The following is a 144179-nucleotide window of genomic DNA, read 5'->3' as shown; positions in this document are numbered from 1 at the left end:
GTACGAGTAAGCAGGACGATTGAGTTGTTGAATGGGTAGGGTAACAGGGTGCTACAGTATACAATCTGAAAGGGAAAGGGAGTGTGACGTTTTGCTGTACAAAGAGAAAATGATTTCCGTGTAGAGTGATGCAAGTGAAAGTGAACTTGGTGAATGATAGGTCAATCATAGGTCAGATATTATTAAATTCCTTCATTATAGTAGAATGAATGGTCGAGGAAGTTTCTCACTTACAATATTTTAATAGAATGGGTAATAATTATGGTGAAGAAAGGGAAAGAAGCGAGAATTGGGGTGGGTAACAACTGATGGAAATGGTGAAAGGTCAACCAAAGCACTTTGAAGAGTGAAATGGGTTGCGCAGATTGTTCACAGAGTATTTTGTAAAGCGCTTTCTTCAGTGGAAAAGGGCGCACATTGAAGAACGGACATTTATCCAACGTCATTTGTCATTTCGAGAAATGAATCAGTGCAATGGATCTAATCAAGGAGAAACCTTGGCTATTATCGTGAATGCGGCAATAAGTAGTATAAGTGTGGTGATGTGATAATTCAATCGATCGACGAAATCCTCTTCATATCGTGGCTTTGTCAGCGATTCGATCACTATCGATAGCTTATCCATATCACAGTGATTGCTTCCAGAGTTTTAGCTCAAGTTTAAAAGTCGATTCTTGGTCATCGAATCACACTTGCTCTCTCCAAAAAATATTTGCAAATAACTTATCCAATTCGAATTTCGAGTTTCAAGCTAGAATGCAGTTTTTTATGAAAAGTCTAATATTAATTTGTATATTGAGGGAAAATGGAAATGGGAACACTACGAAGAGACAGCACATGATGATGATATCTTCCACGACATTGTAAGCAAAGGGCAGGTAGAAAGTGGGCAGGATGGGCATCAAACGATCAACAAATACAACAAGAAGTAATCTCACCATAGCATCTTTCTCGACAGAATCGCTTTCGCTGAGAGCCGATCGAAAGTGCTGTGCTCTTCAGATAAGTCTAGCTCACCGCTGTATCATATCACCACCATCCCATATCGGCAAGCCACCGTATCGATGACGATCAACGCAACATGCATCGCGTCACCTTTTTAAAAAAGATTATCATAGTGAGATGCGATCAGATCGCTGCTAGACATGCGTGCTTCGCGCATCACGCGGAGCACAGCATTGACTACTCAACTGAATGTCACGGATGAAATTAAACCGGGAAGCGCTACTACCTGTGTCTTACCTCCTCTGACTCCCATAACGCCAACTACCATTACTTCTACCAGTGACGATGACAAAACTGCAAAATTTTTCTCTCGCCACTTTGTTGAAAGTTAAAGCAATGTGATCTCCATTAAACAACATTTTTATTAGCTACAATAAAGTATATCATATCGATAAAACCTCTTTATATGTGCCACTCTATGGCATACAGCGAATGATGCATTCATGTGGACGTTATTGCGGGAAAGTCGACAATTTACAACGAACCATTAAACGCAAAACTGAGAGAAATAGCTACACCTCTTATAGCAAAATAATCAAATGTTCCATATATTTGAACTGATAACAACTATCAAAACAAGCGCAATGTTGTCCAAGAAATGGTAAAAGAAATGCTGGCCGTTTGTTTTGCAAAAGTAGATTCATAAAATTATGCATCAGAAAAAACTTCAAGAAAACAAACATAAAACAAAAAAGTACTTATCGTTTTTAAAAACATTTCCACAAATACTACCATACACAAATCGCGCGTGTATGAACGCAATTACGTACCATAAGCAAAAGGGTATACAATTGTATCAACAAGGCAGATGAAGACAAATCACGCGAGGGAATGTCTGTTTTCAAAATTATTAGAAAAAAGTCATATCGCTAGCTTACCAGATTAATAATTTTCTACTATACTAACAGCGCTCCACTATTTCCCAGGCCAATAACATCTAAGTAGATGAATATTCCTAAGTTCGAAATTAATTTAGATAAGCTTGAAAAGTGGTAAATAGATCATCAATCAACATTGTAATCTCTTCTTAACTCTGCACAATATTTAATGTTCACCTCCTTTGGGAAAATCCCAAAATCTGAAGTCTGTACTCAATCAGCTCCTTAGAACAACTATACCTTTCCAGAATTAAAAAAACATTTTCATATACCCTTTCCAGAATTAAAAAAAAAAAAAAAAAAAAAAAAACATATTCTTACCTCTTTCTACTTTCCGCTTTCCAGCCAAATGCAGAATATCAGTTTCAAAAAGGAAAAGGAACTTGCAAAAGTCTTGCCAAGTTGAAATATGATAAGAAAAAATGAACTTCCAAGATAAACTTCTGAGATTATAACAAATTATAACCATAACTAAGAAAAAAGAGAAACAGTCAGTTTTTAATAACATGAAGGAAATGATGTATCCCATCTTAATCCTACTCTACTTATTGGCCAGAATAGCTGGCGTTACTACGATAATTGTTCCGACGATTGTAATTGTTGTGGAAATTGCCGTAACTGCTTCGTTGCTGATTTCCGTAGTTGTAGCCTGGAAAGATAAACTTATATTACGAGAAATAGAATTCCAAGCTAGTTGATAAATCTTAACTGGAACGATTTTTACGAAGATTTCACTTTGTATCTGTCAATACCAGGAAATGTATGACAGCTACATCCACTAAGTTTTTTTTTCAAAAAAGAAAGTCCCTTATTACTTTGAAATGTGAATAAAACTCCTAAAACTGTACTGAATTTCTAATCACCGATATTGAGAAAAATAAAACGATTCCAATAAATAAATATCATCAGTAAGTTAAATAATGCACTGAGTTTTAAAGCAACCACATTTGTCACTTTCCTGAGCCATATATAGAACAAACATGGTAAAAGCACAGCTGGTAGAACTAAGAAATGGGACCATATATTGAGTTACCTATAAGCACTAACAATATGTACAATTTATCAAGGCCTACCAGAACTGTAGCGATAAGCACTATTCATGTGTCCACTACGGCCACCACGACCACTCATGAATCCTCGAGGACGGCGATATGTAAGCGAGCGCACCGCGGAATGTCCAAATGTCTCTTGGTTTGTCTCACGCTCCTTTCTCCAGTCCGTACGTGGCTTCCTATATTAAGATTAAGAAAAGTTTCGACTCATGCATTAGAAAGAACACTCAGAAAACCCACATTTCCTTACAACGATAAAATGGCAATAATAATGAAAAAAGCAAAACATACCCTTCTTGTTTTTCAAGCGCTTCACATGATATTCGGTCGAAAAACGATGAACTTTTATCATAATACCGCTTTTCTTGTTCCTCCTGGCCATTTTCAGTGACTTCTTCTTCGATGACATCTGAACCAGCATCAGATCCCGTTCCTGACTTCTTACTTCCATCTAAAAGAAAATATCCAAAAAAAAGCGAAGAACCATGGACCCTTCCCATGTCTCTCCTAAAGAATTCTGAAGAATGTATCAGTTGAATGCTGAGTAGAAATAGTATAGAGCCAACAATTACGCCAACTATGAGATACAGACAGTGTTAGTTTCGATTTGCAATAGAACTGAACGTCTAAACAATGTCAACATCAGAATTATAGGAACTGGCCTATAATCATTCAGTTCAGTAGTGTCTAATATTATTGGAAGGATACTTTAATACTACTGCATCCCCACTTGTTGTAATCTAATGCAATTCTAAACATCATGGTAAATAAAGATACAAAGCAAAACAGCAGTTAAGTGAAAAGGATTAGGCAAAATCAAGCAATCCTATTTTCGCCTCAAACAAAAGAATTTGATAGTTGCTGAAATGATACGACATTAGTAATATGCAGAAAGCACTATACAATGCACAATAACTAACCTTCCAGCTTGGTTTTCTTAAGATCGAGACTGATATGATTCAGTGTTTCCTGGAATTGTTCGTTGGCCTTCTCAAAGTCGTAGTCACTTTCAAACTTCAGCTTCTCTTTCGATTGTGGCTTTCCACCAACTCCACCACGATGACCTCCTCCACCGCGTTGATAATTTACACTACCTCCACGAGTGAAGAAACCTCCACGACTCTCACGATAATTATTCTGCTGCCCACCTCTTCCATAGCTACCCTGATAAGTCCCACCAACATTTGGATAATTCTGCTGTCCTAAATTGGAAATAATTTAGAGTTTTGGAATTAAATACATGAGCTACTTGGTTAAACTCATTCACAAAATATAGCAGTTTTCACTTGATATATATAGTAAAAATGATCAAGTAGATCTATAAGCGAAGGAATCAAAAAAGTAATCACAGCATGCTTTAACCAGCATGAAAACTCTGAATTAGTGGATGCATCAAAATCGTATCATTCGTTCTGTGACATATCAGCACTCCAAAGAATGCAAAGGAAATACGCATTATGATTTACAATTTGTGCGCAAATTAATGCACGTATAATGAACTGATGCTAAGTCTCGGCCATCATAATTGCTAGGCCCTAAACTACTAATTAAAAAAGCGATTATATAAAAATTAGAAAGATTAGACTAAAAAAATCGTTATATTGACCAACTAAAAGCTTAAATTGTTCTGCGAAATGGGGAAATAAAAAACAAAATATTCAACAGGGAACATGCCAAAAAAGAAAGTACAGCTTAAGCTCCCTCCTTGTAGCGATAAAGCCTCAAAGCCTCAATCATGTGTAAACTGACGTCCGGTATTAAGTGTTCCTTGATGTATCTGCTGCTGGAAACCACCACGGTTTTTAGTACCTGTCGTGGGCTGCACTGCACTTGGCAATGAACCTGTACGTTGATTGCGTCCTGCCCCAGGAGCACGCGAATGTGCCGGATCTTCAGCTGGAGAAATGCGATTCGGTGTGCCAGAACGCGACGCTTCAAATACATTCAAATTAGCTGCTGTAAACAAATAAATAAATAATATATCAGAAATTGATACAATAGTATATTATCTTCGATATTCCATTTTTGATCTGAGTAAACTCATGGTAAAGCTATCTTTATATTATTTTAATTTGTAGAAAAATATTTTTCACAAACTTCATGTAGAACGTGGTGAGGAAAAGATCAAGTATAATCAACTAATTTTAATTTCTAAATTTAAAATTAAGCAAGCTGGTCAAACTGAGAAAGAACTCACATCCAGCGCTAATAATGTTGCTACCCATAGGTACACCAGGAACTGAGGGATGCATTGGGATGGTACGTCCTGAAGAAATCGATAATATGGCTGGGTCATATGCCAAGCCGCTAGCAAGTTGAGGTACCGGTTTTGGTGTTTCACACACAATTAGATCTTTGATATCAGTTGCTTTGAAAATAATGTATTCATATATGTCATCACGAGCAGCAACTGGATTTGGTGTTGGTCTGTCTTCCGTTCCGAACGAACGCACTGAACTATATCACGTTAGAACAGTGTAGGAAAAATGCAGCAAATTTGAACTAATTTAATAATCTAAAATGGTAAGTAAAAAACTGTTCCGACTTAGACGTTTCGCTGAGGAATAGCTGTAACAAAAGCTTATGTGAACATAAAGCTTCAAATAAGATACACTTAAATCACATATGTATTGATGGCCACTGACCTCCTCCTGAGTTGGATGGATCAAGATCCTAATATGAATTATCATTCTTTTTATTGGTTGCTTAAACTGTGGTTTCTATTTGCAGTTCTTAGTCTACCAGTTCAATTTTTCATACTAAACAAGCAAAATGTAAAGTGATCTTTATTAATCCATGTATAACGTTAATCAGTGGTATTAGTGATGCATAAAACCGATAACTCAATCTAATATTTGATTTGATGTTACCGAGTTAGTCATGTATATTCAAAGAACAATACTAAATATGCATAAGTAGAAATTCGATACAGCAACCTTTGGCAAGAGCAATAGTTGATTCATTGGTATCGACGGTGTACAATATTCCCTCGTAGCGTATATCGAGTTTAGAAATCAAACTTATTCTGCTTCCAATGTAGGGAGTTTGTTGTGCCATTATGCCACAATTATGCAGCCAGAATGAAAAATGCAAAAAGTAACCCTACCTACCCTGAAGACGATAATACGCTATCTCATAGTATGGCAGTAACGACACATTCACAAGGTATAATCGCAGATATTACGCTTGACTTTTACGCATTTCTTATAATAAATCCTTACATATATCATGCTGAACATTTCCTCAATATTATGAACATTTCTTCAACAGATATCTAAGTATCTATTATAAGTACCTATCCATATTACTTACACATGTTAAACACATAGGAGTATGCAAACCATCGTGTATCGTTCCGTGTATCATAGGATTGGCAGTGTTAATTACGGAAAGATCTGAAAATCTGTACACCATAAGTGAAGTACATACGAAAACATGTAAAAGCTTGCGAATACGTAACATATAGAATTCTACGCAAAGCACATTGCTTAGAAGAAATATGACAACAATAAAACAACCTAAAAATACACCAAATGAAGGATATATGGAATAGGTGGTATCGCTATCAGCAGAACTACCGTGTTTGCGTTGTATTAAAGTAGATCAAGTAGTCAGTAGAAATGACCAAAGATATAACACAGGCTATAAATACAATGTAAAATAATCAATTATTTTTCCATCTACCTTATCCATACAACACTGTATCCTGTTTCCCGGTATCCTAGACATTATGCAAACATTACGCGCCCCCCAACAAGCACCATAAGAGAAAAGACAACTCATTGAGTATATGCATTTAGCTTCTAGCTTTTTCGTCATACACAACATCAAGTATTCCAATAATGTGTGGTGTAACCTGCGACATTACAATTTACACAGCTATCTGTGGCAAAGAATTGACGCTTTTTTGACTCACTTTGTTAAAAGTGACTCAAAAACAGAAAGGTGAACGAAAGTCCAATCTTCAACAAAAAGAAAGACCGAAGAAGAGTAATTTCGACCGAAGTTCTTTAAAGTTCATAAATTCGCACTTGCTAATTTCCTTTTTCAAACTATCCCTTTGTTTGATTCCTGCACCTCTCCACTATTTTGCTTCACCTCATCGCAAATTATTCCTATTCATTTTTCATGTCAGTGGTGATGAAGCGATCATTTAAAACATATTTTGAGAGTAAGTTATATAAAAAAAAAATAATCTCAGTATAAGGAAGCGCATAAACGACGAGGGAAGCAAATTGGACAGCAAAGAGATGGACAATGAAATATACTCATTTCACTTCGATTGAATAACATATAATAGCGTGACACCACATGATACATTCCGCATTGTGTAGCTATTTACTGTTTTGTCACAATATTTCTATAACGAGAGTTGATAAGTAATAACACGTGAAAAACGGTTAACACATGCAATAAATCCGCGAGATCAATTCGTCCCCGTCAAGTCAATTCTTCCCGTTCCCTCACACTTATGTGAAATACCTCAACAAATACTCCCCCGCTCATCGCATCTTCACATATATACGTTAGTTCATGTCACACGTACATGCAACACGTGCCCACATGCACACAGACGTACCACCCACGCACGTACAACCCACGTACACGAGCACACCACACATGCATAACCAGCTAACCACATCTCCGCTCCTCTCTGCGCAACGTGCTCCTGAACCCGACACTTGCAGTTAACCAACTCCTATAGAGATAGAAGGGGTCTGAGAGAGACACGTGGCAACGGGCCTGAGCTGCGACAGTGTGAAAAGTTGGGAGGCAGGGATGTACAGACAGAAAACAGGAGTGCTCACTGAACTGAACAGAATCTCGAAAGTTTGTGCGTCCGAGAAGGTTCGCCCTCCGGGTGTTCTCAGTGGCAGTTTCTGATCTCCCACAGTTCTGGAGGAATCGTAAGGTACCATTGGCAGGCACCTACCTCACACCTCGCAGATTAATGGCAGTACTACCAAGTTTTGCAAACAGTGACACCATATCTAGCATTTCCATCTGCATAGTATGTGTCCACTTTCGTTGCTCGAATGATGACCTCTGGGTAGTTTTACCTATCATTTGGTTAACTTCTACTTAAATCCGAAAGATCAATGCGAGACAGTTTTTTATTATACTAATATTGTACAAATGAGTAACAGCAATAATGACTTGCAGAAGTGGTAAAACAATACATTTGGTTGAAGATTAACTGACCAGAGTATATGATAAGAGATGATATGGCGATAAGAAACAAGAACAAAAATAGATGTGTGAATTGATACGAATCAGTGAAAGATTCCATGTAGGATTGAAAGACGCACAGAGGTTTTATCACACATTATTCTTGTTTAGAAAAATCCTCTCCTTCAAATAAACACGAGACGATTGATAATAATAATAATAATAATTAGTAGTAATAGTACTTAATAATAGTAATAAATAATAATACCAAGTACCAAAGAAGGAAAAATACTAATAGTCCTTGAATTAAAATTGAATAGTTACCAGTACAGTTGAATAAAATCATATGAACCCTGCAGAAAGTAGACTAGAATAGAAATCCGGAAGAGTATTACCAGAAAAAATAGTCCAATTCATATTTGAACGATATTCAGTACTACCGAAATATGAAAAGAAATTCTCATAGTGAAACTCACCTACGTAGTCCACTTCTTCAAAAAAAAAAAAAGGAGGAAAAAATTAGATGAGTAAGGTAATGAGGTAGCGTCTAAAGTAGAGGTAACTGGTTTGAACATACATGTTTAGCACGGTTGTGTCTGCGAGACAGTTACCCGTTTCAAACGCAAAGGTGCTTGAAATGCAGACTTCGCCTTTAAACTCAGCTTAATATACATACGTCAGGTGAAAAGAAGGAGAGTATAAATATTTTTCTGCTAATTATTAAGGATAACTTACTCTGGTAAAAGCCCTTTTACAAATATTTCACTCTAGCATGAAATGAATATATATTGTACAGAAGCAATTTGAACTCTGAATGAATCGAGAAATTATGAATAGTACGAGGAGTGACATGTTATTGTAGATAAAGTGAAAGTGAAAGAAATAATGAAAAAAGAACTAGAAGAAATGAGTGAACAAAGTTTCGCCTGAATATTATTCCCTAAATACAAAGAACTTTTCACTAATTCGTTTTTTTTTTTTTCACACATTGCCAGTTCATTATTCCTTTTTCGGAACAATGCTGCAACTCTTGCTAATATATTTTATAGAACTACTTAAAAGGTCAATTAGTTGTCCTAATATATCATCCAGCTAAAGTCCGCCAGACCAGACATATCCAAGACTTCAGCACTGATCTCAACTATCAATATCAAACAAACAGATGAGAAATTCTGATGACAAAGTGAGAATGAAAGACTGTCACATTCAACAAATGAAAGAAGAACTTCAAAACAATTCAACCAATACTACTAATTATCAACAGTTCTAATCCAGCTTGAGTGCACCATATCCATACGGAGTTCCTCGGCAATCCGTCGATCACCCTTTTGAGCCCGATCACAGTGCATTCGTTCCCAGTGATGCGTAAATTCGACCACCACAAACGTACGGTAATCACATCGACAACAACTCAACTCTTGCCGGGGATATTTCTTGCAGCCCACATCATCTTTCAACTTGATCTATAAAATGAAATCATGTACAAACGAAATTACAAATTAGTCTCTTAATCTTCAGGAAAAAGCGCTTTAGAAGTCAATATTTATAGATAGTTTCAATTTTAAGTCATTGTTTCTTCACAGTGTTAACCTAAAAGTAGTCAAAAATGGTACATCATCTTACCAACCATATTTTTGCTTGTCCATATAAATGTCCTTCAGGTAATGAAGAATGACTATGCCTATGTCTAAAATTCAAACTAAATCATTTTTTATCAAATTATAAAATAGTTGGTAAGATAATGAACCACTTTTTAAGATAAAAATATTCTACTTAATTTAACATTAAGCTCAGTTCAAATTTTCTTATTTAATAATTCAAGCTATGCATTTTTATTGAATCAGTTTCAACAAAGTCAGAAGCATAAAATCAACAACTGAATTAGGATTTATCGTGCCTCATTGAAAAATGAATGTATTATGAAACAAATCATTAAATGCATGCTAAAAAATAAATCAATGCCTGCGATTCATTGCGATTCGTGATAGCTTTTTTGTAAAAGAACGATATTGGTATATCCAAGTGATGCGTGGCAACGTGAAAATCAACAACATTTTTAGTTTCTGATGAATAATCACAAAGTTTGCATGTGAAGAACGATTTTACCACGTGTTTTTCAAAGTGAGTATTGTATGCTATGATTGTATCGCATCGGAAAGAGCATCTGCTACAGGTGAACTGAAAATTCTGACATTTAATGCAAACTCAATATTTAATTCTATTCATAAATGGTTTAAGTAATGATACTAAAAATAATACTAAGTCTTTTGCATTTTTGTTGTGTGAAGTGTAGTAGTGTAAGTAACTCATGTAAAAAAAAATGTGTAAAACAAAAAAACTTGGAATATGATTAGGTCCAAACTTAAAACATTAGGAAAACTCATTCCTAACTCAAGTTCAATTTAGACTAGTTTTTTTTTTTTTTTTTTTAAATAATAACTTCAAATTTTGCAAATTTCAAAAGATAAAATTTCTTCACATTTTCCTTATGAAATTCTTTTCACATCATAAATTATACATAAGAAAGGATCAGAGTTACATTTCCCATTCTAAAACTTGGTAGAACTATTACGAAAGTATAGTATGACCCTAAGATCACTAACCTGTCTGTCTGAGCGTTTATCCGGTCGACGAATTTTCGGCCTCACAAATGGTTCAAAAGTATTTTGTGCTGTTCGCTTGATGGACGTTGTCAACCGCTGTTGTATGTGCTACAAATTTGAAGTCCCTCTCAATTCAACATATAAGAACCATGAAGAATAAAATCTATTCATCATTTAGCACCATCTCATCAAGATAATGAAGACTACGAAAGTCTATAATTAAAGAAACGAATGTATTACCTCTTTCCAATACTCCAACTAAAGATGGTAAAATTCAAGGCCCAAAAAGTCTGCAGATTTAAAAATGAAATCAAGATGCCAACCAGAGCATGATCAAGACGATGCTGCTCAAAGCGATCCTCGTAGGCAGTTTTGTACGAACATATAGTGCACTGATGAACTTTAACATCTGAAGGGATGGTTTCAGGGCTCTGATGATAACGATGTCTTAGTAATCGCTTCCTAAAAATATTTTGATACGAATTTTGAATGATAACGGCATAACATAGCCCAGCACAACAAAAAGTATTTGTAATAGATCGTTTTCCTAATTCTATCCATACTTAAAATCTTTAGGTTGAGACAATAATCCCAGTCTTGAAAACTTTTTTTTTCTTTTTTCTAAAATGCCTCACCAAGTTTTCACTTGCTTTTTCAATTTTCAAAGAAGCTGATGAGAAGACTTGACATAAGAATAAAAACTAACCTATTTTTTGCAGCCGAACGAGATGACAATGAAGGAAAATGTAGGTTCAAATGCCTATGTAAAGAAATGGGACAAAGAGAGCTGTATGTGCATAAATTGCAACTATACTGACGATGTCCGACATGCATTTCTTCATGATACTTGAAAAGCACTTCATCAGTTCCAAAATAAGGACACTGTTTGCAGCGAAATGTCTTAGTCTTAGGCAGTGATTCTAAATAGTAATTTTAACAGTAATAATAATAATAAATATTCCCTGTAGAATTCCAGCTGCTCTACGATCAGCTAAGAAAAAAGAGGCATTTACACTATACAGAACTAACTTCATTCGGTATCGCCAAATAATTAAAGAAAATGAAGTCAGCAATGTTAAATTTTACCTGCATCATTCGACACTTTAAAATTTGGTAGTTTCAAGGCAATACGACTCAAACTGAACTGATATGTTTTTGCATCCTTTGGACAATTGAGCAAGAGTTCATCAGTCGAATTTATTATGCAACCTTTCTGTTCCTCCTTCACTTCTGTTTCCGCTACATTCATTCCATTAGCATTAATTTCTTCCGAATAACAATTTTTCACAACTCTAAAAAAGACTGCGTGCAGAAAGAAAGGATGCAAAGAGTGAAATAATTTACATCATCAAGGACTGTCTTCAGTACCTTTTATACGCTTGTTTGAAGCTAAGTATGTAATTTGTCTATTTTATTTCTTAAATCTATAACTGTTGAGTTAAAACTTTCATTCAAACGTCTTAAATGCACTTACAAAGTATATAAATAATTTAGAAAAACTAGTTGCAGGAAAGATAAAAATTTTTTACATGAATTTTTCGATTTTCGCATCACAATTTTCCAGATTATTGTGATTCTTGTGGCATTGGCGATGCTTAATCAAACAGAAATTTGAACCGACGCTATAGCTACATAAATCACACTGATAGCGTGATGGCTTCTGATGCTTTTGCTTATGGTGCCAAAATTTCCCATAACCACTACACGTAAATGGGCACTCCCTCAAAGAGAACAAAGAATAAAATCAATGATAACTGAAAATAAAAACTGAATTTCGAGTCCAATTACTTGTAAAAGAAGTTTCAATTTATTCACATCACCAACAAACTTCCCAGCAAATATTTCAACTATACACATTTCATTGAGAAAATTGTTTTGGCTCATCCGCGAAGAATTTTTTTTTAAATAAATGAATAAAAGCCCAATGATGGCGGAAAATATAACAATCACCCGAAACTAAAAAAAAAAAAAACTATGGCTCTCATTTTTATAATCGTTGCAACAAAATAGTTAGCTAGAACTTCCAACAAAACTGCTAACTTACTGGCAAGAATATTCGCCATTTTGAAGCTTAGCGGATTTGTTGTTAACAGTAGAAGGTTTGTTTGATGGAGTACTGGAGAATGGTTCAGTCGGTAAATGTAACTTCACGTGGTCGCGTAACTTCCTTTCGTAACAGGTACTGAACGTACATTTTTCGCAGCGTAATCGACCATTCCATAAATGATTCCTTAATTCCAATGTTCATTTAGATTTTTTTTTTTTACAAAGCCATCTTTTACATAGCACCCTAACATCCAAACTTTAATTGCAATGATTAAAAGCAAAATTGCATGTCTGAAAAAACTAAACTTTAAAACCGTAAAAGTAATATGACGCCTTACAACAATTTCATAACATAATATACCTTAAAACAATTTTATCTATGAAATTAACCTGTGATGGATAAAAAGTGTGGCGCATATTCGTGTTCTATAGGGACACCAACGACAAATATACACGTTTGAAAATTGATGACCACTTCGTTCTCCTACAATTTTGCCATTGCGCCGTAAAATAGAATGATTTCTGAAGCCATCTCCTTTCCGCATCTGCACATAAGAATGAATGATTTTAATCAATATTCTATTTAATAGATTTTATGAAAAAGCAATCTAAACGGAAGATTGTAATCTATCACATTAATCCACGCGTAATACTCTCCTAATCCAAAAACGTATTTGAACAAGAGCTTCAGCGTAACAATCGTGCATAGATCAAAAAAATAATAATGTTGCAACCTTATATTTTAAAACATAGAGATAAACACAGCAAAACTGGCTTCTCAGTTAGCTAAGAATTGATTTGACCTCTATAGCCAATCCTGTACACCATATTCCAGTTAGTTAACAGTCTTTTAAAAACCGAAGAATTTGACTACTAATAACTAATAATTCATAACTGCGATACTGACCAGGAAAGGGGCAGAGAGGAGTATTAAGCACTGCAGCAATGACCTCTAGCTATCTATGAAATAATACGGCACTCTCTTTAATCATTCGATCATTATTATACTGCAATTCTCAACCATACATGAAGTTGAGAAATTCAGTTCAAGTGAATTTCGTTTGTTTTATTAGCGGTATTTAAAAGAGATTTCGAAGAATGCTGCTATGCATGCTGATATATGAAATGCAACTTATTCCGAATTCTATACCAATTATCATGAGCTAGATGCAACCACTAAAATAATCAGCGACTTCTGATATAAATAACTACTTTAAGTAGAGTGGAAAAATAGCTAGCTCTGTCGCGTATCGACAAGAATGCTAGATTTCTGAGCAATATATGCAAAACCACTCACATATTATTTTTGATACATATTTGACTTGTTTGACCTGAAAAGCTGGTTATCGAAAGTATGAGTAGAAGAAGCATTGTGATTACCTTATTGGAAACGGAAGTGATGCCTTTTCTTTCAGCCATATGAAGTTGTAAGTGTGCATCGAGAACGTGAGATCGCTTTGTACTATATGTACACTGCCCGCATGCAAATTCTCGTTTCCCGATATGCATCTGTGCATGAGTTCGCAAGTCGCAAATATGTCGGCTTGTATAGGGACATTCACTGCACTTCTCCACTTTCTATAATTACAAATAAGTGTGAAGATCAAAGCATATTTTTCATGTAAACGACCAAAAGTTAACATTCCTTTCCCTTTACTCCTGTTTTCATCATTATCTTTATTGGATATCCCTTCTTTATAATAGAAGGGATAGAAAAGATAAAGAACACTTCGCGAATGGAAACTATTACTTCATTTATTTCCAGTAGAAGACAGAATAAATGAATGAATGAGGAATAAGGGGAAGCGTAACAAAATACAAAGTGTACGTACAAAGGCAGAGGCCGAAGCTTTCTCAGAGTGCAGATCTTTTGGGCGCCCAGGCATTTGAAGAAGCCTAGGGATCGGCTGGTGAAGTCGTAGATGTTGCACCAGTACAACTGTTGAACGGCATGAGAACGTACAGTATTTGCACTGCAAATATAGGTTTATAAGAGAAAATGCTGCACCACCACATTCTTAGCCATTTTCGGCACTAAACAATCATAAAGATTGTCAGATGAAAGACCAACATTCATGAAAAAAGGATGTAACAATCCGGTTGCAAAACTAACTTCATGTTCGGCTTTTACAATATGCTTATTTTCATGCCGCAGCAAACGAGATTTTTGCTTGCAAGTAAAGGGACAGTGAGAACAGTGATGCACAGATCGTGCTGGTACACTATAGTTATCTGTTGTTTCTTCTCTGAAAATGATGTTTTCAACTCTTATTTTACTTAACTGATTTTTTTTTTCTTTTTGTTACAAGAAAACTTTTGGAGCATTTCAGCAAAATAAATTTTACAATCTCCATTGTCTCTTTACAATATATGGAACGATAAATGTGAAAATAAAATAATCAATTGTGATTTAAGCCAATTGTTTGATTTTTAAATTTCTTGTGATAGTTCAACAACTATTACTGATTATTTCTTGTAACACATGGGGATAGGAAAGGCAAAACAGAACATGATTAAAGAAATAATTGAAATCCTGATGAAATATCATGCAATGTACAGAAAAAATCATTATCTATGAAGCACAATTTTCAAAATGATATTCTACGGATCCAGTTCGGAAATTTTTCAGTAAAAGGGTAATCCTGGATTGATTAGTGATAAAACGATATCATTGAGACGTAAAGAGAAGAAACAAACGTTGTATCACCAGCACCGTAGCACATGTTCAATCGTTCCCTCAGTAATGATTTATATTTTTCCTTTGCAATATTCTGCGAGTGTCTGATAATGCAATGTAAGAGACGAAGGGTATAACTCTTGAAATGACGACGACAAAAGCCGCATAAATACTTTCGCTGAAATGAGATTTAAAATGACTTCTAATGGTAAAGTCAAAATTTCAGCTTTATTATCACCAGTTCGACTTAAAATGAATTATCATTAAGGAAGGGTATTTCTGATCCCAGAGCTATATGCCATTTGATTGAAAAAACAGGTTTTATTTCAAAGTATTCTACAACACTTAAGTTAAGTAAGGAATATATCACTGCAAAACAACATGTTGAGCATTCTCACACTTTTCGGGCATGCCTTGCATGTCTCATTCTAACAATCTTTTGTAATCATAAGTGCTTCAACCATCTTTGTATAAAAATGCTTACAGTTAAAATAGAAATAATGCTTTTAATTCTAAATCACACAAATTTAAAGGATTGAAACTAAACAATACCCTCGAACGATGTATTAGAGGTTGGTCTTTAGAATGGTCAGTTATTATAGGTTGCTTCTCGCTAACAAAAGGAGTTGTCAAAGATGATACAATCAAACTTTTCGAAGTTTTTTGCTGCTCTTCGTATCCTATAAAAGTTATTAAATATCATTTATCAGTGTTAAACATATACTAGCAAAATTTGCTGGGCGAAATTCTGGTTCCCATTTACGACTAATGAAATGCAATTAAATATTAAAATGTTTGAGATAATTACTGATATGAAAGCACAAGGCAGAAACCAAGTGAAATTAAGACTCTCATTTTTTCTCCGTTTCCCAAATTATGCAAAGACAAGGTCTCAACGCACCATTATTAATAAAATACCAGCCTCACACTCTTCAAATCATATATCTTTTCTAATCGAAGTGCAAACACTAATCACTGCTCGATAAAATCATTAGACAGGTCACAGTGACTGTCTCAGTTCCGACTCGCTTCAATTCCATCACATGCTTACAGTTATTGGGTATTGAGCTCGGTGAGACAGATAAGGTGTCTCCGCCAAGCGAACAGCAATAATCAGCAGGTTCAGAAATCTACCTTCAGACGCTACAGGATCCGGTGTATTCCTCGTAGCAGGTGTAGCAAGTGAAGGACGCTTGCCAATGTAAACAGGTGGCCACTGATATATTTGTGGCTTATGCAGTTCGCAGTGACGCTTCAGGAATCCAGCTGATGCACTCCTATAAGTAATATAACGATGCTTCTAAGGAAAATCTTCAAAACTGTACAAAACTTCACGTAGAGGACCTGTGAGCATCAAAGGAGATTGCTATAAGTTATTACCTGTTGTCTAGGGTCAAAGAGTAATGGAAAATACTCTAATTCATTATAAGGAATGAGTTAAGTGTGAGTGACATGTGTAGAGATAAAGCGAAAAATTTAAGAAAGGCAAAAGAGAAGCAAGGAAAGAAGTGAGCAATGATTGAATGATCCATAATACTGCCGAAGTACTGCCAACCGATTACATCTTTGTAATATTTCACACAAGTTTCATAACTAGCTGGCGATCTTTCACCCAGCAAAACACATATATGAATGTATACTGGAAGCCACAAAATTATAAAGACATACAGTTATACCACTATTACTATTTTTTATAACAATAATTATTATTATTTATTACTTATTATTACTACTATTATTACTTATAATTTTAAAAAGTTCAAAAAAGAAGAAAAAAACAGTTTATCGATGGTTATGAATGTCTTATTTTTACACTTCCAGCATTATACCTATTTTAATATTTATTTGCTAACAAAGCTGAGCAAGAAGCTACTGATAAACATGATGATTTCACTGCCTAAACTTCGGTCAGATTGTCCGTGATTTAACAATTGTTTTTTCATATTTCTGTTAACTTCCGGATATTTTACCGAAACATACCGTCTGTATGAAAGGCAAATCTGTTATTGAAGAAGCTACATGACAAACTTTATATAAACAGAACTGTTGGACATGATTTTTGAGAAGCGATTAAAGATATCAAAGAGAGTTGTAAACTAACATGTAAGTGCATAGCGAACATTTGAATCCATTCGTTCGGCGATGTCCAACGAGATGTTTCTGTAATCGATTCTGGTCACGCGATATGAACGGACATTCAATGCAAGCGAATCCACGATTAGATGTAATAACTGAACCTGGAAAACTGGAACAAATGGAGAATTAATCTAGCAAAGATTTTGATTTATCAGTTTTGATTTCAAATGTTCGCAGATCATTCGCAGAAGCTTAAAGAGTGAAAAGATGCTGAATATACAGCACAAGATGAGTCTAGTGATTATAAAATGTGCAGTACAAAGATTAAATTAGTTTAATAACAATATGAGTTATGTTTGAATGAAAATGAAAAAGTACTAGTTATTAGCATCGTTTAAATTTCAGAAACGCTTAAACTGTGAAAGCAAACCTGTCTTCTCATCTATACCCTTTGTTCCCCTTTTAACATTTTCATTGTCAGCACAACTATCAATTACCTATAAAAAGCGGATTACTTTTAAAATGATAAAAAGGTGTTTATCACTCATTTGCCGCTGTTTCGTTAAAGATTATTTGATGTCGAATTTAATGAGGATCAAGAAATGTTTTTGTACAGTTCTTCCAAGGCGTGTACTCTACGAGGAAGGAAACAAGGTAAAGTTGTGATTAAATTCTGTTATTTCGTTTCATAATCCACGGGTCATAATCCATTGTGTAATGACATAAGTATAATTGTCACTACTAACGTGACTGGATAGGAAAGAAGAATCTGCTACTTGCTGTTGTTGTTGTTATTGTCAGACTTATGGAAAGGAAATGAGGCGCGGTGAGCCTTTAACCCTCCACCAATGTCAAAAACGCTATGAAATCACTATACCAGAGCAAGGTGGGTCGAAGCTATGTTTTCGTTTTCGGATGTTTCCTTGCTCGCTGCCGTGTGAAACGCCTTATGCATATGAAGTGTTTTGTAGTTGTCGCAACTGTAACAACAATCATTTAATATAAAAACAGATCAAATCGATATTTTCATTAAATGAGACAATAAATTGCAACGGGGAATATATCCCTTAACTATTTGCGACAAATGTTTCTAAAATCGAGTTTCGATTATGGACATGAAGTCTATATCTGATAAAAGTAGATAAATTATGAAGCTTCGCCGTACACATCTGCCCATAATTTTAAAATAAATTATACGAGGGAACAGTTGAGCGCGATAAAGTAGTAGTGACATTTTAAAGTTAACTAATCCTTATTTTTCAATAATCTCATTGTCAAACTTTCGTATGAAAAGCATTCAAATTACTACGTCTATGATTCGTATGTATCAAATGAAATTCTGTTGAGACAATGCACTACAAAAAAATGGAAGAGTTGATTTTTGGTAATCATTTCGACTCGGACTGCTTTCTTTGATATGCATACCGTTTCAAAAATAGCACACCAAATAGCTATTTAAATGCTTCAACTACTAATATTAGTTCAGTAAATCGTAGTCAAGGTCAAGATCGGCGGAATAGGCGAATTTGAACATTATTATAGAAGTACTCATAAATGTACGCTGAATACTGCCACACATCATCTCCGCTATCTAGCTAACGTTATCAACATTCAATGAAAACTTATTACAGTTACAGTTTTACTAACATGTGACCAGCTACTCATTATTTATGAAATTCAGCACTGCTGCTGTTGCTTCTTTTGAAAAAGGAAGAGAAATGTAAATATACCCAAAATCGCATGAAGCACACTTAAATCTTTTATTGGCCCCATGAAGTTTACAGTGATTGGCCATTCCACGACGTGATGTGAAAAAAGATGGGCAACTGCTGCATCGATATGCTTGCTTATCCTGAAATTTCGGGAAACATTAATAACAGAGCGGTAGAAGCAATAGGAACAAGAAAAAGCAACGACTGCCAGAACAAATATCTTACCAAAGATTTATGTGATTGTTTTAAACATCTGGTGATCGTAATATGTTTGCTATCTGTATTCCTTTCATTTACACTATCTGATATAAAATCCAAATGCCGTGACGGTACTTTTCGCTTCTTTTTCCTGATAATTTCTGGAACAACAGTATCTGTTCCATTCAACATAACATTATTGTTTCCCGATGATGGCATACAGCTATTCGATTTGGATAGCGATTTCGATGCATTTCTTTGTACCAGTTGCTTCTGATTATTTAAGGGAGTTTTTGCTCTCATTGCCTAAAGTTTGGAAGTTGAATTAAAATAGAAGGAAAAGATATTACAAATCTCTAAAATACCCTAAAATAACAACTAAGAGATCCAAAAAGTTCAAATGAGTCAATAATAAGTAACTTCCATTTCTACTCAACTTTTCACAAAGCTTCCGCAACATCCTCAATCAGATACTTTTTTCTTTCCAAATCTAGTTGATTTCGCTTCAAATCAATCGGATATCCCGGAAATTCTAACTCAGTGAAACAACACTTCGAAACACCAAGCCAATATATTACTAGCATACCATAACATATACGATAATGTACTTACAAAATATCATATGAGATAACGGTACCATACTTATCCGTCACTCAAAATGAGTAGTCGGACAGACTAATGCATGCAGGCAGACTCTATGCTAATGCAAAACCAATGGAATTGAATTTCTGCCTCATCTTTATCATGATTTTATGCAAAATGTTTGACCAAATCAGTCGCCAGCTTGAATATCCCGAACTGTCACTTATCGGAAACTTCCTGATAATACTCTAGATATACAGACTGACCTGATTATAGCAACGAGACATAATTACACGATATACTTTTAGAAGAATCATTGGTGCAGAGTTAATCAAACCTAATGAATCAAATTCCAGAATACTGGATGTGAAAGACGAAAGCAAAAACAATTAATAGAGCCGGTTTGAACAAGGAAATAATGAAGTACTACTCTATAAAAAGATGACGAAAACTGGCATGATGGAAACAATAAGTAAAAATCTGGACAATGGGTTGGTTTAATATCAAAAAAGAATGGAAGAAGTAATTACGGAAAAGTAATGGAGAAGAATCGGTCAGTTAAACAAATATGATTTTATTTAATAATTTATGGTTGAATGTCCCTGACGACCCTAATGTAACCGGAATAATCTGTACAGAAAAGAATTAGGAATGTTTGAGAGATACCAAAGAGTAATAGTATTTCTGTTTTCTGGGCTGGACACTTAGCAGCGCAGCAAAAGAACGCTGACACAAATGTGAATAGTTGTGTTCGTGTCAAATGCGAGGCTAATTTCATTGACCCAACAACACGTCTATTTTGAAAGGAAGCAAATATGGGTCGACGTACTGTCCATCCTTCCCACATAGCTATAGCAGCAGAATCTGATCTAACAACGAGTTATGTTTGACACGTGAATTACGGGTAGGAAACACGGATGCAACGTTAGTGCTTGGAAGGAGCATTCTTGCGTCCGCACACAGTGATAGACACAGATATATCGACAAATAATATGAAAGTACTACAAATAAGAAAGTAAACAAGGAAAGAAATAATGCAAGTAAGAGAGAGCAGCAAATTGCATGAAATTCAGAAATATATCACGTTTTGACGTGAAGGGAAAGAATTTCAGTCTCGGGAATGAGTTTCAACTGTGGATCAGGCGATATCATTTTTAAATCATATGTTTAATGTCGCACCTGGTGAGGCAAAGCTATGGGAAATGATTTATTTTTCTAGCTTCTGATGATATGACCGGATTCAAGTCAAAAAATGACAGGAAATCGAAGTGAAAGGTTTGAAACGGATTGCGAAGTCATAAACATACTCATAAATATATGGATGGTTTGCAATAAAAGCGATAAAAGCGAAACCCACAAATACATATCTTTTGAAATTATATTGACGACTTCACCTCAGCTAACTAAACTATCAGTATTAATGTAAGCTAATTAACAAATTTTCCTCCCAACTACTCGTCAGCTCTTAGCTGCCAAAATAGAAGAGAAGCAGTTATAGGAATTATCAAAATATTCCCCCTTGCACTGCTTATATCCTGACAGTGATCACAGATTTCAGCACTATTCTCGGAAAAATTGAAACTCTTAATGTTGAAAAAGAAAAAGCAAACTTACTTGAGCCATCTGTAATGGAGACTGAGAAGCTATCACGGTTTCGGAAGTTGTTGGGGACCCATCTTTGTATCTTTCATCGGTCGATTCTCCAATATTTGCAGGTGATGGTGACTTGAGATGAATATGGCTTACTCGAGACTTCAGGTAATTCATTCGATTGGTACGCCATTTCTCGAGCTCAACATAAGCAGGCTCTAGTTTCTCCTCACTTATGTGATTCTGCAGGTAATCCCCATTTCCTGCCGCATTCCTACTCTGTTTCCCACGCTTACCCACCGCGGGTCGTTTCGACTTCATAAAGTCCTTTGTCCTGCACTTCAAAGGTGTAAGATGGACAGCACTGAAAGTATGATTCGTTTTCTACCACGACTCTATTCAGCATGTCAGCTCATTATGTATCGCAGAAGCTATTCCGGAACACATTTCAATTTGGTACAATTTACACGGACAGAGTGGGATATGCTATCTACTAAAGTGCAATAAAATAATAGGTTCCGGTCCTTTCCTGACAACCCAATTTTTGTTCCCCACTTTTTTAAATGGTCCATGTTATATAGCAAAAATGGCTATAAAAAGAGTTAATAAAGAAATCGCAAAAAATAGTACTATCCCGAACTATCACTATGAACTGAACCATACACGTTTTCCCGAATTATCATTATGACTTGAGTCGTACGTTTTCAACTCAACGATTTCACTTTTCTGTGCTTCTGCTATGCATTCTCCCAGAAAACCTTTCGACAAAGTAAGTGACAATGCTCGAAGTAAACGAGACTTTATCCTTTTCCGATATATAATATTCTTTTGGGAAAAAAAAATAGAAGGAGCATAAATGTAAAGTTGCGCATATGTATTTTAAGGGAGATTTGTCCTTTAATACAGTACCACTATAGCATCACATACGACAAACAATTCAGCAAAAATATCGTCCAGAAAATGATAAAGCACAAATTATTTTGAAATATGTTCCAGCGAGGATTTCGACTGATTGCCTTAATCGCAACAATTCGGGAAGAAACCTGTTTTGCCGTTGGATAGATAGGACAGTTACGGATGCGGAGTGACGTCCCTCAGTATTTGAACTCTCCATCGATCGTCAGTCCTGACAGGATTAACAGGATTAAAGCAATCATCTTAATCTTCCTTGCTTGCATAGCTGGATGAATCTCACCTACCTATTCATATCTTACTGCTTCCTTACTATGTAGCACTACAGGTGAATGCCTGCTGTGTTGGTATTCGCGCTGCAAATGTTGCATTACTTATTTTACTTTATTTGCTATCACTTACTTACTTACTACTTATTTGTCTGAAAGTTACTCCACGTTATGTTAGCAATGCTTATTACTCATTCATTAATATTATCAGCTGCTAACTCAAATTTTCACTCATCTTCCATCAGTAATTACTGATACTGACCAACAAACTTATTACTTTATCTGTGAGTAGTATTACTTTTTCCTTTGCATATCATTTACCATTTGACTTACCCACTTATATTTGTCAGTTAATGTCACTATCCCTGTGCTTACCTATAAACCACCTATTTACCCATAACACTGTCCTCTTGTCTCAATGCCCTTCCCCACTCACTACCCAAGTGATACGTGCAACATGGAAATTGTCATAGCCCCAGTCAATTGACTTAGCTACCATTCCGGTTACTGTGCACAACAAAATCAGGGATTAATCTGAAAAGCAACAAACTTATTTGGTGCGATGACAATATCTATTCCAACGGGTCCAATAGACACAGACACACTCAGCACCACATTTGCCGACCGACCGACCGACCGACCGAGAGACAGGCGGACGGACAGACAGACACACACGTACTCACTCGTGGACAGACGCGTATATAGACGTACACACACTCACATACATGACAATATCCATTCGAACGGGTCCAATAGATGACATCAACATCACGAATTACCTTCCCTCATCGACCGACTGACCGACAGACACACACATGTACAGACGAACAGACAGACAGACAGAAGTACGTAAGGAGAGAGCGGCAGAGAGGAGAGGTATGGTAATATAACAACGACTATGAATAAAAGTGAGGTGGTAGTGAGGGAGCACGTGTTTTGGGGAGAGTCAGAGCAGTGTAATCAATAAAGCAGTATGTGTGGCTGAGTGGTGAGGTTGGGTGTGAGTGTCGAATCGGGATGGCGGGTGATTCCCCGGTACTCGACGGGTAGGTCTGGGGTGGGTGCGGGCAGCAAGAAGGAAGGATGGTGATTTCCTGAACGGGGATTAGACCGGATGAATGTTTACGGGAGAATTGGTATACTGTTTGTTTGCTCTTCCGGATATCCCGCAGTAGCGAGTTCTCGGCGTGTTGCTCCAGTTATCTGCTTCCGAAGACAACTCCCAATGCACTCTTGGCCCTAAAATTAGCCAGCCAGTGTCGCTGTCCACCAATCATAAAGTAAGGATGGCTGCAAAATATTCTTAACACGCGTTATTACGTTATCACTTCCGGTAAACATATCTACGTGAGAACCGGACAAGACTGTTCGCGTCCCTTTGCAATTTAATAATAATGATAATAGTATTGATTAGTACTAATGACTGATGTTAGTTTGATAACGGCGATGGCAACCATTTTCACTGATCAGTGAAAAGTTAGGGTTTCAGGTATCTTTGTCAGTTCCTTTCGAGAATTTTATTCAGCATTGCGAATACACTTCTTGTTATTGCCGGAAGCTTGTTGCAATTGCGCTTTTGGTCTAAGTACGGTCAAAAATGCAATCATTGGTTTGGGATTTTTTCGACTAAACGATGTACAGTTGAAACCATATAGTTTTCATAAATGGTAATGAATGAATATGTAATTAGTGATTCTGGAGGGATCAATCCGGCACAGATGGATCCGTTTTCAAGAATAAATCCTTTGTTCTGAAAAGCTGAGTTGCAACAAAGTGAGGCCAAAAACAATTATGCTTTCCTTAACAGTTACTGATCCAGTGACAGTGAAATTAAGAAAGGTATTGCAGATCAGAAGCAAATAGTTGCCAGTACCTGTTAGCCTGCTCATCCGTTGCAGGCTAGAGATCATCCGTCTATTCTTCGCTCAGCAGCAGTAACCTCGTTATTAAGATGTGTCCTCTAAGTGATCAATTAGCATGTTTGGCTGTCAACCGAAGTCTGTTAGCAATTCCAAGCCCAACTTAGATGATCATTGTTTTTCTCAACGTTAGAAAAAATTCAGTGAAAAAGCACGTCAATTTTAAAACGAATTTTAGGGAATTACATCCATTCCGGTGTGCTATACTACTGTATAGCTAGATAACTGTAATGAATCTTCTGAAGTTCCTGGTTCGAAAGTGTTCGCACTGCTGTAAAGGATCATTATCGAGAGAATTAGATGGCTTAATTTTTTATGACATCGCAAAGACACTATTTACAGTAGATGTTTCCAATAAACCGAAAACAATATATGAGAAATACATAAAAGATAGGAAAACAGAAATCTAATCACGAATTACACGAGTGGACATCTTTCGTCATGGTATTAACCAGACGAACTGTTGAATACATGTCTAGGTTTCTGGACTGAACATTAGCAAACTGCAAAACTTCAAACTGTATTGTTTTGCTAAACTAACAATCTTAACCAGCAAAACCTATCATCTTATATTATCTTTATACGCCATTCTGTAAAACCTTAAAATGCCGTAATATTGTGACACTGTGAAAACACACAGCTAGCTGAAGGGAAAGGAACGGATTGTTTTATGATTTGTACACATCATGATTTGATGTAACAACTGAACTGTAGTTCGTTATGGAGCAGCAAGGGAAGATTAAATTACAAGTGTGTAAGATTACATGGAACCAAGGAAGGTCAAAGAAAAAAGTGCCGAGAACAATTATACATTTCGCATATTTATAGAGGAGAGGTATCAAAATAATGACGCGAATACACTTTATCAATAACCTCTTCATCAATTTATACATTTTAGCGAACGAAATATAAATGAACAGACAGGAAATAGCAACACTTCATTATTTGTACAGAGTTATTTGTTGCAGTATTCACATTTACTAATATCATATGCTATTGACATTCGTTTCCTTCATAAAAACTTAGCTCTTTAGTGAAAATTAAACACCTGAGAACTCTCGCCACGGAACTGAAAGCTTTCAAAACCAGAAAATAATTTAAGAAGGTCAATGTTTTTTCGAAAGTTTCCAAACACAACAAATAAGTGACAATAACATCAAGAATCATCCTGACATCTAAGAATTAGAATAGAAGCTTCACGCAACTAGCAGAAATTGCCCGAAAAAAAGTTACGATCCTAATCCATAATCAGATTTTTTGGAGGAAATAATTTTCTCCGAAACAACTCAAAAATAGTGGTAGCTGAAGAATGTTTCAAGTTGCATGTTATCAAAGTTACAGTCACTTCCGATTAATTACAATCTTTTGAAAAGCTACACGGCATTCAGTTATGAACATTTAATATTACTCCTAAATCTATTGCCACATTTATCTATCTCTCAGCAAAATATTATCATTTTTTGATTAACCAGCGCATGCATCTTCCGATAAAAGATGCAGAATCTTGGCGCAAATCGGAATGTCCGTTAAGTTTTCCACAAGATACCTATCTATCAATTCTGACTGCTAAATAATGAAAACAATTTCTTTATGTTAGGATTTTTTACCGTAATTGAACCACAAGCTACTCATAAATTAACTGATAATAGCAAGAAAACCAAACAGAGCTACGCTCTAACTTGCATTACAACCAACCCGTCTTCCACGTTCAACATCGTCGTCATCGCCACCCTGCACAGCTAATCCTATAGACGCAACTACCATATCGAATATACCTGTATGCATTCGCTTCTGATTCGCTGCTGAGAGAGACGTAAGACGATGTAACTCACGTCCTGCTTCTCTGCTGTCCTACAAACGGTAAACAACGATACATCACTCTATGAAAAAAAGTGTAGCTAACAAAAATTGAATTTTCAATAATCTCTACAACAAGCACAATATTTCTAAAATCTATTCAAATCTATAAAATAATTATCTTCTTAAATTAACAAAAGAACTATTAGAGGAAACAAGAGATCTCTCCGCATCCTTAATACATACGAAAAGTCTACACCACCAGGTGAGAATAAAATTTCAAATCTTGTCCACCTAACTTGATCCCTTTGTAATTGTCTTTTTTGTTTTAACGAACAGAACTAATGTAACTATTTTTATCTAAACAGTAACTCTATCAACAATGCTTAATGATAAATACATGATTTACCTTGAAAAGCTGATAACAGCGTTCCTAAGCTAACGACTGGCAATGTTTCTGAATGCTTTATGAAATTGATGAAATCAGAGAACTAATTCAGACATATTTTAGACAATGGAAAATACGAACCCTTTGAAAATCCTCATGAAGTGGTTCCCAGAACCGAATGACATGCTCAATTCCGGAGGTTGCAAGCAATAAAATTGATGGATGGGGTTGTACGCAATTCAAAATATTCATATCTGCTTCAAATCCTTTTATCAAAGCACCTGATTTCCTCTCCCAAATCAGCAATGAACCACAATCACTACCTGCGGCGATATATTCATCCCTACCACCAAACCAAACAGCTTCCTGATAATTAAATTTTGATAGTATTACATAAATCTGTAAACAGTGTTATACGTAAGAAAGTACGGGACATAGAAAAGAAAAACCAAGAAGAAATTCATAGAAAATCCATTACAAAGCATACTTTTATATCGGTATTGGTATTGCAATGTCCACATAACCGCTGAACGTAGTCTGAACAACCATTTGAAGTCCAAGTTTTTTGCCCTGTAGGATCAGTTTGTAATACAGCATCTAGCCTATCGCAAGAATGCTCATCAGGAAAGCGTTCCTAGAAAGATTTGATATGAAGTCATACTATTTCATCCTCATATTAAATGCTAATGCATAAGCGAAGCACAAATTATATTCTATTATAGTGCAACGTAGAATCTTATTCTAGGTTTTAATAAACCACCCAGAACATCAGCTAGATCCAATGGATTAAATTCATAAACCAGTGTTCTCAATTATCCGTAAGATTTCGGCTGATGGCACACAATTATTTTATTTCTGAATTATTCTGAACAGCTTCGGAATTTTTCCCACTATACCCTATTGCTCCAGTTCAATTATGATTTAGTAATGATCCGAGATATTAGTAACAAACGGATTTTACTACTTAACATATGTTACAAATGAACCTTGAATAGTTTTGAAATTTTCCTCGCCATATCATATTGCTTCAACTCAATTAAGGCTCTAGTAATTCGGTAATGTACTTTGCTATTTCTTGGTTCAATTTTTAAGGCTCGTATCAGGTCTAGCAGTGCAGCATATGCGTCACCATCCCATAACCTTCGCAAATAGCTCGCCCCACGATTTGCTAATAGCAAACATAAATCCATCGAATGAGGATGTCCACGTGGTGGATCGTGCCTGAACAAAGCCTACCAGAAATTTTAACTTTTTTAAGCTGAAAAAATTCCTTCCAATAATGAAAAAAATTTTTTGAAACAATCCGAATTATCCCAACTTCGGAAGAAAATGTCTGTTTTTTTAAAAATAGATATCTCCATAATTTTCCAATAAAAATTCATCCTAAATGAAACTGAAATCTAAAAATTGATGCCGAGACTTAAAAGACTCAACACATAGATTTTGCTCTCTCCATGAAACTCTATGAAAATTCATGCTAGAAATTTAATGAATCAGCAATCAGCATATTCAACATATTTTAAATTTAGAAAATTTTGAGATGGGCAGCTTACCCACATAATTTCTCACAATCGAGAATTGTCTGACTGTAGATATTAATCGCATCAGTATATTCCTTATTATTGAAATGAATTTTTGCTAATTCACGCTCTCCTCTAAAAACTTCTGTTGTTGTTTTATCAAAACCAGGGAAACCTCCAGTACTCAATAAATTACGAACCGGATCATCAATGAAACTATTAAGTGACTGCAGTGCATCTGGCTCGTGTGCTCTGAAAAAAGAAAGTATAAAAATTTAAAAAAAATAATTTTGCAGTTTTGTATAATCTGAATTTCATTTAAAGCATTCATTTTAAGATGATTCCAATTCATCTCTGTGTTACCAACCAAACAGATATAAGTGAGCAGTTTAACTGTATTGAAACAATTGAGTTATGTGCAGATTTTCAATACTGGCTTCTTACTATATCCATTACTTATTCCATCAATGATCGAATCCACTAACTATACTATATTGAAAACATAGAAGGTACAATTAAGACACTTTTTAATCTCAAGTTGTTAAAAAAAAGCATTACCGATCAAGAACATTAAATATGTAAATTTGTTCTCCGCCGATATTAACAATGAGTTCATTGCCTAAAGAATTGAAACCAACATGGGTCACTGACAGTGTCCTAAACGGATGACGCGAGGATGAATCGGAGATTGGAATGTGACCTAAAAGAATGGAAAAATTATGAAAAATGGTTGTGGAAAAGGTGAACCACAAGAGACTTAAAAGAATTTATTTCCATTGTTAATAAGGATGAATGGTCTGAAAATTAAAAACACAGAAAATGAAATTAATTTGGTCCTTCATTCTTATATTCTTACCAGGTTAATATGCCAGGAACTATTCTGCGATATCCACGATACGCTCATGATGACAAGCCTACTAATACTGTTAAATCTACTCAACAAATTATGATCCTTCAAAATTCAAAAAAAAAAACCAAAAATAATAACAAAAGATGTCATGATAGAAAATACCTGGAATAACAGTAAATAATGGTTTCGAGACATTCCGTCGATCATAAAGAGGAACAGGAGCTTCATTCAAAGCAACCGCAATCATTTCTGGACGATTCTCATTTATTGCCAATGATTTACACTCTTTCTGATCAAATTCGATTAAACTTGTAGCTTTAGCGGTGCGAACATCATATTGCCTATAATTCGCTCAATCTCATATATCAACTTTTCACTAATTTCAAAGCGAAAGCTCCACTCAGGATTTAATATTCAAGTAAAATAGCGTTCGTGTGAAACAGGAAAGTAGATCTATCTTGCATCGAAGAAATGGAATTAAAAAAATTGCAGTATTCTATTTATATCTACCAAGAATAGGCATCGCAACGCCTTACAAAATTATAAAGCAAAAATATATCGTGCACAGTCTATTACTGACGAATGAGTAAGTAGTCTCGTTTAATCCATTAATCAACAAGTTTGTTAATAGTTTTGACAGAGAATAGATTTGATGAGCAAAATATATTGTAACACTAACAACAACTCAAAGAAGATCCTTACTCCTCTTGAAATTACTGCCACTGGTATCACAGCATGAATACTTACTTGATGAAACCGTCTTCTGCAGCAGACCAAAACAGATATGGGTCAGCGCGTGTTATAGCTAAACGCTTTACACGACCTCCGGACCACCATACGTAAGGCACATCAGACCGAGAGATCGAGTGCATTCTTACATTACCATCACCTGCAATATACAGTTAATGATTTTTGAATAAGAATTTTAGAACTTCACTTAAATCTCCATTTTAATCCTACAAAATCTTTATAGCCCTCGTGTAATAGCTATTAGAATAGCTTTCTGTTATTCTCAAACCATCTTTGCAATAAAGCTGAATTTCAAAAGGAAATAAGCTTTTTATTTTTCTGAAAAATGAAAAACAATTCCTGAAAAAGTAAGAAGACGTAATATAAAAAGTCTATTTCAAAAATACGAAAAAGAAAATAAAGAAATGAGAAATGCAAATCCATTAAGACAAAAGTGATGAGACATGAAGACAGAAAAGTTGAATATTTGATACATGTTTTCTAAGAAATTCGAATGCCAGTAGTTACGTGAATAGTCGTTAAATGTTGGTTACCTGCAGCACTTATCAACAAGTCATCGCTTCCACTCGGTAAAAATTGCACCGAAAATATATTATTCATATGACCGGACTTGATACAGTCCAAAGCTTTACCTTCCACATTCCACAAACGAATTTGCATATCATCGGAACCACTTGCTAATAAGCTGCAATAAAGATCGTAACTTTTACTTCTGGATGAATATATCGGAAATAATAAGTTCAAAGGCTAACCTTCCTGAAGCATTCCACTGTAAGCAATTTACACATCCTTCATGACCCTACAATTAATAAGGATGGAACTTTTTGAAAATAGAATGGGATATTTTAATTTTACATCACTTGTTGATATCTCACGTAAAAAGTTTCCTACTCTTGAATTTCTGTACTAATTTTCTTACATACTCAGCACTATCAAAGAACTGTCTCCTCACATATTCTAGCTTCGGTATCTCTTCTTTGTCTACTGAACTGAGGCTATTCTGATACTAGTAACGAATAATAACGTTCACACTTTTGTCATTTTTTACTATTTACGTCTTTAATTTAATCTTTAATTAACTTTGAAACAACGAATGGTCTTCAGTTGAGTATGATATAAAATTCAAAATGCTTACATTTGTTTTATAAAAGATACCAACGTAAAGGAATACGATTTTGCACGTTATAGAAAAACAAATTTAAAAAGAAAAATTATTAAAAATTTTTAAAAAAATTAGAAAATATAGATTTCTTATTATTAAAAACCAATAAAATGGAAAAGGCCGAAATTAGTACTAACTTTCAATGTTTTACTGTGACCAAGACGATCCAAAAAGTTCCGTGTACCCAATGCATTTCTTTGAAAATTTATGGGTCTTAAATGCAATTCGCGATAAAGAAGATTTTCTTCTAAGTGCTGTGGAATCATTGCTATTCAATTATTTCAAATAACTTAGTAAATTAAAGAACCTGAAATACAAAATTCAAATCATGAACATTATTTTAAATACAAAGAAGAAACATAGTGATAAAATATAATGCAAAAAGACACTGAAGAGGTAAACATCACAAATTAGTCAGAATATCTAACGCCAAACGAGAATTTTATACAAGCATCAAAGAACTTAGTCTCCAACAGAAGTAACACCAATATCTTATGGCAAAATTATAGCATACTTTGTAAACATCGCAATTAAATTATTGAAAAAAAATTCCTTGAAATGGATGTTTCCGGTTCCATAAGGATATAATTACAACCCACACTTCAAAACCTCAAAGAACAGGGATCCTTACAATCGACTGACTTTAATAAACACGTGAAAATTTAGAACAAATAAATCTATCTACTTTAACAAGTCTTTGCTTTAGGAATTTATCAGCTGTCATTCTTTTATGGGTATCATTCCGAGTAAGAAATAATTAATCCAAGTCTAAAGTAAACATTAAATGAGTTTTACAAATTATCATCACTCTTAACTACTAACTCTCTTGCTAAATATACAGAAATAAAGGCCACAGAGGGAAAGAGGAATTAATTCATCTTTCCCTCGTAACTAATCGATGAAGTTCTAAAATATGTACTAATCTCCTACTAGAAGATAAAATTTTTAAAGTGATAAGTCTCATAAACTTACACAAAGAAACTCCAGTCTGACAACAATCTTCTTTCTTGACGGAACACTGACACCCAAATCCCGGGAAGGAGTAGGCAACCGCACGAGTCGCAGCTCAGACAACCTTCCACAAGACAGCTATGAATCTGAAATAAATGGGATCAATGAAAAGTGCTAATATATAATAAATATATCTATAGTCGTGATCAGTATGATTTGTTTAAGTATGAAATTATAATAAACTGGAACTAGACGCGACCACAGACATTCATACCATCCTCCCTTAATTCAAAGTTATCTGAATGTAGCTATGTAGATTAAACATATGTTATATATTATAAGAAGTAGCTCTTCATCCACAAACATTTACGATCATAAGCTAAAATGAACAAAGATGGACCCAAACACACGTAACACACAGTAAACTTCTCGGTGAATTCCAAGATGTTACATCACGTATTCAGACTTCTGATGTCCGTCACGTAAAACACGCCCTTGCTCGGAAGTTTTGAAAATAACAATAGCAAGCAATTGGAAGCAGTGCTCAAATACTATTCATTCCATATAATTATGCATTGTGGTGCTGCAACTATGGGGAAGAGTCTTAACACGAATAATCACCGTATTTTATTGGCAGTTAGTCAATTATCTCGAGATGTGCTCTCATCGATTGAGACATTCCGTTTTCACTGGAGGGGTTTAAATTGTTATTTGTTAGCTGTGCGTGTTTCGGGTTGACGTGCTGGCGTTCCTCGTTCACGTACGGGTGCGTGCTTTCTCACTTGTTTATTTATGTCTGCTCTTCCTTCCCGAATTGAACGGCATGCGTGTGTCCGTGTTCTGATGTCTACAATTCTTTGAATGTTTGCTTTAGGTACAATGAATTGACTTTCAAAGTGCTAGGACATTTCACTGTTGTTTTTATCGGAATTCTATCTACCGTAGCTGCGTACTCCTGCACGTGTTCCCTCACGTGAGACTACCAAGTGACGATAGATAGAATGGTGGATTGCCACTAAGCGTCTACTTGCTGCCTTCTTTTGTTCCTTACTAAGAGAAGATTACACCTATTTTGTGCCTCTTTCGTATTGAAGTGTGCATTTCACATAATACTTTTTATCTGAAATTATCAAACTCAAATTGATACAGATCGCTCTGTTGCAGTTAGCTTCATTTCAGCTTTTAATTTTCTCTTGCCAAAATTTTATAACTCTTATCTGCTTTTTTTTCTGTTTGTTCCATAGTGGTTATGCAGGATGAATTTTGCACTGTATTATCTAACTGTAAGTAATAAAATAAATAACTAACCTCCATTTGAATTTCTCATAAGTCTTTTCGTAGTTCGTTGATTATTTTCATTACAAGCTATGAATGCAGTTCCAGATAACTGCTTCCGCAATTTCATAATAGTAAAACCGTAGCTCTCTAATGTTATGTACTTCTAATGTCGTATTTAAGGGAAAGAAACTCCCGATTTATAAATCACTTTCGGGTTATCAGCTTATCTGTCTTTTGATATTATCTTAGATGATTGATTCGAAAAAACAAAGGATCTTTCATTCTTTTTTTTTTTTTGCTTTTCCCTTTCCCACCTAGAGGAATTTTGATTCGATGTTTTCTCATGATCTAAATTTGCTGAAACACGACTTGTTCAACCTAATCTTCGTGTACATGCACACGTGCGCAATTCTACATGGTATCGTACATAAAGAAAATTTTTATTGTCAGTACCGTGAAGTCTTACCTGTGATTTTGATGCTGATGCATATCTGTTAAATGTTGGCTGAAAACTATAAAAAATATTTTTTTCGAGATATTTCATTCCTGGCCAATTTTTCCTAGCATGCATCTTTTGGATATTTCTCTGATGTCTTGGAAAGATACTTTTTTTGTGATAGTGGACAGATATGTGATTGATTATTATATAGTGCAGCAATGCCAATATTATCAATATTTCTGCTTTTTTGTCTGTTATGTTATTATCAGTACCTGTTTTTTACCAATATATTATGAATATCTGTTTTTGTCATACCAAAGAAAGAAAAAGAGTGAAGATAGGTCTTCTTTTACCATAGGTTTAATAGTTTACTACTTTTTGTCACATTCTGTAATTTATAACAATTCGACAATGATTATAGTATGTGGTCGATTTTGGATGCTTAAAATGGAAGCAAATCACAGTGTAACAAGCGAATGCGTGCATTAATTGAAACAGTTTGACATTATTAATATGGAATGTTTTCTGCTTTCCATCTGTTTAAACTTTTAGGGATTGCACTTTTGATTTTATTTTTTTTTCCTGATTCTTCCCAGTTGAGAAAGTTCTTGCTTGTTTCTTTGCCGTTGTTAAAATTCGAACATATACATATACGGGGTGATTTTTTAATCTGTCATTGCTATCATGTCGTTAAGCTGCACTTCAATTACGATATTCACATCTGCATTATATTCTCTAAGGCCACTGTTACCAATTGAAGTTACAGTTTTTTGTAGCTTCTGACGCAAAATCAACATAGGTGAATCCTTATATACTTTATGTGACCATAGTGTTTTGCATATTTCAGATGGATAAGCGCATAGAATTGGAATTACGAGGTCGGGATCCATCTGAAGTAACCGAACTGAATCTTGACAATTGTCGGGCAACTGCTGTTAGTGGTCTTACGGAGGATTTCAAGAGTTTAGAAACATTGTCAATGATCAATGTTGGATTAACTTCACTGAAGGTAGAAAAAAAAAAAAGCTTTTATGGAAATTCGTTAAAAAAATTGCAAAGTTTCTGCAGTAATTCTTGACTATTTTCAATTTGTTTTTTTTCTGGTAATTAAAATATGTTGCCGTATCATATTTTGAACTGCTGTAGCACTGATATATTTTAAACTTTTCTTCCTTATTAGGGTTTACCACCACTACCCTCTCTTCAACGATTGGATTTATCGGAAAATCGGATTTCTGGTAATCTGGATCAGTTGCTATGCTGTCCGCACATAGAATACCTCAATTTGGCTGGTAATAAAATCAGCACACTGAAAGTTTTGGAACCGCTGAAAAAACTTGAGGAATTGAGGTCACTGGATCTATTTGGCTGTGAATTAGCCACATCTGATGATTACAGGAAAAATGTCTTCGAGGTTGGTTGTTTTTCTTGGTGTTTGCTACATAGTCGACTTTGCAGTAATCACAAAGGAAATGCTATCTGGTGGGCAAATGTTGAAAACAAAGCAAACAACGAATAACTTTTCACAAAGCGCAAAAAGTAGTTCTGTGATCTTATTTTCCAAAAGGAAATAGTTGAACATATCAGCTGGTTTTGGAGATCGCTAAATGTTTGAAATAAATGGTAAAATCGAGTTATGAATATTATTTTTGGCTTGCTGAGATTGAGTTTTATCTAATAAGGATTGCCGCTCAAAATCGCATTACCCATGTGATTTTTTGAAATAGTTGCAGTCAGTGAATTATGCGGTTGCTTTTTATCCACATTAAGCAGTTAAGTGATGAAGCGCGTCCTTGTTAAATTGCAGAGTAACTTTTCATCATTCTTGATTTTTATTTGAGAGAAGCGTCTTCACTCAAAGATTTCTAGCAGAATATGCAGTTGGTTAGAGTAATAGGGAAATTTGTTTTAAGCGAGCAAATTTTGTTCTTATAGATATTACCTAACCTGAAATATCTCGATGGATATGATATCAATGATGAGGAAGCAGAATCGGACAGTGAAATCCTGCAGGAAGGCGGCGATGACGAAGATGATGATGATGGTGTTGGTGATGGACTGGACGATACCGATAACGATGATGAAGGCAATGACGACGAAGAAGACTCTGATGTTGGTTTGGATTATCTGCAGAGTTCTACTGTGATGCAGGTGTCTAATGTTTTATTTTCTGCACACGTATCAATAGAACTTCTGTTTATGGTAAAGTGTAAAAAAAATGTTTTTTGTTTTCATGTTGAGAATTGATATGTCCCACACTTATGCTCATTTAGGTTAAATGGGATGATTATGAATTTTTTGATCACTGGAATTTATTTTTAGGATGAAGATGAAACAGAAGACTTCGCTCCAGGAGATGAGGAAGAAACGGATGAAGCGGGAAGTCTACGGGGTGTGAAACGGAAACACGAAGAGGACAATGATGATGAAAATGAAGGTACAAAACGAGAAGCGTAGAATTATACTGTTCCCTACAAATGGCCACGTAACACTTTTCATTATGCGAAAATCCGTGGAAAAAAAGAAAATTTTAATATTTAAAGAATAGGTTCTTCCCGAGCAGATTTCTGGAGTGTTTCGGATATTTATAGTTTTCTTCCCAGTAGAAGACATTCGTTTTCTTCCCAGTAGAAGATCAATAAATTAAATTACGGGAAAATAGAAAATTGCTACATTGTGCCATCAGGAATGCAATCTCATTATCTGTTTATTTGTTTGCTGTTGTAAATGCCATTCTTTTCAAATTATATTCCTTGCATTGTTATTCAAAAATGATCTTAAACTTTACGTTCATTTATTCTACTCTTATATTTTTTGTTAAATCCGTCTATTTCAATTTTATTAATACTGACTTTATTTATCGATTACAATGAGTACCTCACTATTTGATATATGATCACGATGACGACTACAATTCAATATTATAATTACTCCCGCAGTGTCGTACTTTTGCATTCTGTCCGAGTTGAAGTTTACTGATCAATCGCAGAAGTTTCAATTTTACATCCTGCCCCCAAAAACTTGATCCGTTCTTCAAAAATCTACAAAAGAGAAACAAATTGGATTTTATTGTCTGTTTTGTTGGTTTATTGTGTTTTAGTGTTTGGGAATTTGTGCTAAAATTTTAACATTTGTAATATTTCCAATTTTCTTTTTTTTTCCCTGTTTACTTTTTTAACGTATCCTTATTTCTAACACTTAAAATACCACGAAAACTGAAAATAATAGATCAGTTCACCTTCCGGTTTGTATTTCGTTGTTTTAGTGTCTTTTCACAAATGTCCAGTTGTTCTTTTATTCAGAACTAAAATTTTTGTACAAAGTCGTATTTTGCATAGTAATTTGTGGGTTGACGGCTCATTTGCACTTATGGTTCATGTGGGTTTATATTCCTTTTGTTGGAAAGTACCATATGATAGAGAAAAAAAGTAAAGGTACAGATAAAATACGATCGCGCAATTTTTACCTTGTCCTGGGAACGACTTTGTTAGAATGGCTGAAATTCAGAATTTAAAAGATTATGTGGAACAGCACTGAACCCGTAAACAAAAACCACTAATTCACTAAAATCACTAATTCTTCCTGACCTGAAACGATCCCGCAAATGTCAGGATTTCTACATTGTATTGTCCTTGATCAGAAAGTGACTCCTTCAGTTCTTGTAGCTTCTTTAGCTTAAAAGAAACACTTGACGCCCAATCTACTTCATTTAAAAAAAAAAAAAATTAAGTCAAATTATTTCTGAATTTGTTACACAAGAAAACGTTCCTTCATGAGTTATTCTTTCATTTCCTTTTTCATCAAATAACATTGAAGATAAGCTAGTCAAAACAAAATTCAAGATGAAAAAATTTAAGACAAAAAACAATGGACGGTTAAAAATTGCATTTCATAAAAATAATAATAACGGGCTAAAATTGTTCACAGCAATTACATTTCAACTTCATCCATTCTGAGGTGCTGTTAACTATCACAGTAAGCATTTAATAGGCTACACAATCACTCACTGGGGTTGAGATGTGAGAAAAAATACAACTACGAAAAATTTTATAGGAACTATTCTGGTTCTGGTCGAGATTATATGTATTCACTGATGCTTCGCTATAAAATTACTAAATGTGCAATCTTGAACTTCCATTTTGATTAACAATTTGCATAACACTGCTCAGTTAGTCACTCGACACAAAAACTGCATGACTAATCGAATCAATACTGACACATCATTAAGCCATTTCATGGAAAAAACGTATAGCACAACAGTCAGTCATACTATTTCTTGACTGAACTAATCACTTTTCAAAAATACGTGGAAAAGAATAGGTCCATCTATTCGGCGAAAAGTCCGTATGAACTATTATTCGCTTAATTCTTTGCATGATGATGATGATGATGATGATGAATGGATCATTCAATCTGAACTCACTGAAAATATGACCACGTATACCGATTTTTTTCTTTTTATAAGGTTAGTTTTTATGAGGTTCATGTTTACCTATTTAGTTCGATCAAATTACCGATCAAAACTTACAGGATAAAGAATACAAACCGAAAGTTCTCCAAACAAGTGTTAATAAAATTAATTCCAGCAATAATCAAAATGTAATCAAATATAATAAAATTAATTCCAGCAATAATCAAAATGTAATCAAATATAATGGAAGGCATGAAAAACTTTTCGTGCAAATCTTACAAAAAAAAAAGAAAAAAATCAATGTACCACCAAAAAATAATGTGATGGTTTTCCAATCTATGAAAATTCAAGCAGTTCACAGTTTTGCTTACACTATTATAAATTTTAATGGTAGAAAAACTGGCCTGTGCATCATGTACAGCCTCAAAAAAATACAAAAGTTGTAAATAGTTCGAAATTAAAAAATAACTATTACAATCCAGTAATCAAAATATATATTTGAGAATTAATTTTGATCAAAAGATTTGAATTCCAGTAAATAATTCCACCCCATCTGCCCGCAATTAAAATAACTTTAGGCTTATGAATTGATGAAAGAGCAATAGCCATTACAACAGCTACTTCAACCAAGAAATCTCTGGTTTACTGGATCATAAGACAGTATTATTAAGAAATGTTTTAAAAAGAAAGTACTTGGAATATGAAGAAATAATTCTCAACTTACGAGAAAAAAAAACCTAAACATTAACAACAGCAACAACTTTACGGAAATCCGAACATTCAAAGAAAAGAAGAATGATATTCGAAATAAAGTTATGGATGTCATGTTACTTCACTATCATTTATACAGCTTAGAACCGAAAATGGGAATTACTTTGCCGAATATTTTGTTGTTAATATAAAAACATAGATATTAGATTTACAATTTGACTTTGGACAAGTAATCTATTTCAGGTAATAAGCCAGATGAAACTTTCAATTTAAATAAAATGCATTAAAGTATGGTACTGGTAATTTCGAACATAAGTTTTGGCTAATAAAAAAAAAAAAAAAAAAAAAAAAGGAACAACAGTAATTCAAAATGCTAAAACAAATTAAACATTCAACGGAATTTTTCAGAAACACGTCTGCTTAAATTGAAAGCAAATAAAATATTACATGTGAAAATGCTTACGGGCTTCCTGCAATCTTTTACGCATATCCAAGACACGTCGCTCTTGCTGCTGGATGTCTTGTTCACTGACTGACATGGCCTAAATAAAAACGAAGTTGCTCCTTTAAAATGTGCCATCTTCGATTGTGAAACTTATTCAGCGTTCAAATAAAAGCTTTTAAAACATATTCTAACTATTCGTTTAAAACCATACAATTTAAATCGTCAAACCATACATCAAAATGTTTAATACCAGATTTGCATACCATTTGTCCTTTTTCTTGAATTCAAAACATCTAATACAGTTCACTTACAGCCTTCCCCACTACACAACTAATTTTTAAGTAGCTAAGAATCTCCAAAAACTAGTTCTAACAATACCATTTCAGACAATTCTGCATACATTAATACACGTAATCATTCTGAAGCTACCGCATTTCAATTTACCTTTGATATGACCCGCCAATACTGCCTTACTGTAGGTAGTTAAAACTTAAGTATGGGAATGGAAATAAAAGTCCAAACATGTTTGAAAACCAACTGTTCGAGAACTAAAATATTACTTATAATGGTCAAATAAATATCTGATTTTAAATTACCATGTTCCATTTCTATCGTGAAAAAGAAATTAAAACTTACTTAGAATTGATAAAGTGCTCATCATTTCCATTCATAGAGCACAAGCTACATCAAATCTTCGATTTTTTGATTCTTAACGAACAAAAGAACCTACTTGAATAAATGGCTGATCAACATTTGTACTGAATGACGGACTTGATTCGAGTTGCTTTTTAGTAGCAGTTTGTCCAGTAATAACTGATGCGCCAAATCCATGCAGCGCAGAGCATAACGATGCTGCCGAGCCATCAGTACCAATAATTCCTAAAGCCGGCTCCATTTTACCCGCTAAATCCAATTTATGAGAAATATGCTCATTGTCATCAATCGTTATACGGTCAGCATTACAAACTGGTACCATTGCACACAGATTTTCCAGAGATTTAGCCCAATACAACTAAAAAAAGATATTTCTGTATGAAATATGTCATAAAGCCCACTACTCATGTAATAAATAAAAACTGGTTGGCTTCAACTATCAACCGAATAAGATTTCACGGAACATAAAAATTAACAAATGGTAATCAAGTTACTGGAAGTAAACAACAATCAACCAAATAAGACAAAATCAGAGAAACCGAGGTTAACATCATATTAACCAGCTCGCACTAACCTGTCGTGGCTTATCAACCTTATTTTTCAGGTTACTGGATGCACAAACACGTCGTAACTGTTCATTAGTTGGATTCTTCGTTTCACGACTTGTCGTATGCACCAACGTAACAGGTTGCTTGAAGATAGATACCGTTTTACGCCATGGAGCATTCAACGGTCCATCAAAGCCACTTTTTGCAATTACAGCAACTCCACGATCTTTGCCATTTTTCATGCCACGCTTTGTCACCGACAAATTGCCTGCTTCGGAACCTTTTGTACGACCCATAAGATAGAAGGGATAAACCCTCAGAAGTTAAAGAAGAAAAAAGACTGAAATCCAATTTGAGATTTAAACTTTGTCTCTAACAATCGAGAAGCAGTCGTAATATACATATGTCGTAGCATGCCAGCTATCAGAGCTTTCTGTCACGACCAAACGAACAATGTAAGTTCATCTGAAATCCGGAAAGAACTTATAGTGAAGCAGCTTAACACTAACAGACTTCAGGCCACTGATAACTTTCCTGACCTAATCACACCTACGAACAAGGGAAACACAAACGGCGCTTCCGCGTGCTCAGAACTTATCAGTCACCTGTCACTCACTCCTCTTCACAGCTCTTCTGATATCCCTACCTCATAACCATACTACCAATCACCGACCATTCATCTGATGTGCAGTCTCCGCTGTCCACAGTAACGGCTAAAGTGCTGCGGAAGAACCCAGCAAACTCTACCCCAGTGCCAACTACTGCGAACTCTCGGTCTTCCCCCTAAATGTCTGCGTTTGCGACAGAGAACACTAACTAACTGGGAGCGGAATAGACGACAGAGTACAAGGTGAGAGTGGGGACACTTCGTGCGTTCGACAGAGAGAACTGCTGGGTGCAAAAATACTTATTAATCGGTGACAGTGACAGAAGTTGAGAAGACGAAGAGTGCAACGAAGGAGGAGCAGACGAGAAACACTTGAGGAGGTCACGAGAACGACAGTTTGTTGGAGGAAGAATTAAGCTGCGTAATGCGATTGCAGAAGGCGGCCTGCAGGACCGTCCTTCCGTCCGTCTCATTGCCGTGCCGCTGATGACAGAAATGCGCAGTTCGGATACGTAATGCAGTGTTGCTTCGCATGCATATCTTGGGTAAGTGAGACTTTAGGTGGGAATGTGAAGAGGTCGATATTACTTTCTTGTGAAATTTTGAAGGACTAAGAGCAGTTGTTTCACTGAACGGAAAATCACATACAACAAACAGGTGCGCTTGTAAACAATAATAGTAACTGTGGATATCAGGTGAGAATACATGGGAATCGGTTGAGTCTAACATAGCTAATTTAGGGAATTTTGTTACGAGAAAGCATGTGAGATGGCTTCTAGCTAAACAAATAGATAAGAAATAGAGAAATGGCATGCACTGCATGCATCGTTATGGAAGATTTGAATCTTAATATCATCTCATAGAATAAGTTAATTACCTCGAAGAATTTGCTGTTTTATAGTACGTAGAAAGTTATTTTACAGAAGAAATTATTCGATACTGTAATTTATTCACGAAATGCAGTAAACGCAGTAAACGTTATCAACGAAAAGAACGAATCACTAATGTTATCTGTTCCACAAACTTCTCAGGTGGAAATATATATTGTTTTTTAGTTTTAAATATTTCCTAGTGACTTACGAATTCGTTCTTAGCTTTTCCATTCGTTTTTTTTTTTTTTTTTTTTCTTTCTGTGGAATGCTTAGTTTCACAGCCTCTTTATGTTTAATTTAGAATACCATTGATAAATATGAAAGTTGAAAATTTAAGTGATTTTCAATTATTTTCTTTTCCAGTCTTATTTGTTTAGGGTAAAGTTTCTGAGACTAGGCGTTTGAAAGTTGCTCTTGCAAGTGGTCGAAGCTTAATGGATTGGATCAAGTTGACATCATCCAGAAGTATCGCGGCAAAGATAAAACGAGATGTCGATCATGTTGAGCTCAGTAAACATGCAAGTGTTGGCGACTGCTGGATTTTACTCGGTGAAAAGGTAAGTCAAAGTAGGAAATCTTTTTAGGTCGTTAGAATGGATTTGCTGTTTGACCTGAAATTTCATTTTTGGGTTTGAAATTTGTGCAGTTGGAAAGCATTGTTATTGAGTTAGAAATTTACCCATTCTAAAGTTTTAACTTTGGTGTTGATATCAGGTGTACGATGTGACAGATTATTTGGCATTTCATCCAGGTGGTGTTGAGGAGCTAATGCGTGTTGCTGGTACGGATGGTACAGATCTTTTCAACAAGATGCATGCTTGGGTTAATTATGACACAATGTTGAAAACTTGCTTTGTTGGTACTTTCAACGGCGATAGATATAAATGTATTTCATTATGATTCCTTTTTTTTTACATCTTTAAAATTTTTTATGATGAGAACAAGGGATTTTGTGGCTTACTGAAAATTCATACAAATATATTGCCAGTTTACGGCAATCTGAAGGATATAAATTGCTTAAGATTTGATTTAAATAAGAAATTTGAAAATTAATTTTTAGTACCCGAGCCGAAAACAACGAATTTTACTGAAGAAACAAATTCAGACATCGTCAATTTTGAAACAGCTAGGGTAAGGTATGGTATTTTAGCAAAGGTCGCTTAACGTTCGTTTTTCACGAATCAGTAAAATAGTTTGGTTCTTTGTTATTTGTAAATACGTTAAAAAAAATCTAAATCATGTTTTATATTCTACATACTGCAGGTAATTGATGTGCTATATGTAAACAAATATGTCTTCATTATTACTTACTATTTGCTAGCAATTAGCAGTATTTCTTTCGGAAACGTAGTTCAATCTTTTTGCAGTTTTCTTTTTTTTTCTATTCTCTTATAACATTTATAGCATGCTGTATAAAAAAATGTCCTAGTTTTCCTCTAACTTTGTGATTTTCTATTTTTCTGAAAGTATTATTTCCAGAGCAGAAGTTAATTCTGACGGTCAGTTATCAGTAAGTTGTCCGAAATGGGATCAGCTGAAAGATGAAAATGTATCCTTGGAATTTACGGAGAATGTGCTGAGACTCTTATTGCATTTTTCTTCCGGTAAAACAGAGGCATTACAATGGAGTAAGTTCTGTATCATTGTTCTGCTTGCTTTGCTCTCTATATTCCTGCTTTTTACTTCTTACCTTCGCTGCTCATCTTTCACTCTTTGTTTTTTTTTTTTTCTTTTTGCTGTAAGTAATTCTTCACGTTTTACTATCCATCAAACATCATTTGACATATGAAGTTATACTAGGTACTTCTGAAATAATTTTTCTTATATTAACGCTTTATCTTTTTTATTTACTTTTGCGGCTTTCTTGATAGTATATGAGTCTTTTTATCGGCGAAGGTCAGAGCAGTAGTTGGACATTTTATCCACCTTTAACAATGGAAGGGCTGAAGTTATTTGTAAATTTATGATTTTATTTTGTTGAGTGTATTAATTTTATGGTTGCTACTCCAAATGTACGATCTATCGCAATTCTGAATTGTAAGTTTGAGAACTGGTCCACATAATCACACATTTAGTATTGGCATATCCTTGAACGTCTTTTTATCTTTTTTATTTATTTATTTTTTTATCTTTATTTTCGACTTTTTATTTGCAGTTCATGTTAAACATTGTTTAGCACATATATTTCTTCCTAGAAATGTTTTGAAAAGTAAAAGCACATTTTGCTGATGAGTGTTCTATACATGGAAGTGCAGAAATTCCCTCGTCTTATTGTTTTCTGTTTAATTGCAGCAAACATATCAACAGCTTTTTTTACTGAACCTTTTCGTGTTGGTATTAATGACAAAGCAATATTTTTGTCATATAAAATGATTGATGAGAATATCAGTCGTCAGTGGACTTCGGGATCGTATCATTATAAACCAGGTATCGTCTTTTTCTTTTCGTAAGACGAAAGGATGTTTTATCTTTTTTACTAATACTTTTTAAAATTTAAATAATTCTCCATAAGCATTGCTTGCTATATATATAATTCTTGTATTAGAAATACAAACATTGCCATTTATTTCGGGTTGAAGCAGATGCTGCATTATATCATTTTATAAATCCTCAAATTTTAGTATTGAAGTATCGAAGTTGTGTGATATTTGAGATGTATGATATAACACACGATACTACTTCAGTTGTTTTGCAAATGGCTTCTCACTGTCGTTTAATGATACCTATCGGGCATCACGTTCTGCTGCGGATCTGCGTTAATGGTGAAATCTTATTCAGCAACTGCTAACGTCATAAATTTAATCCTTTTCATATTAGGTTTTACATTGAGCTTAAAGACTGAACGAAGTTTATATGAGAAAACTTGGAATAAATATCATATCTAGGTGACTTCAGGAATTCGATGCAAAAATTGAAACAAGCTTAAAACAAGTGGATATTTAAGATTTAATTAAATTAGAATAGGTATTGTATGGATTTGAATTTTAAAGGAATTTGAAGTTGATTTGGGAGAAGATTTAATGTGTTTCTACTGTAGGAAGTTTGATCGAACGTCCATATACTCCGGTTCTTGTGTCGGAAGATGGGCAGTTCATCTCATTTATGATAAAATTTTATAAAAATGGTGTTTTCACTTCAAAATTGCGCAGCAAAAAATGTGGTTAGTTATAAATCTCGTTTGACTTTTTGTGTATTCGAATATTTCAGTGCGAGCAGTTTAAATTCAGACTTTTTAATGAATCGTTTCTGCCTGTAGTTGTTGTGCGTGTTATACTATAAATAAAGCTTTTCAAAGGGAATTTATTATCCATCAAGTAATTCGTTGCAGTTAACTTTCGGGATTCATTTGTTTTTAAGGGGATTTGATCGAAATTAGCGATGCGTTAGGATGTTTTAATGTGTTGCCCGATTACCCTGGTATCGTGTTAATGCTCGCAGCTGGAACGGGTTTAACACCCATGATTCGATTTATGGTTAAACGTTTGAAAAATAATAAAAAGTATGACTTGCTCTGTTTCATTTAAAGAAATTAGGCTGACATCTTTTTCGGATGTTTTTAAGTCTCCTTATTATTTATATATGAAATATTTGTGAAGTTTTCTCAAAAAATCTTTCTTTGATTAATTGATTTAATTATTTTGGTTCCTGTTCATTCTTAAGATGTCATTTTTTAGGGCAACTATAATTCTCTTCAACAGAAAGGAGATGGATATTGTATCAGACGACTATTTTACGAAGTGTGAAATGCCACTGAGTCATCCTTTGCTAGAGATAAAACATTGTTTAAGTGAAGCTGACGAGAAATGGGATGGCGAAAAAGGTTTTATTGCATTTGAGAAACTAACATCTACTTTATAGAGAATTTCTAAAGTACTAAAAAATTGGATTAAATTGGAGTCTTGGAGAAACTGAACAGAATTTAATTTATCTGTAAGTTATTTTTAGGCATTATTTCGAAGCAAATACTTTCAAAATATATTGATGAAGATGTGAAAAAAACCGGTTATCGAATATTAATTTGTGGGCCTGATCCTTTCATTAGTCTTGCAACAAAGTAAGCACATTTTAATGAGTAAAATTTATTAAACGGTATAGTACTATTGTGGAAGGGATTTTCTATGTAAGCCATATACAAGATTGTTGTTATGTTATGTTGACAACACTGGTGTTATGTTGATGGATTCAGATATTAATGAGATGCTGTCACTGCTCTTTTCCAGGTTGTGATAAAAATAAATTTTGCTAATTTCAGATTGTTGAGAGAATCAGGAGTGTCTCTGAAACATATTTATATTTTCCAGAGTTAATTGAGGCAGCCATTTGCTTTAAAGCAAGATGATTTCAAATTACTGGATGGATCTTTACATTAAAAAGTTAATTTAGACTTTTGTTCATTTCATATCTTAAAGAGTGTAACTTACACATTTTTGTTTAGGGAGTTTGTGTTCCGGTTTTCTCATCGGACATGAATTTCCCATGAGGAAACCATTTTTTTTTTTGACCACTTTCCTAGGTAGCTCATGAACATGACGTGCTTTCTGTGTTTGAGGTTATTGACTTCTTTTTAAGGCCGAATTCTTTCTTGAGGAGTTTTAATGTAATGAATTGTCAGAACGTGTTTTATTCTATAATCGAGTATTCAAGACTTGCATGATTATGGGACTTTATATTTCAGGTATCCTAGTAGTAGTCTCTTTTGTGTTTTCTTTGCATTCAGTTTGTCCTTGAATTGTTACAATTTAGATTTATTCACAAGTTCAAATAAAATATTTTGGTGAAAAGTCAATATGGTTTTAACGTTGCATTCAATATGGTGTTTCCTTTTCAGAATGGTTCAAAATGCATGAAATTTCGAGTATTGGTGATGTATATTTTGCTAACTTTCTCTAGGAAAAAAATTGTGAAATATGAATCTTATTGAATCTTGAACAAGAGCTTTTTATATTTAATCCACCAATCTTATCGCTGTCGTAAACATCATACTTTTGTAGCTTTCTTTATGAGCAAGTAATTGCTTCTAATCGATCTAGGTATGTCATTTACTGAATTTAATATGGATAAAATTTCTTTCCCTCTACCATTGTTTGATTGCTGTTTAGAAGTTACCATACTGCGAATATCTAGATCGTACCAACAGCTCATAGAATGCGAATCTGGAATAGTTTACATTAAGGAATTAGGACTTGAAACTTAAAGTGCTCTTTTTTTTCGCTTGATTAGAAGTGTCTTGAAAAACTGTAATCCACTGATTTATTTCCTTATAAAAATGAAGTGATACGATAAGACTTCATAGGATATTTCCCGAAGAACTCATCTATTAACAATTCTCAGCAGTTAGTGGTGGATGCATAAAGAATCGTTAGTGATCACTTTCTTGAAGTGATCATTTGCTGAAATATATTAGCCAGATTGGATCAGTGGTCCTCCTATGTTCTTTGGCCTCAAGTATTGTCGTGTGGTCAAAAGTCAGGTTTGTCACTATGTCTATTTTCGATTCAGTGTCTTTGCAGTTCATACAGAGACTTTTCGTTGTTTATTTATAGTGAAGTGTGATTGTTGTTATAGTGGGAATAGTTCTCGAGAAGACTTATTAATGGGTCTTGAAGATTTTAGCTTTACTGAAGTCAACGATGGGCCAGTTTCTGTCTACAACTGCGTCAGTGGATGAAGAAAGTATTCTGAGGGAAGTGAAACATTTCCCGGTGGTTATGTTTACAATGCCGAGGTGTCCATACTGTGTGAGAGCTAAACAACTGCTAGATGCAGAACGGATCGAATATAAGGAAAACAACTTGGATGTTCATCAGGTTAATTTTCATTGGTCTATTGATTGTACCAAGAATGAAAGGAATAGTAATTAGCAAAATTAAGAGCATCATATAAAGTCTCAGTTAAATTTAGTTTTTGTGTAATGATTATGACTTTCAAATGGCACAAAGCATTAAGTGAATAAGTGCTAAAACAGTTCTTTTGCAAGTAATTAGTCATGAGTTAGTGCACTTTTGTGATTGTTATCAAATGTAATGTAATGAGGATAATGGACGATATGCAGAATGGTATGGCGAGTAGTTCAAATAATATATCAGTTTTCGGATGAAATCCAAGGACCAAGTATCTGTAACAATTGCTGACATGAGTAATTTACTGTTGATTAGGCAGGACAGTTATGTACTACTATCTTTGGGTGAAATACTTTGTAGACATAATTAAATTTTGACTAAAAATTTGTAGATTTAATTTTTTTTTTTTTTTTTTTTCATATAAAAACTTGTTGTGCAGCTATATTTTTCAGCGTTGTTTCCCAGCAAATCATCAGTCATATATTAATGGATTAATTAGTATCACAAAGCAAACTTCGGTACCTCAGATATTTATTTGTGGTGATTTCATCGGTGGATTTACGGAACTGCAGCAATTAAAGAATTCTGGATTGTTACTAAATGCGATTGACAAATGTCGTTCTCCGGAAAAAGATTTCTGATAGCTGTTTTTTTAGTTAAAAAAAAAATCCTCGAAGATTTCTTTTTTTTTCCATTTAAGAGGTTTATTAAAACATTTTTGGATTTCCATGTTTTCCATGTCATTTTAAATTGTCTTCATATATTTTTGATTTGTGCTGTTAATGTGAAACCCTTTTTCCATTTCAAAATTGAGAGGTTTTTCCAGCTTTTTATTTCTGAACAGCGTGCATGTTATTTATTTCTGACATCCATGGTCATGAGGTTTGGATTCTTTTAGAGCTATTTATTTGCCGGCACTTCCTGATTTATTTGATACATGTTATTTTTTTAGTTGGAATGAAATTGAATTCAGTGGAAATAGTAACAGGTTAAATTTATTAATCAAATTCAGTTTTATTCAACTGAAATTGGTTTGTTAGATTTAATTAAATTGAATAAAAATAAAAAATTTTACTTTCAAGTTAACCCTTACAATTTATCTCGCAAATGTTATCAAGCGATTATTTATTCACTTCATTATCATTCATTTTTCCTCATTTTTAATTTGTCTGTAATTTTTTCTAGTCTGTTGGATTTTGTAAATGTTTTTGTTTATACGTTGAACGCTCAGACTTTGCATATGTTGATAGTACCCTCGGTGCCTATATTTAACTGCTGTTTCATCAGTTTGCTTTATAACACATTTTTACAATTTAAACGGAAAGGTTTTTTACCCTAAAATTTGTTTTTTGATTAGGTTGAACTTGTCTGAATTATATAATGAATGAAAATGTTTTGGATTGAATTGAATCACATTTTATTTATGATTAATGAAAACAAGTTGAATTATTGAGAATGCACAGAGTCAGTGTTCTGTGTGACAGAGTCATTGTTCGGTTCGGTAAGATTGAATTACGGGCTGGTCCTTCTCGGTCAAATTAGGTTTCTGGTTTTTCCGGTCTCTATGTATACATCGTATTACTTTTTTTTTTCTGCAATTTGGAAATGGCATAAGGAAGATTTCATTCTTTTAGATCAAAAGCTCTTTTAATTTGTAATATTTCGCTTGGCATTCATGTAGAAACGTATGAAATAGATATCAAAAATTTTCGTTATCGATACGATGCGTTCGATGTTTTGTGAAGGAATGCATTTACTGTTTTGTTTAGTGTTAATAAAGCATTTGGCGTGAGATCTTTTTCGGATTTATTGACACTTTTTGACATAGATCATATCTTAGATTAGTTCAAATAACAGTTGTTTGCATTTGATGAACTCTGTGCTGCACTTCATTCTGGGAATTACTGAGATAGTATAAATGATGCTACTTGTTTTGATCATTGTAGTACAAATGATTTTTCAGTTGCGGAAGGATAACTGATACTTTTATTGGATTTTATGACTATTTTCTCGATGTCTAGTGTTGAGATCTATTCGTTCCTAAAAATTTTGTACTTTTTCTTTCTGGAAGTCACTGTTTATTTCTCTGAGTGTTTACAGTTTTGATTTGGGTCATAAGTTTGTTCAAGCCGATCAAATTTTGTTTTTAGATGGATTTATTGCCACCGTTAAAGATTGATGATGAGGAAGAAGAAAAGCACTCAAGGAGTGTTCGTAATGAGTCTTTATCATCCTTGACACTTGTCGATGGTTACAACGATGATCCATTTTTGAATGTTGACTTTTGCAGTTTCAAATTACATCGTTTATTAGGCAGGTATGTTTGTTTGCACAATGCTGTTATTTCTACTTTCTTTTCATACCATTTCTTGAAACAAAGACTCAAATAATGAATTTGTAAAAAAAGTATAACTCTGATTCCTATTATAATTTATTGGATTTCATGGTACTATAAGGAATAAGGAGATTTTTACCAGGACCAATTAGTTTATCTAAAATGGTCTGCTATTAAAACATGAGATCATACCGAGTATGGCAACAGATAGATTTATGAAGTTCGATGTGAAATTATTCTGTTAAATTCAACTGATGTTAAATTTATGGAAACGTTAAAACTATTTTTCGATCTTCTCTGGAAGATGTATGAAATCATACATAGGAAACGAATGTGAAATTAAAGAAACCACTTACGCTATTTAATGTAATTCATTGCAAGTATTTTTATATTGCTTTCAGAGGGAGTTATAGCGATGTATGGAAAGCACAATGCAAGGAAGTAACAGTAGCGTTAAAGATTATCAATTCAACTGATGAAGTTCTCCGAGGAATCTTTTATCACGAGGTTTTGTATTTTCTTTTTATTTTCAGTATTATTGGACAGAAATCTTGTTAACAATATTATAGTGAGGATAAGATACAATATGTTAAATTAACAGAAACGTTTCTGTTAATGAAGTATAAAATTTCACAAAATTTATTGCTTTCTCACTAAAATTTTCAAATGAAATTTTTGCAATCATTTAAGGTGGAAGTGATGCGCAACTTAGTCCATCCAAACATCATTGAAATAATGGGTGCATGCGTTTATCCAGTATATGCTATAGCAATGGAATATATGGCATGTGGTTCTCTCGATCAATGTAAGCTTTGAATAATTTCCCATTTTTTTTCTTTTTTTTGAACGACAATTTTGATTCATTTAGATGTATGGCGTAGTTTTCTTAGTAGCTATCTTCTTACTACAATCCGTTTTGTTAATTATACAAAATAAATATCTTTTGCTCCAAAATATCTTAAAATATTTAAACACAACAACACAATTAAGTTATTCCTCGTTAATCAGTAATTACTGTCATACTAATTTTGTTGTATATACTACTTGATGCAGTTGACAGTTCTTCATACCTGTTTTACTATGGTAATTGAAAAGGACATATCCTGGAAAATAGTCGCTAAATAGCAGCCTAATTAATGACAATTTTCCAATAGATAGAGAAGATAGATAGATAGATAGATAGATAGATAGATAGATAGATAGATAGATAGATAGATAGATAGATAGATAGATAGATAGATAGATAGATAGATAGATAGATAGATAGATAGATAGATAGATAGATAGATAGATAGATAGATAGATAGATAGATAGATAGATAGATAGATAGATAGATAGATAGATAGATAGATAGATAGATAGATAGATAGATAGATAGATAGATAGATAGATAGATAGATAGATAGATAGATAGATAGATAGATAGATAGATAGATAGATAGATAGATAGATAGATAGATAGATAGATAGATAGATAGATAGATAGATAGATAGATAGATAGATAGATAGATAGATAGATAGATAGATAGATAGATAGATAGATAGATAGATAGATAGATAGATAGATAGATAGATAGATAGATAGATAGATAGATAGATAGATAGATAGATAGATAGATAGATAGATAGATAGATAGATAGATAGATAGATAGATAGATAGATAGATAGATAGATAGATAGATAGATAGATAGATAGATAGATAGATAGATAGATAGATAGATAGATAGATAGATAGATAGATAGATAGATAGATAGATAGATAGATAGATAGATAGATAGATAGATAGATAGATAGATAGATAGATAGATAGATAGATAGATAGATAAAATGATTGGTATGTTGAACTGGTTTTGGAAAGTTTTTTAATAATTTTTTTAAACAATTTCAGCAATATTTTCACCTTATACAATTTCACCTTATAGCCCCGGTAATACGGGTAGGAACAAAGTTTATTTTTAGTGTTACACAAGTCAGAAAATATAAGCTATAAGGCAGATCATGCATTCGATTGGGCGTCGCAATGTATTGATGCATTAACTTACATACACCGGAAAGGATTTGCACATGGTGATTTGAAAACTGCCAAGTATGATCTGTTTTCCTTTTTCCAGTAGGCTAAATTTTGCATCATCATGTCGAAGCTTAATTTCAAGTTTCTCACTGCATACTGCTGTATATGATTGCTCTTGCTTTAGTTTGCTGCTTGATGACAACTGCCATTGTCTTAAAGTTGCTGATTTCGGTACGATGGTGTATATGAACACTGATACAGAGTATAGGCAAGGATCAGCAGCATGGATGGCTCCTGAGGTATGCTGTGGTTTCTATAGTTCTCGATCGTTTAAATTTGATTTTTGTAATGAAAATTTGCTTGAAGGTTTGGAACAATTCAGTAATTTAGACTAAGAATAGGAAAATGGCAAAAAATATAAAAATGTACGAATTTGAAATCAGAACTCAAATTTTTTCGCAGATCATCGCTGGTTCATCACCTTCAAAGCAGTCAGATATTTATAGTTTTGGAATTGTACTCTGGGAAATAATTACACGCATGCGACCATATAGTAATTGTAAAAGTGCCGAGGAAATATTGTGGAGTGTACGTTCTTATATAAATTCACGGTTTTTATTCTATTAAGTGGAAAATTTCCAACACCTGAACGAGATTATATTAGATGATCTAGGTTATTGGGACTTTTAAAGACCTTCGAGATTAAAATTCGAGATAAAATTCTGTTTTCATTAAGCTTTTTCAGGTTTACGCTTTGAAATTTTTTTTCATTAAAGACTTTTAGGTCTATGCAGGTCTGAGGCCGCCGCATATTCAGGATATTCCAACTAAACTTATGCAAATGATTGAACGGTAGAGGTTTCATTCTTCTGGCACGAGATGAAGCCTTACTTTCCTTCACTAGTTATTAATTTCTTCAAGAATAGTGTAAAGGGAGAACAAATGTTTTTTTACAAAGTTTGAAATTCTATTTAATAAAGCATTTAAGAATCTTAAAGTCGAATTCGAAGGCCAAAACAGTTCATGTTATTTTTGTTTGTAGTTGTTGGCAGAAATTGCCAGAGGAAAGGCCTTCCATAAAAGAAATCCGAAAAGTACTTGCCATACTTCGTAAGGTAATTTTTTTTTTTTAATTTTAATATATTTAATAGGATTTTATTTCTAGTATGTATTTAGTGTGATTTACTTTGTAATCTATTTAAACCTGTTTGAATGATGAACTTTTGAAAATTTTGATGCTTGAAACATTCAGTTGGTCTGTCCTTGACAAATGATTTCAGTGCTTCCTAATTATGCCGGTAGTTCTTAACGTTTAAAAATTTGAAATAATGACTGCATTTTTAAAACAAGAACTAACGAATGTAAGTAAAGTAAATCAGAATGAGGAAAATCCTAAAATTGGGATTAAATTATGCTTTTTTACTTGCACTGTTCTCACCATTTGTTTTAAGTTTGTGTCACTTTATGTTAAAGTTTATCTTTCATTCTTGTTCTTTCATATACGTCATTCGTTTTCATGATTAGATAACGTAAGAAATGGTTGATAATAGAAGATAACGTTAAATTATGAGATATTGTATACTGTTGTCCTTTTTTGCTTGTACCACTGTTAACTGATATCGTGAATTCAGTTTCTTCCTCCCGTCTTTCAACTTTCGCATTGTTTTCATGACTTCTTGCACTTAAATTCATGTGCGCAATATGTCATTTGATCATCTTCTTTCAAACTTTATCCTTCATGCAGTATTAGATGACTACGTTTTTAAAGCAAACTGTTATTAAGCTAATACTAAGAGCTTGTCATTCAAAATAACCAATGATATTTGCTCCTATCGACCGAACTGTTGTTGTCCACTTATATCTTATTATTATGCCATTCTGAGAGTTCGTTCGGAAGACCTTTAGTATCTCCAAAATTGTTATATTCTAATTATATGACTAATAATCAGTCAAACTCAGATATAGTCGTTTCTTTCTATATATCTCGCATGTACTTCATCAAAGAATAATTTCAGCAACCGTAATGATGTGAAAAGTTCGTACAGTATAGCAGTTTTCCATCCTTGCTTAGATTTATCATATGTATGCGCTCTCAGTGTGTACGCTGTTGTATACTATATGTATACCTTACTAATCATTCAATTTGTAATGTATCTTCGATCGTCATAGTGAGAAGTTTCACGAAGACCACATCTCTCGAGATTCATCACACTTGAAAGAATCTTATTCGCATGCCGATTCGTTACCACTCATTCAGTGTAAAGGATACATTGTCTTAATAATTGATAATAATAGATTAATACTATATATATATATATATATTTTTTTTTTTTTCAGATGTATCCAAATTCCAATGAACCATTGATATATTCTGAAACTTATTCGAAGCTAACGGTAATAATTGATAATGCATATAATTTAACGATAATTATGAAGAATTGATGGAATTAATAAAATTGGTCCTAGTTAGATCTGCCCTGGGTGAAATCCCCAGCTAGCTTCTTTTATATAGCTTTTTCTTGATCGCTAAAACTCCTTCTTATTCACGAGATATACTATAATTTGTCGAGAATGTTTACCGTCGGTATTTTCTTAATAGATCTTTTTCATTTGAAAATAAATAGTTCCAAGTAAAGTGCAGCCAGCAGCGTGTCATTGCTGGTTGATTTATCTTGTTTTATTGATTTGAAATGTAATTCATCTTTTATTGAAAAAAAAAAAAAATAATAATTCATCCAATTTCCTGCTTTCATTCTGAAAATTTCTAGAAAGAACTCACTGACAATAAGAATGGCGTTGGCAGTATGGAATGTAGTATGACCAAAAAGGAAATAATTACAGGAATCGATCACGAATCATCACCCAATCTAGCAGAAGAGATTGAAACGCTGAAGAAAAAGTATGAGCAGCCATATAGTGAATTAGATAAATGCATAAGTAATTAGTTGTAACTATATCTGATTTCAATCAAGATGTTTTGAGCAGTGTCAATAATTTCTTATCAATCGACTGATAAGAAGTTAAGGATTGAGCAGTACGTCCTTGTTGCACTCTGTAGCATCCTAAGGTTTAGAAAAGTTAGCTTTTTGTCTTTTCAAAAGGACAGCCTATCAATTAGTCGCGCTAAATGTGGAAATCGTGTAAACCAAATTGAGCGAACAGCCATTCCTATTTAGTCACATGATCTTTGAGTTTCAGTTTTTGATGAAAAGACACTTTAAGTATCTGTTTACAGACACTCATTAATTCAACAGTATGAAAATATTGCGAGCTGCACAGAATTGTTACGCGAAAAGGTTTGCTCAAGAATTTGTTACAAGAAATTCATTCTTGTTGCTTTTTTCCTTCTTTTGGAAGGTATGTTTATCGTTAATTTGATTTTTTCGACTACATAAAGCTATGCATACCGTACACAAACGTTGTTGTCTATATTAAAAATATATGCTGTTTATAATGCAATACACATTGCCTTTCAGTTGGAGTTATGGAAGAATTTGAATTCAAATTAGAAACATTACAACGACTGGTGGTTATGAGTTACGTATCTTAGAAACACAAATAAAACCATATGAACATTAGCAACTTAACAGCAGAACAGAAGTAGCTGTAATTAGGAAAAGGTTGTTGCAGGTGTTCATTGTTGTAAATATTTTCAAATTGTTAAACTATTTTCCTCCTTGATCTTGATGAAGGCTTTACTGTTCATTTTGTTATACATTGATATTTTCTTCAGTTTTGTACAGAATTAATTTTTTGAAGCATTTTTAAATTGGAAGAATCGAAATTTGAAGAATGGCACAGTATAGAAAACTTTGAAGTTGCTTTATATTAAGCAACACCAAACTGTCAGGAATGATCATGAATGTCAGTGACCATTAAATTGTAGTTTAAAAAAATTTTTTTCTTGTTAATTGATTTTGAGAAAAAGTTATTTGTGAAATATCGGGACTATTGGGTGATTCGTAGAAAAAGGAAAATTTGATGGCACATTCACAACTTTATTAGGCCTTGTATAGTAATTGAGTGTTCTTAGTAGTCCGAGAAGGGGTTTTCTAGTTTGTGACTATATGTGATATCACTTCATTCACGTTTTAGACTAATGTGACGTGAGATCTAATTTAGAAAATGCTTACTACACGACCAAGTTATGTACATTGTCGGAATTCTCTATTTTCACTTCTTGCATTGTCTGAACAAAGCTGAAATAATATGAAAAGTTTGACATACTACTCCTTCTCTCTAATGGGCAACCATTTCTGGAAGAAATAATTCGATTCTTCTGTAAAGTAAACCTTTTTAGAGCGATTTGAAGTAGACACTTTTTTAAAGGTCCTTTTTATATGTTGATTTTGAATTCATTATTCACCCTTTCCATCAAATTTTGGTTTTTTTTCAATTTGTTTGATTAATAATGCCATACTGCCTTTCACTGATGATGAAAACTTTTTCTGTTTTATGCTGAATTTCCACTACAGTTTTTTTTCTAATAAATTACAAATCCAAATGACTATACTCATTACATATCACTTGACTTTTCGTTAGACTACTTCGACTCCACTAGTTCTTACTGATATTTTATGACAATTTTGAGGATGTATATTATGCTTTGTTTTTTGTTTTTTTTTTGACATTAACTTTTCCTTGTCATTTTCTCTGTAATCTGTTTTTTCTCAAACAAAACTTTTTCTATGGGTTTTTGTATGAATATTATGTTCCATTCCATATATTTTATAGCATCTATAATAGATAATCACTTGCATGTTCTACTGTTTGCCACTCGATGGCACTTCTGCAAAAATTCCAAATTTATTTCATTTTTCTAAATCGATCTCTTTTTTTCTTTTCGCAATGAGTTGTGGAGTATTGCTGCCAGTAAGTTAGAAAACTGTCATGTTTTTCATAGATTATGTTTATGTTTTTGAAATTTTAAGTTGCCTTTTCAAAATTGCCTTTAAATTAATCCATATTTGAAGAATTGTTTCTCTTATTGCTTTCAAAGTTCTTTGTTGCAGGTAATTTGTGGTAAGACATGTGTGAAGCATTTGATATATTTTCTTTGCAATTAAAAGAATATTTATAAATAAGCAAGCTTCTTCGTTTATAACTTGCAAGAGAAGTGTTGTCAATTAAATCAGCCTACTCTTCACCTATCATTATTTCCTTAAAAATGGGAAAGACAGGAACTGAATGTCAAATATAAATTCTGAGGTATTTTAATCATAAATATATCATAGTAATATAAACTTGTGTTATTAAGCTGATTGGGATTTAAACAAATTTAAAATGAAAGGAGCTAAAGAATTTAATCTCCCAATGATATAGAAAGGCAAAATTTCTTCTTTTGGATTCTGATTGGATAGATCAGAATATGATATATTTATGATTAAAATAGAATATCCATGAAATGGAATGGTTCAGGGGAAGTTTACAAAACAGTTAAATGAATTAGCGAGTTGTCACCAGTTGTCTCATTTGTTTTCCATTAAAGAATCCATATTTCCAATTAAAGTCACCCTTACTAGACCTTTAAATTCCTAAAATATTCCTTTCCTGATCGGAATGCTATATGTTGTATTCTCAATATAACAATATTCAACAGAAGAAAGAAATGAAGGCAAATTTATTTCTTAAATTTAATTTACCTGTTTACACGCTTCACAACTTCTACTTCTTTGCTGAAAAGATTCTAGAAATAACTAATGGAGTAGGATTTCTTCTTACTTCTTGAATATGCATAAATTGTAGAGGTAGAAAAAAGATGGATTGGTAGTATCTCTCTTACCGGAATGTTTTAAATAGGTTCTCATGAATAGAGATGACCGGCTTAAATGTAGGACATTTGTTGCAGAAAAACGATTGCATTTTCTAGGTCAAAAATTAAATTTACAACAATCAAACGCTAAGATAGATTCCAGTAATTCTTCTTTTTCCATTTCGAGAATACAATGTAAGAATATATCATAATTCTTACATTGTATTCTCGACCTTAAACCCTTATTTTGCATTTTTAAATTAACTTCCACTCTAACTAATCCAGCGGTAGATGGGTCGGGAAGATAATTTATCACATTATTTACTAAGATACCCGCACTTCCTTTCCCGAACACATTTTGCGTTCTTGCTTGCGAAAGAAAGTGACTTCGTGGTAATGGGAAGAGAGATTTTCCAGAAATTTATAACACATAAATGAAGATCGCTTAATTCTTGGATATGAACATAATTTTTTTTTTTCACTGCGAAAATATTAATAAATTTTTATATAACATTATCTGATTATTAGTTGTAGAACATGTTGCACTCTTTTTAAAGACACGTAAAATTTTTGGGGATCGTAAAATTTTTGAAGTTTATTCTGAAACTTGATATTACAGATTTCATACACAAAAAAGAAAACTTTCGTGAAAGGTAGGTAGGGTAAGTTATGCAACCCAAATTATTTCTAAAAAAATCCTTTGTAAAGTCGCGCTTTTTGAATTTTAAGCCGAATCTCAGAAAACTTTTAACAATTACATGGATTCGGATGCTTTGGACACAGGACGTGAGAGAGCTTATCAGTTGGCGATTATCACTGCGCTTATCATTGCTGTCCTACCATTCGTAGCATTTATAGCACTAACACCAACTGTAAACCAATATATCAGTACTATCAGTTATCAGCTACAAAATGATTTCTTTTTCTGCGAGGTAACTTTAATGCGTTCATTTGTAAAAGTCATCCGATGCTAAATTAATTTCAAATAACCACCAACACTGACAAAGCATAGCCAACGTACTTCCGCCACCACTATGACTTGAATACTAGCTCTTGTGACATTTACTTTAGATAGAATTACTTTACTGACAAACTAGAAGTTTAATCAATCTTGTCAACAGACAGTAATGTCAGGCACGTAAGGTGCTGTTGTCAATAAATTAACTGCGCAATGTGTTACAGTGGATTCGGCTAGTTCACCGGGAATAATTGTTCGATTTCTAGATAGAAAGTTCAAGAATCAGTGATTCTTTTCTTTCAGGAAACTGCGTTTAATTTTTATGGTTATACTAGTATGAATAAAAATTATGGCGGAAATGTCGATGAAGTAGGAAACAAAACTAGCAGCGCTTTGGAGGTATGAAAACAAATTTTATAATTTTTTGGTTATCAATAATCAAAATTCCCGCGAAATCCATGTATTAGTTTCATCTGATACATGGATTTGCCAATTAATTTTCGCTCTTTGCCGGTAAGGATGAATTCGTATTGTCAGGAATGATCTCTCTCTCTCTCTCATTTTCATTTCATTTCATGAAATAAACTATCCAATCTTCCACCTTTTCTGTTTTAGCTAAACACCATATTCGAGTATTTGAATTGCTCTCAGAATTCCGAGAAATGTCAGGACAAATGGCGACAAGCTAGTCGAAAAGTTCGCAGTATACCTATTGAGGTACTAGAAGAAGTGCCAACAGCAGCAACTTTTCTCGTCAAATACGCCCCATCTTCGAATACAGCCGAACCAGAACATGCAATTGCGCAAAATGTCGGCCAATTAAACGAAGTGACAGTGGCGGAAATTGATTTCCAACAGTCTGTTATTAGGAAAATGGCAGAAGATTCTAGTGTCATTTGGCATAATGATGGTACTGAAGAGGTTACAGCAGAACCTGAAGCATCACTCTTCCGTACTTATAGATTCATATCCTCGACTACAAACTATCTGCAAGAATTGTCGGTGACACATCCACCTGTGTCACAAGTTATGCAAAGTGATACGACCAGAATAAGCAGCGATGGTCGGGAGTGCAGGTATTATCATACTTTGAAAAAATGGGTAGAATTGGGATAGGAAAATGTTGTATGAATTAGGATGGTTTTTGAAACATTTCGGTTCACAAAGACTTTTTTCAATTGGTGCCTAAGATTTTTTGAAGCATAAATCGTTTGATCGATAAACTAAAGTAACGGAGAAATTTAAAAATAGGAATTTTGAAAAAAATTACACTAAATGTTTCATTTTCTACTTAGAAAATTTAAACCTTAAAATCTTCAAACTTAATTACAAAGTTCATTTTCTTAATATCAGAAAAAATTTAAGGTGTTCTGCTCTGCCTGGGCCTAAAGGTTTGCCAGGACGTAAAGGACTTAAAGGTGCTCCCGGTGCCCAGGGAGCTCCTGGATTCCCTGCACGGATGCCCTGCGAGCCACCAATTGACGTGAAAAAAATATGTGCCGACCCATGCCCAGTCGGTAAACAAGGGAAACAAGGACCAACGGTGAGCTTTCTTTCCGAATTTCAAAAATACTTGCTGGAAATCAAGAAGTGTATTAGCGACTGATTTCTTTTGTAAATGTTTTTCAGCGCTGCAAATAATTGGAGAAACTTGTTGGCTGTTAAAATAATCTAGCACAAAATTGGATCTAGAAAGACATCTTTTTCAGGGATCCCCGGGAGATAAAGGTGCAACGGGAATCCCTGGTGTCCACGGCAAAAATGGCAAGGATGGAAAAATTGGTCCTACGGGACCAAGAGGTCCACCAGGAATTCCAGGATTGGACGGAGATATAGGTGATCCAGGGATCGATGCGACACCGACACCATTCATTCCCGGACCTCCTGGTCCAAGTGGTGAGGTTGGACCTGTTGGACCACCCGGTTTGTTCTTTCGCTTTTCACCGCGAAAAATTGCTTTTGTAATTATAGTATACATTCGGATGGAAAATTTAAAAATTCGACTGATACTCGAGAAGTTTTTGAAAGTTAGAAAATTACAATTTGATATTTTTCACTGTAGCTATTCCAGGACCACGTGGAATGCCTGGAATTGATGGACCGCCAGGACCAACAGGTAAACGTGGACTTCCGGGTGAGGATGGACTATCTGGAAATCGAGGATCCCCAGGATTACCTGGACCAGTCGGAAAAGTTGGACCAGATGGAAATGTTGGAGTATGAGATTTTAGTCATCTTTTTTCTGGAGCTTACAAGAGAATTTTCCCGTTTTTGTTGAACCATACTCTTTACTTCATCAGTTTTCTCCATTCAAAAGAATTAAATTCAAGAAGGGAAGATGCATCACTATCTTTTGATACTTTATTTATGTTAGTCTAATTTTGACAATGTGAGGAGTAACTTCTTTTCATTATAAATGATGGGGAAATGTCAGATTTATTTGTTGTATTTCATTGTATGTAAAATGAAGAGGTGAAAGATTAGTAATTGGATATTTACTACCTAATTGCAAAAAAGTTTCAATTAAAATACAAATCGAAACTCTTACTTCGTTTATTAATCAAAATTACAGGTTTGTCCAACGTACTGTGCCACGGATGGCGGTGTGTTCTTTGTCAAACCTCCGGAGTGGTTCGAAGATTGATTGCGGCAGAAATTGTTGTTAACGAAATTTGTCTTCGATTAAATTGTTTGAGATAAATTTCCATCTTAATTGTTTAATATGTTGTGCCATCAAATACTACTCATGCAAATTGCGCCAGAATTTCTGCAGGTGCACTAGTGTTAGTGCTAATGGTTAAGGAGAAATATTAATATTATTTCTTTTTGATTCTCTATCTAAACTTTATTAAAAAGCCATATCACATCAATCTGTTATTTACTTCCCATCTTCAAGGCAGAATCGAACTTGCAATATTTGAACTCGAATTTACGTCAATTTTTACTTTATGCAAATCAAGCGGCTCTACATTCCACTTCTTTCTTTTCACTTACAATAGAACGCAATTTAGGTCGTCATTGATCGAATTCGATGTTTTCTCATATATGAAATAAACGTACGGAGAAGTTAGATGACATTCAGGTGACATTTACGTGATTTAGAAATTAAGAACTTTAATATATATTGACTGGAAGACTTTAATATTGATCTCTAGAGTTATTCCTTCTTGAAAAATTATTTACCTTCCAAAAAAGCTTATCGTCCAAAGCCTTAGCCAACTTCAACGCTAGATTTGAATTGTACAATGATTCCTGCACCTCTAATTTTTATACGACAGGTACATGTCTGTTTATGTTTATCTATAAAGATAGGCATTTTAAGAGTGGTCATTAGCTGTCGTTTGTTGGATTGATTTCATTTTATTGAAGGGAATGGGGAAATATATGAAATGGAGTGCCCGTCATCCTATTTCAGTCCATATATTATCAAAATGTCCTTTGATGGCTAACTGTTGTAGTAAATTCAAAAGATCTTTCGTTAGAGTCTTATTTTCTACTTCAGAAAATAAAAGAAACCTGAATTTTGCCTTCATAACAAACATCTGATTATTACTGATAAGCAAACGGTGCTAACGTTTTGAAATTATAAACCTTTTCGTTCTTTCTTTTAATTTTTGCCAACATTCAAAATTTTCCACTTTTACAAAATGCACCGATATATTTCGATTTCTAGCCGTCACTCTGTCTAATGATACTATGAGTAAGTATCATCCTTCAAGAAAAGTCTCTTCAAACCGCTTTCTTGTCTTGAATTCAACCATCCAAGTACACAGTTCAACCTCTTCTCTCGACTCTTTACTGCCTACATTACATTCTCGAATTTAACTCTCTCGGATGATACTCTGTTCACTAATTGTAATTGCTTATTAAGTAAAATATGCTTAATAAGCAATTATTAGTAGACCAGTGATCAAATGATCGTTACCTGTTGTGACGATCTGCTAATTACTATATTATCGGTGTGCACAGTGATTGATGTTATTTCCAATTCTTCGGTTTGAAAAAGCTAGCGAGGAATATGTCTAGGCTTAGGCTTAGGCTTAGCTCACAATCTGCGATAAGGAATACTTCTTCAACTTTCCTCAACGATTTCAGCACCAGTTATGTAACACAGTTATATTTTCAATTGAAGCAATCCGATTTAATATGTCAAACATAACGCGCACCTGTCGGAAAACCGAAAAAATATTTATTACACACTAAATGTTTAGAATAATGCTAATGATTCATCACTATAAACCAATTCCTTATTCTTTTGTTATATCTCATTTTTGAAACAATGAATGCTTTATCTAAATCTCAAATAGTAAATGTACATCTGTCTTCTTCCTTCTTCATTGAAAATGGTAATCTGCTAAGCCAAGTCCACTTCATACATTTTTAAAATTCTTCTCTAATCAAATCAACCGATAACAAAGAAACGATCGGTGACAGTCTTCTCGTCCTCCTACTCAACAGTACCATTTATTCCTTCGCTGTTTCAATTATTCAACTGTATATTGTATCGATTCACATTTATAAAGAAAATAAACGATATCTGGGTTGATCTTGCTCGTAGACAAGAAACAAAAGGTTCAGTTCAAATTTCTACAAACTTAAAGTAAGTCAAGTGAACTTAACTAAGCCAAATCATCTACTCTTCTAACTAAAAATTTACTTCAAATTCACGACGTATCTGCCAATGAACAGTGATAGCGTACGTCAGATCTGCTAAATTCTTTTCCTCCTTTCTTCTCGTCAAATCCTTCACACATCTGAGCACTGATGGGGAAGTGCTGATGACCGAGGATTACACTCATTGTGACCAGTGGTCATTACAGCCGCTTCGACTCAACGTCACGCGATTCTCTCCTAGATTTCTTGCTTAGCCAAATAAACAAAGCTCCATTGACTTTCCGGAAGTTTTCCGAAGATGCAATTGCATTCCTAATTTGATTCTTATCAAGCAATTGTGCCATCATAGAAAAGTACACTTCATGCTTTATAGACTTCTTTCATTCAATTTCAAAATAAATACTATAATTTGAAGTGTCAATTATTCTCTTTATGATCAACTTTAATTGAAGTGCGATAAAGCTTTGCAGGTTGTTAAAATACCAATTAATTAATTATATCGGATTCATCCATCTCTTTTTGTTTCTTCATTGTTTCTTTTGAAATCAGTATAATTCCATTTTATTCCTCATCTGAAAAGGTTCCTTTCATGCTGAAATTCTGTTATCAAATTTGTTATCAGGAGAGTGTGAGATGAAAATATCCTTCAGAAATTCCTGCGACAATGCATAAAAGCGAGATTCTGTCTGATCTGCTCATTCATAATTAATTTGTGCTGTAAACAAATTGTGCTTACGAAGTGTTAGTCCTATTTCACACTTGAATACATTTTAAAGAAGTTCAAAATATAAGAAAGAAAAATATTAAAATCTTTTTATTAGTGCGCGGCAATGCGTTCAGTTATTTTGAAAGGCAGTAAGTTCACGAATTTCTAATTACAATTAATATAGATTTTTGCTTCAGTAAGACGAAAAAAATAAGATGACTGTTGAGATCAGAGATCAGAAAATCAGAAATTTTAGAAACAATTCACATTAACACCGTCGTCAAAGAGGATGAACAGAATACGTGATGTCTGACGTCACGTTTTTTCCTGATGGTGACATAACCGAATACTTGCATAACCACCATCAAAGCACCTTCACTGCCAGCACTGACTTACGTGATACTGACGTGTAATGCAAAATGTGGCATGACAGTATCTCGTGACTTACGTAATAGATGCAAAACATTACAAGCAGAAATATAACACATTTTTACATCCTATTTATTGTTTTTCTTTCATTTGTATTTATTACTAATTATTGTTCAGTCACTATTCCAGAGCTGAACTTACCAAAATTCTTATTAAAAATATTAATTGTCAAAATACAAACTATCAAAAATTCTGCCAAGCTCAACTATACCTAAGTTTGTCTGTTCCAAATTTATTGACAAGTTAAATTTAACATTGAAATTTAAAGCCAATAATATTTCTCGCAGTACATTTCTCTCCAAGTGGAAGTCAAAAAGAACTCTTTCAACAGTTCTTTTAAATCCATATAATTTATGGACAGCTTGGCCTCATTTATAGCAGCTTGGCTTCATTTATAGCAGCTTGGCTTTTTTCACTCATTTATTATGAGAAAAGCTATAGCTCTGCTCTCTGTCTTAGTTTGTCGAAGCTTGGCTCATTTATCAGTTTCCGTATGAAAAGTAATGCTATTTACGATTACAGCAATGTTTCCTCACTTCTGCTATACTCTATGGTCATTGCTACAAAATAAATTAATGGAAGGTATTATTTCTTGTCTGACCAAAGAAGAATGCATGCTGCATGTTGCATGTTGCATGCTGCTTGCTTATCTACTCGCTTAAATTGAAATATTATCCAAGTCATGCATTTATTTCAGATCAATAATTATAATCAATAATTTTCCAACCTGGCATATATACTTAAAATCTTAATCTTTATAAATTCAACTGAATACAAAAACGCTTTAGTCGATCATTTGAAGGTCATTTCATTTATTCCTGAAATAATTGTCATAGTGCAGTGCAATGCAGTGATACTTAACTAATGGAATGACTGACTGACTGACTGACTCACTGATTGACTGACTGACTGACTCACTGATTGACTGACTGACTGACTGACTCACTGATTGACTGACTGACTGACTGACTCACTGACTGGTACGAGTAGAAATTAGCCATCAGATGGCGCATAATCGTTCCTATAAAGCAAACAGATGTTTTGAGACGAACGACTACAAGGAAACATGAAGCGATCACTAATAAATCATTCATGGAATTGTCATTTCCATTTCAATGACTTGTGCCTTACGCAAAAGTCATTATTCATTGCGTGGACAGAAGTGGATAAAACCGTCACCAAAAAACATAGCTTATCTTCTGAGCATATTGCCTGTCCTGAAGTGAAGCGACGATGTGTGGAATGAAAAGGTGGAGATTGTCTTATGTCAAAGGTCATAGTGTAATTAGAGTTGTGCAGGAGTACATGTCATGCCACATTCTTAACAAGTATTCAACAGGTTATGCAATTTCTTTTTTTTTTTTTTTATTTAATTGTTTCAATTTTTTAATTGTAAGTGTGATAGTTCGATTTTCTCTTCTATTTCGTTTACTTCTTCATTCATCACTTTTTTAAACTTTTATTCCAAAAATTGTTGGCTCGGATAAATTTAATATACGAATAGTTATCAAATTTCAGACTTCCGTTCGGATAGAAATCCTAGTCCCGAAAGGTAGATTCAAACTCTGAGAGATACCGTAGATACTTCAGGTTCTTTTACTTATCCTACCAAATGCTACCCTTGCATTTGGATTGTCGTGGTGATGTCATTCATTGGTAGTATTATAGTAATACTCTCATTATTTAATATTCTCAGCTGTTGGATCATTGATCCACCAATCACCAATCATTGATTTGATCCTAGTCTGCGGGACTCAGGTGTAGACCAGTCAGTGACATATGTTTGTTAGAAGAAACCTTCCAATAGCCAACAAAAAATTAAATCTACCATTTGAAATAGAATTAATTTCCAATTCTACTTTTAACATTTAATTTCGATGGCAGACCAAATTTTTAATGTGTAATCATTCTAAGATGACAAAAATTTCCTTCTTTTTCCCAGTCCAAATTGCAAATTTGCTTGTCATCTACTGCTCGAAAAGACATGAATAGATAGCAATGTTGACATAACCAAATTATGTACGTATCGGATAGATGGATAGTGGATGGGTGGGTGGTTGGGTGGAGTCGAGTGGATGGGGACAGATGGAAATATAGAAATATTGTCATCCATTGTGTAAGCAAAAGTAGTTGGCGGCAAAAAGACTGACTAAGTAAACGATCGATGACTGACTGACTAACTGACTGATCCACCAATCACTAATCATTGATCCACCAATCACTAATCATTGATTTGATCCTATTCTGCGGGACTCAGTTGTAGACAGTCAGATAAGTGCGATTGACGTATCGTAAAATATGAGCAATTTAGGAACTTAAATTTTTGATTTGAAAACATTTGAAAGTATTTTCTTCTCATTTCACTTTGCTTCATCTCATGGCTTTGTGCATTTGAATCGAACAGTTGTTGCATTATGATATATTAAACACCATTTCATCTAACAATTCTCCCCTAAATTTGTGTGATCAGTCAACTCTCATTGCTTTCAGCTGTTATTCATTAATTTTGATCGTTTACTTCTTCGACAAATGATCCCTTCAACTGATCGATGATTCCTCTGTCTACGAAATGATAATTAATATGAAATATTTAGCAGATGTTTCTAAGAACGAACACCTCAAGTCAACAAACCATTCAAGCGATGTTAGCCTGTTCGCATAGATTTGTCTAGTACTTCTTTAAATTTCTACATTTATTTCACTAGGTCACACATATATCTTTTCCTTTTTCTACGAAGTCTGACGTATCACGTACACCCGTGATCATAGTAGGTCACGTGAAATGACGGACCTACTCTTTCTTAAATATATACGTGTACCCAGAATAAAACTGTGCCCATTTGATGAAGTATTTCGTGCTGTCCTCGGCACTTCATCATTTTCAGCGCCTATAAAATAAAAATGTGAGAAAATTTTATTATCGCTTATTTTACTACCATTTCCTTTTCTCTCTTTGATATATTTCATTTTATCTTCCTCTTTCTCTTCTATTTACCTGACTTTATCAACCTCTCTTCTTATCTCATCTCCTTCATGTATTTTCCGACAATCTTTTCCGGTTCTCTTTCTTTCCTTTCCGGTGCTAACCATAACTGACAAATGCTTTTCATTTCCAGTAACTTTTGAACTTTCTCTCCTTTTCCTCCTTTATTAGATAGAAGAGAAAAAGAAGATACTGCTGGTGTACTGGAATCAATGAGTTATGTAATACAGGTCGATGTCACGTCACTCTGTAAAGTGTCATCAGAAACAAATTGATCAGTTCCATTTTCCCGGAAAGGGCCGAAAAGCGGGAAATTTGTTAGAGACAGATGAGTTTCCATTAGAACTCGACTGTTCATTATCACTCATTTTCTCGATCACTCCTTATACTTATTGATCCTCTTCAAATCCTCTTTACTCCACTCAAATTAAACTGAAGAATTTACCTGTTGTGAATAGCAGTCATTTCTGTCTCTGACAAGTTTAAACTATCTTTGTCATTTCCACATTGCTTCAAGCTATTTTGAAAATGTGTTCCTTAAATTGCAGTTCATGAAACGAATACTCCAAAGTTTCCGAACGAAAAAAAAAACTGTGAAATGTCACCTAAAATGTCACTGTTCTCTGTTCTCCAGGCAATATAATCAGTGAAGTGTTACTAATTTTATAATAAAATGGAAGTTGTAAATGTAGTATGCATGAATACATTTATGGTTCAAAAATTTTTAATGACATTATTGGAATGTCATCACAAATATGGACGACTCTCGATGACCGCGTTTTGCTAACGGAAAAAAGTGGTTTTGGAAGATTTATTTTATTTAAAAAGGTGTCAGAGTTGTGAAGACGAATTCTATTCGACCAACTCAAACAACAAGATGGATTGGATTTGATCTGTCAACCTTGAACGAGTCTCTGGATTGTCAACAGATCGGTGACACGGGCGACATCATTAACACATGTAAACTTAAAGCATAATTCTTCCGACAAATCCAGCTCAATTTGGTTAATTTAACTTGTGATGTGATAGTGAAAGTTATCAAATGTTCTCAATCAGTTCAAATCTCAGTTTCTACTCTCTCATATCTCACAATACTTTATTCTTTCCTTGCCAAATTTATTTCAGTGAAACTTATTTGGTAAAGACATGGTCAGAGTTCATATTAATTAATTCGTATTCACATTAATTAATTAGTTAATTAAGTTAGTTAAATTAATTGATGGCTTGAAATGATTAGTGTAATCAGTTATGTGCTAGTATTATTACTTGAATTGGTCGCTTCTCAGCTACCCGTCATTTCCTTCCCACTTTTCAGGGCAGTGAATCACTCGTCACATTGAATCATTCGTTTGACAATGCTTTTAGATTTATTTTGCAATCATTTCTATTTATTTTGTAAAGACGTTGCCCAACTTTCTAATATTTTTCTAATATTGAAGTTTTTTTTTAAGTTTGTTTCAAAAGATAAATTTAGAAAATTGTTGCCTTTCTTATCAAAACTTGAAGAAATTATAAAAGAACTGTTGAAATTTACGATTGAAATTTTACATTTTATAAAGTACAACAAATGAGATGAAGAAAAAATTTCGAAAAATATTTCACATAAACGGTAAATAATTCATTTGAACAGCTAATATGATTGAATATCTAAGATAGGAAATGTTGATTAATTGTTCTGATCTAAACTTTAGCTAAACAAAAAGCCTAAGGTGAAGATGAATTGAAGCGAAGGAAAGGTGTGATCTTTGAAAAGAGAGCAAGCAAACAAATGATAATAATCTTCCGCCAAAACTAGTTCCCAGCACCTTCCACTCCCATTTATCATTTGTCGTATTTGTTTATCATTAATATTACTTAACATTATTAGAGTACTGTCTCCATTCCTACTCTTCGACTTCTTCAAATCATTTCCCACAAACATTTTAATGACTTGGCGATGTCACTGTCACTGTCACTGCATGCTTCTTTTTAATACATCCATCATGACTCTTTCACTAGATGTTCTGTCGAAGAAATTTACAGGTATCTGAAATTTTGGACATTCCTGACATTTACGCCGGACAGGAAGAGTCAACACTCGGAAGAGTGTTGTCAAGTCTTTCTCGAAGACTGTTCTCCAAGGTTCTCACTTAAAAGATAACAAACATATGAAAAGAAACTTAAAAAAATTTTGTTGAAGGAAAGTTTAAAGCTTAAGTTTAAGTTGGGAATTAGGAAGGAGTGATGGATTCAAACTGATAACTTTGAAAAAGTTCAGACTTTTATCTTTTTCAAAGATAAAAGTCTGAAATAATTAGCTTAGAACAATCCCTCATCTTATTTTTACGAATAAATTCTGAGAAAAATCACAAATTTAGTTTGTCAAATACTATCAACTTTGAAATATATCTTGCAAAATCTGTGCTGCGCATGTTGCATGCAGCGCGCTTTTGTCACAGAATTGCGGAAGGACGACGCTTTAGAAATTTCAATTCCATTTCGTCACTGTTGAACATTGCACTCGAATGTTATCGTCTTCTTTTCTTCTTAGCATAACAGAAAGGCTTAAGGTACCACAGGTAAGGTATGAGATGCTTACCTGTGGTACCTTAGGACAATCCTTTGTGAAATACGAACAGGTAGATTTAGTATTCAGTTTCCTTTTATGAACTGAAACACTGAGCTGGCTAATATCAAGTGAATGATGTAGAACACCTATACCTATGCCACATTTTGGGATAACGACCAGAATGATCGGTCAGGTCAAATTCATGAATGGAAGAGTAGATCAGTTCTAATTCGATGAGTCCAAACAGCCTAGCAAAGACAGAGATGCGTCACATTTTCTAATTTGATAGAAGGTTAGAAAGTAAACTAATAATTTTCAAAAATTTAATTAATTACTGTCAAACTAAACATTCCATTCTCCCTGCAACTGATAATAATAATTTTTCATGCAATTAACATAGCAATTATTGGTTGTATGCAAAATAGGCATCGTTCTATCATTCGATCATCTCCTTATCATTTATCACTTCAGTTTGCTGTCTTGTAAGTCATATCAGATTCATCGAGATACCTTACCTCAGTCTCCTCGTTTTCCCCACCTCAATGCTGCAGACTTAGTCCTAGCACTAATCACACCTGTCCTCTCAGATGACATCTTTTAGCCAACATCTCACCTTTCTTTCTCTATTTCATCTCTTCACTCATCAACAAACTTATCATTTAATTCACGAGCAAGCACTCATCATCAACTTTACAAGTAAAACTGTTATCATTGCATGGTGACAAAACCATCCACAAGGATCTACTTTGCAAGACAGCTTCCTCTCAAACGATAATGACAATGTGATGCGTGCTCCTGCTGCTACTATTGCTGGTAATGGGATGACAGCGTTGAGGACGACGGTGATGACGGTGAAATGGTGTGGTGGCGGTGTCGGTGCGGTGCGCTGGTGGTGGTGCTGTTCGCTTATCATAATGCATGATCGTTTTCGAATCTTGTTGTTTGTTCCATCTCGCACATTTCATCTTCAAAATGTCAATTTGCGCCGAGCTACCATCATCCATCCTATCTGTTTGTCCCTTTTTTGCTTCTTTTTTCCTCTTCTCTTCCTCCTTCCCTTCTATACCTGTCATGTTTCGGCAGCAAAACAAGATGAAAAAAGAGAAATGAAGGAATAGAATAATCAACCGGAGAATAACCATTCCTTTCCTTCATGAATTATGCAATTTTCCGGTTGCTGTTACTGAGTCGTAACTGTTGGCTGAAAATGTTGCTCCTGCGATCTTTTAACTATGGATGGTTTCCCGGACCATAGTACACCAGTGATTGCCATATTTCCGGATTTGCCAGATCTGCAAGCAATGAATGACTGTCCAGTCAATGCTTGAAAGCTTTTTTGGTGACATGCTTTAGCTCAGCTAGCTGCACCGATGTACGAAGTGACATTTGCTGGCGTGAAGAGTAGGTCGCAGCATGTCACATTGGTGACAGTATTCAGATGTTTTGCTTCATTCAATCGTTTCAATTCAACCACTACATTTTGCTTAACGAACGATTGTATTCAGTGTCACCGCTGTCACTGATAAGTTGGAGGGGTATGCATCACTAAACACAGTAATTCAGCTTTTCGTTCTTTGTGCACACTTAAATCTGTTCGCCATAAATTTTGGATAATTTTTAATTCCCGAAAAAAATTTCATTGACAAAGTATTCTCGCCTCCAGAATGTCCTCCACAAATAGTACTGTCAGGTAGTGTCCTCTCCTCATGAGACACAAGCCTATGACAACGAGGAGAGTCCTATCACTCCCCCACATAACAATCAGTGATAACTCTCAACCTTAAATCAGTCTAATCTGCCAAATGACACACCAATTTAGCATTTTTAGAGTTGGTGGGATCTTCTAAATGGTGCAGTTGTCACATATCGACTAGACCTGCAACCTGAAAGTTAGACTAAGAGCAGTCCTGTCCATCTGTTTTTAGTCTTTGGGTATCTGTCAGGTTCGGGTAGGCTAATTTCGTAGGAAACAGTGACACTTAGAAACATTGAAATAAATCGATAAAACTGTTCAGAGGGTGAAGCGGTCAGTGAAGCTTACTTCGATGATAAGAAGACGTTAAAGAACAGTAAGAGAGTGAAGGGAACGAGAATACCTACCTATCATCTTTTCTTGTTATCATATCATATCATAGCTTATCAGTGATCCCAACTCTCTACTATCTCTTCCCATAACTGCCTTTAGCCATCCCCTCCTCTCTGTGTAAAAAACAACTCATTAGAAGAATGTGCTACTCATTAGAAGGGAGGGAGAATGGCCGATGGTCAGTTCTGACCTATGAACGGAGGATGACCAGTGCACTCCCTCCCATCATTTACGATAGCTGCGATGTTTCTCTGAAGTCTTTGGTCACTTAGTCACGTGTCCCTCTTTCTTCTTCCCAATTCATATTCATTTCAAATTTGGCTGACAAATGTACAGTCTACTGAAGCATCAAATCTAAGCTAGACAAGATGTGCTTGCTGATAGCAATTACAGTGATAAGGGAGTGATAACCTCGACGATAGTGCTAGTGATAGGAGTGTGAAAGCATTAGTGATAATTTATAATGCATTGGAAGCATTACTCAGTTGTCTATTTGCTATGTTACATCCAATCTATAATGAATGGATGTCATTTAGAGATTTGCGGAATGATAAGATTATCTGGCGCTATTGGTCTTTTCCGGTAATGTGTCATTTGATTGTCCAAAATTACAATCCGTTTAGTAAGTGTCGTTCAATTGAATTCTTTTCATGCTGGTCCAAAGTTCGCTCAGTGATATTCAGTTCATTCGGAATTACTACTCGTCGGATTATCACATTAAACAATTTCCCGCGGAGTTGCACGGTGACATGCAACTTCAGTAACACTTGGGAAAAACAGGATCCAGAAGCTATTCTTGTGCGCATTTCATAGCGCTGAGCAGTATTTCCGGATGGACGTTTAGTGGGGCGAATAACTGTCGTGTATTAAATCAAACAACACTGAGAAATTTCCCGTATTGCTTCTTTCCGGTAGACAAAGCAGGAATTACATTTCTTGTCCATTTCATCTCTAAGTGGATGATGAGATATTTTAGGAATTAAAAACCAGCGCAATTGTCCAATTAGTGAGTTACCTCAATGACTCTCACTTAACGACCGATGACTCATGCTAAAACATCATTCTCTGGGGGAAATTTCTGCGGAACTAACGGATTTCACTCATTTCATGCTTGAAACTTTTATCTTTGCTTTATCGGAAATATATTTCTTCATGAAATCTCATATTATTATTGATCGATCGATTAGTTTCATAAAGAAAGGAAAGACGAGAATAACGCAAACCTAAAAACATTTCTTATTATATTTTGATCTTTTTTCATGGTAAAATTTCGATTTCATTCTTTAATCCACGAAATTCACAAGCTGAACCACTTGAATTGAGCATAAGCTTTTCTCTAAGATTGATGAGATTTATTTATTTCCTGAAATTCTATTGATCAAATGTCTCTCATTTAATCTACTACAGTATTTTTTCTTGCACATCAGATTCTAGTATATTAAAAAAAAAAAAAAAAAATCAATGAAAAAAATAATGGTCGAATTCTTCTACTAACTTAACTTTTATTTTTAGATTAACTAAGTTAACTTTGTTCACGGAGCAGTAATTATCATTTTTTTTGCATTTTTATTGCAGAGCTAAAATGAATGAAGTAAGAGCCTTAGACTGTAGTGTGTTGACCACGTCATTAACTTTTCATGTGACAATTAAGTAGTGATCATCAGATAGTAGTAGCCAATAGTGTATTATACGTGATGCTTACGTGAAACACGACATTCTCAATGACACACAATGTATTCTTATTTCAGATTTGCTGTCTACTAATTCAGGTGCTGTGACACGCTGAGAATTATTGCTGTCACACACAAAAATGGCACTCATTGTTGAATTTTAATTGATATCAATGCAAGGTGAATTAATAAAAAAAAAATTGAAAAATGCGCCAAGAAGTGGTTATTATTGATCTGTTGATGCTACCTATTTTGCTTTTTGCTAATGATTACTTCAATTTGAGGCCGCGACAAATTATCAATGCTGGCAAGTTTACTTTTTCTTCCTCTAAATATTGAAAACATTTTCGGGGAACCTGAAATTCTTCCTTAACTCTTCCCATAATTCCTTTTGTCAAATAAGGAACCAATGAAAACAACAAGCATTCAGACGACATGGTCAGAGGTCAAGAGTCGACTTGTTCTTCTCTTCCTTGATTGAAATGTTAAGTTAAATTGAATCAAGCAGTAATGCAAGCAATCCCAAGAAGTTAGGAAATGAGTGCCATGAAAGTACTTTTTTCGTGTAATTTTGTAATTGTCTCAACATTTCTGCCTATTGTTCTTTCAAATTTAAAACTTTCTATCTACATTACAATTTGCTGTTTTGGCGGTAACGTCGTAGCATTGTGCTGAGAGCAAAATGAACAACTGTTTCAACAATCTGTCAATTTTTCCTCAAAACTGTTCTCTGCTATTAAGTGAGCAATGATTTGAATTGTCTTAGAAGTGAGAGAAATGATATGAGAAGGAATCATTTAGAGTAGAAATTGGAGAATTTTGTTTATAAATTTGAGAAAATTAAATGACTGAAAGAATTTCAATATTTGTTAATCAATAATTCAAATGTCGTTTACTCTTTGTCACTAATCGATGGAACTGAAAAGATATACCTATGTAAACAACATAAAATCTTCTTCAATTGCTAATTTTAAACAGTAAATTTTTCCGTAATTCTATCAAATTTATCTCTACACCTTATGATCTTTTGTTTAGTTCCATTTCTGAACTTCAAAATGTTATCTTTTATGCTCTTATCATTATCATACTCATCCTTGATCTTCTCACTTCTCATAAAACTATTCATGTTAGTTTCATCTCATGGATTTGAAGCAACACAGATGGATCAATCATTAGAAATGTGTATGAGTGAGAAGATCGTTTTAAATATTAAACTCTCGACAAATCTATAAAACAGCATATGCTTCTTTGATCATTTGAACACAACTTTAACTCCTTCAAATCAATATTTATAATGATAATTTAATTTGTTATTCAGATGCCAATAATAAATCATCGAGAAAGATTTTCATGAAAGGAACAGATTTTGTGCTAATCTATCGATTGACCGATCGATCGATCCATTAGATGAATTAATTCAATTCATTGGTTAATGATTATCATTTAATTGCCACATACATTACGTCTTCTTATCTATTCCGTCATGTCAACTTTCTTTTCTTTCCCTAATTTCAACCGCTTTATTCATTTCCGTTGCTCAAACTACGACTGAAACGAATTGAAGTTCATTGACCTCAAAGATGGGCGCAAAAAATTTTGCTGAGAAAAAGTTCCAAATTTGTCTTAGAAATCAAATCCAGGAATCAAATCAATTATTCCTACAAAATTAGAAGAATCGTCGAATGAATTTTTAGTTTTCTTTAAAAGGATTATTCCATTTAAATCACCAATTAGTGACAAAAGTTGCTGCTCACATTTCGACGGGCGCATTTGTTTATCAACCAAAACGATTCTATCTATCCTTTCATTCTTAATTCGGTCATTTTACATCAATCCATCCAGATATGCTTGCATGTGTGCTGCATGCAATTATTAATTTTACTGTTTGAAATGGCTTTCTGAAGTTTTAGCAGAATTAAAAGAAAAAGGTTTTTGTATGATTTCAATGAAAGAATTGAATATTTTATAAGCAAAGTTCGATTCTTTTTTGCATAATAGTCAAAAGATAATAGCTTGCTTTGGATTAATTGGATATTACTGATTCTTTTTACCTACATATTTCAGGAAATATTTGTTGACTGACCTGAAATTCATTTACGGTGAATTCTGGTTGCTCAGAGAAAATATGGGAAAACTGAATTTATGTAGTGAGAATTTCCGAATTCCCAACCATAAGTTTTATGGGTTTAAAAAAAAGAGTAATTGGAGTGTTTTTTCTTTTCTGTTGTGATTTACAAAATACAAAAAAGCAAATGGAGAACACATGTGAAAATATAATTCATTTTTTTTTTTTTTTTTTTGAAAGTAATTTCTTTCATTGATTTGACGTAGGAACTCTAAAATGAAAATTAAATCTATCGTAGTTTTATTAAAATGAGTTCACTGCTCAATATTTTCAGTTTTTAATTTTGTATTAGAAAAAGGCTTTCTTCGACAGTACTGGATTAAGCATTTCGGAAACTGTTTGAAAATTTTCGAAATTCCGATTTCAGTTCCCGAAATATGTCAAAGTAAACTTTATAGGGCGTAGATATTTGCTTTTTATGAAATAAATGTTAGCTAAGCAGCACTGATCGATCATATCGTGCGGCAATTTCGATTTCTTTAATGTGAAATAGACTATTTTAATTTCTAATTTTTTTTTTGTTCAAAATCTCAAATTTCATTTAGCATTAAAATCAATTTTTTATATTAGCAACAATTGCTGTATGTATGTATGTGTATGTGTGTATGTATGTATGTATATGTATGTGTGTGTGTGTGTGTGTGTGTATCTATGTATGTATGTATTGTCTTGAAGCAATCCAAATGTATGTTTACCATTGATGAGAGAGTGTGACCTGTGGTCACTCAAACACGGAACACTTTTGTTAGGGATTGTATATACACTAATAATGACCGCAGGGAAGCATTTTCGGACATTGTCCTTCCTTTATGGGAGGTAGTGGACAATGAAAGATAGTGGAAGGATGCGATTCAGTTTTTTTTTTGGAAATTTGCTATAATTTATTAGTGTTAGTCTTTTATTACATTTCTGATGGAAAAGTAATTAATAAATCTGAAGTGAATGCACATAGTTATTTTAAAGAAATTATAAAAAAATTAAAAAATTTTTTAAAAAAAATTTTCATTGGTCGCAAAAATTTTAAGGAACTGAAAGAAGCAATCATTAAGTATTGTCATTATCTAAATACAAATTATGCTAATATTTCATCCTTCATTTAATTATGGCATATGTTCGATATAAGCTTTTAGCCATTTTATTAGAGAGGAAACGAAACGGAAAGAAATTTGCAGTCATTGACCGTCCGACGAATCATATTAAAAGTATACGGATTTTATTATGTTAATTTATTCGGGCGAAAAAATGCTTCCAAGCGATGAAATGTTCCTTTCTGTTTTCTATTGATTTATTTAGCTTTTATATGATCGTTCTAAGGTCTGTAATATCTAAAAATGTATTCTTATCGTAAAAATATTTCAATTCTATTGCAAACTAAATTTTAACAAAGCTAAAAGAATGTTTAAAAAGTCCTAAAAGGAAACTTCACATCTTCAAAATCTAGTATTTGTCTCTCGGGATTTTTCGGCCCATCCTATTTAGTAGAAAATAATTGCAAGATTGTCGCATATGTCAATCAAGCTGAAAAACGGTGAAGTCACATTCCTTTAACATTTTATTGATGCTTGTAACTTTGACCTTTCAACTTTCGTCAGTAGATGCTAGCTATAAATGCACTGCAGACTTAGCATCATAATTCTCGCTAATTTGTCTCCCAACATCATTCAAATATCTCGGATAAAAGCTAACTTCGCAAGGCTCTTTACTGCTTGGCAATTCGACAGCTATCGGAAAACAGATAATTGCTGAACCAGCGAGCCTAGGATCTGCTTTTGTGGCCAAGCGAAAAACCAGGAAAGAGATAAATTCTCTCAGTGCTCTCTCGAGGGATCATTCCTTCATTGGGCCAAGAGAGAGAAATGATAATGGCAATGATCGAGCGACTTTGTTTGCCATCTAACTTTGCTCCTTGCTCCGTCCTACTGCAAATTTCAAAAATTGGCAAGCTTTCATTTATTTTCACGAAATAAACTGTTATGTTTGAGCAACAAATTAACAGATTAAAGATTAAAGAAAGTGAGTCAGACAGAAAGCAAATAAGCAATTAATGTACAAATAACGAAGTGGGCAAATAAGCAATTGATGTACAAATAAGGAAGTGGGCAAATAAGATATACCATCATGCAATGAACAAATAAGAAAATAATTAAGCGAAAAGCGAGAAACTTTAAAATTCTTCGATCGCGCAGAGCACATAAAAATTTATAGATGTTTGGACACGATAACGTATACTCGTCTGATATCTTAAGATTGCTATCACTGAATTATATTAGGTGTCGGAAAGGTCACTCATTAAATGTTAGGAACAGGTAAATAATTAACTCTATCGCAACTTTTTCTTTTTGACCATCGCTAAAATTACGAGAAGACAAATGCTATAAATAAAACTACCGTTGATGCATCCCATAAAAACCTGTCTGATAGTTGACAGTTGACGTTGAACTGTCAACTCTATTTCTGATGGTCAATGTCACCCAGAACTTCATTACTTTCTTCAGTAATATGAAAGCAAAAAGGTTGTCGGTTCTTAGTCCTTAAGTGCATGACTATGTTATATTAACTGGAAGGAAATTTCCCCTTGTTTTAACACGTCACCGATGTCACCAGTGTCACCCGTGAAGTGATGGAAAAAAGGATGAATGGGTCACAGTACTCTGAACACGAAATGGGATTAAAGAACGAAATTGCCCAACAACTGCTACTACTTTACCACAATTTTTCCTATAAAGTTTTTTTATGATCAACTATTTTCCAATTATGCCTATTTATTGATGGTGATAGGAATGAGAGAGGAGACATTTGGACAGTTGATCACAGTTTTCAAAATACGAGAACGAAAAGAAAAGAATTATCAGAGATCAGATTGTAATTACTTGTAAAAAATAGCTCATATTTCCTAAATCGAAAAAAAAAAGTGAAATTAATTTTCCAACCTGTGTCAATCAGTGTTTCAGAATAATTTTCATACTGAATTTCATCAGTGGTATTTCATTTTGAGATGCTAATGCAGCTCATTTCATATCTGTCAACAACATTGCACTTTTGTGAAATGCCGCGGAATATTTCAAATAAATTTTCACTTTCCTTTTGACCAAATTATTTCCAACGATTTTTTTTTTTTTTTTAAATTCATCATTTTCTCGTCTGATTTAATTGCCTTTTACATTCGCATACTTTCCAACTTCTCTCATTTCTTTTTCCCGGAGTCACGTGGTCACTTCATTAACTTATAAAAATTGTTTTCTTCTGGAAAGTTTGAAGACTTCATCATTTCATACACTCCTTCGGAAACATTACAACTATCACATTCAGACGTTCCACTCTTTACACCAACAGAAGTACGTCAGAAGCGTGTCGAAACGTGTCCTGAGTGAGTCACACGTGTAGCTCTCATATTCGTTCATCCTTGTATACTTCATTCCATCAGCACTGCATAAGTGCCAGAACATTTCATGAATGATAATTATCAAACATTTTGACTTGCATTACTTATCTGTGCAGAGCGTGTACAACATCACGTAAAATTGATGCGTACGTTCATGCGTGAAGACACATATGTAAGCAGCGTAAGAACTCACGTAATATGTGTAATGTCGATAAATATTTGATGATAGAACACCTTCATTTTTCATAGCTTTCGTACAATCTTAATTTCAAAGTCAGGAAAGTAATTTGTGGGAAGTATTACCATATGATTAACAAATTACCTAGCAAAGTTACTCGGCGGTAGTTGTTAAAGGAATGAAAGTATACCATATGAAACTCTATGTTGTACATTACTGATTAGATACAACGGAAACAGAACATATTTGATGCATGCATGCACAGAAGCATGCATAGCGGCATGCATGTGAATAATTTAGATGCTAAAATGCGATCAAATGATGAAAGTATTGATGCATTACAGAAATAGTTAAATCTTTTTTCTCTCACAACTCCAAGGCAGTCAGTATTTTATAAAAAGCAGAATGAAATAATTTCATTATAATAAAATGTAAAAAAGTACTGAATATTTTCAGCATTTTCCGGAAAACGATTTACTGGTCGTAGTGGATTGTCAACATCGGAACCAGTAACAGAAAATGATTCGAACTATTTCAAACTATTAGAGGCAGATGGCGATTCGCTCCTTGTTGGTGCAAGGTAAGACTTACCTTCAGGTATTCAGGATATTTATCTACCTGTGCCATACAGTCATCAAATAACAAAATCACTTTCAACCAGCTATTACTGCACCTCTTGTGTTACATTTTGATGTAACCTTTCACCCCCAATCACTAAATCACTCCTCAGTTATCAAATACATATGTTAGTATAATGTTTCTTCCTGAGAAGTACCATTTCTTGCATACTTTTGGGTAAAATGATTTGTAATCAAAATTTTTTACTAAATAAGAAAAAGAAAACAAAGAGAGAAACAGAGATTTAGCAATTAATTTTAGTATACAAATAGACGCAGCGCAAAAATACACCTGGTTATACTGAAAATTATGCATAATTTCGCTAAGACATTCTTCCTTTCACACAATTAAATTCGCTACTTTTAAAATTGACTTTACGTTTCGTTGTGGATATTAGCGTGTAAGGGTACACGTAACGTCTAGCAGTCCCTTTGATACGTGATGAATTTTTAGATCTAGTAAGGGAATGTAAACAACAAGCAATTAGATCTTGCTGAAATACTTCCAACAGTGTTATCCATTAGTATACTCTTTCTGTCTTCTCTTTCTCTCTCTTTTTCTCTTTTTCTCCCTCTTTTTCCCTCTCTCACTAAAATATTTTCAAACCGGAAACAGTTTTATGTCCGAGTGATAAAATCGACTGAGAGTTAGCAATCAGTTACGGTCTCGCATGACTGCGTTGATCATAAGAGAGTGACAACTTTGACTGAGAGACATTTCACTTATACCTTATTACCTTATTTACTGTTAGGAATTACTTTGAAAATACTCTGCAAGTAAGTTAAGGCATTTATGGTAAACAGGGAAGACACTTTGCACTATGAATCGGAATTTTCTCATTTTTCACTCTTCGAATTTTGCTAAACTTTTTGGTCTTTAGTGACAGTCATTAGGGTAATTTAAGAGAGTGAAGTTTTGAAGATTGTGGTGCCTTCGAGCAAGGCAGCAGTCCTTTCCTTTCCTGAAATGAGCCATCCGTTTTCCTGTTCAGGAAAGACATTTCTGTGTTCGGAAATCTTCAAATGCATGTACATATGTGTGTATGATCCTTCTAAGATCAAAACCTTATCAATATCAGTGACTTATTATTTCCTGAACACAATCAATTCCGGATGAAGTCGGATGATCTTTCACTAAATTTGCAATTCACCATTTTAAAACATTCTTTAATTATAACTTTTGCATTACTAATACAAAAAGTTAGTAAACAAACAAAGAATTTAACCCGCCACAAAGTAACTGCTTGATACGACATCTGCGCATATCTTAAAAGACGATATTTGCTTAACAATGAGTTGGCGGTATTTAATAAATTAACATTAGCTTAATCGAAATGTTTGCAAAGATTCGTTGCAAGTCACATAAGCACTGACTAATAGCTCAGTTAGGTACAGGTAGCAACGGGACGATACATAGAAGTGTCTATTGGAAGCTCTACGTGAGGTAGCGAATTACGTGAAATACGCTGGTAGTCGCAGCTCTACTTTCCTCTCTGCAGTTTTACACCCAGACAAGTCATACCTTTTGCGCTTACAGTAAAACATAAAAATAACAGCGCTTTCTGTGTACATATAATTGCTATTTACTATTTACTAGTGAATAAATCGCGCAACATTTTATAATTTACAGATAAAGGAAGAGGTTATCCGTTCTTAAGGAAATGAGGATTCCAGAAAGATGCCCGGAATTTTTCATTTTTCTGTCCAAGTAATTTCCAGCTAATCAAGAAAAAAAGAAATTGCTGAATTTTTTCAACTTTAAAATTATTTCTAATTTCCTTCTTATTTTTATGACATAAATAAAATCTATTTTATCTCAAAGTGAAAAGAAAAGTTCAATGTTATTATCGTTAGTGTTGAAAGATTAGTATTTGCAGAAAAGAACTTTCTCTAAATTTATTTCACTATTAAACATCCTTCCAGTCATAAATTTTGTCTCGCAAAAGGGAATTGTCTCACTGAGAGAGAGAGGGAGAGAGAGGGAGGGAGAGAGAGAGATGTCTCTGTGAAGATTCTGAGATAGCCATATGGCTTCAATAACTTTCATCGATATGCTAACAATGCTTTATAAGCAAGCAGTGGGAGAAATATAAAAGAATGTAATAGAAGTTTAGGTGGACCAAAGTGCATAGTGAACTTAGTGCTTGCCAGGGTCACGTGGAAATTTAGACTTAGTGCTTGCCAGGGTCACGTGGAAATTTAGACTTAGTGCTTGCCAGGGTCACGTGGAAATTTAGACTTAGTGCTTGCCAGGGTCACGTGGAAATTTAGACTTAGTGCTTGCCAAGGTCAGCGTGGAAATTTAGACTTAGTGCTTGCCAAGGTCAGCGTGGAAATTTAGACTTAGTGCTTGCCAAGGTCAGCGTGGAAATTGAGAAATATGACTTTCTTAAATGACATAAAATTATGAGATAAACTGGAAAACAAAATTACACAATGAAATTTGTAATAAGGGCAATATATGTATGTAGGAGAGAATAAAATAGCTATAAAATTTATTGTTTCTTATTCCGTCATCAGATAGCTCTACTAGTTGCGCTCAACCGTCCGTTTGGAGGTCAACAGAGCGCCAATGCTGTGCCATTTAGTTAGTTAGACAATGGTTGTTATCATTATATTATTATTTATTAATTATTATTTGTTATTATTATTATTTCACTATATTATTTTACTAATGAAGTAATAAATGTGATGGGATGTTTAATGAGAAGGGGTACCATTGAAATGTGCCATTGTGACAAAGTGAAATGAAATGTGGAAAGTAATGGTGACAAAGAGGACAGATGTCCTCCTGTCCTCCTTGTCATTATTTTCCATAGTACTTTGACAGCAATGAATTCATCAGATTTTATAATAATCAACGACTTAAAATATCATTTATAAATCGATACTAATTTTGATTTAATGAGTAGTATACTTAAGTTGCAACAGATCACAATTAATTCCAATTCAATTCCTACACTCAAACAAATCAGCAATACTTAAAGTACAAGAATACAGCACAAAAAGTAATATTTATGAGTAAATGGTACCAGAACTGAACAGATATCATGCACAAATCAATTATTCGAAAATGAAAACAATAAGGAAAGGTAATGTTTTAGCTAATGAATGATTATTGATTGCTTTGATCAGATCAGATCAATCGTTCTTTTCTGCTTATTGCAGTTTTTATAATAAGTTATCGTTTTGCCATGGTTCTGAAATGCTAACACAGTAATTCTTCAGTGTGAAAACCAGAAGAACAAAAGCAAGAATAATTTTTGACCTTTGATCCTAAATGACTTGGCCTTGTTGTCAACTCTTTGTCCCACATTTATATATGATAATATCTTTTTATAATCACTTTTTATGAAGACAATGATAATAATAATAATGTGTATGCAAATAGAGAAATAATGTTGATAAGTGGTAACGACTGGAAGAAACAATAAGGATGACAGTATCAGTAGTGATAATATTTACGCTCTGACCTACTGATGACATCACTTACGAGTTCCGGATCACGTTGACTACTTATGCCTTCATGTTCGCACTTTTACCAAAGATACAGCAATAATGACACGAAAAAAGATGTAGGAATTGTTGAAAAGTGTGAAATGTGACAGATCCAAAAGGTCGCACTGATGGAGGGATGACAATGTGCGCACTTTGCAGTGGTGAAGAAATCTGTTGCGATATATTTGAAGAAAATGTAGATGGGAAGATTTTTAAAAAATCGATAGTAAATTTTCACATCACAATAATTATCGATCGGTAATGTAAGGGAAGAGTTTTAGATTGCAGATTGAATAAATAAATAAATATGGAAATTTAATGCTCCATGAATTTTTTTCATCAAAATAAAATTTAAAAATTATAATTTCCTTACTTGCTAATAATTAGCAAATAGAATTAATGAAAGTGAGAGCATAATTCATTTCTTCCACTAAATTTCCTGAATGGCCATTTAGCACACCATGGTGGCAAAAATGAAATGAAATTAAAATTTCTTTAAATCTATACTTTTGCAGGGACAAAGTTTATAATTTATCAATGGCCAATCTACAAGTGTCACATGTGAGTTACTTTTGAAACTTATGAATTTGAAATCAAATTCAGATAAATTTATAAAGTTTAGCTCATACCCAGCAGGTTTATGAAATCTTTTGTCAACCTCAAAAATTACTGAGGAACTAAAAAGAATTAAACAACTATTTTAAAATGATCACTAGAAAAGTACTATGCTTCTTGTCTATGACATTCCTTAATTTTTGATCAGTGGACCAATTAGTCTCTTGAGAGCCTCGTGCTGCTTCACTTTGAGTTATATTGTTAAAGCATGTTGAAAATAAATTTCAAGGAAAATTGAACTCGCGAGATTTTCACGAGAACTTACTTTTACGCTCAGTGAATTTTAATGTTTTATTCTAGTGCCAGCAGTTCGGACGTGATCCAAAAGATCACCTAATAAAAGCTTTTCCTGTGATTCTTAGCATAGTAGCAGGAAAAAAAATGCTAATGTTATGTGCGAGGTGCAAGGTGCAAGGTGCAAGGTGCAAGGTGCAAAATAAAACCTATACTTTGTGTCTTTTAGCATCACAATTGAATAGGAGATTCTCTTCCCGTCATTTCTTATCTTTACAATTTACAGGTGTTAGAATGGCAACCGCCAGGACAAACGATCGAGGATTGCCTTATGAAGGGCAAAAGCCGGGTAACGTTATTTGATTGAGAACTGCACTGATCAATATTCCCTACCCGAAATGAAATTGTTTTTTTTTTTTGTTATTTTCAGGTGGAATGTCATAACTATATTCGAGTTATGGTGCGACAATCCAATGGACGCAGTCTTATTTGTGGCACACACGCATATTCGCCCAAATGTCGCGAATACGCTTATTCGGACGATGATCGCATGCTGCAACAGAGACGCCAATTCGATGGGCAGGTAAATTTCTAAACTTTTTCCTAATTTATTTCCTTTCAAATTTTACAAACTTTATTAACTAAGCTTTGAACTTTTTACTGTATAATTTCTCGTTTTCAACTTTCTTCAAATATTTGATATTACTTCGGAATTAGTTATTTGCTTTCAGGCGATTGCACCGTACGATCCAAAACATAATTCTACCGCGGTTTACATTGCCGATGCTAATGAAATTTATACCGGAACAGTATCAGATTTTGCCGGCAATGATCCACTTATTTACAGGAAAAGATTGTCGGATGACGAAGGATTAAGGACACAACGAGATGACCTTAAAGTACTCGACTGTAAGTATACCAGAATGAATTTTCTCGATTGATTGAAAGTGGAAAAGAAGAGCTAAGCCATTCCTGTAAATTTTCAATGAGACCATTTCATATGGGACAATTCATGACCTCTTAATCGTCTGGCGACAAGGTGTTCTCAATATTCCGGCATGAGTCTCTGGTTCTTAAGTAGTTTAGTAATTGAAGAGATTCAACAACTACTCATCCTATAATGCTTTCAAGAGGTGCTGCATGCAATAAGGTAGATAAGATTAAGAATACTTACCGGTGACCCCATCTACTTGCCGGTGACCCCATCGTTCATCGTTATTCGACGGACTCTTCAAATATTTTGAATAGTTCCGATCTTTTTCTGATCTAAAGCTTTAAGGGAGAATATAATTTCGAGTGAAATATCAATGATTTTTTTTTAACTTTCAAATATTCAAAATAAAATGAAATTTTTGGTCTCACAATTTTCCTTGTAGACTTCCGGAAAAGACTTAGGATAATTGCAGAAATCAAACTCCTTGTTTAATAATAGGTAATTATCAACCCTTTATGACAGTTTGCAATGCCTCGGTGCTTGTTCTAAAATAACATTCATTTCATTTCCTGAGCACTCCTTTGTGAAATTATTCCATATAATGTGCCATGAGACAAAAGTATTTATGGCTTGGACAATTCTCTCTGATAGAATTTATGGCTTGGACAATTCTCTCCGATAGAATTTATGGCTTGGACAATTCTCTCCGATAGAATTTAAGGCTTGGACATTCCACAGCTAATTCATTCCTGCAAAATTAAGTTCCTGCTGCTGCGCTCTCATTTGTACATTTCACCAATGAATGATTTTCGTTAATTTTTTTCATAAAAGATCAGGAAAAACATTTATCAGAGTGATTTGACAAAATGAGGAAGAAAGTAAACGATTGGCCAAAAACTTTAGATAAGATTATGATACATTCTGCTGCTATGCAAATCTGCCAAGGAAGAATCGAATAATTTCTTATTTTCAATTTAAAAAAAAATAAAATTACAAAAATTCGACTATCCACTTTTTTCTTTCGAACAACAATACCCAAGCTTATTTGTAGAAACTTTTTTATATTAAAAAGAGATATCTTTTGAAATTAACGATGACCTTGTTGACCTTATTTTATAAAAGGCTTTTCATTCTAATCAACTCAAATCATCCATCACATCAAGTGCATTTTGAAGAGCGTTCTATTCTTTTCTATAATACTCAGCGAATGAATATTATAAAATGTGCTTTAGTATTCATTGTAAAATGTATGAATTACGTCACCAGGAATCATTAATTAATTAATTAATTAATATCAGAATTAATCAGAAAAAAATACATTGATTTAGCGATTAAGATTATATCCTAATTAAGAAGAATAATTAAATAAATTATGTCTGTTAGGATGAAACTGATACTTGAAATCGGTTGCAATCAATTCTTTTAATCTCAGTCAACTCAAATTATCCATCGCATTAAATCCGAATAGTATTGTAATATGCGTTCCGCACAACGGAAAACAGTTTTCATCCTTTTGCGCCTTATCGATAGTTCAGTTATTCTAAACTGTTAAACAACAAAATGGAATAATTTAAGATGCGCATTGCGTCTACGATTGGATATATTAAATTAAAAAAAAAAAAGTATTGAAATTTCTCATTCAGTTCTTACTTCATTGTTTATTTGTCGATCGGTTTATTGTTTATTTGCTTACTTATTATTGCAGCACCAAATTTCGTGGCATCATTTGTTTACGGCAACCATGTTTATTTCTGGTATCGCGAATGGGCTGCTGAAGTGAGTGATGGCGATCGACAGGTATTATAATAATGATTATAATAATATTTTTAATACTTTCTAATAAAATTTTTAAAATGTTTCAAAAAATGAATTAATATGCAGAAGAAACAAAAACAAAAACTAAAAAGAAGAAACAGAAGAAACAAAAACAAAAAGTTTTCAATTCACTATTTCAATTATTTAATTCTGTTGCTAATTTCATTAAACAGTTTAATATGTCATTGTCATACTTTAGATAAGCATACTTATCTGTCTCACTTAATTGATTCCGCCGATGATTAGTCAGCCTTCCGTTGCAGATCTACGCTCGAGTTGCAAGAGTTTGCAGAAGCGATCGCGGTGGCGCCCGTCCGGCCCACGAACGTTGGACGTCGTACGTGAAGGCACGACTGAACTGTTCAGTGCCAGCAAATACGCCATTTTACTTCAATGAATTGCGTATGAGTTACTTGTCAATTTCACTTTGCTTCTAACGGATGAATGTCTTTGAGTTTGAATGACGCAGCGAGAAATTCTCGATCACTTCTGCTTGTGTTTTGAAAAAGTAAAAGAATTTGAGAAGTAAAAGTGTTAGTGGGATCTTCTTTCAACTTTTCTACCAATAAAATAAAAAATTGGCAGCCGAATCGATGTGAACTTAAAAAGGAGCAAATGCTTTTAAAAATCCTTCTCAAATTTTCATTTTAGTCAAATAAGCAATCATTCTCGATATCACAAAATATCGATATAATAAATATTGATTGATTGTGGGAATGTAAAACGGTGAAATATTTACAGGAACATATGCACAATGTGAAAGTAATTTATCATTCAGAATTCAGAAGATTTTTCTGCAGAAGGAAAAATCAGATCACACAAATGAGTTCCATTTATAATTAAACAGTCTAATTTAATTTTAATATTCATCGATTGCAGAAGCGGTGACCGAACCAGTAGCGGCAATCGATGGTTCTTCTTACGTGTACGCCGTTTTTTCAACACCTGAAAGCAGTGTTCGAATGTCAGCTGTATGCGTATACCGGATGGAAACTATCAAACGGATTTTTGATTATGGACATTTTAAAATCCAAAAAACTGCTCAAAGCTTTTGGGTACCTTATAGGCCACACGAGAGTATGCCTGTTCCAAGGCCTGGATCGGTAAGTCATGTTATTACACGTATATTCCATGAGAATGGTTTATATTTTTCACCAACAGGAAGACTACTCGTACGTGAACACTTCGCAGAGTGCAGCGCAGTTCACATTCATCACGCATGCATGCCATTGCTTGCTGTTTCAGTGCGTTACGGATTCATCAAAGTTATCGGAAAACATTGTTTCGTTCATCGCACGCAATCCACTGATGCATGAAGCGGTACCTGCGGTACGTTCAAAACCAATCCTTGTTCAGGGACCTGAACGTGCTTCATTCACACAGATTGCCATTTCCCCAAAAGTTTGTGATTTTTTTTTTTTGATAAAGATTTTTTTTTTAGCTAAAATTTTATAATCAGGAATTGATACCTAAAAAAAGGTATAAAATTCATATTTACTGCTACTTATACCTGTGTGTTGTCAAAGAGAACTCTGGTATACATCAAAATGATCTCAGTGTTGTCTGATTGTGCTTAAATTCTCGAAATTGCTTCATCTTAAATCGTTGAAAGAAGAAAGATTGCAAATTCGTTTCAACAAAAAAAAAAAGTTTTAAAAAAGTTTCGGGCGGTGTCGTACAAAATGACTAATTCTTATATATATTCTTTTAAACGAATATTAGTTTTCTGTTAAAAATCAATTTTTTTAATAACAAAGTTTCATCATTCTTATATTGTCTGATAAAGGAAGTGGAGACGAATAAATTGTAGTTAAATAGATCGCTGGGATGTTAATTAGAATTTGTTACTGATAATTAAATTTTAATTAATGATAAGTGATTGGTGATCTGTGATAAGCATCTAAATACCTCTCTTACAGGTTCATTCAGTTAAAAAAGGAGCAACACATAACGCCTTATACATTGGTACCTCAGATGGACATGTCCTGAAACTCTATGACCCCCAAGATGGTCCTACAACAATCGTTCAGTCGGTGAAAGTTTTCCCCAAGAATTCACCGATCATTAATTTGATGGCTACCAATGAGCAGGTAACTAACTAATTAACTACTAACTGATTATATCACACATATCAGAATTGCATGTTTGAAGCCTTCTAAACATTTTTCATAAGATTTTCCACAATTTTTCGATGATTGAAAATGACAATTCTCGATTAATCAGTTAACATTTTTCATATGAATTGCAGTTGATTGTGGTCAGTGCAGACGAAATAGCGGCAGTACCGCTGGAATATTGTTCGGAACAACGGAATTGTGCAGGTTGCGTGCACTTGCAGGACGCACACTGTGCATGGGATTTAGACAGTGCACGTTGTATTGGTCGCAGCGTGTGGTCAGGCGAGAATTTCGTCCAAAACATACTCCTCGGACAGTCGGAGCAATGTCCTGAAGGCGCCGTGAATCCTGACTACTACGCGATTGACGGTAAGGAGGCGCTGCTCGGTTTGATGAAACGTCGATCCGGCACTGTCCCTGCTTCTTCTCTCTCCCTCGTATCAGACAGTAATGGCATCTTTTTAATCCGCTAGCAGTGAATTCCATTGTCGATTTCAAACAGTTACTTTAGAGTTACATTCGGAACGCGTCACTTCATCGGACGAAAAAGCAAACAATTCCGGTAGTGAACGACTTGTCATTGCTGTTTTGATAACGATGGCTATTGCTTCCGCCTGTGGCTTCTTTGCCGGCTACCGGTTTTCCAAGTGGAGATCAGTACAGGATGGTCAGCATCGTTCGCCCGGTTCTTCTACAGGTTGACAGATTTATTTACGGTTCACTTACTTTTTTGGATCAACCTTACTAAATTCACAAGATTTTCTTCAATTATTAATCAATTGTCTACTTTCTAACCTGATGTCAATCAAAACGATTCAATTTTTTCATTTAAGGAAGTTATGATTCATACGGACGTGCACGCTTAACACGTCACGACTCCTTAGCTGGTGCCAAATTGGAGCATGTTTACGGTACCGGACCTGGAAAGGATACTGTATCATTGGCTTCTGGTGTACCTCAAAATGGCACGCCATTTTTAAATTTCGGTAGTAATGTCAACTCCGGTTTTGTGACACCCAAATTTCCGACAGAAAAAAATTTTGTAACATATTTGAATAACAGTACTCTACCAAGGGATTATAAGGTTAAAAAAGTTTATTTATAGCATTAGCGAAATTCCTCGGTGGGCTAAACAACATTCTAAGTTATTTTTTATCATTTTATCCTGCGAATCGATCTATTCTTTCCACTTCGCAGTAACTTTGAAGCATCGAACATAAATATCAGTGTTCTTTGATCTATGCAAAATAGTGATATCATTTTCACTTCTACTGCTAAAAATTAGCATTTAGCAGAAGAAATTCCATTCCAAATGTCTACCACATTTATCTCTAATACAGGTACGGGTTACAGGTACTCTTCGAGGAATTTCACTTCAATCCTTAATTATTTCCGTTCTTAATAGTATAAATTAATTTTAGTAGAAGGGAAGAAATGGCTGAAGTCATAAGATCACTTTTCTTTATTCCATCTCTGCTAACATTTGTATCTTTTCTAAACTTCATAGTTATTTTGAAGATATAAGTTTAAACAGCGCTTGTCAACTATTCATCATTTAATGTTGACAAATGAATTTGCTTATTGCAAACTGCTAAAGTTGACGTCTTACTTTTACGATATTTCAATCCGGTTTATGAAAGTACTGGAATGATGTGAGATAGGAATAATAACTGATAGCTGATTAACTTTGGAGAGTTGAAGCTGACCGGAAACAGAAATGAGGGAGGTCGAGAAAGTTTTTAGATGTTGCGTGGTTTGATGTAGCTTGTCACTTTTTTAATTTCATCTCCTAATTACTTTCCGATCAGATTTCCGAACTTTTTTCACTTGCGTCTCTTTATACACGTAGAGAAATAATACAGGTAAATGATCTCCTCTTGCTCTTATAATTTTTTGCCTTCTTTTTGTGCTTTTATTTTGTTTTTATGATTGTGTAAATTTTGGAAATGTTATGAGTAAGGCTTAATTAGGAAAGGAAGCGTGAAGAAAATGAGAAAGGAAAGGATATCGGAAAACCGGAGATCTGAGATTAGTTTGATTAAAACATTTCGGAAACGATGAATTAATTTTCTATGAAAACATTATTCAGGAATATGGCCGGTTTTTCCTTTTGTTTCATTGAGTTAACTGCTGAAAATTCGAACAAATCAGGAAAATAAGAGATTTTACCCATGACATAACTTTATAAACTGCTTTACTTATTTGTTGATGTTTCCGTATTAATTTGTTGCATCTCATTTGATGCTTTAAACAGTTCGTTTCCATACCATTTTTAACTTAAAATATCGGTCCTTTCCGATTGCTATCATCCGACATCTTATAATTGAGTAAGTAAAGGACCGATAAACAAATTTTTATTTTAATATTTGAAATTTAAAATGAAAAATTGTTCATTAGCAAGTTTCTTAAGTTTCCTATAAATCTGCGAACTTGTCGCTATTGAAATGCAACTAATTTTATGAAATACTTCAAATCTGATTGTTTCATACAAATTATTTGTGCTATGTATATATGTGATTCATTCGATTGAAATTATGCATCTTTCATGTTTACTCTCTGAGGATTAGCCGTGATGGGTTGATCGCTTGTGAATAAACGAATATTCAAAGTGAGAAGCATATTCCATCAACGTGCACTTGTCACGCACTCTTCACTTGGTTTACGTGAGTGCACCACGTATGACTGCAGTAGCATCTCGTGAAAAATGTAAGGCATGTTCAATGGAATGCTGTGTTAAAATGAGAATAGAAATTTTTGATAGTATTACTTTTAATGCAACTTCATAAATATTAGTTTTTCAGCTTCTAAAGTCGAATTTTAGATTTTATAAAATTATTCAGCATCGAGGGTAGATTTTATAAAATTATTCAGCATCGAGATTTTATAAAATTATTCAGCATCGAGGTTAATAGAATGATAAGCAACATATTAAAATATCAGTCTTTCAACTGGACCATTTCAAATCTTCAAATATATGTCAAGCAACGTTCATTTCTTTCTTTGTATTAGTTTAAATAAAAAATTTAAATGTAATGTGAAAATTCAAGTTAAACAGTTATGCGAATATTTATGTGAAAAAGTTAAGATTTTAAATTGAATTTAAGTTATTTCGTGATAGCCTCTATGACCTTTGGCACTTATGCAAATTCGACGTTGACAAAAGTGAAAAAATCTGTGCCACGTAATTGCTGCAAGGATTAATTCTTAAATATTTATGCATCGTAAGCAATACACTTTTACGTTTCCAGAATAACGAAATATTGATCCGAATCAATCTGAATTTTAATTGCAGATATTTCGATTTTCTCTTCTCTACTTCACTCGTATCATTTTTGAACCAAACTTACGGAAAAGTCATATTAGCCATAAGCAACAAAGGTCAACAAAAGTAACTAAAGGCGAAAGGTCACCTCTATCTGAACGGCTGAATTTCTAACTTCTTAAACAATAGAAGTTCATAAGTTATTGGAAAATCATTTTCATTTTTGATCATAGAAGCAATCGATTTTTTTTTTTTTTACTTTTGATCATTGATTCGGAATATTCGCCGCGCACTTCTTTTTTCCCATAATTCTTGATTATATGTCAAAAGGGAAGTCACGCAGATATTATTCAAATAATTTAGCATTCTTTTCAATTCAAATTATCAATTCAAATTATACAGAAATTACTTCAAAATTCTTTGCTAAAATTTCAAGAAGGCAAAAATTTATGCAATGAAAATACTTTCAAATAAGGTTTAAACATGCATAAAAACTGAATCAAATAATTATGTAATGAAAACTCAAAGTTATTCAAAAGATAAAAAACTTTAGAGACTTCAGGAATCTGTGTAAAATTCAGACTATAATCTTGAATTCAAATATTCCCATCACATACCACACCTTTTTCCAATATCGATTCAGGTAGGTGTGTCACCGGAATAACTGCAGCGCAAAGTGATTGACGAATTTGCATCAAAAAAGTTTTTCTTTTCATCAAAATAATTCCACCTTTCTACGTGTCGCCATGAATGACAAGGTGAAATTATTCAAATTCTCCAACAAAAAATCATTCCTATTCTCACCTGATAATTTCAACCCAGCTACTTGATACAGCTTTTGTCAGCTACCTTGTTAGTGACAAGATATCAATTCACAAAAATTCGCATCAATTTCTGTATCTCTCAGATCAGCGGCGGAATCTGCTGAGTGATAAGCTCTTCACTTGCCAAAAAGTGAGCATAACGGACGTCATCTTCCGCATTTGTCAGGTACCGTTCTCCGCCCAACTGCAACTCCAATCGTCTTAAGTCCATGTAAACTTGCGCTCCACCCAGCCATTCATGTTTCATGCATTCATCAATCGACAAACGCTCCTCAATCTGCAAACTCCGACTATTGGGCATTGGTTTCTCTATGTCGAGAATACAACGACCTCGACCTTTGACCTACTGTCTCCACATGGAACGCCCCGCAATATCGAAATGTGGCGGACATAAATAGAATTTCCAAATGTTTTGATTTTCTATCTGTCTGGGATGGATAGCTTAACGGTTGACTTAACGGTGGTGCAGGTAACAAATGACGGAACGGTTCCAGTCAATGCCATCTGACCACCACAAGACGGCTATTACCTTCACTTTAAGTAATCTCTGAATCAGGTCAATAGCTTCACGTGATATCTGTTGCCACGGCTCAGCCGGAAACATGAAGGCAGCATTTTGTATTTGCTCAGCAATTTCTTCGCCATCATTAAACGGAAATGTACCACTTAACGTCACGTAAATTATCACACCAACAGACCACATATCGAGCGATTTATTGTAACCTACAAATTATCTTTGACATTAGATTGATGAAAAGCAGTTAAATCCCGAGAATGCGATCCCGAGAAATGATATCAAGCAGTAAGTGATTGACAAAGATAATTTACAACAAACAAGTAACTGAATAAGTAGTAATTTCGGGAAATGAAGGAAATTCTTTTCTTTCAAAGTTAACCTCGCTTTTGAAGAACTTCCGGAGCTAAATAGGCCGGAGTACCAACAATCGTTTTCCTGAAATTATCACCAATGAAGCAATTTCTCTTCCCTCATCCATGAAACTGAGTTAACCTTACAATTTGTTAAGTTGACAATACTTTACAGTCAGTTACATTTCTTGTAACCGAGGAAAACATTCCAGGCCTTACAAGTTTTAGTCTTAACGGCTCATTAAAGCAGCACTTCGTAGACCGTATATCTCATCAGGTTAAACTCTCGAGTATCTTATAAACTAAATTTCAAAATGAACAATGAACTACCTGAATTGAGCATCACCGATAAATCGAGCATAGCCAAAATCGCATAGTTTTGTTTGAGGGAAAACATTGACGAGATCAGATAGTAGGACATTTTCCGGTTTGAGATCGCAATGTGCGATTCCCTTTGAATGCAAATATCGAAGGGCGCACAAAATTTGTATTATCAAAAATTTGGTAACTCGTTCGTCCAGGCGACCCGCAGCCTGAAAATGAATTAAGAAGAGTGGAAATTCTTGAAGTGAGATGAAATATTCAACTTTTCTTTGTTATCAGTAAGTGATTGTAAGTTTCATTTATTTTCGACAGCAAAAATTGTTTAATATAACGCAAATATTCCGACTTTCTTGTCCTCAAGCACTTAACTAGGTAACGAAGGCTTCTTTCCAAACTTTTCTAAATGATTGATACACTTCTCAACATACCTGAGATTACAGAAATGATTGATACACTTCTCAACATACCTGAGATTACAGAAATGATTGATACACTTCTCAACATACCTGACTTAAAATCATTTCCAGCATGTCACCATTCATTTTCTCCATTACCACAAAAATTTTATCCTTTGTTTCGAACATTGATTCCAGCTTGATAATACCGCAATGACTAATCGATTGCAGAATTGCTACCTCACTTCGCAATGTGTCCACTCCCGCCGGTGACTTCTTTGAAAAGCGATCCTTTGCTATTACCTGAACGCATTTCAGCAATCCTTCAACTCTTCCAAATTTCAACTTGTCAACTTGTCAACAATTACATTTTATCATCACTGATATTGACAAGCTTATCTCTCTGCTTATGCTTACTTCTACTATCCTCCAAAATTTGTAGGTTAATAAATTTGATGAACTGTTGTTTGCATCAGGTAAATTAGCACTATCTCTTGTTTATTATCATTAGCAAGCCATGAAATAAAGAAAGAGATTAGTTATGACTTAAGTCAAAAACAAAAAAACCAATGTTTGAAATTTAAAATAATCTAAACGCTTACCTTTACAGCAACTTCACGTCCACTTTGTCGATGAACGCCTGCATAAACGGTACCAAACTGTCCGGATCCAAGTGTTTTATCTCCCAAAATCTGACGAAATAAATTTTCCCTTTCTGATTCTTACCGAATCAAAAATGAAGTAACTTTAAAATAGCAAAAAAGTTCTAAAAATTAGGAAAAGTCAAGTTCCCTTATAACTTATAGAAGTGAGTGCTGCTGCCTGGAAATTAATTAACATTTGAATTAAATGAACCTGATACAACTCGGTGAATTGTAATGCTGGTTCTGTGCTTGACGAGTCGTTTCTAGATGGTGGCGGTCGCAATGCTTGTTGCAAAGCCTAGAAAGTCTTCATGAAGCCATTTAAGTATCAGTTAAATTCACTAGTTATATTGTCTTTTGACTTTCTTCACTTCCTTTGAAATATCAGTCACATCTATCTCGAGAAATTAAATTCCTTTAGAATAAGTGAAGATGTCTGATGAAAAAATATAATCAATTAATCACCTGAAACCACATTTGCGCATTTGAATTACTTTTCCCACTTGCGTGACGTGGAACTTTTGAAGGAGGAGCACTGTACACATCTAAATTTTCACCTACGCAGTACACCATATGCGATGTTGTCCGGATTTCAAAACAGTGAGCCGGAAAACTGCAAAGTAACGAATTAATTTGAATAAATACGTACTGTGAATCATTGCTTCCATTATATATGAGTTATAAAAGGAATATTTAAATTGGAACAAGAAATTAAATTTTAAAATTAATTTGATAAAGCTATTTGAATTTTTAAAATTTCATTCTTAAATGGAAGCGAATCGACAAGTGAAGAATAAAATTTATTGAAAATGGGTGCATTTCATATTCACGATTTCATTCCATTCTTGTTACATTTTGAAATAAAAGTATCGTGGAGTGGAGTGGAATGCTTTCAGAAGTTCAAGATTTAATTTCAAATTTCACATTTTTAAATTTCTGAGTTCATAACAATAAACCTTGAATGCAAAGGCGGTCCATTATACGGCGTCAAAACCATTATGCCACCAAGTGGAATAGTTCGATAAATGCGATGTGGATTTACACCTATTTAAATAAAATTTCAAAATTTTAGCTTCACATCAAAAAAGAAATTCCAAACTTAAAATTTTAATTTAATGCAACATTTAGCTCCATAATAAGAATTTCTAATTCTTTCGCATATTCAGCACCGCTCGCATGGATCTGTTTGATAGAATTCTTAACAAATTACATCATTTGCTACCTTCATTATATTCATTGTACATATTAATGGCACCACCGGAAAGAATCCAGTAGTGTCTAAGACGTCGTTCAGGTTGATCAAGCATGAAATGGATCATCCATCCTTCCACTGTTGGTTGTCGATTTGTAACTCGTGTTGATGCTTGTCCTTCAAATTCAAAATTGATACCATTTTAGATTTGTTAACCATCAACGTATACGTGAAATAAGAACTGGAAAAGCCGGAAACCTGGCAACCGAGCAAGCGGTATCATCGAATCGGTCTCTTCCTGTGCCGCAGCTTCATCATACGCAGTCGAAAGCAACGACGTATCATCGTCAACACTTAGCTGATCGAACGAAGGTGTTATAGCACCGTCTGCTATCTGACAATTCATAGGTAACAGTGAAGCGCACTTCCTATGGACGTTAACCTGAAAGAGTGCCGCATGGTAACCACCTGTTCACAACAAATTTTCTAAAACATTTAAATTTGGAGGAAAGTAGCAATCAGCGGATGAATGCTACTTAGCTAATTGAAACTTGTGTTGTGGAACCTTGCAATCACGGCAACGCAGTCCTTGTTTCATTAGACCAATTAACATTTTGTCACACACTTTGCAAATAGTGAGCGTCTTGTAATTATGTACAGCCAATGTGTGCGGCAAGGCAAATGCGGCATCTTGCTGGCATCGAAGATCATCTACAAGTATAGCAATTAGTTTAAGTAATTAATTACGATTTGGTTATCACGTAAGCAGCGTACGTACGTTCCAAATAGAATGAAATCAGTTGTTCTTGCTTTCGTTCAAAAAAGAAAAGTAAAGAATACAAATACCTGTAGAAGCAGTACTTGGAAGAATCGTAGTTAGGCTATTTTTGGCACAATTATTCCTTGGCGCAAATGCACATTTTTTATGAAAATTACATCTACAAAAATATTGAACTTTATTTTTAAATGCAAATTGAAAAACGCCAATATTTAACAGTAAATGAAATATTTGAAAAAAAAAAAGTATTTCTGGAAATGGAAAACTCGGATATACTAAAACTAATAGGAATTTGATACCGGCATTTGGCGCACTGCAAACCCTGCTTGATTAAGCCAACCAGAATCTCACCACAATAATCACAAAATGTCGGAGTCATATATGACGTAACAGCGAGCACGTGAGGACGTGTTGGTCGTTCGTTACGATCTATCAAAATTATCTCCACGATACAACCATTATCCTCAAATTGACTTCTTCAATTCTCATCAAACTAATCACCGAAACCTCAAGTACATGTGCTGCCCGGAACTTATGCGCAAACGGTCACAACAAATGCGGAAATGGAATACCAGCTGGGTAACAGAAGCCAAATGCTGCAGCATATTTGGCGAGTTATAATCATGTCTGAATAAGTGTAGTTCACAACCGTTCGCTAATTTACCGTCGTAATGCTTTTCAGCTATTTGTCTGGCACGTTCACAGAGCAGTTCAAATTGCTAAAATGAAGTAATTTAAATTGACTTTAAATTATTATTATTATTAGAATTTATATATGAAAGAATCACTTCGCTCAACTTTGAAGGATGTCGAGATCAAGCCAAGTTACCAAATGGAGACAGACTGAAGACTCATCTCTCAAATAAGCTTTACTTATCACCAGTGTCTACCAAAAGTTTCGAAGAGAATCTCCAGAAACACCTGGATATCTCGGAGCATCAGCACATCAGACACACACTTCAGTATACTTTCCGCTTCTCTAATATAGCATTAAATGCACCTAACAAAATGAACCGATATTGACCTGCGGATTATCGGATCGCTCAAGGACTAATACTTCCTTCAGTGAGCCGTACTGAAGTGTTATCGATATCCTTCGATCCTCCCAGGTATCCATTGCTGTCACATCATCATTGTTACCGTTAATTCCGGAATTGTTATTCAGCATTGAGTTATTATCAGCGTAAAAGAGAAAGTGAAGGAATTCAGGAATTGTCCATCAGAATGATGGAGCTTGCAATCATCGTCCTGAAACACATCAGGATTTCCGGAATCACAGTCAAAAGAAGAGGATCAAGGCAACTGCAGTGTATTGCGAAGCTTTTAAATGAGAGGAAACTTCAAAATACTTCGTCGATTACTTTGAAATGCTTCTAAAAGTACGTAACCAATTTCTGCTCGGATCAACACAAGCCAGCATTTGCCGGACTAGCCTGAATACACACTCCGACATATTATTCCGGAACTATTCAGACTACAGTCAAATCATTTCTATGTAGTTACCACTTTTCCCAGTTGAATAATAATTTGACAAAAACAAGAAGGAAGAGTTAAACTTCGTCGTTTTGGTTCGTTTAAACCGAAATTCGAGTGAAAGATAAACAGAAGTGAAAAGCAACAATAGGGATAAGTGGCTGTGATGCATCTCTGATGCGTATCGATGAGATGGACAAAGGTAGAAGATGGACGTGTGAGTTGCGCAGCGGTTGCAGACGGTACCGCTGCAGTCGAGAAATGCTGGTTGACTCAAAGACTGCAGCAGCTGGCAAACAATTTCAGTAGAGGGTCCATCGCCGAGACAGAACTGGTTTCTCCTTCGATTCTTTAATATTGTCGCCTTTGTACCACATGCCAAACTGTAATGTAGTCATCGATTAGACAAATCGCTGTTGTTTTACTATTTATCATTATTATCATTTGTTTATTCATCTACTTATTGTTGTTATTATTTATTATTATTGGTATTTATCATTATTATTTATTGCTATTATTATTAATTAATTATTGCTGGTAATTTGATGGTGATGATAATGAATACCGTTGTTCCATTTTAATGCAAACAGAGACAAAAATTGGAATTTTACAAGAAGAGAACGATTGAAGACATTTCTTGAAATTGGCCAATTTTACTCATATAGCGATAATCAGTCAATCTAATTAATGATTCAGAATTAGTAATTTGAAAACGGTCACAGGTGAATAACTTAGGTGGGTGTCGACTAACCAACAAATGGCTTTCCCAGTTTACCTACCTTAAATCCTGATGGTATGCATTGTCAGATACATCGATCCGATAAGATAGTTGAAATAGAGTAGTTAGAATGATTGAATTTCACTGCTAAACTAGATAAAATTTACAAAATTTTTTGAGAAAAATCATTTAAAAAACAGTTTGATGAATGTTTTATTTGCAATTAAATGCTTTGACAAAGCATAAATGGAACAGAAAAGGTAAATTTGACAAAGATGGATGAATTCCATCTCTCATTCCTCAATCAATTCAGCAAAACTTTTTTTAGGTACTTATTTAATGCACAGTCATTACAATGCACACAGTGTTGTTTCAGTTTAAAAAAAAAAATTTATGAAATAAACTGCTTGCATTAGGCCTCGAAATTCTTTAAGCTATTCCTTAAATTACTGAAATAGAAAATAAACGAGAAATGAAACAAAATGGCTTTTCTTTGCATTGCCTTTCAGTTTATCTGGTACAGCCTGATGGCCTTCTGGTACAACCTGCTTGGCCTTCATGGCACAACCTGCTTGGCCTTCATGGTACAGCCTGATGGCCTTCATGGTACAACCTGCTTGGCCTTCATGGCACAGCCTGATGGCCTTCATGGTACAACCTGCTTGGCCTTCATGGCACAGCCTGATGGCCTTCATGGTACAACCTGCTTGGCCTTCATGGCACAGCCTGATGGCCTTCATGGTACAGCCTGCTTGGCCTTCATGGTACAGCCTGCTTGGCCTTCATGGTACAACCTGCTTGGCCTTCATGGTACAACCTGCTTGGCCTTCATGGTACAGCCTGCTTGGCCTCCATGGTACAACCTGCTTGGCCTTCATGTATGATTGACTTTCATTCAAAACATTCCTCAATAATACTAAATAATTTCATCAATTCAGCCAACGGTCGGTCACTCTTGAGACAACGATCGAATTTGACGTAGAGAAAAGTTACTGTCTTATGTTGCATACCTTTCCACTACAGTATCCCAAGGTGCATGAACACAGATCTATTTGATAGACTGATAAATGCAGCGGTGGATTACAAGGATCGATCGAACTGTCCTGAAAGAGAGAGCACTGTAATCTTTGTGCTTTACCTGTAAACACATAAACAAAAGTTCGGTCAGCTGTTGACAGCAACAGAAACACTCTGAAATATCAGTGAACTGATCGACAGAGGGACACACCGTTTGTTCGCGACAACACAGATATATCGTTGTGTCCTCTTATCAGTACTCTCTAATGAATGAAAAATGATATTAGTGATAATTTCAATCTTTGGAATGTAAAGAATTTTTAAATATTTCTAAATTCTGCTGTAAGTTTCTGTTAATAATGTAAGTTGTTATTAATAGAAAATGAGAATAAATAGTTGGAAGTACTAAAAAGTCCAAAATGCTTGGGAAAGTATCGGATAACTATAACTGTAAGGTAAATTGGGAGATTTTACCCTAAGCAACGGCTAAAATATCTAACAGTCACGTAAGTGTCTCAGTGGAGGGACAATAAATATACGTAAGCAAGAGACAGTGAGTCATTTCCGGATAAATAAATGATAAATTTTGCACGAGATTTGAATCACAGCAAAATTAAACTTAAACTGTTGAAAAAAAAAGCAAAATTAAACTATTAAACAGTATGTTGACCTAGGAGTGAGATCAATCGATTATCGATTAGATTATAAGATTATCAATATCGATTAGACCCGAAGATTATCAATTGATCAGCGATGTTTGTTTGCCCTTACACTCTGTATTTCTGGAAGTGCTTGTGCAGTTGAACACGTGTACCAACCATATCAAAGAGCAAAAACGGGGATGCCCGAGGTGAGGTTCGAACTCACGACCTTCAGATTATGAGACTGACGCGCTAACCAACTGCGCTACTCAGGCCACACAGCACTCATTTAAATAACTCTTCGAGAGTTATAGATGGGACATTAGCGCTAATATTTGCATAATACCGAAGATTTCACATTGGTTCCACGTATACAAGTGCAACAGTTTTGCATGATATAGCAACTTTCGCCAGTACTTTCCTAAAGAAAACTCTGAAATATTTTGGCTTTACTGTGTACTTTACGGCGCAGAGGGCGAATGAATCATTCAGTTGAAAAGTTGTCAACAAGTAAAGACATAAGCTAAAGAATTGAATTTAGCATCTTTTGCTTTTATTCGAGAAGAATTGTAGGCCATCTGCGATGGATGGTTTGTAGCTGAGCACAACAAAATAAAGCAATTTTGCCATACTAAAATAATTATTATTTTCCAAATGAAAAAATATCTATGTGTAATTTTGTTTTTATAGTAATTAATTAATGATACACTTTTAAGTATTACACACAACAATACCATTTTCTTTTAAAGTTGATAAAATTCTAATCATTTAAATTTCGTTCCATCTTATCTTGGCTTTAATTTCATCCATTTTTTCATTTTTGCTGATCAGTAAATACAAATATTGAAAGTTGAAATATTGTTTTACAGCTGAGAAAAGCTCGAATGAAAAGTAATTTTTAATTTTGTAAGTATTAATTGGACTCATTTCGAATTCAACATGAATTTCCGATAGTTTTGCTCTTTCAGCAAATTTCAACCATATGATTAGCCTTCTATCTCTTAAATTGCTTCTTTATTTTGAACTGCTAAAATCTAAAGTTTCGAATGAAACATGGAGGACAATTTAATTCACCCATGTGACATTCATGGCCATTTTATTGGATTAAGTGCAATGATAGAATGACCTTTGTCACTATCCCAAGCAGATTGAGAATCGAAGTTCAGTCGTTATCGCTATATTCTGATTCCTCTAGTTCTGTTATTAATAATACACCTGTATTATAATAGAGGTATTAATCATAGCCAACATCTAAAGCCAAATTCTTTGCATCGGAAAATTAAAAATTTTTACATATTATTGTAGCAATTGGATGCGCAATTTTCCCATTTGAGCCATTTAGAATTTATGAATACCAAAGAAATTTATTTCATTGAAAAAAACGCATACTTTAAAAGAAACCGAATTTTGGAATAATTTCGAGTTTTTGCTTAGGATTAAAAAGCATATGTGATTAGTAAATATAACATTTAAGGGTAAGAAACTCTCTGACTACTTTTGATGAACTTGTTAGCATAATCTTTAAGTAATCCCATGGGTAAAATTTAATACTTACTCAAACTTTCCACTCCTCTTCCTTTTTTCTTTACCATCCAATCTCTTCCTCACTTTCATCTTTTAAATAACAAAATATTTTAAATTTATATACATTTAAAAAATACGTAAACTTTCAAATTTCATTCTTTTCGTTCCAGTAAAACAGCTATGTTTGAATAAATTTTAGTTTTATTATGCTAGGTTTAATTTCTGTCCTTCTGCTTTTTAAATTTACTTTTCCACTGTTTATGCTTTGCTATTATAATGTGTGTTGATTCAAATTATAGATCTGTTTGGTGTTCTTTTAGTCATTTCCAATAATTGAATATCTAATTTAACTATTTCCAATTATAACTGAAAAAAGAATTCGTTTTTTTTTTTTTAAATTTCCTCTTTTCCTTTTCAAAATTATATTTCAGTGTTTCATTTGTCGAAAATTTTGAAAAAAGCTTTGAAAAAAAAAAGCTTAAGTTGACAAATAATCTTAGCAAATATTTAAAAAGAATTCAATAGCCATTGCTAACATCAAAAGACATTTTGCTCTTTCCCTCCTTTCGATCATAAAATGGCAACACAAGCAGTGATCACCACTGATCACTGATAATCAATAATGATTGCTAATCATACTTCCAATCAGTGATTCCTATTTCTGCTCAATAATTTACGCTTTTTTTGTTTCACTTTATTGATCAAATTTAATTCAATTTCGCTCATTTTAAATTTTTATCATCGTTTCATTTAATAATGCAAATGAATATAAATGAGACATAGACTAATGCACATTTGAGCCACGTAAAAATAAGACAGATAAAGACATGCCTAAGGCACGTAAAGACGACATAAAGGCCAAGGCATGTTTAGGGCACGTAAAGACGACATAAAGGCCAAGGCATGTTTAGGGCACGTAAAGATGACATAAAGGCCAAGGCATGTTTAGGGCACGTAAAGATGACATAAAGGCCAAGGCATGTTTAGGGCACGTAAAGATGACATAAAGGCCAAGGCATGTTAGAACACATCGAGATGCATTTTGGTTAATTAATAATCACTTACCGATTGTTGAAGTAATGTCTTTATTTTATTAATCATTCAAAATTGTTTCTTATTTGGAATTAATCATTGACCATTCAAACATTTTTCTTTTCAAATTAGAAATACTTTTGAGCATTTTATTAATACATTCTTTGATTTTGGCAGAAAAATTAAGCTATGCTAATGCACATAAGAAGTTAGGTTAATTTAATTAAATTCTAATTAATGTAATTTAGTTTAGCTTAATTTCACTCAAATAAAATTAGTCCAATGAGTACTCTTAAATTTATTGACTATTTTGATTTTATTCACAGAATTCAAGGAAAAATTGAAAAGGGTAAACTTTCCTGTTTTCTTTTAATAGCATTTGATACAATTCCAAAAAAATAATGCGTATACATTATATGCTGTATCCACGTAAAGTAACAATTACGTGTACGTGACCTGCGCGAACTCGGAAATACCAAATTAAAAGAAAGTGAAAATCTTTCATTTTACTTTCACTTATCACAGATCTTTATTCATTATTGAAAGAAGTTCTCTTGATAATAATAGTGATATGATTAGAACAAATTTGCTTCATTTCCATATTTTTTAAACTGAAATAGATCTTTGACTCAAATGTAAATTAAAATGTGATTTAGTAGTGTAAATCATTTTTTCTAATTGATGATTTTTCACTTCAAACCACTAATTTTTCCATCCATAAAAGTTAAAATTAAAAAATTTCCATTTTTTTTTTTTAAATTTCTATCTCTCACTTATAATTTTATATTATTTATATTAGAAAAAGTAATAATAGCAAAAAAAAAAGTAGCAGCAGCATATGCAAAGTTATTGCTAATACTCAAAAAACATAAAACTCACGCATATTCGACATGGAAATTTAATCAAATCTCTTTGCTCTCAATAAATTATCAATGTCACCAAGTTCTTTCCCTCTCTCTCCTATCCATTATCCTTCCTTTTCTCTCTCTCTCTCCCTCTCTCTCTTTCTCATTACTTCTGTCAACACATCTCTTTCCATACTCATTTTTAAATTTTTTCAATTTTGAAATTTGTAATTTTGAAATTTAAATTTACTGATTATTTTCCAAGTTATGTTTGTATTAAATATTTTACTGTATTGGGAAATCAATCATCAGTAATACTTAAACGACCAAAAGTATATGAGGGATCGCTTATGAAGTGTCACACCATAATGTCACCATTTCTGTGACTGTCCTCTATGAATAGCAGAAGAAAACAAGGCGACAATTATTTCTTGCAACTTATTTTTGCTTCTTTTTCTCTCTATCATCCGACTATCAAGCAAATTACCACTGTTACTATTTGCTAAAATGCTTATGAATATAGTCAATTTATTAAAATGAAATTAAAAGAAAAATTAATGGTAGTGAAATAAAATTTTTCTCATAAAAAAAAAGTTTTTTTTTGAAAATTCTTTATAAAGCATTAATTTTAGTAATTTAGTAGCATTGGTAGAAGCTTAAATAGTAGTTTAAAAGTGATATGAAATGAGTGAAATGATAGGATTATAAATTCAAGCTGTTATTTTTAATGTTAAATGGTTAGTTAATCATAAATTAATTCAGTAAAAATTAATATTAGTTTGAAAAGTTTTCTTTAAATAATAATCTCAATTAAAAAAGTACTTTGCAAATTTTTAAGGAATTTCAAAAGAAGAAATTGAAAAAAAAAGTTTGCTGATTTAAGTGAAAATAAAAAAATCATTTAAAGTATCACATTATTGGCATCTTTCTTGTATATTTTAAACGATCAAAATAACTATCTTATAATATAACAACAATTTTATTTATGATTTATTATTTTAATAAATTTGAGATATCATGCAAAGAGGTATGTATGATCCATCAAATAAAAATTTTTTATTTTTGTTATTCAAAATTTCGCTACTTTCATCTCAGATCCTAGCATTGCTCTTTTTTGCTCATCGTTGTCACCCGTATGTCTCTACTCGATCAATCGTTGACAAACTCATCAAATCAAAACAAACTTTCAATATCTCATTTCCATCGCTTCTTTTTTTTTATATTTCACATTGGCCAATATATTATTATTACTATTATTCTGCGTTCGCACATATATATCATAAATTATGACAAAAAACAGAAAAATTATTTTGTTGAAAGACTCCCAATCGTCTGTTCCTCTGTTTATTGTTTATTTGCATATTTGTTTGTTTATTTGTTTTGTCACTTTTATCAGTTATCGATTTCAAATTATTTCGTGTAATGTCATCTTCACTTATATGATTAAATTCAGTTGTTAATTATTTAAAAAAAGATTACTATTTCAAGTATTTGTTTCTTTTTTTTTCTCTTTATTTTTTGTTTGTTTACTTCTAGGAGAAAGGACAAATTACAAAACAGCGCTAATGTCAACGATTTTTAGCAATTTTATGAAAATGCCGGTAATCTTATAATAGCATTATCAAATGTTGATATAATCATCTTTTCTGATAAGATTGATTAGCGCTTATATGTTTGTTTAATTTGAATGATCAAATTCTAAACCTATAAATATTCCATTTGATTAATGGAAGAAAGACGGATCAGGAAACGGAGAAGGCAAAAGAGAAACCGGAAAGGAAACGAAACTTTTGTGTCATGACAAGAGCTTTATAAAGAGAGGGAGAGAGAGAGACAAAATGAGAAACGTTTCTCTCTTTTCTTCATTCTCTTTGTTGTTTGTTAAATAAATATGAGAAAAACAAAAAAGTTAATGAAATAAAAGAGAATAAAATAATTTCGGAAGAAAAGGGAAAATAAAATAAAATCGGAAAGAACTGAAACACAGAAAAAAAATAGTGAATTAAGGAATAAAATTCACAACACATAAAGTGGCGCTGTTTATCGAAGGAAACGAAATGGACGATCCATCCCATAGGACAAAACAGGAAGACTTTTCCGGCATCAGTGAATGACAAACGGAAATTAAGCGCTAAACTGATCTTTTCTTCCTTTCCTTTTTCTTTTTCTAAAATCTAAAGCATTGATTTTTTTTTTTTTTTTTCGTAATCGTTGATTTATTATTATCAGCAAAATAATAAATAAAATTCACTAAAATAATCACTCTGTTCTGCTTAATTTTTATTTAATTAAAATTTGATTTTTTTTCGAATTAAAAAAGAAAACTAAATGAGTAATAATATTATGCACATTTCAAGCTCTCAGCTATTTTCAATGATATTTTTTCTAAAAGTATTTTAAGAAGAAATGCATTTTTGTTTCAATTTCTTATTTCATATTAATTGTAAAAGTTATCATTGATAAGCATTGTGCTATGCATAATAATTAAAAAAACAGTGAAAACAGCGAGAAAAATTGCTCATAAATTGAATCGTTTCATAATTTAAATTCAAAAAAAAAAAAAAAATTGTTTTGTAGAAATTTTAATTTTGGTATATATATTTAACTTCGAGAGATTTTCTGTTTGAAATCATTTTCAATCTTCAATGAAAGATGTGAAAGCTTGAATGAGCATAAATAAATAAAGAAATAAATAAATAAATAAACCTAGTCGAAAGAGCATTACTCAATGTATTTCATATGGCCACGGTGACTGCTATGCAATCTTTTATGCTTATTTCTAAAGGCATTTATTGGTCAACTTGAAATGTCCAACTCTTTTCATACGATTTCCCTCATTTCATTATTTTACTACCTTTGTCATCTCTTCTACTCTTTCAATTCAATTGAAATTGTCGTAGTTCGTTTCAATATAGAACAAAGATTACAATTTCAATATTAATTTTAATTAGTTTTCATCTACGATAAATTTTTCCATCATATTTCTGCTTCTTTTGTAACAAAAATTTTCTTCAACCATTTAAAGAGCTCTTTAATTCTCAAACAAAAAGTTTTTTTAAAAAAAAAAATTTTTTGCAGAATAGTTGAAGTAACTATCTTAGTTTAATTTATTCTGAACAACAAGAAATGGTTCTGTTCCTAGAAACGAAATATATATGTTTTTTTTTTTGTAAAGTTAATTCAAAAAATTGTCTGATGAAAGAATTTTAATTCATTTAATATGAAATGAATTTAATTTCCAGAGCAAAAGTCTTCGGATAATTAAATGCTAATTGATCTTTTTGTATTTAACTTTTTAAATGCTAATTGATCTTTTTGTATTTAACTTTTTGCTATCCCATTTTTATTTTAGAAAAGAAATTGCTTGGCGCTATTTTATCCATCAATAAACGATTTGCTCTGATCAAAAATTTTATTCTGAAAGTACCTATGCTGCTCATAACGGATCCTCTAACCATCGTCTTTCCTTTAGCATAAATTATAAATTAAATTTCATTGTCGCAAAAATGTCTTATTGGTAGTTTGGGAGAAGTTTTACTCCTAAAATCTTTTCTCAAACATTGTTAGCCACAAGATTTTATAATAGAATTTAAAAAATTGCGCAAATTGATGAAATTTCCGTTACACTTCTTGTTTTGAAGCCATCGGTGTTAACTCTTTCGGAATATACAATTGCATTACGGCGCATTTTGTATTCAATAGAATTTGGTAAATAAAACAAACATTTCACGTAGATAAATAAATTCACGTAAATACGTAAATAAACAATTTTCTCAAGTAAATTCCGTTTAGCTCACGTATTTTATGATTTGATTTACACGTTACGCCCTCATTTTATATCATTTTAATCGATATAATCAATAATTCAATTGATAATAATTCATTTGATAATTTCATCAACAAATCTCATATAATGGTAACATTCTTAACAATTGAATATTTAAATGAGCAAATGATAATACGAAACTGTTTTCTGCTCAATTTTTTTTTTTTTTTTTTCTTGGTAAAATACATGATGAATGTTTGTTATGAAAATACTGGGGGGGAATTTGACATTTGCGCAATTGTGCTAAGTGAGCAATGAAGAATGCATCGTCTCTTCTCGTCACATTGTCACAATCCATAATTTGGAAGACGAAGGAAATTTTGATCCTTTTAATGGACTTATTTCAATGAAACGCATTAAATTGCACTTCAAATATAAATTGTGCATAGTGTGAATTTGAGTTATATTTATGTGACATCGTTTTACTCATTTCATCCTTAACAGTGCAATTAATGATTTATGTGTCGAAAAAAGTATGGCGTCGAAAAGTCTTTCACACTAATTTAAAAGTTAAAGTAAGAAATGCAGGGTGTAAATTAGTTATGATTCATTTCTTTCTCATACTTCCATCAAAAACACAAATCTTTTCCATTGGAGTAATAAATGACCTTTCACCTTTTAATTGATTATTTGATCATCCTTATCAGTTGCAATATTCTAACTAATAGCAAAATTATTGACAGTAATCGTGATTAAAAATGATTGTAAAGGCTGTTAAATATTCAAATGATAAAGTATCTTTAATTGCTTTTAGAAATTTCTATTGGACAATTTGTTAATGAAAATGAGAAAAACTATTTTACTATTCAAAGAAATCCCTCAGTAGTTCTGAATAAGAAATTCCTTGGTAATTTTCAATAAAAAATCCCCCGGTAGTTCTGAATAAGAAATCCCTCAGTAGTTCTGAATAAGAAATCCCTCGGTACTTCTCAATAAGAAATCCCTCAGTAGTTCTGAATAAGAAATCCCTCGGTACTTCTCAATAAGAAATCCCTCAGTAGTTCTGAATAAGAAATCTCTCGGTAGTTCTCAATAAGAAATCACCGAGAAGTTCAATTTTCCTTTCCTTTTTTCTCGCTAATTTATCATTTTCTCACTTTTAAACTATTTTACCTAAGGAAGCAAAATTTCTTACAAAAACACAATCTTATTTTATGCATTCTGTGAAATCATCGCTCTATGCTTTCTGCTTCTTTCTCAAAATTGATAATTCCATGAGAAATTCGACTTTCACTGAGAGTAAGTGCTGATATAATTTTAAAATGAGTTTCACTCTTTGCTATAAGTGTTATCAATTGTGATTGGATAGTGTTATCATTGATATTATTATCATAAGTCAAACTGTGCATATTTTGTAATAAAACTTTTAATTTTCTTTTGCAGCTATGGCAAAGTTTTTGCAATTAACTTTCTGCCATGTGCTTATCAGCAATAAATGATAAGTAATAATTTCATGATAAGTAACATTGCCAGTAATAATTTCATGATAAGTAACATTGCCAGTAATAATTTCATGATAAGTAACATTGCCAGTAATAATTTCATGATAAGTAACATTGCCAGTAATAATTTCATGATAAGTAACATTGCCAGTAATATTTCATGATAAGTAACATTATCAGTAATAATTTCATAAAAATCCATCCACACATTCCCTTCTCAAATTTAATTTTAAATCCAATCACTTTTCTTATTTAATTACTTCAAGCAATATTATATTATTATCTGCAAATTTTCATCATTGTCTAAATAAGCAATTTTATTATTTTAATGAAATATTTATTTAATTAAAAAGTTCAAAAATAGATTTTAGCAAAAATAATCATTAAACTATGCTAATTTTTTGAAACCTTTCAATCGATTCATTTCTGTTTCTTCAAGTTAAAAGCCTAAAAATTTTGCAGCATTTATTGAATTCCGAATTATTTGGAAGCAATCATCAAAAGTTCATTGCAACAGTCAACATGAAAAGAATAACTTATCAATGACTTATCATAATTATCAGTCTATCAGTGATAATATCATTTCTTACTGTTAGATCAGTGTAGCAAATAATTTATTCAAAAATGCTCAAAAAATTACACTGCTGCAATTAATTTTTATCATAATTAAACTATTTTTCAGATTTAATTTTCATTTTTCTACCATTTCGCTAAATTATATTTACCTAAAATTCAGTGTGCAATCATTGCTGCCATTTCGACTTGTCTTATTGTTAGTGCAAAATGATGAACAATTAGAATATGTGATACAACGTTGATCAGTGATAATTATCATATCCAATATGCTGGTGCAATATCAATCGATCAAAATTCTGTTCCTCTTATTACATTTATTGATACAGGTAAAGTTGAATTATGTTTATTGATTTAGGTAAAGTTGAATTATGTTTATTGATACAGGTAAAGTTGAATTATGTTTATCGATACAGGTAAAGTTGAATTATGTTTATTGATACAGGTAAAGTTGAATTATGTTTATTGATACAGGTAAAGTTGAATTATGTTTATTGATACAGGTAAAGTTGAATTATGTTTATTGATACAGGTAAAGTTGAATTATGTTTATTGATACAGGTAAAGTTGAATTATGTTTATTGATACAGGTAAAGTTGAATTATGTTTATTGATACAGGTAAAGTTGAATTATGTTTATTGATACAGGTAAAGTTGAATTATGTTTATTGATACAGGTAAAGTTGAATTATGTTTATTGATACAATTTGTTGTAATTGTGTAAAATTTGTGTGATTATGGGATGAAAGATACAAGAAATATTGATAATTCAGCGAGATAATATTAAAATGGAAGAGACACAGCGCGGTGAAATATTACTTATCAGATATATTATATATTTGAAACTATTTAAAATATAAACAATGACTTCACTATCATTAATTTCTTTTAATTTATTCATTCCTTTATTGCAATTATAACATTTTTTATCATCGAAACAAATGCTTAGTAATTAATTAAAATGCTTAGCAATTAATTAAAATTTATTTTACAACGCTTTTAAAGAGGCATAAACGTATATTCTATGCCACAATTAATTTTTAATCAGTCTGAATTAGAATCTGTTCTCTTTTTAAATACAATACTATCACTTATAGATTATCTGTTATCAGAGGATGCTTATCACTGATGAATTTATTCCAAAAGAGAAAATTAGGAGAATTATTTTCTTAGTTTAATTAAAATCTTTTGATAATTTTGCTTTTTTCTGCGAAATTTTGATAGCATTTCTTTTTATTATCCTTTTCTTTCTTTCTAAAAGAGATGGAGAGGGAGAGAGAGAGAGGAAAAGAGAGGGAGAGAAATAGACAGAGAAAAAATAAAATTGATTGTTATAGGCAGTTTGGTAATGCAAAAAATATTGGATTTGTATATATTTGCGTGTATGCTTATTTCATTTTTTATTTTTTTTCATCAATCATTTTGATGTTTTTTTTTTTTTTTTTTTTAAAAAAAAGAAAAAAATAAAAAAATTGGAAGTTTGTCAAATAAACAAAATTTAGGAAAGAAAATTGCCTTTCCATTCCAATGCAAAATGCTTCTTTTTCTTTTATTATTGAATTTAAAACAAAGGAAATAAATAAAAAACTTTTCAATGTTTTTTCACTTTCAGAGGGATATTAATATTAAATGAATGAATCCTTTTTCTCAGTAATACTTAAATATAAATTATATACAAAGAAAACAAAAAGAGAAATATTATTTGGAAAATTTTTTTATATTTCTTTTTCAATTTCCGTTTCTTTTTATTTTCATTTTGCTCAATAAATTTGCACTGAAAAAAGAAAGCAAATTAAGAAAGTAAATGAATTTATCATATAAATTCAAATTTAAGTAATTTTATTATAAATTCTATTTTTTTATTTTTTGTTTTTATTACATAATCAAATTTATTCAATATGTTTCATAAAAGTAGAAATTTATGGAAATTGCTTGTAATTTTAAGATAAAAATTCGAAAAATTAATAAAATGTAAAGAACACTTTCAGACTAATACAAATTACAATTGTTTCATTTAAAATAATTTAATTTATTACTTTATATTATTTTAATAATTCAATTATCAATTTCAAAAAAAAGTTATGATAATGAAAATCTTTCTTTTCATGTGGAAAAAATTAAAATTTCATATAGACTAATAAGGTAAAATTTTACAGCGAAATTCTTGTATCAGTGAGAATTCAAACTTGGAAAGAATAATTCATCAAGGTTGGGCCAAGTGGTCTGAATGGGGCCCTTGTTCTAATTTGGTTCGTTCAACTCTTTTCTCAAACTTATTGAATTATTAGTTAATTATCTCTGTAATTAAACAGTAATTTATTTATTTATTTTTTTTCATCGAAACAAAATTTCATTCATTTAAAAGAGAATCTATTATAGAATGAACAAAATTGTTTTAGTTAGTATTAAATAAGTAAGTAAAGTAAAATTTTTTTGATTTTTTAAAAAACATCGAGATTCTTTCAGTGCGGTGATGGAATATCAAGTCAGTTGAGGCGCTGTTTGGACCTACGATGTGTTGGACCAAACCGCCGTGAGCGTGTTTGTAACATGCAAGTTTGTTAATTCCATTATACCTTTTCTGTTCTTTCACTTTTTATTTGTAAAAAAAAAAAAAATCATACAAACAAATAATGATTTTCTTTCTTTAAATGTTACCTTTTGAAGTAGAAAGTTAGAAAAATATCGAAAAAAAAAAAGAAATTATCACTGATCAGCATTTTTTGATCAAAATTTCGCCTATTCATATGACTAAATTAATTTAATGTTTTAACTGATAACTTAATTCCACTAAAACAATAACGTTAAATTAATATAAAATTAAAAGTTATCTGCGACATTATAACCAAAAATATTTCAGCAATGTAACAACACTTCCTCAATTCATTCTAAGGAGGAACGTTGCTCAGAGTTAAATGTCATTGCTAACAATCCTAAATTGTTGTCACAGAAATGGGTGCCAGTCGAGAGTAGCTACCAGGTAAATAGCGCTCTTCAATTCAGCAATCTTATTAATTCCATATCTTTGGTTGTATTTTATTTAAAAAGTAGTAATGGCAGCAACATTATCAGATTATAATTACCAAAAAAAAAAAAAAAAAAAAAGAATTCTTTGAATAAATATTTCAATTTTATAAAAAACAGAAATGGTAGTATGGATAATGTTGTTATCTCACAATTTTATTATTGAAATTTGCTTTTCTTTTGAAGTTCAAATTTGCTTATTATTGAAGTGTATCGTGGTGTGTCGTTCCCTGAAAACTGGTGAAGAGAAGAAATTAGGAAAAATGGCTGATGGCAGTGCGTGTCACATCGAAGGATACAATAAATCTATTTGTGTGAATGGCATTTGTCAGGTCGCAGTTTATCCTATCAAATCATAAAAACTTGAAATTGAACTGTTTTTGAGTGGTCTGATTGATCTCACTAGCTAATCACTCACTTGATCTTATCAGCTAATCACTCATTTGATCCTATCAACTAATCACTCATTTGATCCTATCAACTAATCACTCATTTGATCCTATCAGCTAATCACTCACTTGATCCTATCAGCTAATCACTCATTTGATCCTATCAGCTAATCACTCACTTGATCCTATCAGCTAATCACTCATTTGATCCTATCAGCTAATTACTCATTCCGTTTGAGCATGTCGGTTGCGACGGCATTGTGCAGTCGAACGCTCGCTACGACCTTTGCGGAATATGTGGCGGCACGGGTGAAACTTGTCGGAGTACAATATTCCAGTGGAAAGACACGAAACACTTCTCACCTTGCGACACAACTTGCGGACCGAATGGTAAGTTCATTTAACTGAAATCTATTTGTTATAGTGTTAAGACGCATGGAAACTCTCCAAAAGATTTGATGAAATAGAACTAATCTTTACTTCTTACTTATAATTAATGAAGTAATACCTTAAGTTTTATTTCAAGTAATTAATAAAGTAATACCTTAAGTTTTATTTCGAGTCCTATTATGTATGTGACAAACTGATGAGCACTTTATGGACACGGAGAGTTCCTTACTTCAGCTTATCGAGTGTCAGTATCAGTATGCCAAAATGTGCGGAATGAACGAGTGGTGCCGGAACGACTTTGTGCTGACCAGCCTCGACCACGTCCACTGGTCGAGAAATGTCCACATATCGTTTGTCCATCACAGTATGCTTTTAGTTATTTGGTCAATTATGGGATTTCTATAAGATTTACAGATTTTAAAATTTAAATTTCTTTTAACTTATATTAACTGCTTACTCATTTCTTCTCAGTCTTTCAACATTTTATTTATTCTTTGAAAATACAACCTCTAATATTCACCAATTATCGCTTTTTCTTTTTTCTCCACTTCCTTCTCTCTCTTTCATCAGTTTTTTAAAAAGCAAAAAAAAAAAATAAAAATAAAGTTATGGAAATCTGAAACAACAATCATTAATTTGCTTATCTTAGAAGATACTTATGCAGTGATCTACCAATCAATCGATAAATCAGATTGGAATTATTTGCAGAAAAAAAAAATCAATTAATAAGCATTCAACAATGAAACAAATGATATTAGTTATATAAATGTAAACAATTTTGGCCATTGCATCGCATTAGAGAAATTCTGAAAACCGGAAATTTCATGAATGCTTCAATTTAATTTACAACTTTGAATGGTTTTTGTAGACCTATTAATGAGTGACCTTGGCTTTACAATTATGCAAATGAGGTTGACACTTCTTGGTTGGTCATTCTCCTTCCTATATTACTTGCTGCTTTCTTCTTCTCTTTTGACCTAACAAATAAGCAAAATGACAAATGAGTGGACAGAGTTATATCATTTTATCTTTTCACGTCAAAATTCCGTCCTCTTTGATCACTTCTTCACGTCTTTCTTTTGTTAGAAAAATTTTGCAGCCCAAAAGGATTCATTTTTCTCACCCTATTAGCACATGGTTCATTTACTGGACACATTCCGGTTCTATTAATTTTTAAAAGGAATGAAAGAGAAGGCCATTTATAGCAAAATCTGTATTTCCGATGTGGGAAATAAACTTCACCGGAATATTACCTGATAATTAACGTGAGAGAATGAAGTATGTAATACGATATGTAACAAATGCATAGTCGGATTTAGGAACAAATTACATAAATTCAATTCGAAAAAGCGGAAAAAACGATATTTCATAAGAGAAAACGGTCGACGATCAAACATAAATAAAGTTTTGATGAAGTTTCCTCAAAATAATTCAAAATATAAATTAATCTTTTTGCCTCTCAATTTGTGATTAAAGTAGAATTAATGCAATAAAATAATTTTACTGTTAATAATGATAAATACAAAATGATCTGCAAAAATGATCAAATTAGCATTTAGAAACAAAGAGAATAATTTAAAAAAAAAATGATTTCCCTCTTTTTCTTCAGGAAACGAAGACTGTCTCTTCCGGTTTCTCAAATTCATTTCGAGTTTTTAAGTAAAATTCCAAAAAGTTAAAACAAATTCCTTTCAATCATTGTTCAATTTTTACGGTCATTTAGCAAATTTATTTCCTTCATTCACTCTTTTGCATGAAACATTTCACTTTCAAAATGCTACCCAATGATGCATTCAAAATTTACGTTTGAATAAATTTCAGGAAAAGTTTACTCCTAACGAAATCCTTCACTTCTTCACTAGCAAAATGTAAAATTTTATTATTCGCATTATAAATGCCATTAATGCACTTCCAAAATGGTTTTGCAAAAATTTAGACTTTTTAAAATTACCTTCTACTATTTGCAGCTATAAATTGTAAACTCTAACTTAATTGAATTTCCCACCGTTTCTCAATTAAATATCCTATGTTTACTTACTGACACAAGTAAAAAAAAAAAAAAAATTCCCATTTTAAATTGCATTAGACTATTTTGAAGTGTAAATAATGTTTGCTTCAGGTACTAACATTTATCAGTATTAACCTTTGATCATCAAATGAAATGACAAAAGCTGATTAAATGAACTTACCTAATGGTTTCTCTAAAATGACATTCAATTAACACACAGCAAATGAACGAACGCATAAAAGTCCAAACCTTATTAATTAATTAATTAAATTTTTATTAAGAAGCGAAAGGTACACTAAAAGAGAGCGCAATTAGCCCATTTATTCCTTTTATCACATTACTAATACAACAAAATACTGAAAATATTTTCTTTTTCTTCACAAAAATGAAGAAAGAAAGAAAAAAAAAGCTTTTAACTTTTTAATTAATTACTCTAAACTTTTATTTATACAATTAACTAATTCCTTTGAATATTCCTTCACACTTATCATTGCCACAATTATAAGCTAAAAATAAAATTTATTCTTTCTAACTCTTCAAAATGACAACATTCAGCAAATTTGTCTTTGTACTTTTTTCCTATTTACTATTTCATCTGCGAACATTGAATTCCTATTTTGTCTAATTATCTAAATTCTACAGCGAAATAAATTTAATTATGAAAAATTCAATTTTTCATTTCTTTTCTTTTCCTTTTTCTATCATATTTTTTCATGGTAACACTACAACTTTAAAAAAAGAAAGAAAAAATTTAATTGTATGCTGCAGAAATATGCTACTCTCTCTTCAATTCAAATCACTCCCTTATCTTTTATCCAATAATACCTCACAATATCATTTGTCAAATTTTTTAGAAAATAAAATTTATAGCTAAGAGAGATTTGCATTCATTTCATTCTTTGTCATTTCATCTTTCATAGAAACTAAGGCAAATTCAATTATTTCAAAAAATTTCCCTTCAACTAAGTCCACTTATCAATTGGATGATTGCATCAGTGGTAATAGTATGATAGTAGTAGCAGTGATAATTTTGAATTGATGTACTTTCGAAAATTTTAGGCTCTACTTCAATGATTCAACGAAGTGGTAGAATTATCATTTTGTTAATTCACTGAGATTAAAAAAGTGTGAAATATTAGAGGAATGACCACTACGTCTTTGTCCACTATCCACTGTCCACTCGTCATCTTCTGCTAAGCAGTAGAAAGGTAGGAGTGACCGTCACCGTCACCTGCTCATCAGTCATTCGTCATCCTCACAGTACTATGTCCTTTCTTCATAATTCATAAAAATAAAACTTTGCCTTTTCGAAATTAAAATTTAACTTTGTTTATATTAAATGATTCCATTCAACAATTTGTCTGTCTGACAATGATATATTCCGGAAAACATTAAATCATTCCGAAAAATTCATTTCATATATTTCTATTACCTTCCAGAAATATTGAACTAATTACTGATTTCTGACTTCTTTTTCATTTCTTTAACCATAAAAATTAAATTACAATCTGTAAATTATTGGAAGTAAATTACAATCTGTAAATTACAAATTACAATCTGTAAATTATTGAAAGGAGAGAGGGAGAGAGAGAGAAGGAGGGAAAAAGAAAAAGAAAAACTCTCTCTTTGATGTTATTATTATTAATGAAGCTATTATTAACTACAACTGTCATTACTACTGCTGCGCTCTTCAGACCATCGATTACCGTATCATATCAGTAAGTTAACACTGATAATAAATCATTAAGTATCAATTTGATACCTGTCTGCACCTACTCTCGAGGTACACCTCACCTGCACACACACATATATATATAAACGATTGTATACAGATTCCTAGAAACACGCAGACCAATTTCCTTTTTGCTTTTGCGAAGTGTGTAGCAATTTATTTCTATCACTGTGCGACAGTTGCGCCATAGGGAAATTTGCAATTATGGTTAAATTAACAACGGTAGTGTAAAGACATGTGTATAATCTTTTATTGATAGATTGTGAAAAACAGCAAGTAGATACATTTTTTGTGGCGAACAAAGGGGAAGTTTTTTTGCAGCGGCGCAAGTGTCGTACGGGAATATTTGTCACAATATTATTATGGTTAATAAATGATATTTTCAGCTGCAGGTTATTGCAATCAAATTTTCTGCATGAATTTGTATGTCGGAGAGAGAGAGAGAGAAAAAAAAAAGAGGGTATAACAATTTTCCAGATTACAGTGTGTGCCGGTATGCTGGCAATGCGGTGATTTACCTAAAGTTTAAGTAAAATAACTTTCATTTCAAGAAATTAACTTTTACCTCTTTTCAATAACAAAAGGAATATTTTAATTTTAATTCTTTAAATAGCTTTGTATACATAATCTGACTGCAAAATTTCCTTCACTAAAATTTCTTCGTTATTTTCTCTTTTCTAAATTTTTTTCTTCACTAATTAACCTTTAATTAATTAAACCTGAAGGATGCTTTTGTATTATTATTGTCGGCAAATTCTTTCGTTTTCTTGTGAATTTGCATGTGTTTAGTAATAATTATGCTAATAGCATGATTTTATTGCTTTTACTTTTTAATTTATCTCACATTCTTTTTTTACGGAAAAATTTTTAAATCCAAATTAAAATAATTAATGTCAAAGGTTTACGTAATACATTATTCTTACGTAATACATCATTCTCACGTAATAATCCACGTAAATTTTTACTTCGTGTAGTAATGAGATTATACAGAATTAATAATACTTACAATAAAACAATTTAAAATTATATTCGTCTATTTTTGCATGAAGGAAAAGGGTTTTTTTTTTGGATAATTTTATCACAAAAAAGAAACGAAAAGCGAAAGACACAAATGAGAAACGCACTTTTTGTTGTGCAAAAAACTGTGAAAACGGAAAAAATGTGAGAAAACTTTTTAATTTTTTTGCATTCACTTCAAATTTTACTTTTTGAAGTGAAATATTTTCGGAGAAAGTAATAATAATCTAAGAGAAAAGAAAGTATTCGTTTAGTTAATGAAGGAATATTTGCTTTATGATATGATCAACTGGTAATATACAAAGGATTTAAACCAATAAAATGAAATAAATAATGAAAGAAGAATGCTACTAAATTTAATTTTGTGTTAATGCCAAATTTGATGTTTTGATTTAATTAAGAAATTCATAAAATTTGTTTCAAATGGATCGGATTGCAAGAGAAATTTCAAATTAGGTTAAATTCTACTGAGAGACAAAAATTCAAATTAATTTCATACACTTTTGTTTCTTACTACCTTTTTAATAATTAACATTGAATTTTCTAAAACATCAAAGAATGCAAAAAATCAATGAATAATTTATATTTAAGCATTGCATACCTTTGCTATTAACCTGTATTACTTCCTTGGAATGCAGTAAGTCATGCACTAACATGCAGCAAATGCAAAATTGCTTCATTAAGTAATATGTACTAATTGAGTCAATGAATTCGCAGCAAAAAAAAAAATTTCAATTTTTGTTGATTTGCATTTTGAAAATTTAATGTTAAATTATAAATTATAAGCAATTTAAGCATTGATTCTTGCTATCGTACATATTACTTTTCATATGTTTGTTTTGTAATCTTTTTTTGTTTTAGTTTTGAAAATGTTTAAGAGTAAAATTATTCGGAAGATTTTCTGTCTTAGATGGATGACCGGAAAATGGTCCGAATGTACAGCATCCTGTGATGGCGGACATCAGACTAGAAAGGTGTACTGCGTTGAAAGTTCCAACGATACAAGCGGAATTGTTGTGGAAAACCGGAAAGTAGATGATCAGTACTGCTGGCAAACCCATCGACCGGTATGATACAGAAAAGTTGGAAGGATGTGAAAGAAGCAATCATCCACCATCTATAATTAATTTAAATTTAAATATATCTTAGTTTAAATCGATAGTTATAGGGAAAATAATTGAAATTTTCAAATGAATTATTAATATTTGAATCTTTTGCAACTGTTTTCTTTATGATAAACAAAATTTCCGATCGATTCCATAATGTGACAAATACGACAATGATGTGTAACAATATGACTTGTCACAATAACAGTGACAACTTAATTTTACGCTTTAACACGTTGTGGCCACGCTTTCTGTCCTTTCTCAGACCATAGTAACGTATTGAAAAGTGAACTTTAGATTAAAATAACTAAACGGAATTCATTAATTGAACATAAGTTGTAATTCCTATCGAAATTCGTTTGGTTACAAGAAAAAGTTTAAACTATTTGGAATGTTCAGTTTCTTGTTTTAGAATTCTTTTGTTTTTTTCTTTCAGGCAATAAGCAGGAAATGCAATCGGAAAAGTTGCCCGAAATGGGAAAAGGGAGATTGGAGTTCGTGTTCCGTTACGTGTGGTAAAGGTTACCGGACAAGACAGGTAAACGTTTTTGAGTAATCAAATTAAAAGATAATATTTATCATTTATGGATGCATAATTTGAAGATGGAACAAATGGAATAAAATAAACTTAAATTATACAGATGAAATGAAGTAAAAGCAATACCTTTAGAGAGTTGAAATTAAAGACAAACTCAGTAATTAATTAATTAATTAATCAATCAATCAATAATTTACCCAAGAACAAAAAACAAAAAATACAAAAAATCAGCTTACAACTCCGATCGTGTCAGGTTGAGTGTCAACAAGAAGGTGAACGGATTGATGATTACGCATGCAAGGATACTGATCGACCGGATGACAGTCAACCGTGCTATACCGGTATCACCTGTCCAAGTGAATTCTACGATTGTTAGTCTTTTTTGAAATTTAATGAATTTCAAATGATTCAAGAAGAATCTCAATAGCTGCTGGTATTAATGCAATTATTTATTTAGGGTTAAAATATTTACTTAAAAAAATTAACCATTAAGCTAACTTAATGTCTAATTCAGCTTTTTAAGATGCTAATATAAGCTATGTCACACACTTAATTAGATTGTTAATTACTTAATACTTCTAATTAGCTAATTGGCACAATTTGATAAATTCGTATTTTTTGAGATTCAAATTTTTGTGTGCCATTTTCACATCGCCTATTTGTAACAAATAAAATTTTCAATAAGCAAAGTTATTATTAGAAAAGGAACACAATGATATTAATGACAATAATGATGACAACACAATAATAACGACATTAACAGTAATAATAGTAACAATATGAATTGTTCATGTGATAATATCAGTTAATGCTTCACTGTCTTCACTGTTAGTTTTAAGCAAAGACACATTAGATATGGGTAATAAATTTAAAATCCATTTAGAATCCTTATTAACTAATTAATTATGCTAAATCAAAAATATATCTTCCATATCTCAGTATGCAAATGATTCTGTTAGCAATATGAATATCGATAATTTTGCAAATATCTGCAATTATAATAACATTAACAATTTCAAATCAAATACATTTTAAAAAAACAAATAGCAAAAATTGCTGAAAATTTGATAAATTTTTGATGTTAATTTACCTAGACGATGTTAATTTACCTAGACGATGTTAATTTACCTAGACGATACTAATTTACCTAGCTGCTTAGTGCAAAGATTATAAAAAATAAATAAATAAAATTCAATACAAAAAACCGCCTTTTTTCACGAACATAGATATTACTAGAGTATCAAAAGAAGTATTTGTTTGTTTTTTATAAATCGATTATTCCCAAAAATATTATTTTAGGTCAAAAAGACCTTTTTGACCCGTTGATCTTTTTTATTTTTTTTTTTTATTATTACTATTTTTATTAAAAATAAAATCTTCCGATCTGATTATCCCTCAAGAATTCCTTCACTCTGTGCAATTTTACATTTATTACTGCGAAATACTTTCACATAGATTACAATATACTAAAATCTGGGATAAGGCTTTATTAATATACTAAAATCTGGGATAAGGCTTAAAAAACTTTATTAATGCTCGTTGAAATATGCTAATGACACATTCGTAATGGTCGTAAAATTAAATTTAATTAAATTAAATGACAAATCACAAAATAGTATAATTTTTGAAAGAAAAAATTGCTCATTGCCAGACAATTTCAAAAATTTATTCGCATTCTTTGACATACTCAAACGAACAAAATGAGATGATCATTTATCAAAGAATGCTTAGATAAGTTTTAAGAAAAAGCTGAAATTTGCATAAATTTGTTCTTTCATATTTCGTCGCTATTCTTTTTTGTATTAAAATAAATATTAAAATTTAACGTTTCCTATATTTCTTTTTTGAATTAAAAATTAGAAATTATGCTACGACGATTATAGCAATTGAATAGAAATAATTTTCTTTTCTTTCTTTTTTTCAATTAATAAAAGATGAAAGATTATTTGAATTATTTGACGAGAAATTAAACATTTTTATGTGCTTCCTTTAACTAAACTATTGAACAATTAAAAAATAAAATTAAAATCTCAAAATAGTTTACAACAATTCAATGTATTAATCATTGTCTTCTTGTGATATGATATCAGTACTTGGAAGTGATAAGGTCGTCCAGGATTTGTTGGGTTAAGGAAGAAGGAATGAATGAATGACTGCTAGTAATGGCCAAAAAATTATTAGCAAAAAGAAAGACTTCGATTTTTTGAATGAATGAAATTTTCTTCTTTTGAATGAATAAATTTGAACAAAGCAAACTGACGCGAATAATTCGTTTGAGAAAAAAGAAAAAAAAATTCCTTTGAAAGAGAAAAAAAAAAGGATTATTTGGAAATTAAAAGTTCTTTTATGCTTATTCCGCTTTCTTCAAATTTACTTGGAAAATTGTTTCAAGAATGCTTGCTAATGCTTTTCGCATGCAGGCATGCATGCATGCATACATGCATGTAGGATTTATGGGAAATATATGTATTAGCAAAAATTTAGCTAAGTTCAAAAATTAGAGATTTTGTCAAAATTTTAAAATACTAATTGAAATAAATTTTAAAAAATGTTAGAAAAATATGAATGAGACAAAAGGGAAAAAATTTTCTAATTTTAGAATTATATTTAAAATTTTTCTTTTCTAAATTTCTTGAGAGACCCGGAAGATTGCAACCGATTTCTTTTTTAGGAATCTAATTGTAAAAACCAGAACGGATGCTATAATAGAAATAATTCTGAGAGTTCTCGATGAACCTTAAGCATCGATATTGCTGGTATTCTCTCCGTACAGAATTACTGCATTAAATACTGATAAGAGATAACTGATAACTTTAAGCAAAGCTATAATTTCATCAAATATTTGTTACTTTAATTAAAAAAAAAGGATCGATTATGTCTGCAAATTATATTTAAATTTTTTAGCTTTTTATTTACAAATAATTCTGTTCAAATAATTTTTATGAGATGCTGTAAAACGGAAAGTTTCTTTAGTAATGATAATAATGATAGTAACAGTAATTATAACAATAATAGCAGTAATCATAATAGCAATCATAATCATTGTAATCTAACAGTGATAATAAAAGTAATAATTGCTAAGTTTTTCTTTTTTCCTAAACTAAATAAAATTTCTGTTTGTAAAAAGCGAAATAACTGTTTCGCTAAGTTAAAACAAAAAGTTGTGAATGCTTTCATTCGTTGATTGAAAGTATTTCAATAAAAATAAATCATTTCAAAACATTTTTTCAATCATTTATTCGAAAAAGAAAAGAAATAGAAATAGAAAAGTAAACTACGTAAGGAATAATTAGTTTTCAAAAGTTTATTTTAGTAAAACTGTCATACCAGCAATTTACAATGAACTTTGAACTTTGAAGATAAAACTGTAAAATTCTTACCTCTTCCTTTTATATAAAATATTTGAATTAAATTAACACTCTACCATTGATTTCTGAATTATTAGAAATTGGTAGCAATTTTCTTCTGGCATTAGCAGAAGTACAATAATTCACTAGGAATAATTTTTGTTGGTTAATAGTAATTGATCTATGCGACATCAGCGCCAAATCAATATTTGTGGTTCTTTTTGCTATTGTTAGTCCTTTAATTGTTAGTCATCCAGCAGTTCAATAATGATAAAATTTCAATTTCAGCAATTGTTGGACCTTCTGACATTTCATTCAATCGTTTTCGGTAAGTATTTGATACATTCTTTAACTTTTTAAATGTGCTAAATAAGCTTTTTTATTTTTTCAATCGATAAAAAGTTGATAAAAAGTTAAAAAAAAAAATTTATAAATGGAGGAAATTTCGTCTTTAATAAATTCACTGTTCATTCAATGTATGATAAATCTCACTAAAGTGTCTGCTGTTTTTATATTTTAAAATTATTAAGACTTTTCGTCTTATTAGCATCAATCCGCAGAGAATCTTTTATAACAGTGTACCAGATTAAGGCCTAACTTCCTTTACTCTTAACATCCATCTTGGATTTAAGGCCTAGTCCTAATATCATCCATCTACTTTTCTAATCATTTTTTAAATTATTTCAATGAATGCCATATTTAAATCCATCGCTACTTTTTTTTCCATTAAATTTTCCAATAAAATATTTATCAAATCGTTTAATATCATCGAACTAATTTCTTAATTTGCTTTTTATTATTAAATGCGAAATTTGGCGGTACTTGCAGGCGCTTATTTCAGACAAATGATAAATCATATTGGCAAGTAGTGTTTTACAGAATTCGTTGTGAACATTAATCAAAAAAAGAAAAAAAGTTTTAGCTTAATTAATGATTATATTTCAAAATTTTAAGATTAAATATTAAAATTTTAAGAAATAAGCACTCAAGGGAGTAATATATGCAGAAAGCGATGTGCCACTTAAATTTCCAATAGATTTCAAAGTTTTATAAGGTAGTCAGAGCTATCACAGAGTAAATACTTTCGTTACTTTGCTTTAATCCTTTTTTTAATTCTCTGATAGTTAAGCTTTTCTATCGATTTGCTGTAATTTATGCTTTTATTCTCTCAAAAATATTAAAATTTTCTGCAACAAAAATCTTTTTTCTTTCTTTTTTTTTTTTTTTTTTTTTTTTTTTTTTTTTTGAGAAAATCATTGCAAAAAAAAATAGTAAAAATTAAAATTCCCTAAAATAAGAAATGAAAATTTTGTAAGTACTTAAATGATTTGTCAAATTTGAAGTGTGAAGAAGAAAATCATAAGATTCTATTTTAGCTAATATTGACGCACATTTTACGTATTACCACGTCATTCAGATGTTTCATTTCACAATTGTTTATCACTTTTTTTAAAAAAAAAAAATAATTTAACAATTAACAACAAAAATGAGAAAAAAGTGAGAAACATTTTTCAGAGATAAACAAACAAAAATAAAATATTAAAACTAAAAAAATGTTTCTTCTAACAATTTCAGAGATAATTTAAATGTCTAAAGTAGCAGACTGTTAGTTTTTCCTTCAACATTTCAAATTTGATAAGTGTTCGTAGCAAAAGGAAAATCAGAAAAAAAGATCTTTCAAACTTATTCGATTATTACTACCACATTTCTTACCTTCATTTATAAAGTAATTACCTAACATTAAATTCCTAATATTTGTTTTATCGATTTTTTATGTTATATATATTTTATGAAATTTTCGAATTCTCTTCCCTCCGACACTTCATTTCCCTCGGGAGATTTACTTATAGCAGTCAAGTTGCTTGGAATTGTCGTTGTTTTCGATTTTTGACGAATTGTTTTACTTTTCAAATATCTGAAAATTTGACATATGTGAGCCATGCATGCTTTTACAAGTATCTTTCAAGAAAATTTCTACAGCTCATTTTTTAATTTAAAAATGAATTTACATTTTGTTGATCAGATGCGCATTTAGGAAAATTCAGCAATTCGTTTTTTTTTTTTTTTCTTAATTTAGAAATATAAGTTTTAGTTTTGTGATTTAAATGATGCGCTTTTCAGTTCTGTTAAAAAAAAAAAAACGGATAAGTGAGACAAAGTATTAAATTTTGGAAAGATCGCATACTTTTTGATTATCTAAAGATGGAATTTTACTACAAATTAACAAACTGAATCACAGTTTTACTTCCACTCATATTCTCTACCGGTTAACTCCACCGGATCAAGCTGAAAATCTCGGCGATTAGAATAAAACGGATTGTTTTAAATAAAAATCTCTCATTACATTTCCATTAATTAAGTAATTTAATTAAGAAAGAAAAGCATTCAAAATTTGATATTGCTTAGTATGCTGAATATCTGAATGAAATACCACTGTAAGTGAAATTTCATGATGACAAATGACAAATGTTAAGTTATTCTTTAAGTATAAATATTTGCTTTAACTTTAGCATAATGCTAGAAATCATCGTGCACTCATTTGCATGCATATTTGAACGCGTGCATGCAAATATGCAACGACTGAAATAATCAGTTTTATGGATGAATATAATATTTTCTGTTTGAGGAATTTTAATATCTTTCTGTAAAAAATTTTAATTCAATTGAATAAACAATGAAATTTTTTTTAAGTTATTTATTTAATTTGATGTGCAATCAAATTAAACATTTTTAATTTGTTTTGTTTTTAATTAACAATTCATCATTGCACTTTTTTAGCAAAGTAAACAAATTTATTTTAGATTTAAATTCCTTTTAATAATGAAATTTATAGCAAAATTCAGTTTTATTTTTGAATCTGATGTAAAATGTCATTTCTTATAGCATAGCAAATAAAAGGAAATAAACAAAGTAGTAATTAATATTTTTGAATAAAACACAAAATTTGAAATGAAATATATTCCCATTTCTTTTTCTATTAAAATTGTTTGTGCTATTATTTAAAGAGTACGTTCCTTTCTACCTTCATAAATCTTTTAGTAATATTTTAGTTTTATTTGCATTCTTCAAAAATTTCAATTCATTTCCCATCCATTCATTCGACTGACAAATGGCACTGAGCAATAATAAATTACCGTTTATAACATACTTTGTGCTTTATGATACTCTTACTATAATGCTACTTTAACTATTCATTGTATGCTATCATAATCCAGGCATTAATTTCGGGTAGGTCTGACTACCCGAGATTAATGGCATCAATCATTCGGATTTGCAATTTCCCGAATTCTCTTCCATCAAAACATCATCCCACCATGCAATATGGGCAATTGTAAATAGTGGTTTGGCTCAGCATGGAATGAAGAGGAATGTGACGGGTTGAAATTCGATAGAAAGAAGACAAGAAGCGCCGCCACTTTCCGCCATTACTGCCCAGAAGAGGCGGGGAAGAATGCTTGGCAGCGGTCCTGGTGCTGGTGGTCCTGGTGCTAGTGCTGGTAGTATTTCCATCCTTCATGCTAATATTCTTTTATCATACTGCTAATTACTACCACTGTACTAGTAAAGTAGGAGAAGCCACGCCTTAGGCTAACTTTAAAGAGTTAAATGTTGTTTCTCGCAATGCTTTCATATTTGTTTGGCCATTGTTACATACGAAATGTCTAGCCAAGCCTTAAACAGCCATCCTTAAAGTGTGCTAAAAGCCTTACTTATCCTGAAATGCTCACGTATTTCGGACAATTTGAATGTTACAATGATAAAATGATGATAATGGTGTTACGTCTACTTGGCATATGGATGCTTGCGGAATATGTCCGTGCGGATGATAATTTGTTAGTTTACCTCTTTTTTCCTTTCTTTCTTACTTTTAATTAATCAAAAATATAAAATAAGAAATCGTTTAAAAAAGAAATTTAACCTTTATGCTAATTATATACTGTTTTGGGAGTAATAATTTCATCGTTACCTTTACATAATTGAATGAACGTTTGCAGTATTATACTTATCTGTGAGATTGCTATGCTATTAAGTACTACACGTGTCACACGTAGACAATATGTAATGTACAATATACGTTAACATATTATACACGTGTCACACGTAGACAATATGTAATGTACAATATACGTTAACATATTATACACGTGTCACACGTAGACAATATGTAATGCACAATATACGTTAACATATTATACACGTGTCACACGTAGACAATATGTAATGCACAATATACGTTAACATATTATACACGTGTCACACGTAGACAATATGTAATGTACAATATACGTTAACATATTATACACGTGTCACACGTAGATCATATGGCAATGCATAATATACACACCGTCAGACGTATAAACTAAATTTGAATTAATAAAGTTAAAGGGAAATCATAATTTAATTAAATATAATAAACTGTGTAAGCTTTATTAGTTCAACAATGCAAGAATGAAGGGAGATGCAATGTCACATATTTGACCTATGTCATTGATCACTGATCATTGATCATTATCACTGTTCTCAACAGTTAATCACATTTATTATCACTGAATTAATAAATGGAATTGAATTATATTCCGCAAATTCGTTGTTTCATTCAAACTGTTTTATAAAATAAATTTTATCAAATATTTATGCAAAAAAAGCGATCCAAAAAAAAAAAAAAAATTCAATGCAAAATTCGATATTGTGATTTCTTCTTCTTTAAAACTTTGTTACATTTTTTTCGGATGCAGAATTTTATTTTTATCGTATGGAATTTTAATTAAATTTTAATAGTTAAGAAAGAGAGAAATTTTAAATACGTAAAAGTTATTTATGTATTTTTCTATAAATTAATCATTTAAATTACTTATATCTTTAGGCAATAAATTTAATATGAAATTAAAAATCAATTTTCCTCCGAATTTTTCTTCCTTTACTAATTAGATGTAATTTTTGTAAGATTTTAAAATAATTATATTTACAGTGTTAAACTGAAGTGTTACGAGACAATGATGCTTGTCTTATCTAAAATTCAAAACTGATATCATATGGCCGCAAACTCTGAGACAGTTTATCAAGGAAATTCCCGGAATTTCGGGAGGAAAAGTCTTGAAAATCTGATGGCACTGAGACAATAACAAATAATTGAGTAATTATCCAGAATGATTACAAATAAAACAAATTATCTCTGGAAGTTTCTCCGTTAAACTTAATTTGATTAAAAGATAACAGTGAATATGGCATAACTATCACATCCTTATCAGTTGGAATGTTTCTGATAAAAGCATAAGAGCAAAGTGATAGCTTTAATGGTCAAATGAAAGAGATCAGTCCGAAAATGTAAAGTAAAGTGCATAATGCAGACTATAATTTGAAATTTGAAGGGAGAGAGGAGAGAGAGAGGGAGAAAGAGAAAGAGTGGAAAAGAGAGGTATTATTGAAAATGTAAATTTTCTACAATCACCAAAGGAGCAATTACTTTGAATGTTAACGGCCATCATCTATTGAAGTGGGCTTCTTTCGTTTCCTTATTGAAAAGATTTTAGAAATTTCCTACAACAATAAGAAATGGCGAACAATTAAGTGATCAACAATAAAAGCAATTAATTTCATTCCGGAAATGTATTATAAGGATAAGAAGGGAGGAAGAAGCCTTCCGCTTTATCTCAGATAATTTTACTAATTCTAATAAATACTATTTACTATGAGGGAGAACTTTTGTTTCCACATAATTAAAGATTAACGGAAAGAGAAAAACTATTATTCATTTAAATTTAGAATAAAAACGAAATTATGCGAAACTTCCGGAAAAAAGGAATTAAGAATATTTTATTTGTATTCTCGAATGACAAATATGTGACATTTGTGCCATTCGAAATGATTGCTTAGAAATTTTCATCTAATTTTTTAATTTATTCAATCACTAAAATGCAATATTTGTTTGTTTTTTTAATCAAAAATCATAATAATAGCTGTTGAATAGTACAATTTCTTCTATTTCGCTCATCAGTAAAAACCAATAATTACACTGATAACACTAACTGATAATACTAACAGTATGTTTTTTTATCGCAATTATCTTTGCGATCTAGGAAATCGGTCAATGATTACTTCTACATTAGTTTCTTCAATATAACTTATTATTTCAAAGTAATTATCTGCCCTTCAGGTAAAATTGAATAAGCGTAAATCCTCTCATCTTATCAATCAGGTAAAACTGAATAGGTAAGTTCTCCTATCTTATCAGTCAGGTAAAACTGAATAGGTAAATTCTCCTATCTTATCAGTCAAGTAAAACTGAATAGGTAAATTCTTCTATCTCATCAGTCAGGTAAAACTGAATAGGTAAATTCTCCTATCTTATCAGTTCAAGAGTATGATTTGTATGAATGATTAATAATACTTAATATTCTCCCCGTTGTATTATCCCGGCAATACCCATTAGACCGAATAAATATTTTGCTGTGATACAAACAAATAAAATAAATAATTTTGCTCTTTATTTGTACAAACAATAGAATAGCAAATTGAAAAAGTTATTTAAACTTTTCAATCATTTGCTCTTATTGCTTTGATAAATTTCGCTAAGTCTTTCTTTCCTGACCTGAAATTTTGACCTGAAAGAAATTCTAAAATTTTATTTTTTTAAATAGAATTCCAAAAGAATTACTTATTCTTTTATCAGTTTTTGCAAATTTTAATTTTTAATTAAATTCTGCGCAAAAAAAAAAGAAAAATATGCAATTTTATAAAAACAGTCATACATCATTTTGTTATAGGATTTTAATTTTTTAAATATTTTCTAACTTACTTTACTTATTATGCGATCATAAGAACAATCCAAAACATTTTCAACAATTTTAAGTAGCATTTCAAATATGATTATACAAAATTTTTAAAATTTAAAATTAAAAACTATGCAGAAAATTTTCATAAATCTAAACTTAATTTAAACATTAGAATTACCATAATTTTTTATGATTTATGTGATTTCTGCAAAAAAACTCTCAAAATTAATTTCTTCTTAAAAATAATTAAAAATTCAGAATGATTGCTGATAATTAATAAATAATTTCTGTACAACAACAGAGATTTTATTTTTTTATTGAATTAAGTCTCTTCAATACATGTTGACTCTCACATCATTGTATTTTGTTTATTATTTTTTTGATTTAAATTTATTAAGCTGAAATTAAAACTTTAAAATTGGACTTTTTTAAAAAAAATATTAGAGTAAAATTTTAAAATTGGGTTCATCAAATGATCTAACTTTCAGCTACGTGGCCCAAGCACCATTTGCTAAGGCCTGGAATGACGAACAGCGCATCCAGCACGACAGTTTCGCCGCTTCGACATTTGACAATCTAATGGGTGGCAGTGGCAGCATGGGTTCAGGTACTGATGTTGGTGCCGGCGGTAGTAATGGTGCAATTGGTACACAACCACGGTAACTCGCTGCTTTCCTTAATACAATCCTTTTTTTCTTTCATTTTAATGACGCTGTGCATTACACAGAAAGTGCAAATTATTTGAACTTTTTTGACAAATAAATAATAAATTAAAAAAAGAAGTGTAATTTAAAATATGAATTGAATATTTAAATTTATTAGCAATAAATAAGTTGTTTTTTGAATAAGTGAAAAGAATTAAATGTTCTATTTTTGTTGTTTTTTTCTTTTTTTTAAGCAAAGTTTAGTTTCGGAAAAGGTATCATAATTAAATGAAAATTTATGAAAAGAGACATTAATATTAAACTTTTATTTTTCCAAAAATTTTTAATAAATCTTTTTGCTTTCAATTATATTTTTATAAGAATAACTAAAACAATAAGTTGCTTATTAAGGAAAGTTTATAAACATAAGAAATGGAATTTAAAATTGTTTCGCTATTTGGAAAATTGAAATTCACTACCGCTATTAGTTCATTTCTGCCTTCTCTCTTTCTCCCATTTTCTTTTCTCATTTATTTCAAAATTTTCATTTCACTAAGATAAGGTCTGATTAACTGATTTAGGAGAAATCAATTATAACTGAATATATAAAGCAGTCGTCGAAAGTGAAATTGGAGTGAAATTTTCAGGTTTTTCCCGGGTCAATGGGGTCCATGCTCAGCAACGTGTGGTCCCGGCGTAGCTACACGTACGGTTGAATGCATAGCTTTACAAGGAATCACCTCAAATATTATTAAACTGCCAGACTATGAATGTGAAGGTTAGAATAACTGAATTTAATTCGTTCCCTTCAGTAAATGAAATACTTCGACAGGTGAGGACAATGTCACGACAGGTGAGGACAGGACAGTGTCACTTCATCATACGAAGAGAAATTTAAGGTACGCCAAAACCAAATGCATTTCAACCGTGTCAAGTGCAGCAGTGTGCATTAAATGACGCAGATAATGAGCTACCTGTACGTGAACGATCGTTGACACCCACACGTTCATTCAAATGGGATTACGGTGACTGGACAGTTTGCTCTGCTTCTTGTCTTGGAGGTTACTTTCCTATTCATTTCAGACACTTTTAAGTTTTAAAAATATATTGACATGTAAGATTAGATGGTAATCATCAGTGATAAGAAATAATTGACCTGAAATTATGTCTTTACTGAACGTTCATGTAAGACTAATAATACAACTTTGAAATTTTACAAGGGCAAAGAGGACCAGACTGGTGGACAGTGATACAGGCATTACTACTGATAAGAAACATAATCAATCTATCAGTGATAGCAAATACATAGATCATAATGTAACACATCATTTATTGGACTTTGGCTAAAGTTTAATAATTCTAATTTTAGGTAAGCAACGTTCCACTCTTAGATGTGTCGATGTCAAGCGACGCACCACTGTCGCATGGTCATTTTGTGATGCCAAACAGCGCCCTGTTGATTTGATACGTTCTTGCAATAATGACCCTTGTCCACCGGAATGGGATGTTAGTTTTATTTTTCATAAGTCCTTTTCATAAATTTTAATTCCTTTTTTCTCTACAAAATATTTGATAACTCTTTAAAAATGTTTGCAAGAATATATTTAATCTAATTAATAATATTTTTTCAAACATAAATTATTGAAATTCAAAGTTGCTATGAGTTGGTAAATGACTGGACAGAAACCGTAGCAAATTAAATCTTTTGTTTACCTGATTGGTGAGAGATAGGAAAAATTTGAATTTTTATTGAAAAAATTAAAATTTCTGCGATTTAAGATTTAATTTTTTCTAGATTGGTGAGATGTCACAATGTTCACACACTTGCGGCGGTGGTTTACGCACTCGAAAGGTTTGTTCACCTGTCCACCTCAATAAATTTACTAATTCTATATTATTGCACACCCAAATTCTGAGATGAATTGCAAAGTACTTCACTTTGGTCTATTCCATAACTTTTCATTACTTATAACTGATAGATGAATGACACTCAAATATATCATAGTATTCAGGTACGCTGCGTACGGCGTATATCACGGACCGGTGGTGCGGAATCGACACTGATTCTACCAGATGGCCAGTGTCCACAGCCAAAGCCAATCAGCAACGAAGCGTGTGGCCTGGTAGATTGTCCTGCGGCATGGAAGGTTGCGTCTTCTCGAATTATCGGAAAAGGATGGAAGCACTAATTAGCTCACTCAAAGCCAAATTTCTCAAAATTAGCTTTAAGAGATTTGTTTGATAGATTTCAATTTAGACTGGTAATTGGGGTCAATGTTCAACAACTTGCGGTCCTGGTGAGCAACGTCGTGAAGTGACCTGTGAACAACGTGTAGCTGACGGTCAACTGAAACACTTTTACCCTCCAATACAATGCCGTCATATCGAGAAGCCACCAACTGTCCAACTTTGTGACTTAGGTAAATTAGAGAAGGAGAGAGAGAGAGCAATCAAATTTGAAAATGATTCAGTCTATATGCAAATCAAAATAGCAACAAGCTAATAAAAATGAACGAATCTAAGCCAAGAATAGACAAGGCTCTATAGGATAGTTAAATGAGCCTAGCATGGCTCATTCCTTAAGTACTGCATGAGAAGTCGAAGATAATCTGATAACCAAAAATAGATGAAATGAAAAGAAGGAAGGATTATTAGTGAAACTTGAAGGTGTGTGTAATAGCCTGGCTGATTCGACGTTTCCGGAAAAGGATGAGATTTCATCTCCGATGTCAACTTTGACATCACAGCACGGACATAGCCGAAAGTTGACACTAAATATAGGTGGCAGTGCAAAGCTGTTTGTTGGCACATCGCTGAAGGTATTTCTGCTCGATAATTATTTCTCAGTTAAATTATTCTTTACTGCAAATCACTGCAAAAGAGATTTTCATATTATCGTTGCTATCGGTTGGAAGTATTACTGAATTTGACATATTACTTAATTAGCTTTAATTGGAAGTATTACTGAATTTGACATATTACTTAATTAGCTTTAATTGGAAGTATTACTGAATTTGACATATTACTTAATTAGCTTTAATTGGAAGTATTACTGAATTTGACATATTACTTAATTAGCTTTAATTGGAAGTATTACTGAATTTGACATATTACTTAATTAGCTTTAATTGGAAGTATTACTGAATTTGACATATTACTTAATTAGCTTTAATTGGAAGTATTACTGAATTTGACATATTACTTAATTAGCTTTAATTGGAAGTATTACTGAATTTGACATATTACTTAATTAGCTTTAATTGGAAGTATTACTGAATTTGACATATTACTTAATTAGCTTTAATTGGATGTATTATTGCTCGAAATGTCGCAAATTATTTCTTAAATTACGACGCAACCAAAATATAAGCTATAAGTTACAATTTTTTTGTTTATTTTTTTTTTGTTGTATATTTATTTATTTTGAAAAAAAAAATTCTTTCTGTATACGAAAAATAAGCGACAAATTAGAAATTATTTCGAGAGTAAATGCGAATAACAATTAACACTGCAATTTAAATGCAAGCATTTGAAAGAATTATTTATTTTTTCTACAGAAAGAATTTTTTTTTCAAAAAAAAAAAAAAAAAAAAAAATAAATAAATAAGCGAAAATAAATAGGAAAAATTGTAGCTTATATTTTTTGATTATTTCTAAGATATCTGAAGGATAGAAGTAATAATCAAAGTATACTTTCAGGTGAAATGCCCAGTTCGTAATTATGCAAAGAATAAAATTACTTGGACAAAAGATGGGCAAAAGATTACGAACAATGGTAATTTTTATTGTAAACAAATTCGCAGAGTAGAATTTATAGAATTTCAGAAAATTGAATGATTAAAATGAAATCTTAGAGAATTGAAAAGGAAACAAAATGCTGGAATACTTTACTTTGAGTTTCATTCTTTGATTTATTTTATTTAGCGCACATTAAAGTATCATCAAATGGTGCATTACGTATTTTTCACGCCCGAATGGAAGATGCTGGCGTATATGCGTGTATAGCTAATGGCATTCAGGGGAATGTGACGTTAAGTTTCAAGTCACGAGAAAATAAAGTAATTGCTTTCTTCCCGTCATATTCAATTTTTACCCTAAAAAATTTTATTTGTAAAATAAATTACTGAAGAAATGACCTAAAATTAAATCTGTTAATTTTTTCAGGATGGAAATGTAAATGATTCTCGCTCAATGTTAAATCAAAATATGATAGAGAATGATGATTTGGAGAACGATCCGATTGCTGTTGATCATCAACTAATACAGGTATTTTCAAATTAGTAATATTAATATTCTCTTCAAGTTTTCATTTTGGGCAATTTTTTTGCTGCAAAATTTTTTATCATATTTTTTATTATTTTAGATTTTATGTAAAATATATGGAATTATTTTTTTTTTCAAAAAAAAAGATTTCAATTTTTAAATTTGGAAAAAATTTTTGTAACAGTTGCGATTTAAATTCTGAAGTTGCATTTCAGAAAGTGCGACAATCATTAAAAGACAACGATGACATTCGAATGTTGGAGAAATTAGCTGAAGTGACTGAACCAGGCAATGTTAAGGTAAACATTTCAACTAATCAATATTGATAATTTTGTTGATAATCAAACTTTGCTAACATATCAATTTTAGATTGATTATGCTACCGGTGAATGGTCAAAATGTTCCCATTATGAATGTGGGAAACCAGGACGAGCACAGGTAAATTGATTGGATCAAATCATATTTCTGTTTCTTTCTATCAATTTGCGACTAATTAAGATGCTCTAATTAATACTTTTAGGTAAGACAATTAAAATGTCGGATTAGTTACCAAGGTTCGGTTGGCTACCTGGATGACGACGTGTGTGAAAGTTTCGGTGTGATGCGACCACCTTCCTCGAGAAGTTGCCTTCCATCGCATTGCCCGCGGTGGCAGGCATCACCGTGGTCTGAGGTATCATTCCCAATGAACTATTAATTCAACCTAACGTTACTCTTAATTATTCGCACTAATTATCAGTGAATAAAACATTGATAAAAAGCAATTCTATTTTTCATTAGAAATTTAAGATATTCTTTAAATATTTTGGTGATTATTTCATAAATAACAATTTGTTTTTGCTTTAATTTAATTAATTCTTTAATTTTCAGTGTTTATCTTCCCGTTGTATCCGACATTCCACATCCATGCAAAGGCGTGAAGTGAAGTGCGCATATGAGAATGGTACAAATGCGCCATTTGAATTGTGTGATCGAGAAAGTAGACCAAAAGTGAAAAAGGAATGCATCAATGGTATCATTTAATTCGTTTTTGATTAGAGTTAGGAATGAGTGTATCACAGCAATTTCAGAGTATCTTTAAAATGTGTTATTAATTAGTCTAATTAGAACAAAAAAAAATTCATTAACATTTTCAAAATAAATCAGTGATAAATTAATTATCAGTACGATAAGTTGAAAAATTAATTAGGAAGTTAATTAGGTTCATAAATCTTTGAACATTTTGTTGATCTGTGGAAATTTTTCTCCAATTATAAGTAGTTTTTTTTTTTTAATTTGTTCGAATTTAATTTCAAATACTTTCAATATTTCATTTCCAAGTTTTTGCTGATCCTAAATTTTGGAAAATCTGATTGATGCATCTCTGCATCTATCCTGAAATACACTTCATAATTTATTCCTTTGTTGTCTTTTTCGATCACAGATTTATTCATTATGGTAAAAGGACTAAAATAGAATTCAGGAAAAGAAAGTGACCTGAAACAAATCGGGAATATATTTCATATATTGACAGGACAAAAATTTAACAATTCAATTTATCGATAATTTTTGTAATTAATTAGTTAAAATGAATAATCTAATGAGTTGAAATGTGCTGCATAAATTAAATTTTTGAACTTTTTAAAATCATTTTTCTTTTTAATTAAATTTTCATTATTTGTTTAGGAAAAAAGAAAAAACCAATTAAATCTGATAAATATTTTTTCCGTCTTTTCTTTTTCAAAACATCTGCTTAGAAACTTAAAGTTTAAGAAATATCTAAATGTCCACAATTTAGAAAAGTGTTAAATTCATTGCTAATAAATGTGCTAAAGAAAAGAATGGAAGAATTAAGAAGACAGTAGGAATAATTTTAAAAATAAATGAAAGCATTTGATTTTATAAATTTAAATGAAGCTTAGCTTAATGGCATTCAATTGTTCGTAGCATCGCAACTATAAAAGCTAAACAAGCATTCACTTCAAATGGGCCAAGGCTATTTGCAGTAAATATATGTATATCTGAGATCCTTTCTTGTCCTTGGCCAATAAAGAGAACGATTTGCTATTATATTTGAAAAGATGGAGCCTTTAACTATTCCTTCTCAATCTTTTTTCATTTTTTCTTTGGCTTGGTTTTGCCACTTTTTCAATTTATGAAAATCAATGAATGCTCATGTCTCATGTCAACTTTAGCATTTGTTTTCTCCTCTGTCCCAATCTAAATACACTAGTTTCTGGCTCATTTAAGGTTTTAGTTTATTTTCTTTGAGCCTAAGTTTTGTTATTCTTCGATAAATTTTGTTTCAACAAATGAATTAGTACAATGGAAAGTTTTTATGATTTTCCGAATTTTAACTTACAGAAATGGATGCATTCGATAGAAAAGACAATCAGCAAATGTTACTTTTGTACTTTTCAGCATTTGCTGGGGACAAGAATAGGAAATACTTGAGCCTAGAGACATTCATATGAAATTATCAACAAAATAAATAAGCCTAGTTGATAGAAAGAAAACCAATCTTGGCTGAAGTAAAATACTCTTTAAATATAATTGACTTTACACATTTTTTTCTTTTTTTTTGCTGACAAAAATGAATTAACTTTTAAAAGACAAATGCAATGCAATTGCAGTGAACTGTACGGCTGATTGGAGACCATCCGTCTGGGGACAATGTAGCCGAACATGCGGCGATGGTGGAGTGCAGGTATTGGCCTATATTTGTGTTGAAAAAAAAGAAAATTAAAAATTTTTTAGAGTCTGAGTGAATAACGTATAATGTATATGCTACATATTATTTAATTTCAATAGTTTCGTCTATTTCGCAGATGCGTTTGTTACGTTGCGTATGGCGTGGAACACGTAAACCAGCTGGTCGCAATTGTCAATCATCGTTGCGGCCAACAGCAATTAGAGCGTGCCAAGAAGCTAACAATTTATCTGAATGTCCATCAAAATTATCAACAGGTGCTGGCGCTGTTGTCGCTGCTGCTTCTAATGCTATAGTGGCATCCAAGCCTTTCCTGCCGAAAGGACTAGAAAATTGGCGTGGTTGGAGACTTTATGACTGGGCACCTAATAGCAATGGCCAATTTAGACGAAAATTCTAAATCTTTTCTCTCTTCTTGAAAAAGCGGAAAGAAAGTTTGGAAGAGAAAAAAGGAAAAAATGAAAGAAGCATAACAGTAATGACAAATGTTCAAATCATTGCTTTTAATAGCATTAAAAAATGCTTTGAAAGAGTTCAAATTTTGGAATTTAAATTAAAATGAGAGAAATAAGAGAGAAAGAGGAAAATATCAGAAAGTTTATGCATGGAAAATGCATCGAAAATGAGATTTGTGTTTAATTTTGTTTTGATAAATGCAACATTTGAACGAAATTGCAACTTTTATTCATGCAAATAGGATGAAAGTTAACAAAAGGCTTTAGTAAATTTATATGACAGTGATATTAGTGATAATTATAGTGATACTGATGACAAGAATAGTGATAATCAAGCATAACTTTAGATAGATTATGTATGTGTGTGTGTATGTAATGTGTATGTGTGTGTGTGTGTGTATGTGTGTGTGTGTGTGTGTGTGTGTGTGTGTGTGTGTGTGTGTGTGTGTGTGTGTGTGTATGTGTATGTGCAGATAAAATTAGTCGCAAACAAATGTTTGTAATTTCGTTTTTGAGAAATATGCGGCATTGATTAATAACTTAGTTTTCATATACTTTCCTGATGGACTGAAAAGTAAGAATGCAAAATAGTAAACAATTCCAATTTTTAGAGAAGAAATTTTTTCTTTTTATATTTTTTATTCTTTTTGTTTAAAACTTCTCATTTTTAAGCTTATCACTTTTAGTTTTTTAAGCTTATCACTTTCACATTCTAAGGCTTATCACTTTCACATTCTAAAGCTTATCACTTTCACATTCTAAAGCTTATCACTTTTACTTTTTCAAGCTTATCACTTTTAGTTTTTCAAGCTTATCACTTTCACCTTCTAAAGCTTATCACCTTTAATTTTTCAAGTCTATCAGTTTTATTCTTACTTTTTGCTTTTCTTTTTCTATTTCATTATAAAATATTACTATGGATAGCAAAATGCAATTGAATATCATCTATTTTGCATCACTATCATCCATACAAATTCTATCCATCAAATATAAATTTTAGGTTAGGTCAAAATTGATTTAATCTTTATTCAAAGTAGTTTGACCTTCTATTTGCTACTAATTCTAATTATTCAAATTTACCAATACACTCAAATGTTAGCATTGCTTTATCGATGAGTCAACTAATACTCTTACAACAATAATTTCATTTTTAAACAGTAATTTTGTTTATTTCATTGCAAATACAAAAATCGATTGCTTTCTTAAAAATGAAAAACTATTTCCGTACTTTATAATTTCGCTAATTTCTTAGCATTCAAATTGCTAATTCGCATGGGCATGGCTAACTTACCCACTTTAAAGGGTACACACACACACATACACACATTCACACTTTTTTCTTTGCTAAAATGATTTTACCGATCACAAATGTCTGATGTTTTCCCTTTTAGCAGTGTTTTTTTAAATTTAGTTTCAGTAATTTTCATGAAATTATCAATTACATTACTATTTGTTATGTATTTCGTACTATTATTATTATTGCTTATTTCATCTTTCTTTTTTCCTCGCTTCTCTTTACTTCTTAATTAAATTTTTTAAGTGATTAATTGTTTGATAGTAATGTGAGAAGTTTGGATGATCATACATAATTGGCCTCATTTGAAGATCAAAAGTAAAACTTAGCCAAGTAATGAATTTCTTGGAACTGACAAATTTGATAGGAATTAATCGATATGTGACAAGTATAATTGATTAGATACTTTGTAATAATCAAAAAAAGTTTTAGACTAGAAGAGGGTATTAGATCAAAAGTGTAGATTTGATTAATTTTATTCTATCAGTTATGTCTTCTAATATCTATCCAAAAACTTTTCTTCGTTTATTTTCATAAACATTTTCAATAGCTAATATATTTTTTCTTTTCTTTTTATTTTTTTGTATTTAAATTTGTAATATTTACTTTCTTCTTTTCACACTTATTTCAATTAAATTCAACAAACTATGCATTCCAAAAGCAATACCTGTACAGTTAGTTGCTTGTGCTTTAGCATCGTTTCTTTTGTTAACAATTTCAAATTCCTTTTTCTTTTGTCTTTTTTTTTTGCGCGAAAAAGCATTTCTTTTTTTTTTTTTTTTCAAATGCATATAAAATTACTTAGCACACAAACAGTATGTAATTATAATCGAATCTGATGGTAATTAATTCAACAAATTATTACTGCTTCATAACATTCTATTGAAGTGAACAAATGTTAATAATTAATTGCTTCCATTTAATTAATTTCAATTAAACTAACCGACTTCTCTGCTTGCCCATGCATTCCCCTCAGTAATTCCTTTGTTGCTTTGCTCATACACTAAAATCGTACTGTTAAATTGAAATGAATATAAAATTACAAATTTTAGTAATTAAAACTCAGACCCGTACGCGTCGGTGGTTCAGTGGTAGAATGCTCGCCTGCCACGCGGGCGGCCCGGGTTCGATTCCCGGCCGACGCATCCGGTGTTTTGCTTTGTTAAAAATGGGTGCAAAACGAAGTATCAATGACTTAAAGTAAACATTTGGATTGATGCAGCTCGTCACGCACGTGACCCGAAGTTCAACCGTGAATATTGCATACTTAACATTTAGCGGAATAATCTCTCATACTTTCACAAGGATTAATAAAAATCTTCGAAATGAGGGTATAATGGTTGTGCATTTGACATTATATTCTCACTGAAACATAAATAATTTTAGCCTCTTTTCCAGAGTTACTTCAGCATCACGTGTTACACGTTGATTACGTCTGTTTACAGTAAACAACGATGGTTATATTCTGCACCAATTCTGTTCATTTTTTGCTCCATTCTATCATCCCTTTTTCTTATCATCTCATAGCCACAAAATTCAGGCTCATTAATTTACATCCGAGCCTGAAGTAATTAATCCCAAAATTGCTTACGCTCGAGCAATTTCATTAATTAGAGCAATCTTTTGACATAATTCTAAAAGTGTGAAGAATTTGCTGTTTTAAATATATTAAAATGTTAACCCAAGCAAAAAACAATTAACTAAAATCAAAGGTACAAAATGTTAATTAGTATTAATAACCTTGAAAAGGTAAATAATGTGGGATACTGTGCCGAATGTTCTGTTGTTTAATGAGACTTTTCTCTTTCAATGTTGTTTTTTTGTTGTTATTTTTAAACAAAAGAAAGAAAAGGAAAAAGGAGAACGATCGAAAGATTAAAAAGTTTTAGACAACAGTTCAAATATGATGGCTGATAGTAGTTGTCTCGACAAATCAAGATATTGCGAGATTCTCAAAATTTTCCATTCGTAAGTTATTCCAACTTTTACGCTAATAATTTCGGTTAAAATGTAATAATAATTTTATTAACGTATCTAACGTAAGTCGTTGACGAAAAGTAATGATAATTTAATTTATTATAAATATTTTTTTTTTTCTAAAAAACTAAAATTTTTTAAGCGTTGTTAAATTTTGTCAAAACTATTAGTATTTTTGGAATATTTTTTATGATTTATGTAACTGGAAGAAAAGAAAAAAAAAAGGAACGAAAAGTAAAAATTTCGATTGCTATTAGTGAAAAAAAACAAATCTAATATGTAAATTTTAAAATTTATTTTTAGAATTATTTGACGAATTATTTCTCTATTTTTTTTGTAAAAAGTGAATATTTTAAAAATTTCTGATTACTTTTCAGCTGTGATAAGACGGATATTCGAGAGAGATGCTGTTATACATGTAACTACTACAAGTACGAAATGGCAAATGAAATTCAAATGATGTAAACAATGATATATGTAATCAGCTGATAAACTGTAATCAACTGATAGTCAACAACTGACGCACGTGAAAGTCAAAATTTGCACGTGAAAAATTTATCAGTGCTTTGATAAAGTTCTTTCTTTTTAGATTTTTATTAGCAATTTTGTTCTCTTTTTGTTGGATATTAAGTGAAATTAAATGAGACATATTATGATAAAGTGACGATGTTTTGCTTTTTTATTGAAAGTGACACATAAATTTGTTAGATTTACTTTTTAAAATTTCGAATTATTTCATTTCCTTTTTTTTTTCCTGGAATTTAATTGATTTCTTTTTTTTTCCAAAATTTAAATTATCCAAAGCAATTGTATTTTGAAATGAAAGAAATTTAATGTATAAATGAAATTGGAATTTTTCATAGTAAAATTTAATTTCCCAATTGAAGAATATCTGTGACATTGTTAATGTAATTCTTGTGCTAATGTAATGTCATTTAAAAGAAGAAATGAAATTATATACATTGTCGATTTGAATTTTAAAAAGGCTTTATCATTTGCCTTTTTCATTTCATTTTAACAAATTTATTGTTTATTCTTTTTTTTTTCTTTTTGTGCTTTTTCATTTGCATTTTTAGAATGTTTGAAAAATTTTTATTTTCGAAGTAATATCGTACACCGAACTGTTCCTTCTAAACTGTTTCTCTGCAACACTCTTTGGCAACAATGCACCATTAATTTATGATAGCTAAAATTAATTAATTAATTAATTAGAATGTTTCTGATTTGACAGTGAAGTGATGAGATGAAAGCTTTCCAACTTATCACTGTCACACGAACTAATATGCTAATATGATGAACCACTATGATCTCAAATATTTCTATTTTGAATTTAATGGCATATTGAAATGGCAATTATTTCATTTTCTGTGCTATTTAATGATAAATTAATTAATTCTGTCCGTTCTGTAAGAATAGTAATTAATTTAGCAAAAGTAAGTAAAACTGATATTAAATAGTAAGTAATCAGTCTCTCTTTTCTGTTCTTCTCTCTCACTTCACTTCTTTCTTTTCACAGAGCTAAATTCCATATTTCTCTCATTGACATTATCAAATCCTCAAAATCAAATTTACTATACTTTTTAAATTGTTTCATTTTTGCTGATTCACATTTATATAACTTTTGCAAAGGCAA

General features: G+C 32.4%; 18 protein-coding genes and 2 non-coding genes across 28 annotated transcripts in view; 10 read left to right on the top strand and 10 right to left on the bottom strand.

Moving 5' to 3' along the window:
• Positions 1–625, bottom strand: part of Bma-inx-15 (uncharacterized protein) — a gene marked incomplete at both ends in the record, with an annotated part of 4209 nt that extends 3584 nt beyond the window's left edge. The window contains one exon of the mRNA XM_043082777.1: positions 497–625. Coding sequence (XP_042938711.1) covers positions 497–625 — 129 coding nt within the window. The remainder of the gene's footprint in view (positions 1–496) is intronic.
• A 269-nt stretch (positions 626–894) lies between these two features.
• Bm10751 (Uncharacterized protein) lies at positions 895–1068 on the top strand (the record flags this gene model as incomplete). The annotated part of the gene is made up of 1 exon (XM_001902633.1): positions 895–1068. One exon carries the CDS (start codon positions 895–897, stop codon positions 1066–1068), a length of 174 nt encoding a protein of 57 aa, XP_001902668.1.
• A 1360-nt stretch (positions 1069–2428) lies between these two features.
• Positions 2429–5992, bottom strand: Bma-car-1 (BC040823 protein, putative; the record flags this gene model as incomplete). Of its 4 annotated transcripts, none has more annotated exons than XM_001896631.2 (7): positions 2429–2532; positions 2957–3114; positions 3227–3386; positions 3856–4137; positions 4685–4891; positions 5133–5387; positions 5872–5992. In XM_001896631.2, 7 exons carry the CDS (start codon positions 5990–5992, stop codon positions 2429–2431), a joined length of 1287 nt encoding a protein of 428 aa, XP_001896666.1. The 4 variants fall into 4 exon arrangements, with proteins under 4 accessions (XP_001896666.1, XP_042938708.1, XP_042938709.1 ...); XM_043082774.1 differs by having other exon boundaries at positions 4745–4891; XM_043082775.1 differs by having other exon boundaries at positions 4685–4867.
• Positions 5993–9354: 3362 nt separating this feature from the next.
• Bm2118 lies at positions 9355–21909 on the bottom strand (the record flags this gene model as incomplete). Of its 2 annotated transcripts, XM_043082772.1 has the most annotated exons (21): positions 9355–9567; positions 10067–10282; positions 10708–10815; positions 11031–11169; positions 11414–11627; positions 11794–11999; positions 12237–12428; positions 12752–12937; positions 13144–13298; positions 14134–14331; positions 14586–14726; positions 14867–14999; positions 15451–15608; positions 15983–16110; positions 16565–16707; positions 17532–17667; positions 17937–18003; positions 18384–18486; positions 19237–19358; positions 19444–19722; positions 21613–21909. In XM_043082772.1, 21 exons carry the CDS (start codon positions 21907–21909, stop codon positions 9355–9357), a joined length of 3534 nt encoding a protein of 1177 aa, XP_042938706.1. The 2 variants fall into 2 exon arrangements, with proteins under 2 accessions (XP_042938706.1, XP_042938707.1); XM_043082773.1 differs by lacking the exons at positions 19237–19358; positions 19444–19722; positions 21613–21909 and having other exon boundaries at positions 18384–18461.
• Positions 21910–26362: 4453 nt separating this feature from the next.
• Bma-adpr-1 (WD and tetratricopeptide repeats protein 1, putative) lies at positions 26363–31421 on the bottom strand (the record flags this gene model as incomplete). Its single annotated transcript, XM_043082771.1, has 11 exons — positions 26363–26539; positions 27015–27239; positions 27361–27507; positions 27860–28094; positions 28427–28645; positions 28952–29093; positions 29406–29584; positions 29991–30132; positions 30527–30678; positions 30746–30792; positions 31293–31421. The coding sequence occupies 11 exons, from the start codon at positions 31419–31421 to the stop codon at positions 26363–26365; spliced, it is 1794 nt and encodes a 597-aa protein (XP_042938705.1).
• Positions 31422–32813: 1392 nt separating this feature from the next.
• Positions 32814–33511, bottom strand: Bm10750 (Uncharacterized protein; the record flags this gene model as incomplete). The annotated part of the gene is made up of 2 exons (XM_001896634.2): positions 32814–32953; positions 33415–33511. 2 exons carry the CDS (start codon positions 33509–33511, stop codon positions 32814–32816), a joined length of 237 nt encoding a protein of 78 aa, XP_001896669.1.
• Positions 33512–34670: 1159 nt separating this feature from the next.
• Positions 34671–36280, top strand: Bm5853 (Leucine Rich Repeat family protein; the record flags this gene model as incomplete). Its single annotated transcript, XM_001896635.1, has 4 exons — positions 34671–34832; positions 35004–35237; positions 35759–35974; positions 36146–36280. The coding sequence occupies 4 exons, from the start codon at positions 34671–34673 to the stop codon at positions 36278–36280; spliced, it is 747 nt and encodes a 248-aa protein (XP_001896670.1).
• Positions 36281–38231: 1951 nt separating this feature from the next.
• Positions 38232–40888, bottom strand: Bma-mbd-2 (MBD3 protein, putative; the record flags this gene model as incomplete). Its single annotated transcript, XM_001896636.2, has 4 exons — positions 38232–38245; positions 39409–39487; positions 40121–40402; positions 40619–40888. 4 exons carry the CDS (start codon positions 40886–40888, stop codon positions 38232–38234), a joined length of 645 nt encoding a protein of 214 aa, XP_001896671.2.
• Positions 40889–41714: 826 nt separating this feature from the next.
• Bm6737 lies at positions 41715–46378 on the top strand (the record flags this gene model as incomplete). Of its 2 annotated transcripts, XM_043082770.1 has the most annotated exons (13): positions 41715–41744; positions 42123–42230; positions 42449–42628; positions 42786–42957; positions 43132–43207; positions 43551–43699; positions 44364–44498; positions 44693–44833; positions 45109–45231; positions 45429–45570; positions 45746–45891; positions 46017–46125; positions 46324–46378. In XM_043082770.1, the coding sequence occupies 13 exons, from the start codon at positions 41715–41717 to the stop codon at positions 46376–46378; spliced, it is 1566 nt and encodes a 521-aa protein (XP_042938704.1). The 2 variants fall into 2 exon arrangements, with proteins under 2 accessions (XP_042938704.1, XP_001896672.2); XM_001896637.2 differs by lacking the exon at positions 41715–41744 and having other exon boundaries at positions 42204–42230.
• A 1323-nt stretch (positions 46379–47701) lies between these two features.
• On the top strand, positions 47702–48552 carry Bm7426 (Glutaredoxin family protein; the record flags this gene model as incomplete). The annotated part of the gene is made up of 2 exons (XM_001896638.1): positions 47702–47878; positions 48364–48552. The coding sequence occupies 2 exons, from the start codon at positions 47702–47704 to the stop codon at positions 48550–48552; spliced, it is 366 nt and encodes a 121-aa protein (XP_001896673.1).
• A 1509-nt stretch (positions 48553–50061) lies between these two features.
• On the top strand, positions 50062–55771 carry Bm10748 (Protein kinase domain containing protein; the record flags this gene model as incomplete). The annotated part of the gene is made up of 12 exons (XM_001896639.2): positions 50062–50228; positions 50648–50753; positions 50937–51051; positions 52211–52337; positions 52447–52561; positions 52725–52850; positions 53047–53114; positions 53305–53377; positions 54600–54656; positions 55031–55161; positions 55498–55558; positions 55739–55771. 12 exons carry the CDS (start codon positions 50062–50064, stop codon positions 55769–55771), a joined length of 1179 nt encoding a protein of 392 aa, XP_001896674.2.
• Positions 55772–58772: 3001 nt separating this feature from the next.
• Positions 58773–61616, top strand: Bma-col-46 (Cuticle collagen 3A3, putative; the record flags this gene model as incomplete). Of its 3 annotated transcripts, XM_043082768.1 has the most annotated exons (7): positions 58773–58946; positions 59276–59371; positions 59588–60048; positions 60338–60515; positions 60682–60895; positions 61044–61189; positions 61545–61616. In XM_043082768.1, 7 exons carry the CDS (start codon positions 58773–58775, stop codon positions 61614–61616), a joined length of 1341 nt encoding a protein of 446 aa, XP_042938702.1. The 3 variants fall into 3 exon arrangements, with proteins under 3 accessions (XP_042938702.1, XP_001896675.1, XP_042938703.1); XM_001896640.2 differs by lacking the exon at positions 58773–58946 and having other exon boundaries at positions 59309–59371; XM_043082769.1 differs by lacking the exons at positions 58773–58946; positions 59276–59371 and having other exon boundaries at positions 59846–60048.
• Positions 61617–71016: 9400 nt separating this feature from the next.
• Positions 71017–71325, bottom strand: Bm632 (Uncharacterized protein; the record flags this gene model as incomplete). The annotated part of the gene is made up of 1 exon (XM_001896641.1): positions 71017–71325. The coding sequence occupies one exon, from the start codon at positions 71323–71325 to the stop codon at positions 71017–71019; it is 309 nt and encodes a 102-aa protein (XP_001896676.1).
• A 2890-nt stretch (positions 71326–74215) lies between these two features.
• Positions 74216–90628, top strand: Bma-smp-1 (Sema domain containing protein; the record flags this gene model as incomplete). Its single annotated transcript, XM_043082767.1, has 14 exons — positions 74216–74315; positions 80150–80273; positions 84324–84369; positions 84944–85006; positions 85088–85240; positions 85389–85566; positions 87297–87388; positions 87670–87808; positions 88286–88509; positions 88652–88807; positions 89326–89496; positions 89655–89892; positions 90035–90220; positions 90357–90628. 14 exons carry the CDS (start codon positions 74216–74218, stop codon positions 90626–90628), a joined length of 2142 nt encoding a protein of 713 aa, XP_042938701.1.
• A 3060-nt stretch (positions 90629–93688) lies between these two features.
• On the bottom strand, positions 93689–98977 carry Bma-dkf-1 (PRKD2 protein, putative; the record flags this gene model as incomplete). The annotated part of the gene is made up of 16 exons (XM_043082766.1): positions 93689–93886; positions 94139–94332; positions 94506–94561; positions 94807–95009; positions 95307–95498; positions 95798–95887; positions 96051–96137; positions 96305–96452; positions 96796–96883; positions 97062–97208; positions 97290–97473; positions 97597–97742; positions 97878–97969; positions 98109–98272; positions 98382–98528; positions 98834–98977. The coding sequence occupies 16 exons, from the start codon at positions 98975–98977 to the stop codon at positions 93689–93691; spliced, it is 2280 nt and encodes a 759-aa protein (XP_042938700.1).
• A 492-nt stretch (positions 98978–99469) lies between these two features.
• Bm10745 (Uncharacterized protein) lies at positions 99470–100884 on the top strand (the record flags this gene model as incomplete). Its single annotated transcript, XM_043082765.1, has 2 exons — positions 99470–99616; positions 100510–100884. The coding sequence occupies 2 exons, from the start codon at positions 99470–99472 to the stop codon at positions 100882–100884; spliced, it is 522 nt and encodes a 173-aa protein (XP_042938699.1).
• Positions 100885–101859: 975 nt separating this feature from the next.
• On the bottom strand, positions 101860–101933 carry Bm14631. The gene has a single exon. It is a non-coding gene; the product is annotated as a tRNA-Met (tRNA).
• Positions 101934–111169: 9236 nt separating this feature from the next.
• Bma-madd-4 (Thrombospondin type 1 domain containing protein) lies at positions 111170–143011 on the top strand (the record flags this gene model as incomplete). Of its 2 annotated transcripts, XM_043082763.1 has the most annotated exons (30): positions 111170–111229; positions 113057–113149; positions 113367–113456; positions 113761–113880; positions 114134–114256; positions 114553–114703; positions 114938–115067; positions 120371–120527; positions 121003–121104; positions 121358–121475; positions 124740–124779; positions 131713–131883; positions 132516–132646; positions 132768–132929; positions 133238–133374; positions 133664–133720; positions 133881–134015; positions 134126–134288; positions 134536–134687; positions 135568–135643; positions 135793–135926; positions 136033–136134; positions 136347–136430; positions 136501–136569; positions 136652–136804; positions 137002–137143; positions 138744–138817; positions 138939–139077; positions 142459–142537; positions 142924–143011. In XM_043082763.1, 30 exons carry the CDS (start codon positions 111170–111172, stop codon positions 143009–143011), a joined length of 3432 nt encoding a protein of 1143 aa, XP_042938697.1. The 2 variants fall into 2 exon arrangements, with proteins under 2 accessions (XP_042938697.1, XP_042938698.1); XM_043082764.1 differs by lacking the exons at positions 111170–111229; positions 113057–113149; positions 113367–113456; ... (6 more) ...; positions 121358–121475; positions 124740–124779 and adding an exon at positions 128250–128284.
• On the bottom strand, positions 127800–127961 carry Bm10742 (Uncharacterized protein; the record flags this gene model as incomplete). The annotated part of the gene is made up of 1 exon (XM_001896647.1): positions 127800–127961. The coding sequence occupies one exon, from the start codon at positions 127959–127961 to the stop codon at positions 127800–127802; it is 162 nt and encodes a 53-aa protein (XP_001896682.1).
• Positions 141644–141714, top strand: Bm14632. The gene has a single exon. It is a non-coding gene; the product is annotated as a tRNA-Gly (tRNA).
• Positions 143012–144179: the final 1168 nt, after the last annotated feature.

The sequence above is a fragment of the Brugia malayi genome, assembly GCF_000002995.4.
Source record: "Brugia malayi strain FR3 genome assembly, contig: Bm_008, whole genome shotgun sequence".
NCBI lineage: Eukaryota > Metazoa > Nematoda > Chromadorea > Rhabditida > Onchocercidae > Brugia > Brugia malayi.
The sequence above is the reverse complement of the archived record's forward strand: the minus strand, read 5'-3'. Positions and strand labels throughout refer to the sequence as shown.